The sequence below is a fragment of the Rana temporaria genome, chromosome 4, assembly GCF_905171775.1.
Source record: "Rana temporaria chromosome 4, aRanTem1.1, whole genome shotgun sequence".
Taxonomy (NCBI): domain Eukaryota; kingdom Metazoa; phylum Chordata; class Amphibia; order Anura; family Ranidae; genus Rana; species Rana temporaria.
Window position 1 is genome coordinate 322,757,445 of NC_053492.1, and position 135,780 is coordinate 322,893,224.

The 135,780-nt window shown below is 47.5% G+C and overlaps 1 protein-coding gene, 1 long non-coding RNA gene and 1 pseudogene across 2 annotated transcripts; all 3 read right to left on the minus strand.

The window, feature by feature from the left end:
* Nucleotides 1-20,969: 20,969 nt before the first annotated feature.
* On the minus strand, nucleotides 20,970-108,379 carry IRF2BP2 (interferon regulatory factor 2 binding protein 2). Its single transcript, XM_040350696.1, has 2 exons — nucleotides 107,309-108,379; nucleotides 20,970-22,223 (listed from the first exon to the last, which is right to left on the minus strand). The coding sequence occupies exons 1-2, from the start codon at nucleotides 108,108-108,110 to the stop codon at nucleotides 21,505-21,507; spliced, it is 1,521 nt and encodes a 506-aa protein (XP_040206630.1). The 5' UTR covers nucleotides 108,111-108,379; the 3' UTR covers nucleotides 20,970-21,504.
* On the minus strand, nucleotides 45,501-45,619 carry LOC120938199 (annotated as a pseudogene).
* On the minus strand, nucleotides 83,212-89,921 carry LOC120937446. The gene is made up of 2 exons (XR_005748712.1): nucleotides 87,290-89,921; nucleotides 83,212-83,378 (listed from the first exon to the last, which is right to left on the minus strand). It is a non-coding gene; the product is annotated as an uncharacterized LOC120937446 (long non-coding RNA).
* Nucleotides 108,380-135,780: the final 27,401 nt, after the last annotated feature.

Sequence of the window (135,780 nt, forward strand, 5' to 3'; positions counted from 1 at the left end):
GCTGATCCATCAAAAAATGTACGGAGACCCAGACTTTGGGAGCGATGAGGAGTGGCGGCTGGAAAACATCCTGGACTTTCGAGATGAGGTGCTGGACCTCCCCGAAGAGGTGTGTGACCTGGAGGAATTGGAGTTCCTGGTTGAGCAGGAATGGGAGCTCGAGATTGCCTACAAGCGGCTGTTTGACGGTGATCAGCAGCCTGGCATGGCTCCCGTTGCCTGGCACTGTCCGGGAGAAATAGCAGACAGTCAAAAAGATGAGGAGCAAATGGGGCCAGGGGTGACCCTACGTTTTCCCGTCCTAACCGCAATGGAAGAAGCAGCGATGATACAGAGGGCACTGCGAGTGCTAGAATGCCGGAACGCACCGGAGGTCCCCCAGGCAGCGAGAAGCATGAAGGTCTCAGAAAGAGGAGTTGAGACAGGCACTGGAAGGCTGGGAAATGGTGATCAGCAGCAAGTCCAGAGTATCTCATCTGGTGCCCCAGCAGAAGCGCTGGCTACAGGGCAGAGTGCCCCTGGCATCTGCCCAGCATCAGAAAAACAGTTGGATCCGGAGAGTCTGGAAGAGGATCTGCGTAAGCTGTTTCCCCAACAGCAGATATCCCCACCGGGAGTAGAGGAAGCAATTCTCCCTCCCCAGCAATTGGACAGTACCCCAATGTTCATCCCCCCAGCAGAAGCGCTGGCTACGGGGCAGAGTGCCGCTCGCCTCTGTCCACCCTCAGAGTTAGATCCAGGGAGTCCGAGGGAGGACCTCAGTGAGCTGTTTCCCCAGCACTTGGACACTACCCCAGTATTTATCCCCCCAGCAGAAGCGTTGGCTACGGGGCAGAGTTCTGCTGGCCCCTGCCCAGCCCTCAGTATGTTTTTGGAGGGTTTGGGAGACAGCCCCTGTCAGAAGTCACCCCAGTGGCTGGTCACAGAACCGGCAGGGGAGAAAACCCTTCCCCCTCTCCAGCTGCTGTACCCAACTTTTGCATATGTCCCCCCGGCAAAAGCGCTGGCTATAGGACAGAGCGCTGATGGTCTCTGCCCAGCATCAGAACAAGAGATGAAGAATCCGGGAGATAGTCCCTGCAAGATACCTTCTCAGCGGCTGGTAACTACACCAGGAGAAAAGCAAGTACCTTTTCCTCCCAAAATGCATAGCCGTACCAGCCTACGTTCCCTACCAGCTGAAGCGCTGTCATTGGGGCAGAGGATTATTCAGCTCCCTCCAATATCTGCAACCCAGCCCCGGATCAGAGGAGTGCAGACAGCTGTTCCCACTCTGCAGCGGCTGTTTTTATTCATGGGAGACCCTATGTGCGGTTTTGCTCCCCAGCGCCGGAGTCGTACTTTTACTTTTCCTGGTTGCCTGGGGTGGAAGTTTGTGACTAACGCAGGTCCAGACCAGTTGGGGGTCAGGAACCTGGTTAGTCTGTTTTTAAAAGGGGAGAAATGTGACAGAACCCACTGTCACTGTGTGTTTTGGAAAGAACTGTGTCCGTGCCTCCTACCGACAGACTATGGGCCAGAAGATACTGGAGAGCCGGGACAAGCTGGCATGGATGTAATGTAATGTTACAACCCTTCTCCCCCCACCCTCTTGTTGCTGTGTCTAATTGTGTTGAATCATGACACATAGACAATGGCCTAGACTGCTGACATCTCTCCACAGGGGGTGTGTATTGAGGCTGCCTGCTTACCATAAACTCATTAGGTATCTGTAGACTGTTTCAATGTACAAATGTTCAGTTCCCATTGGTTGTTGGCTAAGGGGAATGTCCCTAGCTCTGTGTAACTGTATGTCTTGGAATTTAATAAACAGTTTAAGCTCTGGATGTTTAACCCTCAACACCTGTGTGGATTGTCTCGTGATTGAGGGGTTAAGGGCTGGTTATGGCGAGGTTGCAGGCTGCGGGTGCGTTTGGAGGACAGGAGACACAGGTCTGGCGGATGTGCCCACCTGGGGTATCTGAGATCCGTCACAGATGGAATATTGGGCCCTGTGAGAGCAGGTCTGGACGAGACGGAAGGATCCATGGATCCCCTAAGCCATCCTTACGATTTCTGCGTACCAAGACCTCCCGGGCCATGGCGGTGCTACCAGAATAACTGGCCTTCCTTCGGTCCTGATTCTGCAGAGAAGCCGTGCCAACAGCTGACAGACATTTCTTCTAGGACTGTTCGCCAGCCTGAAAGGCTGACATCTGTTGTTACCACCTTCCAGGTGACCGGAACAAAGGACTTTCCCATATATAGATTCCTCAGCACCAACCACCAACTGAGGCTCTGACGCACCCTTGGGGTCAGGCACACTGGGAAGTCCAGAGCTTGGATCTTTTTGTTCCAGGTGGAGAGGATGCTGTTTTGCAACAGTCTGGAATTAAATTGGGCATATGGAACGGCTTCGAATGAGGCCACCATCTTCCCCAATACCAATGAGGCAAAAAAAACATTCCTTTGGTCTGTATCTATAACCAGACCTAAGTACTCCAACCTTTCTACTGAAAGTAGGGCTGATTTCTCTAAGTTGAGAATCCAACCCAAAGACTCCAGATACCCGACTGTGCTGTGCACACTCTGGTTCAAGCGGGCTACTGACTGATCTACTAGTAGCAGATCGTCCAGGTAAGCTAGTATTGTAAAACCCTGAGCCCTTAGCCTGGATAAGAGTGGGGCCAGAACCTTTGTAAACACCCAGGGGAGCTGTAGCCAGACCGAAGGGTAAGGCGACAAAGTGGTAGTGATGTTGCTCTAGCTCGAACCGCAGGAATCTCTGGTGAGCGGGAAAAACATGCAGATATGCGTCTTCGATGTCTATAAAAGCCAGCAGTTCTCCCTCCGCAGGGTGGAGACTACCGACCGGATAGACTCCAAGGGAAAAGAGCAGATATTTAGGAACTGATTTAGACCCTTTAGATCTAAAATAGGTCTGATATCCCCATTTGGCTTTGGCACCGTGAAGGGGTTTGAGTAATAACCCAACCCGTGCTCTTCTAGAGGAATCTTTAGGATTACCCCCTGAGATAACAACTGGTTCAAGGCCAGAGAAAGAGGCCTTCTCTTTACAGGATCTTTGGGAACGTTTGATCTCAGAAAACAAAGCGGAGGAAACTCCCACAATTTTAGTCTGTAACCTAGAGACATTTGTCCTGGATCTCCTTTCGTCAAGTCCCTGAGAACAGCAGAAGCCTTTTCCCCACCCGATCGAGCGGGGGTAGCCCCTTCATAAGAAGGCCTTGTGGTTTTGCTTAATAGGTTTCCGCCCCCAGGACCTTTTGGGATTGACCCTGGGCCTTCCCTCTAGACCCTGACGAAGGAGCCGTTGTGACTGCCTAGAGACGGAGGTTGCTGGCAGTGGGGAGGAAGACCGTTTAAAAGAAGGACGCCTACTCCTTCTTTTAACTGGTAAAAGAGTACTTTTCCCACTGGAAATCTTTTATTTGTCCAAATCGTCTCCAAAAAAAACGTTCTCCGTGAAACGGAAAACCAGCCAAAAGCTTCTTAAATGGCCCTTCAGCTGATCAATTCTTCAACCACAGGATTATACGCATATGCACCAACAGAAGCGAAAGGCGCGAGGCCTTATGAATAGAATCCTTAATAGCATCAACTGCAAAACATAGTGCCCTTGGCAAATCTTGGGGCTAACGGGCCAGAATCATGCTGAGAACCTGCTTCATTTGATCCCTTAGGGCTTGACAAATGCCTACCGCAGCCACTGCAGGCTGGGCTACAGCACCTGCCATCGAAAAGACGGTTTTCAACAAAGATTTCAGTCTCTTAACCGTTGGATCTCTGAACATTGTCCACTGACAAGTTAGGCTTTTATTCACACAAGAAATAGCAACGTCAACCGCTGGCACACTCCACTTTATGGTGCACTTCTCTTCCATGGGATAAAGTGCAGAGAATTTTTTAGGAGGAAGGAAGAGCTTTTCTGAATGATCCCGATTTTTATAGATAAGCTGTTCCAACAAAGGATGGACTGGAAAGGCATGCATGGTCTGTGGAGCTTTTAAAGAAGGAGAAAACAGACCTTTCTGCTGGTTCAGCTTGTGGTAACTTAAAGGAGTTGGAAAGGAAAAAAAAATTTGGGCTGAAATGACTGTTTACAGGGTATAGAGACATAATAGTTAACTGATTCCTTTTAAATTGGATTAAAAGTAGATAAAAATCAATCATATAATGTACTTCTAGTTTCGTTTTTGCATGTTATCCTGCCTCTGTGCATGTACAGAGCCATAGAGCAGTGATGGTTTGGAAAATAAAACTAGAATCTCCCAGTACTGTGGTCATCAGGAAACAGACAACCAGGAAGTGTCCAGAACAGAGAAGAATTACAGCAAGATCAGAGCAAAAACGAACAATGAGGACACGAAACCAGGACTGCAGTAAGGTAAAGGAAGCTATTTAGCTAAAGAAAAAAAATCCTTTAGTGACCTTTTAAACACTAAGCAAACCATTTCCGTAAGGGATTGCACTAATAACTTTTCAGCTTGTGAGGCTGAAAGGGGCTCCCCTACAGTAGACTCCTCTGAGGAGTCATCAGTCTCTCCCTCCTCCTTGTCCGCTGAGGGAGACTTAACCTCTATCGGCCACTGCTGTTCTGCAGTCTGAGGGCTCAGAGTGAAGGAGGGAGACCGTCCACGCTTCTTACCACCCTGGGAATGCGATCAAAGTTGCTAACCACTCCTTTAAACACAAGAGAGCTGAGGAAAGCCCTTCCTCATTAACATAGGCAGAGGCATTGGAAGGGGCTACATTACCCAAAAGCCCTGATGACTCACCTTGGTCAGCCACATCTGGTCTGTCCGGAGAGGAAGGTACTGTGGAGGCATGACCAGGATCCTCAGAGCCTGATGATGATGTATTTGGAGTCTTCTTTGAGGAATTATTCCCTGGTTTAGCATCCTTAACCCCTGAATTCCAGCTGGCCTTCGATACGCTAGTTTGAGCGAGGAATGCAGCGTGAAAAGCAGCCATCAGCAGCAGACCAACTTACTTGAGACACACCAATCTGGAAGGTTTGCTTATGACATCTACATTCCTCCACATGTTAGACACCAACGGAAGCTTCGAATCCCTGGGACGGGGGCGACACCATCTTTGGCTATACTCCACTGTATATAGCGGTAAGCCGTATTCTGACTTCCCATCTAACGGAGAGGAGGATATTTGCCATCATAGATGATCTTCAAACATAATCTGGTCTGGTGAGCGGACCTAAGGTCCACAGTGTGTGTCTCTCCTTATATATATGCTGGCGCTTCATATTTAGCTGAACTGCTTTGTGACTGTCGCTTTGCTCAGCTGATTGCTTACCTGCCATGCTGAACCTGGTCTGAATGCTGCCACCTTGCTTCCTGCTTATTAGGCTTGGCTTCACAGTGTCCTTGATTTCATTGAATGCCATACTCTGACAGTGATGGTGATGGGTATTTGAGTGTCTGATTTAATGTGATTGCAAATATTTTGTAATAAACCATTTTTATGCGGCACGGTTCATCGCAGGCGTCTTTATCCACGGGAGGATACATTTTCTCTTGTTTTCCCTCTAAACCCAAGAGAGCTGAGTAAAGCCATTCCTCAGTAACATAGGCAGAGGTATTGGAAGGGGCTACATTACCCAAAAGCCCTGATGACTCACCTTGGTCAGCCATATCTGGTCTGTCCAGAGAGGAAGGTACTGTGGAGGCATGACCGGGATCCTCAGAGCCTGATGGTGATGTTTTTGGAGTCTTTTTTGAGGAATTATTCCCTGGTTTAGCATCCTTAACCCCTGAATTCCTGGAACTCATAGTCCCACGCCCCAAAAGCGGAGGTACTATACCAAAAGCATCCACTGCCAAACTATACTCCAGCCTAAAAGCAGCTAGCCACTGTTCACCCACTCACGTGCCCCCAGCATTTCTGTGTCCCTCAGTCAGCCTGCACCTCCACGAGGTGCTTGTTTATGTATGGGAGTCAGTTCTGTGCCTGCGCTGTGTGAGGAAGTGACCATAGGATCACGTATACACGCCGCCACGCTAAGCCATGCCCCCTTCTTCTCTCCCCCGCCCTCGGCATGTTTAAACTTGTTGTGCGTGTGCGCTGTTCAAGCTGGCGTGGGGAGAGCAAGGGAAGGGAGAAAAGTCTCCAGGGCCTCCGAGGATAGGATAGCAATCCTCAGGCGTAGCGCGCCGTTGCCCAAAAACGGGGGTTTAGAGAAGGACAAGGGAGTGAACTCCATCCACCAGCTCCTTCATGCCTGCATAAATCCCCAGATGGCTGAACTGTACCCAGCTGGAAACCTTCAAATAGGCTTGCTGAACAGCGACACACTGAAGGCTCTGACAGGTAGGTTTTTTACACCATCTAGTGACGAAAAATAGGCATGACATTTTTACTTAAAAGAAGAAATCCATAAGTGAACTTAAAAGTTCCTTAGGACTCTTCACTTACCTCTCCTGCGGCAGGACTCTGCTGAAAATCATGGCGGGCAATGTCACTGACCTTCAGGGACCGAGGTCCTTCCAGAACTTCCACTGCCCTGGACCTGTACTGCACCCAGCCAGGCAATATCTTTGGTATCTGATGTATGACCAAAGCACTGGATACCTGGGAACAGCCCTCCTAGGAGGAACATTACAGGCAAAACCTCGTTCTTCTTTACTCAAGGCTCGGGTACCAGCCACTTTGGCCATAATGGCACTTTGGATGGATCCGGTTGCAAAGCTTGCTTGATCCCGAAGGATCCTCCAGCGGAGCTCTTTAAAGCACTTCCTTAACTGTGACCAACACCTTACACACTGGCGAAAAAACTGAGGTACGGGAGGGGTTATATAGGGGAGGGGACTTCCTGTCTTGGGTGTGCCAGTGTCCATCACCTGAAGGTGGCCTATATACCACATAGTTACTACTATGCAGCACTGTGTCCCGTGATGTACGAAAGAGAAATGGCCAAATATCGGCCAGCCGATATATCGGTCGACCTCTACTTTAATGTAGCAATTCTAGCGCTGCAGACCTTGGCATTCTGTCAAATTTTGAAGATACTCAGTTTAAATTTCAACACAGGCTTTCCATAGCTCTTCCCAAAGATGTGGCTTACAGGATATTTTTCCCCTGATGTTAGTGATGCTCTCTTACACAAGAGCTTGCAAGGGTTGGAAACTGGCAATTGTGGCAGCCAGTCCATCAAAAGACAGAATTTTGGCTTCTTGTTTCCTCACACAACCATTTTGTATAGCTTAGATGTTATATAACATTTGCACTAAACATTTTAAAATACCAGTTCATTAATATCAGCTCGCACTCCACTAAATTTTCTTCATCACGCTTGACAAAGTAGCAAACATTACACCATCATCCTTTGATTTGCTCTACATTTGAATTTTTTTTCTTCCTTGGCTCAAATATTTCAAAAACTTAGACTCATCTATCCATAATACTCATCCTTACTTCCCATGTCCAAGGTCTGTTCTTTTGTCAGTTTTAGAGCCATGTCTGTTTTTTCCACATTTAAAGATTTTTATTTGACAGTTTTCAATATGGCTTTGCTCAGAAACTTTGCCTCAAAGCATGCATGTTCTTTTCACCATTTTTGGTATTTACCCATTTACTGTATTTGAAAGTAGGTGTCTGAGGACTTCTTAGGAGCCCATTTCCAAAACTGCAGATTCTGTTGTTGTGCAATGAAGCCCTCCACTTTTGATACATCTTTGTATGAAATCTTCAGTTTACGACAAGCTAACTAATGGAAAAGCCTACCTTTTGCAAAATTATGGAGACTGACATTTTTGAGAAAGCTATTTACATTTTGTCTTTTCTCTTTTTATATAAAAAATGAACTTTATTTTTCATACATCACGGGACAGAGCCCATAGTCAGTACTATATGGGGTTATACGCCACCTTCAGGTGATTGGACACTGGCATAACCAAAGACAGGAAGTCCCCCTTTTTATAACCCCTCCCACATAGGGAGTACCTCATTTTTTTCACCAGTGTCTAAGGTGTTGGTCACAGTTAATAAAGTGCCAAGAAGAGATCCGTAGCTGGTCTTAGATCAGGGAGCTATGCAACTGGATCCATTCCAAGAGCCAGAATCAAAGGCTAAAGTGGATGGTACCTGGGCCTCGGAACAGAAGAACGAGGTTTTGCCTGTAATGCTTCTTTCTGAAGAGCTGGACCTTGGGATCCAGCACTTTGGTCACATTCAATACCACAGGTTTGCTCTGGCAGGGTGCTGTACAGGTCCAAGGAAGTGGACCCTACAGGGAGTGCAGAATTATTAGGCAAGTTGTATTTTTGAGGATTAATTTTATTATTGAACAACAACCATGTTCTCAATGAACCCAAAAAACTCAATATCAAAGCTGAATATTTTTGGAAGTAGTTTTTAGTTTGTTTTTAGTTTTAGCTATTTTAGGGTGATATCTGTGTGTGCAGGTGACTATTACTGTGCATAATTATTAGGCAACTTAACAAAAAACAAATATATACCCATTTCAATTATTTATTTTTACCAGTGAAACCAATATAACATCTCAACATTCACAAATATACATTTCTGACATTCAAAAACAAAACAAAAACAAATCAGTGACCAATATAGCCACCTTTCTTTGCAAGGACACTCAAAAGCCTGCCATCCATGGATTCTGTCAGTGTTTTGATCTGTTCACCATCAACATTGCGTGCAGCAGCAACCACAGCCTCCCAGACACTGTTCAGAGAGGTGTACCGTTTTCCCTCCTTGTAAATCTCACATTTGATGATGGACCACAGGTTCTCAATGGGGTTCAGATCAGGTGAACAAGGAGGCCATGTCATTAGTTTTTCTTCTTTTATACCCTTTCTTGCCAGCCACGCTGTGGAGTACTTGGACGCGTGTGATGGAGCATTGTCCTGTATGAAAATCATGTTTTTCTTGAAGGATGCAGACTTCTTCCTGTACCACTGCTTGAAGAAGGTGTCTTCCAGAAACTGGCAGTAGGACTGGGAGTTGAGCTTGACTCCATCCTCAATCCGAAAAGGCCCCACAAGCTCATCTTTGATGATACCAGCCCAAACCAGTACTCCACCACCACCTTGCTGGCGTCTGAGTCGGACTGGAGCTCTCTGCCCTTTACCAATCCAGCCACGGGCCCATCCATCTGGCCCATCAAGACTCACTCTCATTTCATCAGTCCATAAAACCTTAGAAAAATCAGTCTTGAGATATTTCTTGACGTTTCAGCTTGTGTGTCTTCTTCAGTGGTGGTCGTCTTTCAGCCTTTCTTACCTTGGCCATGTCTCTGAGTATTGCACACCTTGTGCTTTTGGGCACTCCAGTGATGTTGCAGCTCTGAAATATGGCCAAACTGGTGGCAAGTGGCATCTTGGCAGCTGCACGCTTGACTTTTCTCAGTTCATGGGCAGTTATTTTGCGCCTTGGATTTTCCACACGCTTCTTGCGACTCTTTTGACTATTTTGAATGAAACGCTTTGCAATTTTAAGAGTGCTGCATCCCTCTGCAAGATATCTCACTATTTTTGACTTTTCTGAGCCTGTCAAGTCCTTCTTTTGACCCATTTTGCCAAAGGAAAGGAAGTTGCCTAATAATTATGCACACCTGATATAGGGTGTTGATGTCATTAGACCACACCCCTTCTCATTACAGAGATGCACATCACCTAATATGCTTAATTGGTAGTAGGCTTTCGAGCCAATACAGCTTGGAGTAAGACAACATGCATAAAGAGGATGATGTGGTCAAAATACTCATTTGCCTAATAATTCTGCACTCCCTGTATATGCAAAGGGGACCGGCTTCACCCCGCGGTGATGGGTGAAGATTGGATCTGTCTGTGATTTTACAACAGATCCTGTGGCAGGAAGGGTAAGTCAAAGTCCTTTTAAAGAGTTTGTGGCGGATATATGAAGGGGGGAGAATGGGGAGAGAAGGTGGGGGTGGAGTGGAAGGGTTGGTGCCCAGATGGGTCTGTTGTCAAAATGATCGCGCATAAGTGACCTTACAAAATGCATCTGATGGTTGAACTGTATTCCTGAAGTCATACTCTTTTGCAATTGGAAATGTACAATGTCATCTGTACTATGTTTATTTGGCATGTGAGCAATAAAAACCTTTTTGATCAAAAAAAAAAAGAGTTTGTGGACGTTTTTGTTTCTGGGTGGATGATATCTTGCCTGTTTTTAAAAATAGAGGGTGTATATAACATATCTGGTGTCCACATTACCATGCTTACCTGGATAGTACTGTGTAAGCCGTGCTTGTGGGCAGCATTTGCTCCTCATTACACTCCTGTCAGACCACCTGAGGGGGTTACAGGAACTCCCCCTGCCGTTTCCAGGCTTTGGGCACCCCCTGCTGCGGGCCCCTCTTCTCCCGTCCCCTCTGGGTTTCCCGACAAACGGGGCTACTGCACACACGCGTGCAAGAATTACCCTCCTCATGAGGTGAAGGAGAAAGGACGTCACAGGGGCGGGGCTTAGCGCCACCGATGTGCACGGGTTTCACGGCCTGCTGAGGTTTTAAAAATCTGCAGGCTGTATGTAAGTAAACTAATGGCTGATAGAGGGACACAGGCAATTATCCAGGAACGTAAGCGCTGTATGGGTGTTGGGCACAGGCATCCTCAGACACATCTACTCAGCATCAGGCTGAGCATTGATAGCGGCACATTAACCCATTGATGGACGTAGATCAGCAGTAGATGCATATTGTTAGTACCTCTGCTTTGTGCTTAGGATAATGTATTCAAACAAGAGAGAACAGAAAACAGTAAAGAGGAGTGCAAATGTGCCGCGGTCTGAGGATCCTAGTCACGCTTCCACAGTATCATCCTCTCCTGAAAAGACCTGAAGCGGCTGATCAGGCTGAGCCATAGAGCTTGTCAAGCATTGTAGCTACCTCCAACATTCCAGCCTCTGCATATGTCACCAAAGATGATTTGGCTGCCTCATTGGCTGGTTTGGAGAGGAAAATAGCTGGAATGCTTGCATCTTCTTCCCAGCCTGGGAAGAAGCGCGATGGGTCCAGGGCAGGGGAAGGGGATCTATCCTCAGGGGATGCTGATATACCCTTAGAGGGGTCGGAAGATTGCTCCTCCTTTGAGGATTCAGTCACAGAAGAATCCTTCTCAGCCTCACAATCTCAATGATTGCTAGTTCAATCCCTTTCTGAATAAATCCGTTCTGCATATAAATTGCCCCTGGCAGAGACGGCTGAAGTTCCCTTTTCCTCTTTGGGTTCTCTAAAGCAGTGTTTCCCAACTCCAGTCCTCAAGACACACCAACAGGTCATGTTTTCAGGATTTCCCTCAGATGAAACGGCTGTGGTAATTACTAAGGCAGTGAAACTGATCAAACCACCTGTGCAAAATAACGGAAAGCCTGAAAACATGACCTGTTGGTGTGCCTTGAGGACTGGAGTTGGGAAACACTGCTCTAAAGCCTCCTCAGGGCGCACATGCTTTCCCTATGCACCCATTGCTGGAACAGCTTATTTCTGCTGACTGGGATCATCCAGACAGGCATTTTCTGCCTCCCAAAAGATTTTCCCTTCTCTATCGTATGGAGGAAAAGTTCTCTAAAAAGCGGAGTGTGCTAGCAGTAGATGCTGCTATATCTTCTTTGAATAAGAGTTTGACTTATCCAGTAGACAATGTCCAAGTATTTAAGGATCCAATGGATAAAAGCCTGGCATCTTTGCTTAAAACCTAATTTGCTGTGGCTGGTGCAGTAGCACAGCCTGCGGTAGCAGCAATAGGAATTTGTCAATTCCTGAAGGACAAAGTAAAGCAGGTTGTCAAGGGGGATGAGGTCCTGGCTTTAGCGGCCATGCTGGGTTTCCTTTTCATGGGGAACGATTGGAGAAGATTTGGATAAATACATCCAAAAGATTTCAAGTGGCAAGAGTACCCTTTTTCTGGTTAAGAGAAGGAGTAGACAGCCATCATTTAAACACTCTTCCTCTCCGGTACCTGGGGTGACAGCCTCCAGGCAGTCACAACTTCCTTAACCATCAGGGTCAAGAGGTAGGCCTCAAAACCAGGTTCAGGGTCAGAAAAAGCCCTGAGGGCAGAAGTCTGCAAAGCAGAGTCCCAAGGCCTTCTTATGAAGGGCACCCCGCTCAATCGAGTGGGGGGGGGGGGGAAGGTTTCTGCAGTTATCAGGAGCCTGGGGGGGAGGGGGAGAGATCCAGGACAGATGGGTCATCTTCACAGTATCTCTAGGTTACGAGTTAGAGTTTCGAGAGTTCACGCTGTCTCCTTTTTTAAGATCAAGCGTCACCAAAAGACCCAGTGAAAAGAGGGTCTTTGTTTCAGGCACTGGACCAATTGATGTCCCAGGGTGTGATCATAGAGATTCCCTTAGAAGAGCAGGGTTTGGAGTTTTATTCAAATCTCTTCACGGTGGCAAAACCAGAATGGAGATGTCAGACCCATTCTAGATCTCAAAAGGTCTGAATCGGTTCCTAAACATGCGCTCTTTTCGCATGGAGTCAATCAGATCAGTAGTGGCTACCCTGAGGGGAGGGGAGATTCTAGCGTCAATAGACATCAAGGATGCATATCTACATGTTCCAATTTTCCCTGCTCACCAGTGGTTCCTGCGGTTAGCAGTAGAATAGCGCCATTTTTAGTTTGTGGCCCTGCCCTTCGGGTTAACTACTGCACCTTATGTGTTTACAAAGTTCTGGCTCCACTTCTAGCAAAGATAAGGGCCCAGGGTATAGCAGTAATGGCATACTTAGCTGACCTACTGCTGATAGATCAAACCGTAGCACAGTTAGACCGGAATGTGCCCAGCACAGTCGGGAATTTGAAACAACTGGGTTGGATTCTCAACTTAGAGAAGTCATCCTTACAACCAGTAAAGAGGCTAGAGTACAGTTAAACCTTGGTTTAAGTGTAACTTGGTTTGAGAGTGTTTTGCAAGACAAGCAAAATGTATTCATACATTTTGCAAAAATAAGAAGAAAAAGTTGCGCCATAAGAAAAACGTATATGAGGATAACAGCCTGCACCAACAATAGAACAATATTGTGTTCAAAAATAGAAAAAGAAAATGCTGCGCTTAGAGAAAACAGTGGACAATGTGGTCCACTATCGTGTGGAATTGTAAACGCTGGTAAGTACCATTGCGTGCATAAAAAGTATACCAGACAAATAAACAGTGCAAAATATAAATGAATGACCATAAATAATGCACAAGACTGGATGTTAAAGTCCAAAACCACTACAGTGAGTCTGTGGGAAATTACATTGTGTGTAATTCTGTCATGCGACTATGCTAAACATATGAGATAAGTCGCATCACTCCAGAAATGCAAAGCTCAAATGGAAAGTCCACCATAAAATCCAATATGACACAAGATGTATAGGGAGAATGTGTGTAATTCTGTCATGCGACCATGCTGAACATATGAGATAAGTAGCATCACTCCAACCTAAGGGAACACAAACACGAAAAACAGACATGAAACAACACCCCTCTGAGCCTACCTAAGCATGAGAATATGAACAGAAATGTCAAAACTGCTGCGCGTGAATGAACCAGATGACAGCCCTCCCCCCGTGTGAGTGGCAAGTGAGCCCGAGTAACCTGCAGCGCAGAGACAGGCAATTGAACTGAACACTCAGGGCTAGTGTCCCACAAACTGTGGTGGGTAATCATATAGGTGTAATGAATGAACGTGCATCGTATGACGTATTGTATACGGGCGAGAAGATTGTGGACAACAATCATTAAAAACGACATAGACGTGACAGATACTGAGATGTGGGCACTAGCTAAACAACCGGGTGCAACGTAAACAAAGTACAACGAGACATGGTAACCACAAAGAAAACGCTATGACAGACAAACACTAAGACAGCAATCGTGGGGGGGCAGCAACGGTAAGACAGCAATCGTGGGGGGGCAGCAACCCTAAGACAGCAATCGTGGGGGGGCAGCAACCCTAAGACAGCAATCGTGGGGGGGCAGCAACGCTAAGACAGCAATCGTGGGGGGGGGGGGGCAGCAACGCTAAGACAGCAATCGTGGGGGGGGCAGCAACGCTAAGACAGCAATCGTGGGGGGCAGCAACGCTAAGACAGCAATCGTGGGGGGGGCAGCAACGCTAAGACAGCAATCGTGGGGGGGGCAGCAACGCTAAGACAGCAATCGTGGGGGGGGGCAGCAACGCTAAGACAGCAATCGTGGGGGGGGCAGCAACGCTAAGACAGCAATCGTGGGGGGGCAGCAACGCTAAGACAGCAATCGTGGGGGGTAGCAATGCTAAGACAAAAATCGTGGTGACGGCAGAAATGCTGAGACTGAAATGCTATGGCAAAATGTGATAAAAGAAACCTGGGGCAGACATGGTATGGGAGAAACGCTGAGGCAAAATAATGACAGAAACCTGGGGCAGACATGGTATGAGAGAAATGCTAAGCCTGAAACGCTGAGGCAGAAATGCAACGACAGAAATTGAGTGGCCGAAACGCTATGACAGAAATTGTGTGGGCTGAAACGCTATGACAGAAATTGTGTGGGCTGAAACGCTATGACAGAAATTGTGTGGGCTGAAACGCTATGACAGAAATCGTGTGGGCCGAAATGCTATGACAGAAATCGTGTGGGCCGAAATGCTATGCCAGAAAACCTGGGCCAGTAATGCCGAGACTGAACGCTATGGCCAAATACTGTACAATGACAGAAAACCTGGGGCAGAAATTGTAAGAAAAAACGCTGAGTCTGACACGCTGAGGCAGAAATATGAGAAAAAACGCTAAGCCTGCCATGCTGAGGCAGAACACCATGACAGAAAAACCTGGGGGCAGAACGCCATGACAGAAAAACCTGGGGGCAGAAACGCTATGACAGAAAACCTGAGGGCAGAAAACCTGGGGGCAGAAAACGCTACGACAGAAAACCTGTGGGCAGAAATGCTACGACAGAAAACCTGGGGGCAGAAACGCTATGACAGAAAACCTGGGGGCAGAAATGCTATGACAGAAAACCTGGGGGCAGAAAACGCTACGACAGAAAACCTGGGGGCAGAAATGCTATGACAGAAAACCTGGGGGCAGAAACGCTATGACAAAAAACGTGGGACAGAAGCGCCATGACAAAAAATCTGGGGGCAGAAACGCTACGACAGCAACGTGGGACAGAAACGATATGACAGAAAACCGGGGGAAGCAATGGTATGAGAGAAACGCTAAGCCTGAAACGCTGAGGCAAAAATGTAATGACAAAAATCCCGGGGCAGCAGCGGCATGAGAGAAACGCTGAGCCCGACACACTGGAGGCAGAAACACTATGAGAGAAACGCTATGACAGAAAGTGTAGACTAAAAGCAATGACAGAAAAGCTGGGGCAGCTACGCTGCGACTGAAAAACTGAGGCAGAAATGTAACGACAAAACCTGGGGCAAAAACGGTATGAGATAAATGCTGTGCCAGAAATGCAGAGGCCGAGATGCAACGATAGTATTCCTGGCAGACAGAAACACCGATGCTGAACCGCTGCAGCAGACAAAAAATGACAGAAACGATATGACAAATGCTGGCGCAGCGATGTCGATCCCAGAAAAGCGCAGCAAGTCTGGAACACGCAGAGACATAAAAGCTGGAACAGAAGCGCAAACTGGATACTTATGGCAACTGCACGTCACAGGGAATACTGCCAGTGTGATCCGAAGAGACATGAGTGGAAGCCCCCCCCCCCACCGATGCTGCCAGCATGCAACCCTTGTGGAACCGGTGGACGACCCCACCTCCCTCCTACAGCCAGTGTGACCCCAAACAGATGGGTGGACAGCCCCCCCGGAGACGTGGGTATTCAGCCCCTCCTATGCAACCAGCGTGTGACTCCCTGCAGCAGTGAGGTGAACAAACAACCGCCCCCCCTTCTATCTAACAGCGTAGCCCAGGGGTGGATGGATGGATCAGCGTGTGCCCGGAGGAGGAATGGGTGGCCGAGCGGGGAGCCCCACAGATGCTGCCGGCGTGGACCCGAAGGAGAGGTAGGTGGGTGGATGGGGTTCCCCCCACCTGATGCTTGGGGAGCGCATGGAAGAACGGGCGTGGGGGAAGCGGGAGGAGCTGGGTGAGCGCCGGAGAAACCATGTGGACGGCAGCGGCCCCCCTCCTCCCTGATGTCAACATGGCCCAGGAGATGGATGCCTTGGCAAACCCCCCCCCCCCCCCCCCATACGGATGCCGACATGCCCTGGGGATAAGCAATGGACGCCCCCCAAGATGTGAACGGGGAGGCGTACGATGTCCCTTCTATGATGAGAGGAGCGCTGCCTCCAGCAGCCGACCTGCTGCCCACCGTGACAACGGAAGTGACGTCCAACCCTGAAAGAAAACGCAGACACAGCCCTAGCAGGGAAGGAGTCTAAGTACTCTCAGACTCCTCCCACAAACTCAGGCTGGCCTGCGGCCAGCCTTCCAAAATGTTCAGCATAGTCGCATGACAGAATTGCACACATTCTCCCTATACATCTTGTGTCATATTGGATCTTATGGTGGACTTTCCATTTGAGCTTTGCATTTCTGGAGTGATGCGACATCTCACAGGTTTAGCATAGTCGCATGACAGAATTACACACAATGTAATTTCCCACAGATTCACTGTCGTGGTTTTGGACTTTAACATCCAGTCTTGGCCATTATTTATTTATTTATTGTCATTCATTTATATTTTGCACGGTTTATATTTGTCTGTTATACTTTTTATGCACGCAATGGTACTTACCAGCGTTTACAGTTCCACACGATAGTGGACCACATTGTCCACTGTTTTCTCTAAGCGCCGCATTTTCTTTTTCTATATTCATACATTTTGACTTGATATACAAGCGATGTCTTGATATACAAGTAGCGTCATGTCGCAACAGAGTATAAAAGAGACTATTTGTAGCAATATGGTTACATTTAATATTGCTACACTTAGAATGCACCTCTCTTCTCTTTAATACTCTGTAGCTGCTGCTGGATTTTGCTTCTAATCCTCTTGTGGATGGACATTTTATGGTTACACAACCTGGTCACATTGCTATAATCTATTTATATGCACTATAAAACTGAAGGACCTATGAATGAATGGTTTTGGAACGAATCCTTTGAGTTTCCATCATTTCCTATTGGGGAAATTTGCTTTGATATACAAGTGCTTTGGATTACAAAAGCATGCTTCTGGAACAAATTATGCTCGCAATCCAAGGTTTTACTATACTTGGATTTGGTCATAGACACGGCCCAGGAAAGTGTTGTTACCTCAGGCAAAATTTGGCGCTATAAGGCCCCGTACACACGGCCGAGGAACTCGACGTGCCAAGCACGTCGAGTTCTGGGATGAAGCCGCCGAGGAGCTCGGCGGGCCGCCTTCTCCCATAGAACAACGAGAAAATAGAGAACATGTTCTCTATTTTCTCGTCGAGCTCCTCGGCGGCTCCATCGAGCCAAAACTGTACAGACGACAGAGTTTCTCGGCAGAATCCGGGTTTTGACCGAGTTTCTCGGTGAATTCTGCCGAGAAACTCTGTCGTGTGTACGGGGCCTTAGAAACCTGACTCTCATGGTCAGGACAAGGAAAGATCCTTCCATCTGCCTGTGCATGAGGTTGTTAGGGAAAATAGTAGCTTCATTCAAAGCAGTTCCCTATGCCCATTTCTATTCAAAACTGCTACAAAAGCAGTATCCTGTCTGCATTGAACAGAGAAAGCCAGGGTTTTGATTTTCTGCTGTACTTGGCTCCAAAAAGGTACGAGAGAGCCTCAATTGGTGGTTGGCAGCCAAGAATCTGCAGAAGGGGAAATCCTTCATACCAGTTTCCTGGAAGGTGGTAACGGATGCCAGCCTCCTGGGAGCAGTCTTGGAAGAAGACTATCCAAGGGAGGTGGTCAGATTTCGAGAGAACCTTGCCCATCAACATTCTAGAACTTCGGGCAGCGCGTCTGGCTTTAAAAGCCTGGACAGGCAGGTTGCGCAACTGCCCTGTCAGGGTTCAATCTGCCAATGCCACAGCAGTGGCTTGCATCAATCACCAGGGCGGCACCAGGAGTCGCACGGCCCAAAGACGTGAACCACATTCTGACTTGGGCAGAACAGGTGCCTTGGCTAGCTGTGGTTTTCATTCCAGGAGTGGAACAATTATTCCCGGGGAAGGGTTTCTACATCCCAAAATCTTTCTGGCTATTTGCCAGAAATAGGGTTCCCTGGATCTGGATCTTTTTGCAACCAGGTTCAACAAGAAATTGGACATCTTTGTGTCAAGGATAAGGAATCCGCTAGCATTCGGGACGGATGTATTAATGACTTCATAGGATCAGTTCTCACAGATTTATTCAGTAATTCTAGGTGCCCCAGAAGGTCCTGGTATGCAGAGATCGTAAGGATAGCAGTCAGGGATCCTTGGAATCTCCCATCTCGTTCGGATCTGCTTTTGCAAGGGCCAGTGTTCCATCCTTCCTTACAAACGCCAAGTTTGACGGTTTGGCTATTAAAGCCCACATTTAAAGGAGTATGGGGCTTTCGGGGTCAGTGGTCACTACCCCGATTAATGCAAGAAAGCTAGCTTCTAGGATCATTTACTATAGGGTCTGAAAGGCCTATGTTGCCTGGTGCGAATCCAGTGGATGGCATCCTCAGAAGTATGTCATAGGTATAGTTTTTGCCTTCCTACAATTAGGAGTAGAGATGAAGCTAGCCTCAAGTACGATCAAGGGTCAGATCTCAGCCTTGTCAGTATTCTTCCAAAGGCGGCTTGCTTCACATTTGTTGGTCTGGGCATTTATACAAGGAGCGACGCATATAAATTCACCAGTTAAGTCACCCTTGTGCCCGTGGGATTTGAATCTAGTTTTGTCAGCATTACAGGGTCAACCCTTTGAGCCAATGCCCCTTGTGACAAAGAAACTAGTGTTCTTGGTTGCGGTTACCTCTGCAAGAAGAGAGTTTGAGTTGGCAGCTTTTTCTCGTAAAGAGCCATATTTGGTTATGCATAACGATAAGGAGGTGTTGTGTCCTCGCCCGTCCTTCCTACCTAAGGTGGTATTGGGTTTTCATTTAAACCCAAGATGTTTCCCTACCTTCATTCTTTCCAGAACCACGTTCTGAAGAATTATTACACTCTCTCAATGTGGTGAGACTGGTTAGGATCTAAATGGAGGCAACTGCTCAGATCCAAAAGACTGATTGATGCTTTGTGCTGCCAGAAGGGCCCCAGGAAGGGGCAGGCAGCGTCAAAATCAACTATTTCTAGATGGATTTGTCAGGTTATTGTTCAGGCTTATGATTTGAAAGGAAAGGTCCCGTCTTTCCAACCTAAAGCGCATTCTACCAGGGCAGAAAGTGCTTCATGGGCAGTGTGTCACGAAGCCTCTTTGGCTCAGTTTTGCACGGCCGCGACTTGGTCATCAGCACATACATTCACCAAGTTCTACCAGGTGGATGTAGGTCGGCAAGAGAATGCCGCCTTTGGGCGCAGTGTACTGCAGGCAGCAGTACAGGTCCTCATGTCAGATGGCGGTCTGCTTTATTTTTTTCTCCCTCCCCTCAGATGCCATTTCTTTGGGACATCCCATATAGTAATGACTATGGGCTCCAAGTCCCGTGATGTACGAAAAAGAAAATAGGATTTTTACAGCTTACCTGTAAAATCCTTTTCTTGGAAGTACATCACGGGACAGAGCTCCCACCCCTCTTGTTGAGATATTTATATATTGCTTTGCTACAAAACGGAGGTTACTCCCTATGTGGGAGGGGTTATATAGAGGGGGACTTCCTGTCTTTGGTTATGCCAGTGTCTAATCACCGGAAGGTGGCGTATAACACCATATTAGTAATGACTATGGGCTCTGTGTCCCATGATATATTTCCAAGAAAAGGATTTTACAGGTAAGCGGTTATAAAAATCCTATTTTTTTAAATGCCACTAGTTTGCAACTGAAAGAATAAACAATGAGTTTCAACTGTACTTATACAAATTTTTCAGTGACGTTAAGATTTAAATAGGTAAAGAATATTTAAACCTAACATTTCATATTCCCAATATGTGCCTGCTGTATCATGTACTCCCTTCTCTTTGTATTGCTTCCTGTGTGTGAAATTCCTGGTGTTCCTGCCAGTCCCTCTGCTTTACTACTAAAAACTGACAACACTAAGCAGGAGATCACAGAATGGGGTAGTTCTCTAGCTGTGGTGAGAACTCAACCTGTTCTAAACCAATGATCAGACTTGGATGTAAAAAAAAAAAAAAAATGGATAGCTGCACTCCCACATGATGCAATATGAATATATTAAAGCATTAATGTATTTGATAAAGCACGTATGCATTGTGTGGGAGTGCAGTAATCAAACATATGTGGTTGCAACGATCTCCAAGCAGTGACAGGGCGTGCACCCCACCGCCTGCAGCACACCATGCAGATTATGACCGTACTGACCTGTGAGCAGCAGAACTTTGCAACGAACAGACTTGTGCTGACACTCTCCCCTGCAACACCGGGAAGGGCAGAGTGATGCAGTTTCTCCTTCCCTAGTTTTTGTGCAGCGGAGAACAGAGGGTATAAGGAGGGAAAGATATACAATATTTTTTTATATCCATACACAAAAATTTTTCCCTTCATTTCTATTTCAAACTGAATGGGTTTTACAGGGTAAGGGTTTACAATCACTTTAAGTTCACCATTTGAACAATGAAAGAGGTTGCTGAAAAGTGGCAATACAAATTAAAAGTTATTTATTTCAAGATATAATAGCCATCTACAGCATTTAGGTATGGACTATATTTTTAAATCCATTTAATGAAATCTTGAGAAAAAAAAAAAAAAGGTTTTGTGATTCTAAAATTTTAGAGCACCAACGTACAGTGAGTAAAAAAAAAAAAAATGTACAAATCTGTTATCAAAAGAGCAGTTTTTACTATTCATTACTTAAAATTTTTATACTATCACATGGCTCATAACAAATAACTAGTATAACTCTGAACAGTGCTTTGGTGAACAAGATTTTTTTTTTAATAAACATCACCGAGTGGTTCAAAATTACATCAATAGATTTTACAATTAAAAAAAAGCTTAATCTCAAAGAAAATGAGTAACCAGAGACAATTTACAATGTCATAAAATGTATTTGGCATTTTTAACAAGTGCATACAAATACAGCTAAAAGCATATCTGTTTTTCCAAATGCTCTAAAAAGCATCTCAAGTCACAGCCTACACTGAACAGTAACTGTCACTGTATAAGAACAAACACTTGCAAATATAACATTAAGAATACCTTTCTGATCATCACATACCTTTGTTTTCAGGAAAGGAAGAAAAAAAAAAAAAAAAAACCCAAACAAAAACACAATGTATTCAGAAATTAAGAAGTATACAGCGATGTTTAAGCAGTCTATACGTTGTGTGTGTAAATATATATTTCCAACATATCACACACACAAAAACACACTGTAAGAGGTTTAGTAAGATTATGGTGGCTATAAAGCAAAAAAAAATAAAAAATAAAAAAATTAAATTGTACAGTCAAGAGTCCCTCTCCTTTTTCACTTTGACATCTCCAGCAAGAATTGTTGCAATTTCTCCCTGCATGAATGCCCATGGTACATTTGATCCCACCAGGGGACATTTTTCCCCACTTGGACAATACACTTCACCTGATGATCCTTGCTGTTTAATACTTTGCCTTGAACATGGAAAGCAAAATTTGTGAGAAGGTACTGAAGGGCACTGCACAAAATGTGTGTCCTCAAGACGCTCATGGCATAGAGTGCAACACAGTGGTATACTGTTTGGTATGGAAGAATCAGGAATGCTTTGGGGGTGCACTTGTTCCATTCCCGTATGGGAAGAGGTTCCACCACCAGAAAGTTGGCTTGGAACTTCCCTTGGAGCCATTCTTCTTTGGTTCATAGAGGAAGGTGAAGGTGGACTGGTGCTGTTTCTCCTAGTTGTAGAGTGAACCTGGTTGACATCTTTAGAGGCATGGCTACCACCAGCATTGTCAGCCACCAGTATTAAGGCAGCCATTGGAGACTGGCCATTTTGTGCAGCTTCAGGTGGTGTGGTGCGGTTGGAATGAGGAGAAACCGTTGCAGGTGGGGATATGAATGAAGAACCTGTCATTGTAGAAATCTTAAGACCATCTGCTGTAGGCAACCACGACTGTCCTTCACCATTCATTTTAACAGAACCCCCTTCTTCAGGCTCTGGAGAGGTCTTTCGTTTCCGAGCTGCACGGGCACCTGTGGGAAAAACAAGTGATTAGAATGGAAATACTATACTTGAAATTTATTTGGTATACACATGGTGACAGTCAAAATGTAAAATTCAGGAGTCAATCTGGGTTTTTTTTTTTTTAAGCTACCAGCGATATTTTCATTGTCACTTGGGACAAATCGAGATCCATCTATACATATAAAAAACTAAACATAAATGAGTACACCCCTTTAGCTCATTACATGAAAGGAAGGTTAAAAAGGGGTTGTAAACCCTTGTGTTTCTTCACCTCAATGCATCCTATGCATTAAGGTGAAAAAACACCCAGCAGTCACCGGCCAGCCAAGCGCCCCCCCCCCCCCCCCTCGTTTTAACTTACCTGAGCAAATTCATCATCTCGGAGTGTCCCCACCGTCCTCTCCACAGAGTCCCGTTTTGATTGGATAGATTGATAGCAGCGCAGCTATTGGCTTCCGCTGCTGTCAATCAAATCCAATGAGTCATACACTCTGCGTCTACGGATGCCGAATTAATGACTCAGGAGCGCGCCAAAGTAGCCCACTCGGGAGAGCGCTTCCACTAGGGGGTTATCTAATGCGCCAAGCCACCGAGGGACCCTAGAAGAGGATGTTGGGGCCACTCTGTGCAAAACGAGCTGCACAGTGGAAGTATGAAATGTTTATTTTTTTGTTTTTAAATACAAAGCTTTAGTAGCTTTAGTATCACTTTAATAATAAAATTTGGATTACAACATTTTCAGTTTACTTGCATTACATTACTTGATGCAAAAAATGAATACACCCCAAAACTACTACATCTAGTATTTTGTATGACCTCCGTGATTTGAAAGGACAGCACCAAATCTTCTAGGCATGGAATGAACAAGTTGATGACATATTGCAACATCTATATTTTTCCCAATTCTTCAAGAACGATTTTATTTAAAGCCTGGACGCTGAATGGAGAGTAATGCTTAACTTGCCTCTTCAGCGTTTCCCATAGGTATTCAATTTCAATTCAGATCAAGAGACATACTTGGCCACTGAATCACTTTCACCCTGTTCTTCAGAAATGCAACAGTGGCCTTAGATGTGTGTTTTGGATCATGGTCATGTTGGAAAAGTGCACGACTACCAAGGGCATGGAGTGATGGTAGCATCTTCACTTTCAATATAGAGCAATACATCTGTGAATTCATGATACTAGCAATGAAATGCAGCTCTCCGACACCAGCAGCACCATAGAAGGACACTACCACTGTAGGCACCGTGCATTTTTCTTTGTATTACTCACCTTTGCTACGCCATACAGTTTAAGACATTTTGTTTTGTTTTTGTTATCCAGAAAACATTTAATCTTTGTCTCATCCCTCCAGAGAACAGAGCCCCAGTAGTCTTTTTCAGCATTGACCCTGGCAAATTCTAGGCAGGCTTATTTGTGCATGGGCTTTAGGGGAGGCTTGCGTTGTGTTGGACACCCAAGCATGCTATTCTCTTTAGCCAACTCCAGTGAACTTGCATGGAGATTTTCTTCAATCCTTATCAGAAGACGCTCCTGTCAAGGTGTTAATTTCCATGGATGGCATGGACATCTCTGTAAAATGGTTGCAGTTTCAGCTATGTTAAACTTTTGCATCACTTTTGGTACAGTATTCTGACTGATAAGTATAGCTGTGCTGATCTTTTTGTAACATTTCTTGTGTAAAGAAATTAAATTTTCTGTCATGCCTTGGGACACTTCTCTTCCATGTGGTGCCATTGCTGAAAGCACGAAATGGGAAGGGGTTTTCTTTGTTAAGTAACACCCTCTAATAAGTAACTGTCTGTTGGATACCTGTTTAATGATTAATTAGACTCACCTGTAGTTGAATTCTTGTTAATTAGGATTTTTTTGGTCTAAAATTTAGCTTTGCTCCCAAGACTTTCATTGGGGTGTATTCATTTTTGCAACATGGCCTTGGCTGACGTTGTTAGGAAAAATACTTTGTGTGCAAGTTAAAGTGATAAAGTCTTTTTATTGCCAAAAATAGCAAACATGTTATAGTTGCCTGCTCTGTGCAATGGTTTTGCATAGAGAAGCCTGGATCCTCCTCTCCTGGCCCCTCCCCCGATGAGTGCCCTCACAGCAAGCAGCTTACTATGGGGGCATCCGAGCCAAGCCTCAGTTCCGTGTGTCCATTCAGACACGGAGCCCCCACTAGACCCCCTCCCTCTCCTCATTGGCAGGCTGACTTTGATTGACAGCAGCGGGAGCCAATGGCGCTTAGCGGTTGCCTCAGCCAATGAGGAGTAGAGTCTCGGGCAGCCCAGTCTCTCCTGCAACATCATTTGATAGACAGGGACCTCAGGTAAGTATTGGGGGATGCTGGGGTGGCTAGTGCAGTTTTTTTTTATCTTAATGCAGTATTTTGTAGCATAGTGGCCCATGTTTATATATATATATATATATATATATATATATATATATATATATATATATATATATACATACATATATATATACATACATATACACACACACACACACACACACACACACAATATCTTAAAAAGAAAGTACACCCCTCACATTTTTGTAAATATTTTATCATATCTTTTCATGTGACAAGACTGAAGAAATTACACTTTGCTACAATGTAAAGTGTACAGCTTATGACAGTGTAAATTTGCTGTCCCCTCAAAATAACTCGCACAGCTATTAATGTTTAAACCGCTGGCAACAAAAGTGAGTACACCCCTAAGTAAAAATGTCCAAATTGGGCCCAAAGTGTCGATATTGTGTGTGGCCACCATTATTTTCCAGCATTGCTGTAACCCTCTTTGGCATGGAGTTCACCAGAGCTTCACAGGTTGCCACTGGAGTCCTCTTCCACACCTCCATGAAGACATCACAGAGCTGGTGGATGGTAGAGACCCTGCGCTCCCCCACCTTCCATTTGAGGATGCCCCACAGATTATCAATAGGGTTTAGGTCTGGAGACATGCTTGGCCAGTCCATTACTTTTACCGCCAGATTCTTTAGCAAGGCAGTGGTCATCTTGTAAGTGTGTTTGGGGTCATTATTTTGGAATACTGCCCTGCGTGCCCAGTCTCCAAAGGAAGGGGGATCATGCTTTGCTTCAGTATGTCACAGTACATGTTGGCATTCATGGTTCCCTCAATGAACTGTAGCTCCCCAGTGGCGGCAGACCCAGACTGACACTTCCAACACCATGCTTGACTGGAGACAAGACACACTTATCTTTGTACTCCTCAACTGGTTGCCGACACGCACGCTTGACAGCATCTGAACCAAATAGGTTTATCATCTTGGGCTCATCAGACCACAGGACATGGCTTCAGTAATCCATGTCCATAGTCTGCTTGTCTTCAGCAAACTGTTTGCAGGCTTTGTGCATCATCTTTAGAAGAAGAGGCTTTCTTCTGGAACGATACCAATTTGATGTAAGTGAATGAGTGAGTGAAAAACTTATATAGCGCAGCACATGCAAACTAAATCGCCTCTGGGCGCTCGTTGTTCCTTTCTCCTTTGAGATCAAAAGAGATGAGTTTTGATCTTTCTTCTGACGGCCAAGTGGTTCTCCTCCAACCGAGTGCTGGTTGGTAAAGCGTTCCATAGCTGTAGGTTGCAGCATATGGTTTGAGCACCGACAGGCTGACCCCCCCCCCCCCTCCCTTCAACCTCTGTAGCAATGATGGCAGCACTCATACGTCCATTGCCCAAAGACAATCTCTGAATATGACACTGAGCACGTGCACTCAACTTCTTTGGTCGCCCATGGCGAGGCCTGTTCTGAGTAGAACCTGTCCCGTTAAACTGTATGGTTTTGGCTGCTGAGCTGCAGCTCAGTTTCAGGGTCTTGGCAATCTTCTTTTAGCTTAGGCCATCAATTCTTTTTTTTCCCAGATCCTCAGAGTTCTTTGCCATTAGGTGCCATGTTGAACTTCCAGTGACCAGTAGGAGAGTGGGAGCCATAACACCAAATAAAACACACCTGCTCCCCTCCCCATCTACACCTGAGACCTTGTAACAATAACGAATCACATGACACTGGGGAGGGAAAATGGCTATTTGGACCCAATTTGGACATTCACTTAGCGGTGTACTCACTTTTTGTTGCCAGCAGTTTAGACATTAAATGGCTGTGTGTCAAGTTATTTTGAGGGAATAGCACATTTATACTGTTATACAAGCTGTACACTCACTTTACATTGTAGCAAAGAGTAATTTCTTCAATGTTGTCACATGAAGATATAATAAAATATTTTCAAAAATGTGAGGGGTGTACTCACTTTTGTGAGATACTGGGCCAGATTCAAGAAGCGGTTGCGCGGCGCAATAGCTGTTTTTCTCCCGCGTAGCGAATGCCCCCGATTCAGGAACATCGCTACGCGGACTGCAGCCTAGGATATGACAGGCATAAGCCTCCTTATGCCTTCATATCTCAGGCTGCATTCTTGCGTTGGCCGCTAGGGGGCGCGGCCATTGTGATCGGCGTATAGTATGCAAATTGCATACTACCACCGATTCACAAAAGTTGCGCACGCAAGGTACGGAGTTTCCGTACGGCGACTTTAGCGCAAGGTTGCTCCTGCTATAGCAGGGGCAGCCAATGCTAAAGTATAGCCGCCCTTCCCGCTCGTGAAATTTAAATTTCACGTCGTTTACGTAAGTGATTCGTGAATGGCGCTGAAAGAAAGCATCGGTGAGCTCAGCAACACCAAAAGACCCAGAAGACCACGGAAAACAACTGTGGTGGATGACCAAAGAATTCTTTCCCTGGTGAAGAAAACACCCTTCACAACAGTTGGGCAGATCTAGAACACTCTCCAGGAGGTAGGTGTATGCGTGTCAAAGTCAACAAACAAGAGAAGACTTCAGAGTGAATACAGAGGGTTCACCACAAGATGTTTAAAGGAAGAGCTGCGCTGTTCTAAGCTAAAATGTGACACTAGTGATAATGAAGTGCTAGATAAATATCAATTAAAATTATGAAACACTGACTGAGTGTAAAAAAATGTATATCTGTAAATAGGTCTGAGAGATCTCAATAGGATAACCAGAAGGGGTTAATTCCTAAATTAGGTAGAAACCTAAGAATTATCAAGTGAATAAATACCAGTCCGTGTGAACAAACCAAAAAAAAAACACCTTGGGGTATTTTAAAGCGTCAAAGGTAAAAAATGTGAATATAATAAAAATGAATGCAGTGTCCATATAAACTTAAATATCCCCAGTGTTCAACGAATCCAATAGTCCAGGAAAAAGTGCCGACAGGATAGTGCTTCCACCAAACAATAACACTACCGCTTACCAGATGGACATGATCTCTAATTATAGGAGATCAATATGGTTGATATCCCAGCCTGGGGTCTCTATTGGTAGCAAAAATCACTCAGTGTGGTTCAATATTGCATAGAAGATGTCTCAAACATACGGGCTGCTGAATCGAAGAGCTGGCCCGCTCAATTGTATTTTATATGCCTTATCTCACTTCTATGTGTATTTTACATGCCTTATCTCACTTCTATGTAAGTGTGCATTTTTATGTTACCTATAACATTAAGGGTTTTATGCTATCCTTTTTTAATGTGGTGCATCCTGGATTGCTACGTTGCTTGAGAAATCTTCTATGCAATATAGAACCACACTGAGGGATTTTCTCTACCAATAGAGACCCCAGGCTGGAATATCAACAATATGCGCATATTGATCTCCTATAATTAGAGATCACGTCCCTCTGGTAAGCGGCAGTGTTATTGTTTGGTGGAGGCACTATCTTGTCAGAACTTTGTCCTGGACTATTGGATTCGTTGAACACTGGGGATATTTAAGTTTATATGGACACTCTGCATTCATTTTTATTATATTCCAATTTTTTACCTTTGACGCTTTGTTAATGGTATTCCTAAGGTTTTTTTTGGGGTCGTTTGTTCACACAGACTGCCATTTATTCACTTGATAATTCTCAGGTTTCTACCCAATTTAGGAATTATCCTCTTCTTGTTATCCTATTGAGGTCTTTACAGATATACATTTTTTCACTCAGTCGGCGTTTCATCATTTTAATTGATATTTATCTAGCACTTCATTATCACTAGTGTCAGATTTTAGCTTTCAACAGCGCAGCTCTTCCTTTGACCATTATTATTATTATTAGTGTTGTATAACATTTTAGTTGCCGCTTTACTATTTATCGAATTAGCGCAGTACACCCCTCTTTTTCACCACAAGATGTAAACCATTGGTGAGCCTCAAAAACAGGAAGGCCAGATTAGTTTGCCAAACAACATTTAAATAAGCCTTCACAGTTCTGGAACAACATCCTATGGACAGATGAGACCAAGATCAACTTGTACCAGAGTGATGGGAAGAGAAGAGTATGGACAAGGAAAGGAACTGCTCATGATCCAAAGCATACCCCACCTCATCAGTGAAGGATGAATAGCTACACACTGTCAGCAGCAACAAAATCGGTGAATTGTTAATATGTAAATATGTTAATGTGCACAGGTTTGATAAACACTGTGGTCAAAGGTACCGTATATCAGTAGCGTTTCCATAAGTGCCCATTTTCATTAAAGGGGTTGTAAAGGTACAATTTTTTTCCTAAATAGATTTCTCTACCTTAGTGCAGTCCTCCTTCACTTACCTCATCCTTCGATTTTGCTTTTAAAATGTCCTTATTTCTTCTGCGAAATCCTCACTTCCTGTTCTTCTGTCTAACTCCACACAGTAATGCAAGGCTTTCTCCCTGGTGTGGAGTGTTGTGCTCGCCCTCTCCCTTGGACTACATGAGTGTCAGGACGCTCTACGTTGCAGATAGAGACAGGAGCTGTGTTAGTGGGTGTCCCGACTCTCCTGTAGCCCAAGGGAGGGGGCAAGCACGACACCCCATACCAGGGAGAAAGCCTTGCATTACTGTGTGGCGTTACAGACAGAAGAACAGGAAGTGAAGATTTCTCAGAAGAAATAAGGACATTTAAAAGCAAAATCGAAGGATGCGGTAAGTGAAGGAGGACTGCACTAAGGTAAAGGATTTAGGGAGAAAAAAATAAAAAATAAAAAAAATTTGTACCTTTACAACCCCTTTAACTATTGAACATAGTTCCTGTTATGCCATAGAACAAAGCGTAGTAACACCCTAAAGTGGAACTTCCTCTCATTTATCTCCTCCCCCCCTCTGGTGCCACATTTGGGGGGGGGGGGGGGGTAGTATACTGTCCCCACTTCCAGGAGTTCAGGCTGCGGCAAATTACATCACAGCTCGGCTCCCTCCTCCTCCGCCGGGCCAGTAGGAGAGTGCAGCGGTGCCCAAGTGTGAAGCCCTAATGCTACACTGCCAGGTTCCCTTACCCGAAATGGCAGCCCCCAACAGCAGATGGAAACATCACCTGCGGTGCCGACATCACTAGACGCCAGGAAAGGTAGGTGTCCTATTAAAGTCAGTAGCTGCAGTATGTGTAGCTGCTGGATTTTAATTCTTGCAGGGGTGGGGCAGACCTCTTTAATTCAAGGGGAATTAATTACATGTGGAAAGTGTATATTCAATTATGGAGACAGCTATTTGCATTAAAAAAAAAGTGTATTCTGAATACATAGTGTCACCATTAAGCCTCTGACTCTCAAGTCAAAATAGATTACAAAAGAAAAATACTTAAAGTTTTTACGCAAGTTACCAAAGCAAACCTACCACTTAAATGAAAAAGTTCCCAAAAAGCCGTCTCTGCAAAAGGCAAGTAAACAGTCATGCTACCTCTACACCTACCCCATTAAAATAGTAATTGTCCTTTCACAGGGAAACTTAATGTTTACTATATTGCACCTACAAGTCTGTAAGCAGATTATGACCATGTGCAAATAGGTTGTCACATTTATCACTATAAAAGCTTCCTTACTTGAAAAGTCCAGAGTTTGAATAGGTCATTGTCTGCAGACTCACTTCTGTGCAAATACCTTAGTCTTGTCAACACACTCAGAATATGTGAAATTAAAGATCAGATGAGCAGCAGTCCGCAATGTGAAGGACTATGTAATAAGGGCATAAGGACCAAGTAATGCATAGCAACGCTGGCAGAGTGCAAGCCCACTTAAGTCTTTATTGCGGCTTGTGGTTATTTACATTGGAAAAATGGAAAGAAACTGCGCTAAAATATCAGAAAAAGAAGAGAGAAAAAATAACCTGCAACGTAGTCACAGTCTATTCACTCCGAGAGCTGCGATTACCATGTAAACAATAGATACAAGAAAAAGATGTGAGAAGAATATAAAATCGCGCTACCTCTAAAGCAGAAAACACTTATTGAAAACACAAAATTATGAATTTACAAGTAGGTGATAAATGATGATATATATACATATATATAGAACTCACTACTATATCAAAAACATTGAAGTTTGATGGCCACTAGGGTGCACTATACAGCAATCTCAAAAACTCCTCAGTAATAATGAAAAGTTATATAATGGTGACAATACAAAGAAGAAAAAAATATTACATTTCGATCAAGAAACACACACACATATATATATATATATATATATATATATATATATATATATATATATATATATATATATATATATACACACACACACACACACACACACACACACACACTAACTGAAAATAAAATAGTTAAAAATATAATTAAAGTGGAAGTTCCATCAAAAAAAACTATTTTGCTTTAAACTGTAGCTTACGACTAAAAAAGAAAAAAACAATTTTTTTTCCACTCATTTGGAAATGCCTGTTGCTATGCGGTCCCACGAAATCTGCCTTTGAAACCACCTAGGATTCTGAAATCATCTCCCTCTAATGCTCCTGGGAAATGTGTGTCATAATTTCCCAGGATGCAGTGCGCTGTCCAATTATCACTCCCCATCCAAGACTTCCAGGAAGTAAGTGCGTGCAGGCGTCACAATGCCCACAAGCAAAAATGACAACGGTGTAGATATTAGTTTTATTGAATATCTATGCGGATCGGCGGCGGATTGTAAAATAGTAAGTGACCAGATTTATATTATAAAAACGCAGGATGAAAGGACATACATTTAAAAAATGCTAATTGTGGTTGGAACTCCGCTTTAAATAAAAATAATAGTAAAAAGTTAGAAATTGTGACTATGAGCCCTGGTTCACACTGGGCTGCAGGAGTGAAGCCGTGCGAGTTCAGCTGAACTCGCACGATTTCACTCCCGCTGGCAGTCCCGATTTCGGCCGCGATTTAACAGACATCTGTGCGGGTTTATGTAAATCGCGGCCCGAAATCGCAAAAAGTAGTACAGGAACTACTTTTTGAAATCAGTGCAACGCCGCAGATGCGGCGTCGCACCGATTAGGACAGTGTCATTGCCGTCAAATGCCGCCGATTTGAGATCTGATTTCACATGTGAAATTGCATCTCAAATCGAAGCAAATAGCACCCAGTGTGAACCTGGGCTAAAAGTCCATAAATATTTAACAGATGAGATGTCCAACACCCGTGTATTTGTGCCACATTTCAGATTAGTTGAAAAATGTGTCCAAAAGAAAACAGTGATGTATCCTCCACCAAACTATGGATTGGCTCCTTACAAGATTTCCACGATCCCTTATTACAGGGGATCATAAACAGCATGTATTAGGTAGTCGCTCCCAGTTCAGACATATACGGTCCTAATGGGTCTTATTCACAAATAATTTCACGGGCATCTATTCCCACCATGTAAGAAACAATAACAGCTTGCAAGTCTGGAATAAGCTACATTGGAATCCACTTCAAATCTTCTTGGCGAGTTGACACTGCCTGTGGATTTCCTTCAAATCAGCAAGCTTCCAATTCTGTCCACACCCTGGCTCTCAGGAGGTATGTTCAATCCAATATATAGTGGTACCGAGGGGAGTGTGCACTGTAAAAATATTACATTTCAATCAAGAAATGTTTTTTTTATAATATATATATATATATATATATATATATATATATATATATATATATATATATATATATATATATATATATATATATATATATTATATATATTTTGTGTTTTCAATAAGTGTTTTCTGCTTTAGAGGTAGCGCAATTTATATTCTTCTCATGGTTATTTACATTGGCAAAGCTCCATGCCACCTCCTCCCAAGCAGTGCATGGACAAGACCACCTAGCAACCAGTGAAAGGATGTCAAACTGCACGTTGTCCCCCCTTCCCTTAGGGTTAGCAGGGATGTCGCTCTCACTTCTCCTGTCAGCCTTGTAACAGAAGCAACTGGCACAGGGTACCCCAATCCCTGCAATAAACCATTGCACCCAGGACAGCCACCCCTCGTCCTGGCCAAGTGTCGGGACAAGTTCATCTAACGCACAGAGAAAGAATGCCAAACTGCACCCCCCTTCCCTTAGGGTTAGCAGGGATGTCGCTCTCACTTCTCCTGTCAGCCTTGTAACACAAGCAACTGGTACAGGGTTCCCCCTCCCTGCAATAAACCATTGCTCCCAGGGCAGAAGTCCCTCCTGCCCACTCCTTGTCCCAAGATACTCTGACTGACATCATGCTGCAGCTATGTGGACAGCATCAGATTGGATATTCCTCTGCCCAGCGCTGGCAATGTAAAGCAGGCAGACAATGTCACTGACATTTTCTGTTTACATTTATGCCTGAGCGATACCTCTTTTCGATCACATCATGCAAAGTGTCAATTTACACATTTTGAGTTCAAATGACCCAGTATTGCTATAATATAGATGCACTTTGACTTGGCATATCAGAGCACAATGCTACTATACCGATCAGTTACTTTCTTCAGGAACATTTTTATTATAAAACATGATTTATATAGCACCAACAGTTTATGCAGCACTTTACTGCAATTGTGCTGTCCACCCTCTACATAGTACAGTGCAATACAGAAGGGATAGGAGGGCCCTGCTTGTAGAGCTCACATTCTAAAGGGGTGGTGATACAAAAGGTAATATATGAAGGAAATGATTTGATGCGGGTGGCTTAGGGACAATTGTTAGGTGGGTGTGGGATAGATTTTCCTGAATAAGTGAGTTTTCAGGGATCTCCTAAAAGGTGGACAGGTTAGGGGCTGATCAAACATACCGAGGCAGGGAGTTCCAAAAGGGTTGGGAGAGGCTCTGGAGAAGTCATGAAGGCGAAAATGGGAGGACACAAGGTAACTAGAGAGCAGGAGGTCATGGGAGGAGCGGAGGGGACAATTTAGGCAATATCTGCAGGTGAGTTTGGTGATGTAGCTGGGGGCGATGTTGTTGATGGCCTTGTATGTTGTGGTTAGCATTTTGAATTTTAGACGGTGGGGTAGGGGAAGCCAGTGAAGGGAAGGAGGAAATATAATTAGCTCAGGTTTAGAAAGATTGAGTTTGAGAAAGTGGTGCGACATTCATAGGTATAGAGTGAGAATAGGAGGGGCCCAAGGACGGAGCCTTGGGGTACCCCAACAGGAAGAGGAGATGGAGTTGTAAGCGAGACTGAAAGTGCGCTGAGGTAGGAGGAGAACCAGGATAAAGCAGAATCACGGAGGCCAAGGGAGTGTAGTTTGCTGAGGAGGAGCAGGTGGTCAACTGTGTCGAAGGCAGCAGAGAGGTCTAATGCCGCGTACACACGATCATTTTTCAGCATGAAAAAAATATTTTTTTTAATACAGCTTACCTGTAAAATCTTTTTCTTGGAGTACATCACGGGACACAGAGCGGCATATTCATTACTATATGGGTTATATGGAGTACCTTCAGGTGATGGACACTGGCAATCTCAAAAACAGGAAGTGCCCCTCCCTATATAACCCCCTCCCATAGGAGGAGTACCTCAGTTTTGTAGCAAGCAGTATGCCTCCCAAAATGGTCCCCAAAAGAGGGGTGGGAGCTCTGTGTCCCGTGATGTACTCCAAGAAAAAGATTTTACAGGTAAGCTGTATTAAAAATCTCTTTTTCTTTATCGTACATCACGGGACACAGAGCGGCATATTCATTACTATATGGGATGTCCCAAAGCAATGCTTACAATGAGGGGAGGGAGAACATCTTCCCAAGACAAAAGGATTTAATTTAGAGATATACTCAAATCATAATAAATCCAACTTAGTTGAGAAAAAATAATTTTAAATTTTAAATTTAACTCAAAAGGGAGCCCCCGGAATCCGAGCGTCTCAAACTGCAGCACTGCCTGCCCAAAGGCTGTATCAGTATTCCTTCTTACGTCCAACTGGTAGAATTTTGTAAACGTGTGGACAGAAGACCAGGTTGCCGCAAACTTGAGCCATAGAGATCTGGTGGTGTGCTGCCCAGGAGACACAGACTTTGTCGGACTCTTGATGAGAGCGGCAAAGGGATATCTAAGGCCTGTGGCCTCCTGCTCCATGCTGACAGGATGGCTGCCTGCAGGATGCGAGTGTGGCTCTGGGCGTACAGTACCGCCTCGAATGTGGCCACCATCTTGCCTAGTAACCGCATACATAGGCGAACAGTTGGTTCTTTCTTGCTTAGAACCAGTAGGATTAATTCCTTGATGGCTTTGACTTTTATCAGAGGCAGAAACACCCTCTGTTGTTCTGTGTCTAATCTCATGCCGATATATTCCAACTGCCTTGTGGGCTGGAATGCTGATTTTTCTCGATTTAGGACCCAGCCGAACCTCTCGAGGTACTGAACTGTGAGGGCCACTGCTCGTTCCAAGCCAGGAGACGAGTGATCTATGACTAGGAGGTCGTCCAGGTATGCTAGGATCGTGACCCCTTGGATCCTTAGATTGGCTAGGATTGGAGCTAGGACCTTCGTAAACACCCGGGGGGCCGTAGCCAACCCGAAGGGAAGCGCCACGAATTGGAAATGACGTAGAGCCACCGAGAAGCGTAGAAATCTTTGATGTGGCTGGTAAACTGGAACATGAAGGTAAGCATCCTTTATGTCTATGGATGCCATAAAATCGTCCTTCTGAAGTGCGGCAGCTGCTGACCGCACGGATTCCATCCGAAATGAGCGGACCTTTGGGTATGCATTCACCATTTTTAAGTCCAAAATTGGCCTGACATCGCTGTTGGGCTTTGGGATGATGAATAGGTTGGAGTAGAAACCTAGCCCCTGTTCTTGGACTGGTACCTCTTGTGACGCTATGCGAGGTGCGATACATGATCATAGGTACATTTCACCTCGCATACGTTCTATCATGAGAGACTGAACCGGAATCCATTCCGGGTTTTACAGCCTCTGTGCCTGGCTAGGATTCCGGTCCGGATGTTTGGGTCCACTGGAGTCCACAATCAGCTGGACTTTAAATGTCCAGGAAGAGAGCACAACAAGGCTCTGGCTTGAAACTCAGGAAGGGACCTGAGTGAGGGGAGCGCTGAGTGCTGGACTGAAAAGGTTTGCTTTACTACATGTTTTGTGGGTGTCAGGGACTAGCCCCACACTGTATAGAGAGGAGATCCTGTTTGTTTAGTTTAGCGCCGGACGGCAAGGATTTAATTTATTTTAATCTGCAAACCGTTTATAAATAAAATCTGGCATCCGCCAGACTTAAAAGACTGTGATTTCAGAAAAGGTGATCCCCACGAGCTAATCCCTCACACTCTATTACCTCCTGAGAGAGTAGATGATTCAATGCCGCTATTAATGCGGCTCCCTTCTTCGGATCGTTTGGTACTCTTGACTCCTGAAAATGAGGAGGAGGAAACTTTAGGAAGTCTAGTTTGTAGCATGTAGCCACGGAAGACCGTACCCATCTGTCGGGAATGCTGGCCTCCCAAACCTCTGCAAAGAGACGCAGTCTTCCCCCCACCTTCGTGGGTGGGGGCGCCCCTTCATAAGGCCGGCTTGCGAAACCACTGCTTCTTGCATCCGGCGGCCTGTCCCTGCAACTTGTTAAAGTTTGATCTTGCAGGAGGCCGTCGATACTGTTTGGTATTGGAAGGCCCCTGCCCAGGGGAGTACTGTCGTTTAAAAACGCAGGCCCCCGAAACTTTTTCTTGGTGGGCAACAGAGTACTTTTTCCGCTTGAAATGGTCTGAATGTATTTATCCAGGTCTTCTCCGAAGAGTCGTCCTCCATGGAAAGGGAACCCTACCAAGAGCTTCTTGCATGGGGGCTCTGCCTCCCAGCTCTTTAACCATAAGAGTCTTCTCATATGGATAAGGGATAACGATAAACGTGACGCTTGCTGGATAGAATCCTTAATCGCATCTACCGTAAAGCGTATGGCCCTAGGGACGTCCGAAAATTCTTCTGCCAGCTGGGCAGGAATAAGTTTAAGCATCTGCTTAGCTTGATCCGATAATGCTTGTGCAACCCCAATTGCAGCCACAGCTGGCTGCACTACTGCCCTTGCAGTAGTGAAGGAGGTTTTAAGTAGCGTTTCCAAGCGTTTATCAACCGGATCCTTGAACACCTGTATGTTTTCTACAGGGCATGTTAAAGATTTGTTAACACACGAGATGGCTGCGTCTACAGCCGGGGCTGCCCATCTCTTGGAAAATTTCTCTTCCATAGGATATAAGGCAGAGAATCTTTTTGGTGGTACAAAGATTCTATCTGGCTTGGCCCAATCTTGGAACATAACTTCCTCTAGTAGAGGATGGATCGGAAAAACCGCATTGGTTTGAGGCGCTCTTAGTGAGCCCAAAGCTGAGACCGTTGATACTTTGAGATCTGGTACTGGCAAGTTGAACGTCCTATGGACCAAGTCTGTTAAAACTTGAACCCACCAGCTCTCCCCTTGGGAGGCTGCGCCAGACTCCTCCGTACCCGGATCCTCGATCCCTGAACCTACTTGGTCCTTGTCCAAGAGGTCTTCCAATTCCCCTGCGGAAGGGACCTCCTCATCTGAGGGTTCACGCTCGGGCGACGGAGATCTATTCCGTTTTTTGCCCCGCATAGCCTTGGCTATCATTTTTTCCATTCTTTTTTCCATCTCCTTTAGAGAGGTGGACAGTACCTCGTCCATGACCACCCTAGGGTTGGACTGACCCGTGCCAGCTCCAGCCCCAGATCTCGATGGTCCCACCAAGGCTCCCTCTGGGAAAAGTAGCGGCATGACTTTGTCCGAGACCTCAGACCCTCTGGGGGAATCCCCACCTCTTGTACCCTCTGAACCAGATGCCATGGTACAATACCGAGGTACGCCCGCTACTTAACGGTGTTTGGGAAAATAAATAGTTGTTGCCCAAAAAAACTTTCTGGGGGAAAAAATGCCTTCTTTCTTATTAACTTGGTTTGTTTTCTTTTTTTTAAACCAAAGAAAGAAAAACCCTTCTGTCCCCCTTTAGTAGTATTTGCCAAAAAAAACTGCTGAAAAAGAAACCCCATCTCTAGGGTAAAAGACAGTCTTTTTGAAGACTGTAATACTCTTCTTTGGCCACTGTGTGTCCTCGGCGCCCCACGCTGCCGCTCTGGTCCTTCCTCTCTCAGTTCCAACACTTCACTGAGCTGGGAACTTTTTGGAAGGGCCGCCCCTTCCTTTTACCTACAGGCCCGCCCTTCCCCTGTCAGCAAACGGCGCGAAATTGCGCCCATATCACGGGGACGCGCCCGCCGGCGGGGGGGGGGGGAGGGGGCCACACGAGGAGGTCAGAGGCTGATCCTGCCGTCCAGGCCAGGATCCACAGAGCAGCATTTTTTCCTGCAGCAACCGCCTGGACCTCTCTGAGCAGGCTTGCAGGTAGGAGCATTCACTCCCTTTTACATAAGAAACCTCAGTAGATTCCCAGGGGCTTCTCTTAGAGAGAATTGTCACTATACACACAGGCCCTTTTTCAATGCTTTCTAGCACCAGTTGCAATACTACCAGGGAGGTCACGATTATGGGGAATATATACATACAGAGTCATCCTATCCTAAGATATGTGACTCACCTTGCCAGATGCAGCGCATAAACCATAGGCATGTCCCACTGTGACCTTCCCCCAGAAAAAACCTGCTGCGAACCAAGTTCCGCAAGTTTCCCCTTCACTTACCTGCTCCATGCCGCAGGACTTTGCACAGCAAGAGGTCCAATCTTCCCCCATCTCTGTGGGGCGTCTAGACCTTCAGGCCCTGGGTTCCTATGAAGGATCCACTGTCCTGGGCCCATATAGCACCCTGGCAACAGAAACATTAGGCCCCCAAAGGTTTCTAAGTTCTGGGCCCAGAGTCCAGCTCACTGTGACAGAAAGCATTATGGGCTATACCCCAATGGTTTGGGGTCCGGTTACTGACCACTTTAGCACTGAGGCCTTTGGACAGAACCGGTTAGCCCACCTTAATCCCAAGGATGTGGAGGCAAGCTAAACCATGACCAACACCTAAGACACTGGCGTAAAAACTGAGGTACTCCTCCTATGGGAGGGGGTTATATAGGGAGGGGCACTTCCTGTTTTTGAGATTGCCAGTGTCCATCACCTGAAGGTACTCCATATAACCCATATCGTAATGAATATGCCGCTCTGTGTCCCGTGATGTACGATAAAGAAATGTTGGTTTTCAGTAGAGGTCGACCGATATGGGTTTTTCTCTGGCCGATACCGATATTTCAAAATCGGGGCGGCCGATGGCCGATATTTTAGGCCGATTTTTGCGGCCGATATTTTAGGCCGATTTTTTTTTTTTACCCCCATTATCTCATAAAATCTAGGTTGGGGAGGAGGTTATTGTTTAGGGTGGAAAGGTGGAGTGCAGCCTATCAGTGCCCACCAATGCAGCTCACCAGTGTAGCCTATCAGTGTCCATCAGTGCCACCTCATTAGTGTCCACCAGTTCAGCCTGTCAGTGCAACCTCATCAGTGCCTACCAGTTCAGCCCATTAGTGTCCATCAGTACCACCTCATTAGTGCCCACCAGTGCAGCCCATCAGTGCCACCTCATAATTATTAAAAAAGAAAAAAAATACAATCTTAGTCATTTTAAGGAGGGGGGTACAGAGAGGTGGTTGTGGAGGAGGGAGGTACAGAGAGGTGGTTGTGGAGGAGGGAGGTACAGAGAGGTGGTTGTGGAGGAGGGAGGTACAGAGAGGTGGTTGTGGAGGAGGGAGGTACAGAGAGGTGGTTGTGGAGGAGGGAGGTACAGAGAGGTGGTTGTGGAGGAGGGAGGTACAGAGAGGTGGTTGTGGAGGAGGGAGGTACAGAGGTGGCTGTAAAGCTACCTCTCTGTACCCCCTCCTCTATAGCCACCTCTCTGTACCCGCCTCCTCCACAGCCACCTCTCTCTGTACCCGCCTCCTCCACAGCCATGTGTTGTGGAGAGGGATGGGTGGGGATGCATTGTGCCCCTTAACTTAAAATAAGGGTCACGCTGATGGGCACATTTTATGTTAAGGGGCACTCTGATGGGCACAACAAAACGTGCTCCTTAACATAAAATTTGCCCATCAGAGTGCCCCTTAACATGCAATATGCCCATCAGCGAACACATTACAAATATACCCATCAGCGTGCCCCTTAACATAAAAGTTTTGTTGTGCCCATCAGAGTGTCCCTTAATAACATAAAATGTGCCCATGAGCGTGACCTTGCCCAGCAGTGTTAGTGTTGACAAACAATAAATGCCCATAGTGATCTACATCAATGAACGAATATGCCACATACCTAGCTAGAATGCAGGGGATGCTGCAAAATAAGAAGCCGGATGGAGTAGCAGGGGGCGGGGCGCGCACTGGGCACCACGCCTCTACTCGCAACGGAGAGCCAGTAAAAGACCCGGGAACCAGGAGCAGCAGGGGGTGGGGCACGCAAGGGTGACGCGAGAGACAGGCGTGGCCCCCTACTCGCAATGTGAGCAAGGAGTGGACCGCGAGCTGCAGGGGAAGGACTGTGACGTCACGCCCCTACTCGCCGCCGTACGTAGACTTCCAGGACCTGCGGTGAGTAGCAGAGGCCAATGCGGATGGAGGATTCATGGCGGGGGCACTGGTGACTGGTCAGTACATGACTGGAAGGCAAGGGACCTCGCGGCCTGGATATTGTAGCCGCGAATCGGCCGATTTTTTCACGATAATCGGCCGATAGTTTTAAGCATGTTGAAAAAACGACGTTTCCCCAACCATCATTAAAACGATGTTGCCTACACACCATCGTTTTTAAAAAATGATCTAGCAAAGCGCGGTGACGTACAAAACGTACGACGGCACTATAAAGGGGAAGTTCCATTCGCCTTTGGGCTGCTTTAGCTGATTCCGTGTTAGTAAGAGACGATTCGCGCTTTTTTGTCTGTTACAGCGTGATGAATGTCCTTACTCCATTATGAACGGTAGTTTTACCAGAACGGGCGCTCCCATCTCATAACTTGCTTCTGAGCATGCGCGTGTGTTTAACGTCGTTTGAGCCCACACACAATCATTTTTTACAACCCGAAAAACTACATAGTTTAAAACGACGTTAAAAAATGCAGCATGTTCGAATTTTTTTTTTCATTTTTCAGAACCTAAAAAATGATGTGAAGCCCACACATGATCATTTTAAATGACATTTCTGAAAAACAACGTTTTTTTCATGCCGAAAAATGATCATGTGTACACGACATCAGAGTATGGAGTAATGGCCATTGGTTTTAGCATTTAGTAGGTCATTGGTGAGTTCCAGTAGGGCAGTTTCATTGAAATGTGGACGGAAGCCAGACTGTAGGGGGCCCAAGAAGGTTGTTGTCCGTGAGGTAGCGACTCAGTTGGTCATGGACAAGGCGTTCAATTCGCTTGGAGGCAAATGGGAGCAGGGATATGGGTCTTAAGTTATTCAAACAAGTGGGTTCTAGTGGGTGCGTTTTTTTTTTTTTTAGGCATGGGGTAACCAGTGCATGTTTGAACGGGGAAGGAAAGGTACCAGAGGAGAGGGAGAGGTTAAATATGTGGGTTAGGGAGTTTAGGATAGAGTGGGAAGGTGGTCGCAGTAATTGTGAGGGGACAGGTGGTGAGGTGGGCCATGGAGAGGAGTTTATCAACTTCATCGGTGGTAACTGGGCAGAAGGAGGCGAGTATTGAGTGTGGTGTTGGACCTGATGTGTTGGGTAGGAGAGGAAGTTGAATGCTGGAAATAAGCTTTATCTTGCCTTCTGTTACTGTCTAACCTGTTCTGCAAGCAGTTCCTGAGCTTGAATTGTACAGGTTTATGGTCACCAACATGGAGGGAGTGTTTACAGAGATCGTATGTTCAGCAGCAGCTGCTATGTTTCAAAGGCTCAACATAATCTGCAGAACTGAATGCAGTAAAAGAATTAGAGGAAGTTTACCAGCGAATGAAGGCTATAGTAAATAGAATGGTCCGCCTCACACTAAACAGCAGTACAGCATACAATGCTCAGGAGATATGGTGAAAAAAAATTGAGAAGTGGCTATAATAAGTAAGGAAATTGTTACAGGATAGGTTAACCCTCCTGTAACATGATGTTACACCCATATTCGGGGTGTAAAATGTAGCACCCCCCGCCCACCCTCATTTTGACAGCTTGTGGGGGAACCTCTCCCCCCGGTCAGGATAAAATGTAGCCGTACGGGTGGAGTTATTCATTCAGAGACTTCTGTGAATGTGAAAAATACAAGTACTGACAAGCCTTTCTTTGCGGCTGTTGGCTTGTGGTTCTCAATTAATTGCCAGAGCAATTCATTGAGAATTGAGTGCTCTGGTAGATCACGATTCTTCCTGTCAATGCCCGCCCTTACGATGTACAGGCAGACAGCTTACACTGACAGCCTGTAGGAGTCCTGCATGGCACCCGCCATCTGCTGATAATGGGTGCAATGTTCCTACAAAAAATAAAAAACAAACACAAAATAGTAAGAGCCCAAGATCGCCCTGTGGTTCATGTTCAAGTCGTGTCGGAGTTGCCTCTGAAAGTCGAGCTGGAAGTCGTGTCGCCCTAGTGTGAACCGACTCCAAATGCCAATTTTTTTTACCTGCAAAGAAAAATGTGCACTTACTATTTTTATTTTAAAAATGAACTTATTTAATAAGTTCATTTTTAAAATAATAAATAAGTTCATTTTTAAAATAAAGTAAAACGTATCCTTTAAGGCTTAAAGGATAAGTTTACTTTAATAAATAAGTTCATTTTTAAAATAAAAATAGTAAGTGCACCTTTTTCTTTGCAGAAAAAAAAAAAAAAAAAAAAAAAAAAATCGGCATTTACTATTTTGTGTTTGTTTTTTATTTTTAAAGTTTAAGCACCTATATGGGAGGGACTAAATGGTTTTTCTATTAAATACCATTGTTATGGCAGCAGTTATTGTTCTATTCCCCTTTATGCCACCGTCTTTCAGATAAAAGTGGACTGCGCCCCCCCCATTTTTGGTAAACTCGGTCCATGAATCAAAGCTCTGCAAGCCCAGATAACATGCACTGCAGTCACACAATTTTACAGTAAGCATGAGATAAAACAAAGGTCAGGAATATTTCTTTATCCCATTGTTTTGCAAATCTACGTACAATAAAAAACAGTCCAATTGAACCGGTTCTGATATCGCCGTTTTACTAACCTGACAGCTTATTATTCTAAATAGGAAACCTTAATTCTGTTCGCAAATATTAAAGATTCTAACTACAAGCAAGGAGTCCTTGCATTTAAAGAGCACCTGTCATTTCAGATCCATCCTGGCAGCGCCTGTTAGGCACCCACTCATGTGCTGCTGCTACGCCCCTCACCTTGCCATCCTTTTAAAGTGAATGGAACAGTTGATGAGTCAACAGCGGGTCAGAGGAGGAGCTGCTGCAGGACAGAGATGATAGTTTCCCTTTAAAAGAATAAATTAAATAAAGGCTTTTTTACTAGTGATTTAAAATAAAATCCATCATGATTTTTTGCGCTATAAAAAACAAAAAAAAACACAAAAAGACTGACCATTTTGAAACATAACAAAAAAACAAAAAGAAGTATATTATTTGTTTACTTTCTGCTAGAATACCGATCCAAAAAAAATTCTTTATAAATTAGTGCCAATACGTATTCTGCTACATATTTTTGGTAAATAATTCACAATAAAGCGTATATTGGTTTGCGCAAAAGTTATAGCGTCTACAAACTATAGGATATTAAAAAAATTTTTTTTACTAGTAATAGCAGCAATCAACGACTAGCAGGACTGCAATGTTGCGGGGGACATTGACACTTTTTGGGGACCAGTGACACCAATACAGTGATCAAAAAAAAAAAAGCCATAAAACTATCCCCTATTTTGTGAACGCTATAACTTTTGCGCAAACCAATAAACGCTTATTGCGATTTTTTTCTTTACCAAAAATATATAGAAGAATACACAGCAGCCTAAACTGAGGGGAAAAAAAAAAAAGGATTTTTTTGTACTCACCGTAAAATTCTTTTCTCCAAGTCCATGGAAGGACACAGCTCCTTAAATCTTGACAAGTGGGTTATGTTCCCCGTTTACAGGAGAGGACTAGGCAGAAACATGTTCGATAATTAAATACATGCAACATTAACAGAGTTGAACAGCCCCGCCCAGGGGGCGGTCCCTCCAGACATAACCCTCAGTTCCTAACAAGCAGTACAAACCTAAAAAGGAGGGGTGGGTGCTGTGTCCGTCCATGGACTCAGAGAAAAGGATTTTACGGCGAGTACAAAAAAAAAAAAAAAAAAAAAAAAGCTATTTTCTCTTATCGTCCATGGACGGACACAGCTCGTGGGACGTCCCCAAGCAGTGTCAAAAACGAGGGGTGGGAAATAGATCAGTAAAACCAAATTTTAACTTCACCCCAAAACAAGCAGAGCTCCTCAACGGAGGAGGTACAACAGTAAACAGCCGCCTGCAAAAACTATCGGCCAAAAGAAGCATCAAAAGATGCACTGATAGCAATCATGAAAATTCTGGAAAAAGCTTGAACGGACGACCAAGTCGCCGCCTCGCACACCTACGAGACCGACGCATGATGTCGAAAAAACAACAACCCAGGAAGCAAATTGCCATGGTCGAAAGTGCCATGACCGGAAAGGGGGGCCCGCCCCTTAAGAGCAAAGGCCTGTATGACAGCCTGCCTGAACCACTGAGAAATGGTGGTCGACGAGACCGCCAGGCCCTTTTGTGGACCAGACACTGACACAAAAGAGAGTCAGAACTCCGAAACTAAGCCATAGCAGGCTGGTACACCCGCAAATCGAGTACCATGCCTAAAGTATGAAAGGCAACCTTCGTAGGATGCGCTGGCCGAGGACAGAAGGATGGAAGAACAATGTCCTTATTCCGGCGAAAGGCCGAAACCACCTTCGGAAGAAAGGAAGGTTGCAGGTGCACCACCACCTAATCCTTATGGAGGATCAAGCACGGCGGCTTGCAAGACAAGACCGCCAACTCAGAAACCCCTCTAACAGAGGTAAAGACCACTAAAGGGGCCACCTTCTGAGATCGTGTCAAGAGAAAAACTGATGTTTCCAAAAGGAAGGTTCCTGAAGAACCGGGAGCACCAGAGTCAAAACTCATAGGGGAAGAGATGGGCCGAGAGGGGAATGTACATGAAAAAAAAAACCTGCACAAAAAAAGGGACCAACCAGGGAACGGGCCGCAAAAAGGCCACTGAAAAAACACAGCCAAGGCTGAGATCTGCCCCCAAACGGTGCTCTAAGCAATGTTTAGATCCACTCCAAGCTGTAAAAACAGCAGGACACTGGACGTCACTCCATCTCTTCGCACCAAGAGATGTAGGCCTGCCAGGTGCGACGGTAGATCCTCTGGAAGAAGACTACCGTGCCCTCAGCATTGTTGAGATGACAGAGTCGGGCAGACCCCGGTCTCTTAAAGTCTGGCTTCCAATAGCCATGGTGAGCAAGTCAGTGACTGGTACAACAGGAGGAAGTATGGGACCTCGAGACAGAGGGACCTCCCGCCCTGGCAACTGCCAGGGTACCTCCGCTACCAGGCACCAGATATCGGCATATCAAGGACACCAAGGCCAATCTGGAGTGATTAGAATCATCGGGATCTCCTCAGCCTCCACTCTGTGGAGCAGCCGTGGAAGCAAAGTACAATGGAGGAACGACAAAAAGTCACCGATACAGACCCCACAGGGCCACCAGCGCGACTGACGCGTCTGTACCAGATCACTAGACCTGGCCACTAACTTCGACACCCTTGCGGTGGAGAAGAGCGGCCAGGAGATCCATACCCTGTGAGGCTCACCTCCTGCAAGGGAGCCGAAACACCCCAAGCACAAAGACCCGTCGCCCTGGTCCAACATCTGGCGACTCCAGTAGTCCGCCTGCCGGTATACCTGATGGTAGACCGAAGCCACGGCCGTGGCGTTGTCTGGCTGAAACCAGATCGGATGACCTTGCAACCTCCTCGACCACGAGAAGCATAGCCCGATCACCTAAAATGGTAGGAAAACGAACAGTAGACAGGGTCCACAGCACCTGGTATTCCCAGGCGGTCTCCCACCCAGGCACTAGCCAGGCCCGACCCTGGGTAGCTACCGAGACCAGACGAGAGCGGGCACATTCAGGGAGATGTGGCCGTAGGTCAACGCAAGTCCAGCGACTCAGGGCCGACTGGACCCCCCCAGGTGCCCCCATGGAGGCTGGCATCCATCATAAAAACACCGACCACTGGAAGGAAGAAAACTTCCCGGACCGAAGAGTCGGGGATCTCCGTCACCAACTCAGACTGACTAGGAGGCGCACCGGAATCTGATGATTTCAGAGACAAGAGATTTTTTTTTTTTTAATCAAAACGTCGTTTAATGAGCATGAAAATTAAATGGTTACAAAGAGTGCAATAATCGGTGCAACATGCACCACAAGCAAGGATACATTTCAATGTCAAGTATGCAGACAAGAGATTTTTTACCACCTGGACAGTATTTCCCCTGGAAAACCCGAGTGTGGAACTGGGCATACAGTACCGCCTCGAAGGAGGCTACCCACAGGCCCGGACCAGCAGGTACCCGGGGAGAAGATCGATTGCGTGATTGCCAATACCTTCACCACAGACTGAAGAGTCTGCAATTTCTCCAGGGGAAGAAGGACCTTCGCCACGAGGAGTCCGGATCAACCCTAGATACTCCAACGCTGAGTCGGAACCAGGACCGACTCAAAGTGTTTAGCACCCACCCGAATCTTCGGAGGGTCTGAATGGCTAACACATCCACTAGGTCTGAGACAGAAGCTGCTCTCAGAAGAAAGTCGTCCAAGTAGCCAACGAGGCAAAGCCTCGCTGTCTCAACAAAGTTAGGATAAGTGCGAGCTCCTAGCTGGCAGCCCATGGTGCTGACGCCAGATCAAAAGGTAGGGCCACAGGCTGACATAGACCCTCTCTCATCACGAAGCACAGAAAAAACTGACATGCGCAAAACGGGACATGTATGTATGTATGTATGTGCCCCTGAAGTCCGAGGACACCAGGACTTCCCCCGGATGGAGCGCAGCTACCTCCGAACGAATGGGTTCCATGCGGAACTACCCAACGTTCACAAAAGGTATTCAGGGCCTGAGGCCCATTAAAAACCCCAAACCTCTCGTCCTGCAGGAAAGGTAAAATTACCCCGCAGCTTAGCAAGCCCCACACTGCCCAAGGCAGACCGACGGGCTGGGAGAGGAAGACATGAGGAAAGAACTTTGTGCTGTGGATAGGAGGAAACCCTATCTAGTACTCCGAAGAGACCACCTTGCAGACCCACTGGTCGGAGAGCAGGGAGGTTTCACTGAATTGTGAACCTGCAAGCCGCCCCCCCCCCACCTAGAGACAGGGAGGGAAGGCTACATTCATTGGCGGAATATGGGTGCCGGCGTGATCGGCTTACGCACCCAGGGAGGTATTAGTCCCCCAGCTGGGCCTTTGTCGGCCTGGGAGGGTTGCCCATAAATAATACACACACACATAGTGTGTATGTATATTATGTAGGTGTATGCACACATGCCTTTGGAGGAAACCGGAGTACTCGGAGGAAACCCACACAGACACAGAGAGCGACAATGCAAGCTCCAGGTAGATAGGTGTCAGTGTCCGGATTCAAACTAATGACTCTCTTGCTGCCAAGTAATGGAGTTAACCACTACACCACTGTGTGCATAATTCTGAAACAGAATCCCTGGATAACAAGGGCGCAGCATTCAATGAAGCATCACAGACCTATATGAGGCCCTGGACCAGCTGGTCCGCTAGCCTAATAACTTCGGGAGAGAATCCGTGCTCCTCCACTGTCTGGTGCAAAATGCTCACTCCATGAGTGACCGAGACCCCAGAGTAGTGGCCACAATAGGCCGCAAGTCAGACCCCAGCATGGTAAACATGGAACGGGTTAGTACTTCAGATCTTCTATCAGTCAGATCCATACAAGCGGGGCCTCCCGCAATAGGGAGAGTGGTCACCTATACATGACACCCGCAGCGTCCACCACCGGAGAAGAAGCCCACCTCTTGAAAAGGCTCTCCTCAAAAGGGGCACTGAACTGCCCGGCGGTAAGGGACTACAAAAGCCCTCAGCAGCTTTTCTTATTCTGCATCTAAGAATTAACAAAGAAGGGCACAGAAGGAAAAAACCTACACAGAGCGGTCTGATTTGCGTGATTCAAAAAAAAAACAAGCCCTCGGCGGAAACCCGGCTTCACTATCCCGCAAGAGAGACCCTTACAGCAGTGAAAAGTCAATGCCTTATCCTGCACCGACCCTGGTACCTGGTCCGCGGCTCCATAACAGAGCATTCCCCTGGGGATAACGGGGGGAGGGGGCACTCTTTAAACCAACGCCCATCCACCCCCACCCTGGCACATAAGTGTCCAAGTCTAACAATAAAGCCTCATTGCTAACACCTGCTGCTACCACCAGCATGTTGGGGAAGGAACCAGATACGGACTCCAAATATTAAAACATTTACATAGTGTGTATGTATACATGTAGGTGCATCAGCATGCGGCCTCCACCTGTCCTTACAATAAACTGAAGTTTGTAGGGCCCTATTGAGGGCATCTCACCCACTTGCTGCGCTGAACAGGGGTACCCAGAGGACTCACCTCAGGAGGAGACTGCCCAGCGCTGCCGACAGCTCTCGGCACACGGCATGTGGAGAGGAAAAGAACCGTGAAGGAATGTGTGGCGTCTGAAGGGACCTGTGTGCGCAGTAGGATTACAGCACTAGGGGTCAGGACTGCACAAAGATGGGCGCCGAGCGTTCAGAACGCGGCAACAGGAAAATGGCAGACCGCAATGTAAGCTGCGCAATAGCGCGGCTACGACAAAATGGCCACCAATGGGAGTTTTCAATGCAATTAAAAACCTTCCAAAAAATTGTGCCAGCGCCGGCCAAATGGCGGCAAAACGCTGCATTTAAACAGGAAAAGCCTCCTAGGGCTTTTACAGTGAAAACCCCTCACAGGAAAGTACCCAGTATAACAAGAAAAAAAAAAAAAACACCAGATAACACAGCCCCCTCAGGAAAGCCCCCCCCCCCCCAGGACAGCGGCTTAAGCAATGCAGCAGAGGGAAAGGAGGAGAAAAAGGACCCCCGAACCCCAGGAATGCCCAGCCGTACCAACTCACCGAATCGGGAGGGACTATACTTACCCGTCCAAGCGAGGACTCGCTGACACATTCCTGACAGAACTACAACCCCAATGGAGGTAGCTGTCGGCCCGGTCCACTCTGAGTAAGACAACACCACAGCCCAGTCATATGTGGACCTTGGAGCAAAGCTTGCCGGCCACCCCAGGAGCCATGAGGTATAGCGTGGCAGACCCAGCCTCTTTGCAAAGGTGTGCCCACGCTCGCTGATCGGACTGAGTAGACTACAAGGATCTATATTATCCAGCCTGTTTCTCAGCCGACAGTTGAAAGATTCTTCAAGAAAAAGCAAAATAAAATTTCTCCTCAGGACGCTGGGCCCAAAGGGAGCCATACGTCCATCTCCTTTGCTAGGCAGGACGAAACTGAGGCTGCATGCTGCAGTGAGGAGGGTTATGTCTGGAGGGAGCGCCCCCTGGGTGGAGCCTGTTCAACTCTGTTAATGTAACATGCATTTAAATTAATTATTAACATGTTTTTGCCTAGTCCTCTCCTTAAACAGGGAACATAACCCACTTGTCAAGATTTAAGAGCTGTGTCCGTCCATCGACGTTAAGAGGAAAAACATTTTTTTTAATATATTTTTTGATGGATATTAAATTTTAGCAAAAAGTAAAAAATAGTCGCTCTATTTTTGATATAGTGCAAAAAAATAAAAACCGCAGAGATGATCAAATACCACCAAAAGAAAGCTCTAGTTATGAAAAAAAAAAAAAAAAAGAAAAGCCAATTTTGTTTGGGAGCCACGTCGTACGACCGCGCAATTGTCAGTTAAAGCGACGCAGTGCCGAATCACAAAAAGGGGCCAGGTCCTTTACCTGCATAATGGTCTGGGTCTTAAGTGGTTAAAAAAACACATTACATTCTTTTCTGCAGCTTCTCCATTGAAGTATTATTGAAGGAAAAAAAAAAAAAGTAAAAGAAAAAATAAGTCCCTGGCCCTTTCCAAATACGCAGCACCTTTATATATATATTAAAAAAAAACAAAAAAAAAAAAACACACAACCACCACCACACACATATGTAAACCAGGCCTGAGATGTTTAGTAACAAAATGGGAAAGAGAAAGAGAAACTTTCATTTCAATAGCCATGTTCCCTGCCCCCAGGACTTTGACAGACCTAATCCAGACCGTCCCCAGTGATGGTGATCTGTCAATCAAAGTTCCCTGGCCAGGAGCCGGGGCTGTATATGACATTGCGCGGCGGGAACACGGCTATTGAAATGAAAGCTGTTATCACTGTGCTCCCCCCCACTGCGCTCTAATCCGCCCCACTGCGCTCTAAACACCTGGGTGGCTCGCTCTAAACACCTGGGTGGCTCTCCCGTTCCTCTCCTCAGCTGCACAGGTAGGCTGCAAGGTGGACACAAGGCTTTATGGTGGGCACTGGGCACACGGCTGCATGGTGGGCACAAGACTGCATTGGTGGGCACAAAGCTGCATGGAGGACACGGATACAGTTGTTAATATTTATTTTTATAACTTAATTCTGCATAATACATTTGGAGTGTCATTTTATGAGAGCGTATTTAGGGGCGGGTGGGCTGGGTGGGGCAACTGTTGACAAGTAACCCTTGAGGCCTGGCTAGTAGCTCAGGACTTGAAATTTTGAGCCTAGTTTACTGTGGAACTGTGAAAGTAATATTTACAGTAGCGATTTGCTCTTTTTGTACTATACTATGTTCTAGCAAGTGGTTAATGCTGCAGAAATTTTCTGTACCCTTCCCCAGATCTGTGCCTCGATACAATCCTGTCTCAGAGGTCTATAGACGATTCCTTGGACTTCATAGCTTGGTTTGTGTTCGGATAGGCACTGTTAAGGCTGGGTTCACACTGGTATGGCACGACAGTCTTACTGCTTTGGATCCGATTTTGCCCTGCGACTTGGAAGTCCACACCACACACAAGGGTCCCCCCTCTAAAAATCCACACCAGACCTAAGGGCCTGGCATGCTCTAAGGGAAACCCCCCTACGCCGAAAAAAACTGTGGGGGGTCCCCCCCAAAATTCATACTAGAGACATTTATGCGAGCACGCAGCCTGGCCGGTCAGTTAAGGAAGTGGGGACGAGCGAAAACCGTACCAGGCCGCAAGCAACATGGGTGTGGGTGCTTTGGGGCCCTGCTGATGAGGACAAGGGCCTCTTCCCCGACAACCCAGGCCCGTTGGTTGCTGTGGTCTGCGGGTGGGGGCATATCGGAATCTAGGATCCCCCCGCCCACAGAGACCCCCGGAGCTGCCTAATAAAAATTACTTTAAAAACCTGTTTAGTGTTTTATTTTAGAAGCTTTTTTCTAGGCGATTTTCTCAAAAAAATTAAAATTGATTCACGAATCGAGTTTTATGATGGACACCGTGCCGGTCCCGAGGAGCTGCGGGCAGGAGTTTTTAGGCGAGGCCACGGCTTCGGCCTAGTCCGCAGCGTCCGGCCTCGCCTAAAAACACAGGACCAGCACGGTGTCCAATCAAAAAAAAAAAGGATTTGTGAATCTCCCCCCCCCCCCCCCCCCAGGACCGGGGCTGACACCGTGCTGGTGGAGGAGAAGATTTGCTGAAAATCTGAATTCGATTTAGGTTTCAAATCGATTTTTTCCACAGCCCTAAGGGGTATCCCATACTCATTCACATGGGGCCTCCACCCTATGGGGTACCCATACCCATTCACCTGAAAAAAATAAAAAGTTCCTAAAATAAAAAACACTGCACAGGTATTTAAAGAAATTTTATTAGGCAGCTCCGGGGGTGGTCTCTCAGATTTCCGATAAGCCCCCCGCAGACACCGACAACCAACCTCAACATGGGGACAAGGCGCTTGGGGTGGGGGGGCACACATGTTAAAGGCATGTGGTGTGGCCTGGTACGGTTCGGGGGGGGGGCTCGCTCGTCCACACCCCCTTTCGTGACCAGCCAGGCTGCGTGCTCAGATAAGGGTTTGGAATGGATTTTGGGGGAACTCCCATGCCATTTCAGCATAGGGGATTCCCCTTAAAATCCATACCAGACCGAAGATCCTGCTATGCTCTTAGAGGGGGAACCCATGCCTTTTTTTTTTTTTTTTTAATTGCCGTGAAGTTCCCCCCTCATGATCAGAGCACAAATCGGATTAGTTAAAACGGCGATCCGACTTCAGAGATATTCAATTGGCTGAAGTAGGATCAAAGTCAGACCAAAGTAGAACAGGAAGCATTTTCAAAGTTGGACCAACTTGTGTCAGACCAGTTAAGATGGCTCCCATAGAGAAACATCGATTTTCACACGTCATGCGACACGAGCTCCCAATGTCGGAGCGTTTGTCGTACCAGTGTGAACCCGGCCTAAGGTCCCTTTCACACAGGGGCGGGAGCCGCGGTGGCGGTATACTGCCGCTAAAAATAGCGGCGCTATACCGTCGGATTTGCCGCGGGATTCAGCCGCTAGCGGTGCGGTATTAAAGGATCACTAAAGGAAAAAAAAAATGTTTTGCTGAAATGACTGTTTACAGGGTATAGAGACATAATAGTTAACCGATTCCTTTTAAAAACGATTAAAAATAGATAAAAATCAATCATATAATGTGCCTCTAGATGCAAAAACAAAACTGAAACTAGTTTAGTCTTTGCATGTTATTTTATGTCTCTGTGCTGGACAGTGCCATAGAGAGTCATGGCTAGGAAAACGAAACTAAACTCTCCATGACTTTTTTCATAAGGAGCCAGACAACCAGGAAGTGTCCAGAACAGAGGAGTATTACAGCAACATCAGAGCAAAAACGAGCAATGAGGACATAAAACCAGGACTGCAGTAAGGTAAAAGGATGCTATTTAGCTAAAAAAAAATAAAAAAAATTACTTTAGTGACCCTTTAACCCTCGCTAGCGGCCGATAAAGGGTTAATACCGCCCACAATGCGCCTCTGCCGCGTTTTTTTCCATTGTTTTAAATGGGAAGGAGCGGTATACATACCGCTCCTCTTACCGCTCCAAAGATGCTGCTGACAGGAGATTTTTTTCTCTCCTGCCTCCGGCTTTCACATTGAGGTTGCTGGGCAGGAGTTTTTCAGGCGTTATAGCAGCGCTATTTTTAGCGCTGTACCGCCTGAAAAACTCCTCAGTGTGAAAGGGGTCCAACTGTGGGACATTCTATAGACAAGTGTGTGCCTTTCCAATCAACTGAATTTACCACAGGTGGACTCCAAGTTGTATAAACCTCTCAAGAATGATCTGTGGGAAAAAGGATGCACCCGAGCTTAATTTTGAGTGTCATGGCAAAGGCTGTGAATGCCAATTTATTCTTCTAGATTGTAAGCCAACGAGCAGGGCCCTCTGGTCCCTACTGTATTGATTTGTATTGTGACTGTACGGTCTTCCCTGATGTAAAACGCTGCGCAAACTGTTGGCAACTGTTCTTATTTAATAATTAACCATATCCATACAGGGCATTTTCACCCCCTTTCTGCCCAAACCAATTTTTGGTTTTCAGCGCTGTTGCTATATATATATATATATATATATATATATATATATTTTTTTTTTTTACTCGAGGGAGGGTTCCTGCCGGCGTCATTTTATAATGGCCCGGTAAGGAAGGGGTTAAAAAAAAATTCAAAGATTACAAAGTTAGTCACATTGTCAATATGGGGGTATTGTTTAGAATTTTGAGGAAACTAATGAATTGAATCAATTGTGGAATAAGGCTGAAACAATGTGGAAAAAGTGAAGCACTGTGAATACTTTCCAATAGACAGATTATATATGGAACCTTGGATTACGAACATAATCCGTGTTCCAGGAGCATGCTTGTAATTCCAAAGCACTCGCATATCAAATAGTTTCCCCATGGAAGTCAATGGAAACAACGATAATTTGTGTCGCATTGACTTCTATTGCATGCAATACCGCCAGAGGTGAGGGGTCTTCGGAGAGACTCGGAAATATTTGGGAGACAGCTCGGCTGAACCCAGAATCCGTGTACCTGAAACATGCAGAGTGTCACCGGCGCCCCCGTACCTCTGGCCAAATGCGGTACTGCATGCCGCAGAGGCTTGAATCCTGCTCGTTTTGCATGGCAACACTCGCAAACATTTTTAAAAGTTGCTCTTATTTTTAAAACACTCGTTAACCAAGGTTGCACTGTGTAATATATATATATATATATATACACACACTAAATTTTATTTTTTAGACACACACCCACCCACCCCATTTGAAAAAGATTTTCATCAATCTCAATTAACACAACAATTTGAGTCTTGTAGAACATTTGTTTAGCGCATTACATGAAAGGAAGGTTGATAATAAAAAAACGTAGGATTACTAAATATTCAGGTTTTACTCAAAATTAGTTGATGCTAAAATTAATATACCCCAAAACAAAAAACTACTACATCTAGTATTTTGTGTGACCTCCGTGATTTGTAAGGACGGCACCAAGTCTTCTAGACATGGAATAAACAAGTTGGTGACATATTGCAACAGCCATCTTTATCCATTCTTCAAGAAAGACCTCTTTCAGGCCTCGTACACACGACCAGACATGTCCGCTGAAATTGGTCTGCGGACCAGTTTCAGAGGACAGATCCGATCATGTGTACAGGCTAGCGGACAGATTTCCAGCGGACAAAAGTTTCTTAGCATGCTAAGAAAGTTGTCCGCTGGAGAGCTGTCTGTCGGACATGTCCGCTGGTTAGTACGTCTAACCAGCGGACCGAAATCCCGCGCATGCGTCGAATTGATTCGACGCATGCGTGGAAGCATTGAACACGGTTTACATATAAAATCTTTTTTTTTTTTTATTTACATATAAAATCAGGTTTTTTTTCTCATTTACATATAAAATCAGTTTTTTTCAAAACATAAATGTTTAAGTAAAAAACATGCAAACAAACAAACAAAAATAAAGCCTTCTAAAAACATATTTCAAACCCTCCCCAGAACATCCATCAAATTTTTGAGCTTTTGTTCCACCCTTTTGGTTTTAGCTCGAATCTCCCTTGAAGCGAGATGTATGTCTTCAATGTCTGCCCTGCAGGACAACACCTCTCCAATCAACAGTTGGGCACTGTACGTGTCAAATCCGTTACCAGCATGAAGAGCTCCTGAAATGTGGGACCAAACTAGGGTTGTCCCGATACCGATACTAGTATCGGTACCAATACAGAGCATTTGCGCGAGTACTTGTACTCGCGCAAATGCTCCCGATGCTTCGCCAATACTTTTTTTTTTGTGGCCGGGAGGAGTCAGTGGCTGGGGAAGGCAGGAGAGGGTGGGAGGAGTGCGGGCAGAGTTTGGCTGGAGAGGGGGCGGGCAGCACACGCTGTGAGGTGTCAGGCCGGCGCCCCCCTTCCGTGACTGAAGAGGACAGAGGAGTGAGCGCAGAGCGGGCGGCATGGCGGTAACATGGAGGCAGCAGCAAATGAATATTTGCTTAACAGCCTCTCACTGAAGCCTGGCTTTGCGGGGGATCGAGGGGGGGGGTCCGTCCATCAGCACGGCTGCGGCGCTGATAATTCTCAGCTGTGACTGTTACAAAGTGGCGGTCTTGCTTGCAGGGGGTCAAGGTACACGTCTTGGTGTGACGTACCCCAAAGGAATGTATAGAGTTACACAGTCATACAGCCGAGCAGACCAAAGCCACCTCCCCCTCCTCTGTGTACTCTACACTACAAGTGCTGTGCACGGCGATCATCTGAGCTCAGGTGCACTGCACAGCATTACGGGTCTGAGGGGGGGGGGGGGTGTCTTTATTGAAGTGGGGGGTGTCTCTATTGTAGTGGGGGGTGTCTATTGTAGAGGGGGGGGTGTCTATTGTAGAGGGGGGGGTGTCTATTGTAGAGGAGGGGGGGGGGTGTCTATTGTGGGGGGGTGCATCAGTGACCGGTGCAGTCGCAGTCAGCGGCCGAATGTCCCTATATGCTCATCTTGGAACACCCTGCAATCCGCTGCAGTAAGCAGCAGCAGACATCTGGTTACACCCAGCCCATATAGCTCAGGCTGGGTGTAACAAGATGTCTGCTGCTGCTTACTGCAGCGGAGTGTAGGGTGTTCCAAGATGGGCATTGCAGCATATATATTTTTAAAAAATTCTGTGTAATTTTTAAAAGCATTTCAGTGCCAGCCACCTATCAGTATCACCTATCAGTGCTATCCGTGTCACCTATCAGTGCCATCAGTGTGCTACGTCACCGCGTTCTCTGTCCGCGGGGATTTCGGTTTGATGGTGTGTACAGCCATCAGACCAAAATCTCAGAGCGGACATGTCCAATGAAAACGGTCCGCGGACCATTTTCATTGGACATGTCCTGTGGTGTGTACGAGGCCTCAGAGCCCGGATGCTGGATGAAGAGTGATGCTCAACTGGTCTCTTCAGAGTTTCCCATAGGTGTTCGATAGGGTTCAGATCAGGAGACATACTTGGCCACTGAATCACTTTCACCCTGCTGTTCTTCAGAAATGCAACAGTGGCTTTAGATGTGCGTTTTTAAACATTGTCATGTTGGAAAAAGTGCACAACAACCAAGGGCACGGAGTGATGGTAGCATCTTCTCTTTCAATATAGAGAAGAACATCTGTGAATTCATAACACCATCAATGAAATGCAGCTCCCTGACACCAGCAGCACTCATGCAGGACTACACTGGCACCACTATGTTTCACCCTAGGCACCATGCATTTTTCTTTGTACTTGTCCCCTTTTGTAAGACCATATAGTTTTGAGCCATCAGTTACAAAAACATTCATCTTGGTTCCATCACTCCCAGTAGTCATCTTTTTCAACAAGGGCCCTGGCATATTCTAGGTGGGCTTTTTTTGTGCATGAGCTTTAGGAGAGGCTTCAAGGACCATGCGTGTCTTATTGTGTCAGGGGAAGCAATCTTTCTACTTCTTTAGCTAACTGCAGTGAACTTGCACGGCGATTTTTCTTCAACCTTTCTAATCAGAAGACTCCTGTTGAGGTGTTAACTCCTGTGGATGGCCCAGACGTCTGAGATGGTTGCAGTTCCATCTGTTACATTTTTGTATCACTTTAAAGCTTTACTGATCTTGTAGCCTTCACCTTTCATGTGTAAAGAAATGTTCTCTCTCAGGCTGTGACATTCCTCTTCCATGTGGTGCCATTGCCAACAGCATGAAATGGGAAGGGGTTTTCTTTGTTAAAGGGTCACTAAAGGAACATTTTTTTAGCTAAATAGCTTCCTTTACCTTACTGCAGTCCTCATGTCCCCATTGTTCGTTTTTGCTCCAATGTTGCTGTAATCCTTCTCTGTTCTGAACAGTCTGTTTCCTGATGAAAAAGGTCATGGGAGCTTTCTCGCTGTGGCACCAATCAAGGAGGTGTGATTACTGTGTGTCTTAAACCCCTCAGAACCAATCCCTTTCATTTTACAAACCATCACTGCCCTCTATTGGCTCTGTGTCTCTGTACTTCACAGAAGCATGAAACTAGATGCATAAAGGAAACTGAAACGACAGGTACATTATATGATTGATTTTTATCTATTTTTAAAAGGAATTAGTTAACTATTAGGTCTCTATACCCTGTAAACAGTCATTTCAGCAAAGAAAATTTTTCCTTTACAACTTCTTTAAGCAACACCCTTTTATAACCAACGGTCTGCCAGACACCTGTTTAATGACCAATTACACTCACCTGTAGTTGAAATCTCATGATTTCGGATTTTGTGGTCTAAAATGTAGCTTTGCTCTTAAGACCCCTTTCACACTGGGTCATTTTACAGGCGATATTGTGCTATAAATAGCGCCTGCAAAATTTTGTGTGCACGCGCAAATTAACAAATCGTGGTTGCAATCAATGACCAGCATTTGCGGAAGTATTTTGTAGCGTAGCATCCTATAGAAATTATTGATTCTGAAAAAGTAAAAAAAAAAAAAAAAAAAAAAGGGAAGAAGGTTTTCCAACAAGTGTTCGGTGTACTCATTTTGCCCAGGTTCACACTGGGCTGTGGGAGTGAAGCCGTGCAAGTTCAGCTGAACTCGTGATTACAGAGACAACTGTGTAGGTTTCTGCACAGATGTCAATGTAAGGCTGGGTTCACACTACTTTCAGGCTAGGTTCACACTGCTGCGAATTTAAAATCGCTGTAAAAATCGCGATTTTACTGCGATTTTGCGGCTGCGGTTTTGCCGCGATTTAAGAGACATCTGTGCAGGGTTCAATGTAAACCGCGGCCCGAAATCGCAAAAAGTAGTACAGGAACTACTTTTTGAAATCGGTGCAGCGCTGCAGATGCGGCGTCGCACCGATTAGGACGGTGCCATTGCCGACAAATGCCGCCGATTTGAGATGCGATTTGACATGTGAAATCGCATCTCAAATCGTACCAAATCGTACCCAGTGTGAACCTGGGCTCATCCTACTTTGCTCTGCTACATTGGTCCTACATTTATCCTACATTGGTCCTACATCCATCCTACTTTCATGAACAGGATACTACTTTGGTCCGACTTCAATGATATTCAATGGGCCTGAAGTAGGATCAATGTAGGACCAAAAGTAGTACAGGGAGCATTTTCAAAGTCGGACCCTACAAGACGCTCTCATAGGGAAACATTGAACACAGAGCAAAGTAGGATGAAAGTAGTGTAGTAGTGTGAACCCAGCCTAAACCGTGAGCCAAAAAAAAAAAAAAAAAAAAAAACAACTAGTATAGAAACTACTTTTTGAAATCTGTGCAGCGCCTCAGGTGCTGCATCGCAGCAATTAGGACGGTGCCACATGTCAAATCACACCAGTGTGAACCAGGGCTGATGCCGAGAACACCACACACACACACAGCCAAAGGTTTAATTGAATACATTTTCACAAGGTTTTCTCCCTCAGTTTTTATGATGACAATTTGCATATATTCCAAAATGTCATTACTGTACTATATGCATATACTCTGAGTGATCAGATGAATTCAATCGCAAAATCCCCGTTTGCCATAAAAAATTTACTTGGACGTTTCGCCCCCTCCCAGCAAAAATTTTTAAAGTCAGCAGCTACACATACTGTAGCTGCTGACTTTTAATATTAGGACACTTATGCCTTGTTTCCACTGAGCAGAACGGTTTGGGTCGTTACAGTTTGGAACGGTTAGAATGGTCCTGTCTGTTCTGGTGAGCGTTTCCACTGCAATTCAGACCGTCAAGGGCCATACAAGGTATAGAAAAAATGCCTAGTGTGTCCACCAATCAGTGGAATGTATTGTAGCTCCGCCCTAACCGAACCGTTCCATTTTCTATGGCCCCACATCTGAAGCAGGACCCAGAATGGTGCGGTACGGTTCGGTTTTATGGCACGCTTTCATAAAGGAAACACCCAAAATAGCATACCGTACCGCTCAGTGGAAATGAGGCATTACTGTCTGGCAATCCAGCGAAGTCGGCACCCCAGCCAATGTTTCTATTGGTTTTTGGACGACCCAGAATTCCTTAAAAAAAAAACCTTGTCCAGAGAAGAAAAGGTGAGCACTACCATCAGTCCTGTGTCATGCCAGTAAAGCATCAGAGACCATTCATGTGTGGTGTTGATTCACAGCCAAGGGACTCACACTTTTGCCTATGAACAGTCATGGCTCATGAATAAAGAATGGTAAAAACATTCTCCAAGAGCAACTTCTCCCAACCATCCAAAAAGAGTTTGGTGAGGGACAATTCCTTTTCCAGCATGATGGTGCACCTTGCCATAAAGCAAGCGATAACCAAGTGGTCTGGGGAACACCATATTAAATTTGGGTCTATGGTCAGGAAACTCCCCAGACCTTAATCCCATTGAGAACTTGTGGTCAATCCTCAAGATGTGTGTTAACCACTTAAGACCCGGACCTTAAGGCAGGTAAAGGACCTGGCCAGTTTTTGCGATTCGGCACTGCGTCGCTTTAACCGACAATTGCGCAGTCGTGCGAAGTGGCTCCCAAACCAAATTGGAGTTGAGAGAGCTAGTGCTAGAATTGTTGCTTGCTCTCCAATACCTCACATGTGTGGTTTGCATGGCGTTCACATATGTGGGCAGGACTTATGTGTGCGAGCTACTGGGGACAGGGGCGTTTTAAAAACTATTTTATTATCACTTTTATTCCCATTACAAGGAATGTAAACATCCCTTGTAGTAGGAATCGTTCGTGAAAGGTCCCCTTTATGGAGAGATGTGGGGTCAATAAGACCCCACATCTCTCCTCCAGGCTGGCAAGCATGAGATTGAAAAAAAAAAAAAAAAAAAAAAAAAAAAAAACACGATCCCATGCTGACCAGCCGCAATCGCGGCTTTGTTTACATCCGCGGCGTCAGAACGTCGCACCTGGGCCTCCGAGGGAACACTCCATATCTTTTTCCGGGTTCCCCAATGGGAGACACACCGGATGGTGGTGTGGGGGGCCCTTGTCCCCCTCCCGTCACCTGCAAGAACGATCTAGCGGCAGGATTGCCGCTATGATCGTTCTCATGGTACACAGAATCGCTAGCTGAAAAAGAGGATATCTGAATGATGCCTGTAGCTGCATCATTCAGATATCCCCACTAAAGTCAAGGACATCATATGACGGCCTTAGGCTGGAAGTGGTTAAACTTCTCCACAACTTTATCCCTGACTTGTCTGGTGTGTTCCTTGGCCTTTACAATGCTGACTGTTCACCAAGATTCTAAAAAAAAAAACAAACAAACACACACCTAAAGGCTTTGCAGAACAGCTGTATTTTTACTGAGATTAAATTACACACAGGTAGACTCAATTTACTAATTAGGCGACTTCTGAAAGGCAATTGGTTCAACTAGATTTTAGTTAGGAGTAAGACCCCTTTCACACCGAAGAGTTTTTCAGGCGGTTTAGCGCTTACAATAGCGCCTAAATACACCTGAAAAACTCCTGCCCTGTAGTCTCAATGTGAAAGCCCGAGGGCTTTCACACTGAGGCGATGAGCTGACAGGACCGCTCCAAAAGTCCTGCCAGCAGCATCTTTAGAGCGGTGCGTTTACCGCTCCTCCCCATTGAAAACAATGGGACACCGCGGTAATGCGCCTCTGCAGAGGCGCATTGTCGGCGGTATTGACCCTTTTTCGGCCGCTTGCGGGGGTTAAAACCGCACCGCTAGCGGCCGAATACCACCGCTATACCCTCAGCGCACCTCCCACCCCAGTGTGAAAGTGGCCTAAAGGGGGCTTAATGCAAGTGCACACCACACTTTTCAATATTTAAAAATAAATTGAATACCATTAATTTTGCTTCCACTTCACAATTATGTGCCACTTTGTGTTGGTCCATCACATAAAAATAAAATAGATTTACGTTTTTGGGTTACAACATGACAAAAACGTGGATGTCAAGGGGTATGAATACTTTTGCGTGTGTGTAATTTATAGATCTATATATATATATATATATATATATATATATATATACACACATACATACATACATACATACTGCATCCAGAAAGTATTCACAGCACTTCACTTTTCCACATTTTGTGATGTTACATTCTTATTACAAAATTGATTAAATTCATTAATTTTGTTTTAAACATATGTATTCACAGCCTTTTCCATGACACTCAAAAATGAGCTCAAGCGCATCCCGTTTCCACTGATCATCCTTGAGATGTTTCTACAACTTGGACATGACTTGTATAGACAGGTGTGTGCCTCTTTACAAGACCCCACAGAGCATGTCAGAGCAGAAACCAAGCTATGAAATACAAGAAATTATCTGGCAACCTCCGAGACAGGATTGTATCGAGGCCAGGGGCGTCGGGAGGGCGTGGCTAGAGCCCCGAATGGGTCCCTGAAAATCCAGAGTGTTAGCCCTGAGCTCCGCCGAACGGGGACCGCTATGATTACGAACAGTGCCGAGTAATATTGCAAGTCCCGCCTTCTGGAGCCTGCAGTACCTATGGATGTCCCACAAGTCCAATGCTGGGACCGCAGGATGTGTGACATCCATCATAGGTGCGCAAGGCTCCAGAAAGCGGCAATTACAATGCCGCCAAGCCACATCACTGCAAGATCCCGGCTCGGGCAGGCAGCTCTCCTCTTCCTTTCTGGCTGCGTGCCACGACACATGATGGACGCGCCACCAGGATGAGAGGCATAAGATGGCGTCGGCGAGCAGTACACTTGCACATGTATGTCAGGTAGGTGAAGTCAGTGTATGTCAGGTAGGTCTATGTATGTCAGGTAGGTGAGTGTATGCATGTCAGTTTAGTGGTCATTGATGGGTACTGGTAAGCCAGGCAGCAAGTGAGCTTACCCTCCGCCACACAACCCCACCACCCAGCCAAAAAGTGCCACGACTAGAGGTCGACCGATATGCGTTTTTCTCTGGCCGATATTTAGAAATCAGAGCGGCCGATTTCTTTATTTATTTTTTGTGGCGTGGATGGCACTAATTGGCACTAGCAGAAGGCACCGATTGGCAGGTGGCACTGGATGGCACTGAAAGATGGTACTGGCAGGTGGCACTAATTGGCAAATGGCACTGGCACTAACAGGTGGCACTGGATGGCAATAGTTAGCACTGGCAGATGGCACTGATGGCTTTAGTTGGCACTGGTATTGGCACTGGCAGGAAAGTGGCACAAATTGGCACTGGTGCAAAAAAAATGGTGTCACCCCCCTCAGTACAGACCCCCTCTCCCTCCAGTATAGACACCCCCCCTCCTCAGTACAGACACCAGAGAGCGGTGTGTGTCCCACAAGCGCGGGCCCCTCCTCTGTGGGTGTAAACAGAGGATGGCCGCGGCTCCGGAGCTAGGCCGAAGCCGCGGCCTTTCCTGATGCTGTGACCGCGGCGGCAATCCGCAGGTCCACGGATTGCCGCCACGGTCACAGCATCAGGAAAGGCAGCGGCTTCGGCCTAGCTCTGGAGCCGTGGCACCGCTAGCGGCCATGTTAAATATCGGCCCAATTTGGATAAAAATCGGCCGATGACGATTTATCCAAAACGGCCAAATATCGGCCGATATATATCAGTCGACCTCTAGCCACGACCCACTTCAGTATCTCAGAAAATTTGATTACAGAAGACCAATAAAAAATGTTTAACAGAAATGTTGGCTTACTGAAAAGTATGATGTACAGTATTCGTATGTGCCAAATACTTAGTCAGGACTCGTTTTGCATGAATTACTGCATCAATGCGGTGTGGCATGAAGGCGATCAGCCTGTGGCACTGCTGAGGTGTGGAAGCCCAAGTTGCTTTGATAGCATCCTTTAGCTTGTTGAACTTGATAAAACACAGAGGACCAACACCAGCAGATGACATGGCTTCACATGGAAACTTCACACTGGACTTCATACAACTTGAATTCTGTGCCTCTCCACTATTCCTCCAGACTCTGGGACCTTAATTTCCAAATGAAATGCAAAAGAAGGACTTTGGATTACTGAGCAACAGTCCATTTCTTTTTCTTCAAACCCAGGTAATTCTTGAATGGTCTTGGCTTCACAACCCTCTCAAGGCTGCAGTTATCCCTGTTGCTTGTGCACCTTTTTCTACCACATTTTCCTTCCACTCAACCCTCCATTAATATGCTGGGATACAGAACTCAAACCACCAGCTTCTTTAGCAATGACCTTTTGTGACTTGCCCTCCTTGTGGAGGGAGTCAATGACTGCTGACTTGACGGTTGTCCAGAAAACAGTCTTAATCATGATTGTGTAACCTACTGACCAACAATTTAAAGGCTCATGAAACCTTTATAGGCGTTTTGAAGCAATTGGCTAAGAGTGACACCAGGAGTCAGCAATCTACGGCTCACAGGCCTCCACAGCCAAATGCCCGTCAGTACACGTGATGAATTCATGTGCACCCGGCCCGCAGACATTTTAACCACTTCCATACAGGGCACGTATACACCTTCCCGCCCAAGCCAATTTTCAGCTTTCAGCACTGTCGCACTTTGAATGGCAATTGCGCTGTCATGCTACACTGTACCCAAACAAAATTGGCGTCCTTTTTTTCCCACAAATAGAGCTTTCTTTTGGTGGTATTTGATCACCTCTGCGATTTTTTTTTTTTGCGCAACAACTAAAAAAAACACTGACATTTTTTAAACAAAAATACGTTTTTATTTTTTTCTGTTAATTTTTTTGTAAATAAGTAAGTTTTCTCTTTCAATTACGGGCACTGATATGGCGGCACTGATGGGCACCGATGAGATGGCACTGATGGACATCGATGAGGTAGTACTGACGGGCACAGATGAGGTGGCACTGATTGGCGGCGCTTGTATGCGGCACTGATGGGCACACATAGGCGGCACTGATGGGCACACATAGGCGGCACTGGGCACTCGTGGGCAGCACAGATGCACTCGTGGGCGGCACTTATGGGTGGCACTGATGGCTACTTATGGGTGGCACAGATGGGCACTGATAGGTCGGCACTGGGCATGGATGGGCACTGTGGGGTGGCACTGATGGACACTAGGGTGGCACTGATGGACACTGGGGCGACTGATTTACCTATGTTGCCAGTCAGTGCCCATTTGTGGGCACTGATTGGCATCTTTTTTTTTTTAAATGTTTTTTTTTTTTGCAGCCTTTTTTTTGTTTTCTGCCCTTCCCTGGTGGTCCATGTGGCGATCCGAGGGGGGGCTGCGCTGATAAACAATCAGCGCGAACCCCCCCTGTCAGGAGAGCCGCCGATCGGCTCTCCTCTACTCGCGTCTGTCAGACGCGAGTGAGGAAGAGCCATCAACGGCTCTTCCTGTTTACATCGTGATCAGCCGTGATTCGACACGGCTGATCACGTGGTAAAGAGTCTCCGTGAGAGACTCTTTACCGATATCGGTGTTGCGGGGTGTCAGACTGACACCCCGCAACAACGATCGCCGCGATGCGCGCCCCCGGGGGCGCGCAGCGGCTCAGAATCCTGAGGACGTCATATGACGTCCAGTCAGGATTCTTTTTTTTTTCTTTTTAAATTTTTTATTTATAACAGAAAGATCAGCCTGCACAGGGCATAATAATACAACTGTATGGTTAGTGCAATATCACAGATCAGGTTACGAACTCATTAACGGTAAAGGATATTCACAAATTGACATTCCAGTTCCGGACTGGGGGGTTTATACATTCCATCAGTAGCGTCTACCAGGTGCAAGGGGTCGCGATCAACCAAAACGTGTCTCCTGAAGCGCTACTGATGTATTCACATGGGTGACCAGGGTATTTGGGCCCGTACAGGGCTTACCTTCCTTCTTTTTTCCATGTTTTTTAGATAATAAGAAAGAAAGAAAGAAAGAAAGAAAGAAAGAGTGAAAGGTGCTGGTGTGCCGTAAGAGAAGAAAGAAAGAGGGAGACAGCGGGGGGGGGGGGGGCGGGCTGAGGGTCAGCGGTATGTCCTAGGCGGTGATGCCCGCCTGTTCCTCCCTGAGGCTCTGTCCCTCCGAGGAGAACCTAAAGACATTCCACAGTTGCCAGGTGTTTTTGTACACCTCTTGTCTGTTTTGGCTGGTGAGGAGGAGATCCTCCAGGCGGTTGATGTCATCTACCTTATTAAGCCAGAGGGCCAGAGTGGGCGGGTGTTGGGATTTCCAAGTCAGTGGGATGCATGCCCTGGCTGCGTCAAGGAGGTGGCGTATCACTGCTTTCTTATACACCCGTAACGGGATATCCGTCGCGTGAAGCAGGAACAGGGCTGGGTCGTCCGGTATTTCCCGGTCAGTAAACATTTGCGTAATTCGGCGTACTTTGCTCCAGAATCCCCGTAAGCGGGAACAGGACCAAAAAACGTGGAGAAGGGTACCCTTCTCTTCCCGACATCGCCAGCATACATCCGACGTCCCCAGGAAGAGCGCCTGTAACAACGTCGGGGTCCTATACCACCGTGTCAGGATTTTATAATTTGTTTCCTGAGTCCTGGAGCAGATGGAGGACTTGTGTGTTAGTTCGAGGATTCGTTGCCTTTTACTAGTGGAGAAGGTGCACCCCAGGTCCCTCTCCCATTTAAGGAGACATGGCACAGGGCTCTCTGCGGGGGGGGGGGGGGGGTGTTCAGCACCTCGTACATCAGCGACAGGGTGTGGGAAATCGCCCCCGTCCACATGCACAATTCGTCCAGGGGAGTGAGTGCCTGCTGTGTGCCGATGGGTGGCGGCATGGTACTGAGGAAATGTCCCACCTGGAGCGCCCTCATGTGGTCTAATTCAAAGGGGCCTGCGGAGTCCATCAGTTCCGCGGCGGTCTTCCATTTCCCCCCGTCCCCAAAGTGTGATGCCTGTCCCAAGCCCGCCTCCCGGAGTTCCAGGAATTTCCTATCTGTCAAACCCGGGGTAAAGTGGGGGTGGCCGAGTATTGGTCTCAGAATGGGGTTATGTGATGTGAGAGCGGGTTTTGTCCACAGCTGTTCGCAGACTTTAATCGTGGCTCCCATCAACGGATGGCGCCTTAGGCCCAGAGGCAACGCCTCCAAGCACCAAGGCGCGCCCCTAAGCGGGACCGCACTCTGTTTTTGTTCGATCTGTGTCCACAGCTTACAGTCCACTACTCTACTCAGATGGGCCACCTGGTAATAGGTGCGGAGATCTGGCATTGCCAGGCCTCCGTGGAGTTTCGGGAGTGATAGCGTTTTCCTGCTCACCCGGGGGCTCTTCCCAGCCCAGAGGAATCTAGTGAATATGGAATGGGCCTGTCTGAAGAAGGTTCCCGTTATCCGTACCGGAAGGGCTTGCAGGAGATATAGGAATTTGGGTAGTATCGACATTTTAAGAATATTGCATCGCCCTAGCCACGAGTGTAGGCCACTATTCCATTGGTCCAACAGTTTTTTCACCGATCCGAGGAGGGGTGGGAAGTTTAATTGGAAGAGGTGGGGGAGTGACGCCGGTATGTAGGTCCCCAGGTACTTCAGGGCCCTGTCTGTCCAGCTCAACTTGAAGCCGTCTCTAAGTTCCTGAAGCTTGTGTTGTGGAATCCCCACCCCCATGGCTTCTGACTTATCAAAGTTTATCTTCAAATTAGAGAGTCGGCCGTACACCTCAAAATTCCTGTAGTAGGTTCGTCAATGACGTTTTGGGGTTCGTAAGTGTGAACATCAGATCGTCCGCGTGGGCAGAGATCTTATGCTGTCTCCCACCCACAGTTATACCGGTTATCCCGGGGTTTTGTCTGATATGTCCCAGGAAGGGTTCCAGGGACAGAGCAAAGAGCAGGGGCGAAAGCGGACACCCCTGCCTGGTGCCATTGGATATCGGAAATGACTCGTAGAGCACTCCATTTGCCCTGACCCTGGCTGTAGAGTTCGTATATGCGGCCTTTACCCACCCCCTCATCGAGGCCCACATGCTCCAAAGTCGAACAGGTACTTCCAGCTCACTCGGTCGAACGCCTTTTCGGCGTCCGTCCCCACCAAGACACATGGCGTCTTGTTGCTGGTAGCTACATGTAGCAGGTTTAGGACCTTAGTGGTGTTGTCTCTGGCCTCTCTCGTTGGAACAAACCCCACCTGGTCTAAATGTACCAGCTGGGGAAGGTGTTGCTGCAGTCTGGAGGCCAGGATCTTGGTGAAGATCTTAAGGTCTGTATTAAGGAGGGAGATGGGGCGGTAGCTTCCACACAGAGTTGGGTCTTTGCCCTCTTTTGGTATCACCGATATCTGTGCCTGCAGCGTGGCGTTATGGAACCGCTTCCCGGAGCCCACATCATTAAACAACTCAACCATCCTCTGACCCAAAGACGGCAGCAAGGTCTTGTAGTAGTGTATGGTAAGGCCGTCTGGGCCAGGGGCTTTACCTGGTTTGGTTTTACTAAGGGCCAGTTGAATTTCAGGGAGGGTGATGGGTTCCTCTAGGAGGTCTCTGGTTTCCGTAGGCAACGTGGCCATCTGGGAGCTGTCAAGGTATTCTGCCGTGGGGTCTCTGCGCTTAGGTTATATAGCGATTCGTAAAACGACCTAAATTCCCCAGTAATTTGATGTGGGAGGGTTGCCTTCCGTCCGGAAGGGGAGAGTACATAGGGTATGTATGATGCTAGGCGTTGTGCTTGTAGGGTCTGGGCCAATAGCCTGCCGCATTTGTTGCCCGACTCGTATACCTTTCTCCGGCATCTCTGCATCGCAGTCTTGGCCTTGTGTTGTAGAACGTCAGTGACCTGCGAGCGAATCAAGTTTAGTTCCGCTTCCGCTTGGTCTGATGGGTTTGTCTTATGTGTGGTTTCTAGCGCCTGTAATTTGGTGAGGAGAGTGTTTAGTTGTTCCGTACGGGCCCGTTTTAGTCTCGCACCGTGTTTTATAAAAACCCCTCTAATCACTGCCTTGTGGGCCTCCCAGACCACCCCTGTACTACTGTCTGTCGTGGAGTTGGTCTTGAAATAACAGTCTATCTCAGCTACCGCATCCGCAAGGACCACCGGGTCCTGTAGGAGGCGTTCATTAAGCCTCCAGGTTGGGTTTTGACCCGCATGAACGTCAGATAGCGCATATCTCACCCCTACTGGTGCGTGATCTGACCATGTAATAGATCCGATTAAAAATACCACAATCGCATGCAGTTGACTGTGAGGGACCAGGATATAGTCAATGCGTGAGTATGTTCGGTGGGGTTTGGAGTAGGAGTAGTCCTTTTCTCCAGGGTGGAAGAGTCACCAAGTGTCAATCAGCTGGGCTGCATGCAACGCCTCGGCTATCCGCCTACGGGCGTCTCGCGACGAGGATGACTTACCCGACGAGGTATCCTCCGAGGGAGAAAGGGGGATGTTCAAATCGCCTCCCAAAATAAGTTGGCCTTCCGAGAATTTCATTAGGTTGGCCACAGTTTTTTTAATGAATGTGTCCTGATGGACATTGGGGGCATACAAGTTCGCCAGTGTCACCCTGCTGTTCCCAACGTGGCCCTTCAGAAATAGAAAACGGCCCTCGCCATCCGTCCGGATGTCTGTGGGTCGCCAGGGTACTTTTGCCGATATAAGGATGGAGACGCCCCTGGACTTGGCCTCTGAGTACGCCGAATGGTAGACCAGGGGATAGTATCTGTTCCTAAGTAGTGGCAGTCTAAGGTCTCTGAAGTGCGTTTCCTGTATCATGACAATGTCCGCTTTTAGGCGGCGCATGTCATGGAGCAGCATCTTCCGTTTCTCAGGGGGGGTTCAGGCCCTTCACATTCAGGGATATATTAAGTGGGTCCATGCCCGCGACTAAGGTGGGGGGGTTTGGGGGGAGGGGATGGGGTATTAAGGTGGGGGGTACGGTTAGTGGAAGTGGGGAAAGTAGGGAGCGGCACACCAGTAGAAGAGAGAGATAAAGAAAAGAACTGAGAGCTGACACTAGATCGTGCAGCTAAAAAAGAGGTCTAATATAGCCCTAGCGGCTGTGGCGCTCGCCGGGGTACCCACTCAAAAAGGGGTCTCCGGGGTACTGAGCGCCGCCCTACTCGGGGTAGTGGGTGAACAAAGCCAAGGCGTAAGCTACCCGGCCTCTACCCCCCATTTTTATAAGACCAAAGTGTAGTATACATCGGCAATGTACAAAAAAGTGCAAACATAACATGGGACATGCTATAACTTATTTAAACAGTTTAACCAGAGCTGACCACATTGCAAATGTGGCAGCTCCATCATTCCCAGTGACATCAAACAAGCAGCAGGTCACCCGGCCCCCCCCCCCTCCAACAAACAAAATCAACCGCCCGCCCTCTACCTGCCCCCTCCGATAGGAAGTCCATGTCCTCCATTGTATCATGACTCTGGACAGTTCACACCGTACAGGTCACTTCCTGCCAGGGGCCATGTTCACCGCAGATCAATCTCCGACCCCACCAAAGTTACATGTGTCAAACATCCTCCAGGCCGGTGATCAATTGCCCACCAACCTGCATGTCCCCCAAAACGTGTCCTCCACCCTCCCCCGTTTTAGACACAAGGTGCATCCTCCGGGCACATCTCTCCCTCCGGAGTTTAGTGAAACGTCCACGAGGGGCGGGGGGCGGCTTTCTCTCGTCTCCTTAGGTATTGCACTCAGCCAGGGGGAGGCCGGGGTGGATGGACGGGGCACCCCGCAATCCTCCAGCTCTAGAGTAGATGTCTGGCCAGTCGCCCCCCCCAGCACAGCCGACAGTGGCTTCCGGGCAGCAGAGGGCTCGGGGCATCCAACAAGGAGAATCGAGGACTCGGAAGAGGGGGTGTGGGAGGGGGGAGGCGTCCCGCGGCATTAGTTGTTTCCCCGTAGGACATGGCTAGGGAAATGGAGTGGGACAAGGAGGCAGAGAGGGTCGATGACGTGGGCCAAGGGTGGTCAGCGAGAGGAGGATGGCAAGCCGGGGAAAGGGATACGTGGCACACTGCCTACTCACGTGCCTCCTCCCGTGATGGCGAGCGGTCTCTTCTCCTTCCCCGCTGCCGGCGAGGCGGCTGGAGGCCTCGGCGGGCCGGGGGTCCCAATCTACCTGGCGGTCTTGGGAGTAGTTGAAGCCAGTCTGGCACTTCTATGGGGTCCTCGTCTAGGAAATGAAACAGCGCCGGGAGGTCCGTTGTCCATAGTAGCGTGAAGGATCCATTGTCCCCCCCAGAACGTCACCGACAGTGGGTATCCCCACCGGTACGTCAATTGCCAATTCCAGCACCGGTCTCAGCATGGCCCTTCGGCGCAGAGTCGCCCTGGAGAGGTCTGGCAATACCTTGATCTGTGCGCCCTCTCGTTCTATCTCCCCTAGGTCCCAGGCACGTCGTAGGATGGCCTCCTTTTGCACATAGCGGTGCAGCCGGCATATCACATCCCGCGGCCTAGTCGGGTCTGCCGATCTCGGGCCCAACACTCTATGCGCGCGATCCAAGGGGATTGTTGCTTCCGGCTCCTCCAGAATGGTCCGAACAGCTCCACCACCGTATCGCCCAGGTTTTCGCCCTCTGCCCCCTCCGGGATCCCCCGCAGCCGCAGATTATTGCGGCGGCTGCGGTCCTCGATATCCTCCAGGTGGAGCTGAAGTTCCACTGCCGCGTCTCTGTGCTGGTCCCTGGCATGCTCCAGGGCTACCACTCTCGCCTACAGCGAGGACACCGTGGTCTCCCCCGACGTCACCCGCTCCGCCAAGGTGGATATCTCCCCGCGGACCTCCTGTATGTCCCTGTTGTGTGTTTCCTCCAGCCGGAGGATGAGGGTCTCGATGTCCGATCGTGTCGGGAGGGCCCCAATATCCGCCCGGGTCGGGAGGGCGAGGAGCAGAGCCCTGATCTCCTGGTCTTGCATGTTCGAATCGGGTGGCTGGTCCTCTGGATGTTCCGGATGGTTGGGTGTACCGAGTAGCTCTGAGAGGCCAGCCCACGGCGAAGCTCCAGACGGTAAGTCAGCGTGGTGTGGCGGGGGTCTCCTGGGGGGATCCACGCGGTGGGCCTCTTGGCGCGGTTGCTCTGCCGCCCGGTAAGTGATCCTGCAAGGCGCGGAAATATCGTATTTCGCCAGTCTTTGCCCCAGAAGTCTTCTTGCGGTTGGTGGCCCTGGTGCCGTATCGTTTGGCCAAGTGCATGCCGATATATTGGCTATTTTGGTTGTTTTAAGGGGATTCGGGCCGGGAGCTCACAGAGAGTGCTTCCTTACTCAGCCATGTCCAGGCCACGCCCCCCCCCAGTCAGGATTCTACAACCACTTTGCCAACGTCAATTTGTCATTGGCGGGCGGCAAGTGGTTAATCCAGGTCGGCTTTCTTGGGATAACACCTGATGCGGCCAAGAAGCTGCTCGGCTGTCATCTCAATGGAAAGCCAGCGCGACCAGCCGGCACATACAATGGCTGGCCAGAGACCCGAACAAAGCCGGTATCGGCTCTCGGATTTAGTAACTCGAAAGCAATGTCATGACATCACTTCTGTTTACAGAGGACTTAAAAGAGCCAAATGTAAAAATACAGCATTCAAAATTGCTGTTTTGAATGCTTTTAAGTGCAAAAAGGAGGAATTTGGGGTCTTATAGACCCCAGATCCATCCATAAGAGTACCTGTCACCACCTACGATTGTCACAATGGATGTTTACATTCCTTCTGACAGTAATAAAAGTGATCAGAAAAACTTTTTAAGGGATAGTGTAAAAATATAGAATAGAAAGGGAAAAAAAATGATAATAAAAAAACGTAAGCACCCCATCCCTCCGTGCTCGCGCACAGAAGCGAACATGTATGCAAGTTGCAACCGCAAATGTAAACAGTGTTCAAACCACACAAAGTATCACTGCAATCGTTAGAGCAATAATTCTAGCACAAGACCTCCTTTGTAACTCCAAACTGGAAACCTGTAGAAATTTTTAAAGGATCGCCTATGGAGATTTTTAACCAGTTAGCAACCGCCCTATAGACGAAATACGTCTACAAGGCGGTTGCTTAACTCTGGGAGGGCGTCAATGTACGTCCTCCCAGAATCGCGCACACGGGAGTCTCCGTGACCGCCGGGTCCTCCGGACCCGGCTGATCACGGTAAATCGCCGCTGATAGCGGCGGTTTACCACGTGATCGCTCCGTCCAATGACGGAGCGATCACTAGTAAACAAACCGGCGTCATGCGATGACGCCGGTTCCTCCCTCTCCTCTCTGTACCGAACGGTACAGTGTGAGAGAGGAGAGGGGAGAGAGCGGAAGCAGCAGCAGCTGCTGCTGTGGGCTGGATCTGTGACACATGCAGTCACAGATCCAGCCATCCATCCCTCCCTGTGCAATACTCTGCAATGCCCCAAAATACTCTGCAATGCCCCAAAATACTCTGCAATGCCCCAAAATACCACACAATACCCTGCAACGTCGTCTATGGGGATTTTTAAGTAGCAAAGTTTGGCGCCATTCCACAAGCGTGTGCAATTTTGAAGGGTGACATGTTGGGTATCTATTTACTCGGCGTAACTTCATCTTTCACATTTATGCAAAAGAATGAAGAAAAAAATACTAAATTTGCCAAATTTTATAACGGAAACAAAGAAAAATTATAATTTTTTACAGAATTTTCAGTCTTTTTTCTCTTATAGCGCAAAAAAATAAAAAACCCAACGGTGATTAAATACCACCAAAAGAAAGCTCTATTTGTGTGAAAAAAAGAACGAAAATTTCATTTGGGTACAGTGTTGTATGACTGAGTAATTGTCATTCAAATTGTGAGAGCACCGAAAGCTGAAAATTGGTCTGGTTATTACGGGGGTTTACGTGCCCAGTGGTTAAGTACCGTAGTCTGTCCCTATTCCATGAGTGCACAATTTTAAAGCATAACATATGGGGAGCGGTGTAATATGCTGTAATGTGTAAAGGGGTCCGGAATTTTATCTTCCTTTATTAGCAGTTGAATGTGGCCCTCCATGCATGAAATCCAGACAAAGTAGAAACTTCAGCTAGGGATTACTCCAGGGCTCGACAAATCCTGGTCGCCAGGCGCCATCTGGTGGTGAGCCGTTGGTATTAAAAGTTATTACCACCAGATGCGTGAGCTGGCGCCATCTGGTGGTGGCCGTTGGTATTACAAGTTAAACAGCAATTCCAATGTCATTTTTCACTGCCATCTTCTTCCCTCTAATTAGAACCCCCAAACAGTATATATTTTTTTTATCCTAACACCCTAGAGCAGGGGTCCTCAAACGTTTTAAACAGGTGGCCAGTTCACGGTCCCTCAGACAAATAAACAAATACCTTTGCACACTGCACATATTTTTTTTGTAGTGCACAAAAAAGTTTATCAATATAAACTTATTAGAATTTCACATAATCCCTTCATCAGAGTCCCCTCACATCACGGCAGAGTCCCCCCACATCACGGCAGAGTCCCCCCACATCACGGCAGAGTCCCCCCACATCATGGCAGAGTCCCCCCACATCACGGCAAAGCATTACAAGCCCCCCTTACCATTGCAGCCTTACTGTGCCCAACGATGTCTCACCAGCCAGTGTGTGCATTGGGATTCTCCTGCTCCTGCCTGTGTCAGAAGCTCACTGAAAAGTTTGGACGTGCTGTGAAAGTAGTCCCACCCTCCTCCTAGACTAGATAGACAGAACTATTGCATTTATCACACAACCTGGTCTCAGAGGAGGGCCGGGACTTTTATCACAGAGCGCCCAAACTTTTCAGTGAGCTCCTGACACAGCAGTCTACCGGCCCTGCATGCAGTGGGCCGGATAAAGGTCCTCGGCGGGCCGCAGTTTGAGGACCCCTGCCCTAGAGAATAAAATGGCGATCGTTGCAATACTTTGTCACACCGTATTTGCGCAGCGGTCTTACAAGCGCACTTTTTTTGGGAAAAAAAATTACACTTTTAATTAAAAAATAAGACAACCGTAAAGTTATCCCCATTTTTTTTTTATATTATGAAAGATAATGTTACGCCGAGTAAATTCATACCCAACATGTCACGCTTCAAAATTGCGTCCACTCGTGGAATGCAGACAAACTTTTACCCTTTAAAATCTTCATAGGCAACGATTAAAAAAAAATCTACAGGTTGCATGTTTTGAGTTACAGAGGAGGTCTAGGGCTAGAATTATTGCTCTCGCTCTACCAATCGCGGCGATACCTCACATGTGTGGTTTGAACACCGTTTACATATGCGGGCGCTGCTCACGTATGTGTTCGCTTCTGCGCGCAAGCTCGTCGAGACTGGGTGCATTTTCTGGCTCCTAACTTTTTTAGCTGGCTCCTAGATTCCAAGCAAATTTGTCAAACCCTGAATTACTCTGTATCAGAGAGTGATGTTTAGCAGCATGGGCAGCAGAAAGGCAAGTATTCCTTTGCATGTACAGCATTTTAAAGTCAAGAAAGTTTGAGCTGCAGTCACTATAACCACTTCAGCTCCGGAAGGTTTTACCCCCTTCTTCACCAGGACATTTTTTTGCGATATGGCACTGCGTTGCTGCAACTGATAATTGTGTGGTTGTGCGACGTTGTACCCAAATAAAATTGATACCCTTCTTTCCCCCCCACAAATTGAGCTTTCTTTTGGTGGTATTTGATCACTACTGTGGTTTATTTTTTGCGGGGAAAAAAAAGCCTTCATAAAATTTAGGTCAATGTGTATTCCGCTACATATTGTTGGTAAACAAAATAATAAGCTTATATTGATTGGTTTATGCCAGGGGTCTCCCAACTTTTTAGCCCAGGGGCCACATTGTAGATTTTCTAAATATTCGCGGGCCGAAAAAAATGTATTTAGAAATAAATAAAAATGTAAATCTTGTCAGAGCCTTTCCTCACTTCTGTCTCCCCGTCAGAGCCTTTCCACATGTCCCCCACCCTGATAACACCACTCCTACCCCCCCCCCCAGTCTGATCACACCCCCCCTCCTTCTACCTCTCGCCTAACACACCCCTCCACCATCACACACACACACACTTTTGGGTTTTGCATTCCTGCAGTTTCTCCCAGTCCTGCGGCTCCTCCTCCAGATGACAGTGGAGGAATCTGCAGCACACCAGGGTGGGTTAGCTGTCACTGGAACAGGTACAATACCTTTCTAGAAATCTGGCGGTGGCAGCTGCACAGAGAGGGAGCCTCCTCCACTCCAACCTCATCCCAGGGCTGGTAATTTGCTCCCTAGGCAAGACCAGCTACAGGCCACTACAGTATGGGTGAACAGGGTCTCTTGGGTGGAAATGCACCTGCATATGTGGGGTCACTAAAAAAATAAATGTATCTGCATTGATAGTGTTGCTGAAAGGACAAATGTCCCTGTACTGGGCTGCGAAGATGTTGGTGCTATATAGACATGTATATGGGTAGAGTGGGGAAGGCTCCTGCTGTCCTTGTACATAGCCACAGTCAGTGTTGACACTATACTTGGTGCAGTAGAATGGGGATGGATGGTGTACAGATAATGGGGAGCTGCTCCCACTCCTTTTTTTATGCCATCCCCCTCCATGTGCACACTGCTCCCCTGTCATAAATATATCTCACAGCCTATCAGTGGCCTGTATTTAGGTATGTCTTTACGGGGCGAGCAGGAGGGAACAATGCAGGGGGAATTATACATGGAGCATGGGGACAAGAGGGCACAGTACAGGGGGGCACAGTACAGGGGGGCGTTAGAGAGCTCTGTGACCTAGAAAGGGCATAGTATCCAGGAGTTAAGTGTCAGGCTTACCATCACTATCTGAAGATCAAAGCCATCCACGACTTGTGTGTAGCTCTGGGTGATCTGACTGCTCTCCTGCTTCTCAGTGAAGGGAAGAGATAAACACACACCTGCATATTCTGATGTCTTTTATCCACTCAGCCTGGCGGTGTAGCAGTTCTTTGCAGGCAGTGTACCCCTCTCTGCATGCAATGCACTTTCAGCTCCATGGGGCAGCGGGAAAAAGCCCGGCTCCCAAGATGTTTAATCACAAGGTCCGCCCCCAAGTGTCAGACAGAACTCTAAGCATTCCCCATTCCAAGCTCAGCTGATGAACGGCTGGCTGTTAAACAGTGCACGTGCAGTTTGTATTTGCCAGCGTTCGGCGGAGTTGTCATTGTTACTGACAGGCAGCTCCCCCATGTTCAGTCTGCGGCGGACGAAACTTCAGGGGCTCCCCATACACCTTGGGCGCTTGCCCCTGCGTTAAGATGGCCTTGCCTCAGTGTCTCCACCCTCTCCTAGTCTCTGCCTCACTGCAGTGTCAGTCTACAGGTCTCCTGTGGGTTCCGCTCATTGCTCTCCCATGCCCACTTCCCCCGCGCCGGGACATGTATCTGCAGGACCCTACCCGACTCCAGCACACAGCCAGCCCACATCCATGCTGCCCCGCCTCCTCCCTGCGTGCTTGGTAATCTGCCCACCGCTACACCTTCCTCGCTTCATTGGATCCGCTCTGTCAGCGGTACTCATACATCGCCCGCCTGCCTTCTGCTCTGTCCCACTGCCTGTACAGGGAATTTAAGCAGGCAGTCTCTGAATGAGATGCGGGCCGGATAAAACATCCAAGCGGGCCGGGGTTTGGAGACCCCTGGTTTATGCAAAGGTTATAGCGTCTACAATTTATGGCATATTTTTATAGAATTTATTTTTTTCCTACTAGTAATGGCAGCGATTAGCTACCATAATTTTAGCGAGACTGCGAGAGACAAATCAGACACTTGACACTTTTTGTGGACGAGATAGATGGATTGGATAGGATAGGATATATTTAATAAAAAAAAAAAACGCACACACGACAAGGGCAGAGAAAGGGTTAACATCAGGGGCGATCAAAGGGTTAAGGGGGTTTTAAAAAAGGTACAATCCCCCCCCCCCCCCCAAATGGCTTCCTTTACCTTAGTGCAGTCCTCCTTCACTTAGCTCATCCTTCGATGGAGAGGAGAATCAGGACGCCCACTAACACACAGCTCCTTTCTCTATCTGCAACGTAGAGAGCGTGCCGACTCTCCTGTAGTCCAAAGAGGCTCAAGTTTGCACCTTGCACACACACACACACAATGCATCAGAACCACAATAAGGCCTACCTACATCTAGAATTACATGAGTAATTGTAGTTCAAACATCATGGGCTCCCTGGACAAGGTAAGTGTCCTTAAAAGTCAGCAGCTACAGTGTTTGTAGCCGCAGACTTTGGAAAAAAAAAAAAGTGTGATCCCAAAAGGTGAAAAAACACGAGGGTTTACAACCCCTTCAACTCCTGTTCACTGAAGTGGCATTGAGATGAGGTGGTTAAAGGGCTGCAACCTGCTGTGCTGAAAACCGTGCATGCACTACTTTCTTCAGTGCATACCAAAGCAATGCTGTGAATTGATAGCACGGTAAACAAGGCATTTTGCCTTGTTAATGCATTGGGGCTGCACTGGAAATAGCAGCCAGTGTAGTCCCAACACATCTGCTCTAAATGAGTCCTTGCATGTTTAAACTGCAATCTGGAATCTGTGGTTCCACTGGGAAATTTCTGTATTGAATGTTTATTCCTATGACACCAGGACAAGCAACAGAAACAGAACTGTGTGTCGCCATCAATGTGTCCATTGGCGATGTCTCAAAAATTAAAAAAATTTAAGCGGGAAAAAAAAAAAAAAAAAAAAAAACTTACACAGTAAGAGCCGGTTCACACAGGGGCGACCTGGGATCTGACTTGAAGTTGCCCCACGTCGTGTGGTTGAGAAAAATCAATGGAAGCTCAGACTTTAGAAAAAGGTTCCTGTACTACTTCAATCCGACTTGTAGGCAACTTGTACCCATTGATTTCAATGGAAGTTGCCTCAGAAGTCTGATCACCGTCTTAACTGAAGCAACAATACAGGAAGATAACATACATTTCTCAGGCAAACTTGAAGTTGCCCGATGATTCATACTCAAGTCATGTCCAAGTTGCCTCCCAAAGTCATGCTGGAAGTCGTGTTGCCCCTGTGCAAAAACAATAAGGATATGGACAGCCGCACTCCAGTAACTTGAAAAAAGACGTGCCCTTTATTGGGTACAGGAAAAAATGCACTACAGATATCAGCACACAGTGGGATAAACAGCTGACGCGTTTCGCATTGAGTGTCAATGCTTAATCTTAGCTATGATTAAGCATTGACACTCAATGCGAAACGCATCAGCTGTTTATCCCACTGTGTGCTGATATCTGTAGTGCATTTTTTCCTGTACCCAATAAAGGGCACGTCTTTTTTCAAGTTACTGGAGTGCGGCTGTCCATATCCTTATTGTTTTTGCACATCCTGTGCATTGCCAGCACCCATCTGCTTCTGAGTGGACATCAATTACCCTAGTGAGCTCACCTGGAGCGCCAGCTCTCTTACCTGTTTGTCGTGTTGCCCCTGGGTGAATGGGCTAAGGATACAACCCGTACTATCATTCCCCAACTCGGTCAAAACAAAGTCGTGGCTTGGGAGATCTAGCATCATTAAAATAAGTATACTACCTAAATTTCTGTACCTCTTCCAGACCCTTCCGATTGCAATACCCAGATCTTTCTTCAAGCAGATACAGTCTATTATTAATAGGTTCATATGGGCAAACAAACGCCCAAGAATCAAGGCTCGTATATTGTCATTGACTAAGCGGGACTTAGGAATAGCGGCCCCAGATATCTATAGATTTTACCAAGCGACATTACTGTGTCGACTTATTGATTGGAGCCGACATGCTGGAGAAAAGCTATGGCCAGGGTTAGAGCAGGACCAGTGTGGTAGTATTTTACGGCGGGCGGCATGGTGCTATCGGGGACTCCCAATAGAGATGAAGAGGCATCCGTTGATAGGCCCCACCTTGCGGGTGGCACATAAGCCATTTGTAAGGGGGTACTGTCAACGGAAGACTCACCGCTTTTCCCAATTTTGGGAAATCCGCAGTTTGAACCAGGGGCGATGAATGGCCCCTTTAGTAAATTGATGGAACAGGGGCGGTTCCAAGCATCGCACTTTCTGAGGGAGGGTGCATGGATTACCAGGCAGGAGATGGAGAGGGAAGATCTGCCTTACCAACTAGACTATTGGAGATCCTTACAACTGCACCATTTCTTAGATACATTAAAACCACCAGCCAGATATTGCCGAAGACTGACAATGTTCGAGAGATATTGTAGTGGGGGAGGGGTCTTACGGCACTCCCTTTCAAGAATTAGTGAGTTACTCAATATCCCAACAGAGGACTCTCAGATACCCTTCTTTAATAAGTGGGAACAGGAACTGGGAAGACCCTTTACAGAAGATCAAAAGACTAAGATAATAGGGAATATTTTTGAAACATCCATGTGTATAAAAAGACACAAGAGATGAATTATAAAATTCTATCTCGGTGGTATCGTACCCCCGAGATATTGAATAAATGTTTCCCAGATACGACAGACAGATGCTGGAGATGTGGGAAGAAGGGAGGAACTTTAATGCATATTTTTTGGGACTGTCCTAAGATCCTAACCTACTGGAGAAAGGTCCGGGAAATAACGCAAAGATTTAGTAAGGAACATCTACCAGCCGAGTGGTCCTTTTTTATACTTCAGGATGTGGGGATACCAGTGAGGCGCTACAGGAAATCAGTGGTATGCCACCTCTTAAACGCGGCCCGGGCCTGTATCCCAGGGTTGTGGAAACAGACAAGGGCCCCATCCACTAGGATGTGGCTTAATAGAGTGGAAGACCTGAACAGAATGGAGGACTTAGTATGGACTTCAAGGCAGAAGAGGAAGGTCTACTTGGAAACGTGGACGGAATGGAACATATTTAGATACTCAGAGGAGGGGAAGGCCCTGATGGATGTGGATTAAAGGGGGGGCGGCCGTTGTGGGGTCCGAAGGGGAGAGACAAGCAGGCATGGTTTTGTCCCTTTTTTTTATTTTTCTTCTTTCTCTCTCTTTTTTTTGGGGGGGGTTTTGTCTGTTTAGTTTGGGGGAGGGGTTATGGATTGGGGGGTATAAGGGAGATCAAGTAAAGCAAAACAGAGAGAGACAGTTCAATTGCCCCAATTCTGGCGGGACATTGGTATCCCGACAGGAAGGGGACAAAACGGTACTGAGGTAGTGATGGTGTTACTAGAGTAGAGAGCTGACCTCGGATGACTGATAGCTGGGAGGGAAATTAGGATAAGACAAGAATATCTAAAATGTAGTATGGTTTTTCTTGCCTCGTTTACATATGGAGAATGATATGATAGGGAAATGTTTTTGAATTTTTTCTTTGGATTGTATGTTGATACCCCTGTTATACGTGAATTGAGGGGGCCAAATTAGAGGAATGCCTTAGGTTTCTGGGACTTTGTTTTTGGCTGTTTAAAATCAAATAAAAGATGATTAAAAAAAAAATATTTAAAAAAATAAAAGTCTACTAGGGTGCCAGAGATGGGCTATAGTTACTTAGGATACATCAACTCCTTGCTTTCATTTGTAACTACTGATACAAAAGGTTGAAGCACATAAAATGCAAAAAAAAAATGTTTAAATTCTATTCAGTTTTAAAATGCACACAGCCAGTCACACTGCTCTGCTTTACATCTTGGGTCAAAAATCTTTGCTTCCAGCTTGCTAGCTGGCAGTGTATCAGCATTAAAAGAGACAAAAAGAGGAAAACGGAGGGCGCACCGACCTAGTGTGATACTGATTGATGAGTTTTATTAAAATAGTAAAAACAAATCATTATACTCACAAAAGGGAGTGTTAAAAACAGGCCTTGAGTAACAATGCAGCAAAGAACCAACACCATCGGCATAACACGATATTGTTTTCTTTCTATTTGTTTTTATTTCAAAAAATTTTAAAACATATACACAGTTCACATTATATTACATTGGTGTTAAACGTGTACAAAAAATTCACCTTTAAATACACTCAACATTACTTAAATATACATAACAACACTCATGACAACATTTTCGATATGGGTCTATCCTACACCTTTTTATCTTTCTCCTTCTCCTTTACCTTTATCCTCCCCCTTCTCTTATGCTTTTTCTCCATCTCCCTCCCAAAGGGAAAAAAAAAAAAAAAAAAAAAAAAAAAAAAAAGGGGGAAACCCCACCAAGCCCACTTCCCTTCCCTGTTAAGTGTCGAATCATTATTTAATTCCTTAATAAATCTCTGTGATGCCTGGGCTTTTTCCCAATCTGCTGTTTTTTATGGCCAGCTCTATTTCTTCTCTAGTAATATTTTTATCTAGTCTTTTTGAATCATCCTCCGTTATCTCTGGTAACTTAATTCCCCTTAAATATTTGCTTATTTTATCTTTTCTATCTTGGATATCCCCAGGATCCTGTACGTCATTTACTCTATATAGTTGTTGATAATATTCCATAAAAATCTTGCTGATATCTCTGGTGGAATGTTTAATTTCCCCCAATTTGTTTTTAATCTTAGCTATATAATTTGGTTTTCTCCTGGGTTTAATCTGTCCTGCCAGCATTTTCCCCGGTTTATTGTCCCATTTATACTGTTTTTTAGCCATTTTATTAAAAATACGTTTAGTTTCTAATTGTAACATGTCTCTCAGGGCTTCCCTTTTTTCCCCAACAGCTTAATCAGTACCTCTTTATCGTTTATTCTTTTATGTTTCTGTTCTAAATCCTGAATATCCTGTAATAGTTGTTTTTGTGCTGTCCAAATTTTTTTCCTCTTTGCTCCCTCTGCGATCAATCTCCCCCTCATATAGACCTTATGTGCTTCCCATAAAACAGATGGTGCAATGTTCTCTATGTTGTTCTCTGCAAAAAAGAAATTCAACTCCTTTCCCAAATCCTCTGCTATACTCTGATTATCCAGAAGTGTTTCGTCCAGCCTCCAAGATCCTTGTCTTTCCGGTACATCATCCAGCTCTAGGCTGACTATGACCGGTGCATGATCGGAGAGGGTGATCGACTACCTCTGCCTTTTTCAATCCCTCTAATAACAAATGGTCTAAAAAAATATAGTCTATTCTTGAATAAGAAGAATGCACCTGGGAGAAGTATGTATAGTCCCTCCCTTTTGGGTACAGGACTCTCCAAGCATCTACCAGGTGCTGCTGATATAGTTTTTGTTTAACTGACCTTAGATGTTTACCCTCTGATCGGAGAGAGATGGGTTGGGTGTCCAAACATGGATCGAACACAAAGTTTAAATCCCCCGCCATGATCACCTTTCCCTCCCTAAAGTTCTCTAACCTTTTCAATACATTTCTCAAAAATAAACTAGGATGAACATTAGGGCAGTAAATGTTTACCAGCGTGTATTCCTTATTAAACAAGTAACCTTTTACAAACAAGAATCTCCCCTCTGGATCTGACTCCATTGCCTTTAAAGTAAATGGGGTATTCCTATCAAAGCCTATGGCCACTCCTCTAGATCTCTTGTCCGAGGAGTAACCATGCATCCATACCGGAAAGCCAATAGTATTCAGTCCCACCTTAGTGGAATGTTTAAAGTGAGTTTCTTGCAGAAAAACGACATTCGCTGTCCAGCTTTTTAATTCTTGCAGTATTTGATGTCGTTTACTAGGGTTGTTTAGACCTCTGGCATTATAACTAACTATTTTTAAGGGAGTCATTTCTCAGATGTAAGCAATATTTTTCTGAGGAGAAGTTAACTTTTATTTTTCTCTGTGTTGACCCAATCGACTAACATAAAAACAAAAATTACTAAACTACACATTCCTTCTTCCCAATATCCCCTCCCTCCCCCCTCCATTGAATATCAATGTCATATCCCATCCAGCTGTCGCCAAAAACAGGCGTCCAACTGGTTGGGGTTGGCTCCTAGGGGTCTCAATATGACCTGCCGGTCGCCGGGTCCTCATCCCCACTACGGGAATGGTCCACGGAGGCCGGCAGGGCATAAGCCATCTCACCGTACCCTCCCCAAGAGGACACTCCCTTACTCCCTCCTCTACCTGCAAAAAGACTCCCATCTTATTCATTCTCTTTTCTTCCTTTTTCCTTCCTCTCTCCCCTTTCCTTTCTTTTTCCCTCCTCTTCCATTCCCTTTTTTCTCTTTTTCCCTTACCTTCTTCCCTTTTCCCTTACCTTCTTCCCTTTTAACCTTTTCCCCCTGTTTAAATACATAAAGAACACATAGGACTCTAGACCCTCACCCACGGCTGTTCTCTTAATTGTTTCCACTCTGGGTTTTTTTTTCCCAATTTTCTATTTGTGGTACTGGTAGGTCCAGTTTTTTACAAAAACTTTTTAAGTCCTCTGGAAATCGCAGTATGGCTGAAATCCCCTGGTTATTTACCGTTAGACAAGCTGGAAATCCCCATCTGTAAATAATTTTTTTCTCCTGTAGTAATTTTACCAGGGGCTTTAATGCCCTCCTGCGAGCCAGGGTCTCTTGTGATAAGTCTGTAAAGACCAGGATCTCTGCACTCATGTATTTCACTGGCTCTGAGCCTCTCAGTCCCTGTACAACTTCTTGTTTAACCTTAAAGTCCAGAAACCTTGTGTGACGAGATCCTTCCTCGCCCAGGTCCTGCTCTCCCGACACTCCTCTGCTACCAGTGAGTCAGCTTGCAGATTGCAACGTCTGATGGTCCAGTCATCCAAGGTTCCGGGATCCGAATTACAGCTATGTGCCATTCGGACCCATTAAGAACAAACACCAGGCAGGCTGTATGTAAGTTCCAACAGGACTCTTTATTTTCAATTACACAGCACACTTTTATACAGAATTTGGAACATCCCACTCCCAACAACCGCTTTCCTATTGGTCAATTGTAAAGTATATCCAGTCTTCACTCAAGTCCTCCTTGACCATGCAAATGAGGACTTGAAATTGTCAACAGGGATTGGTCCAATAGCTTGGATAGAAAGACTTGTGTATTGAGACAGAAGCCCCAGGGGGTAATCAATGTACACAATAACCCGGTCTACTTAATTACTACCTCTGAGAGGTTACATTGCTTTAGACAATAGAATGCTAATTCAATACAGCTGACAGGAGGCTTCTGACCTTTAGAACAATAAACACATACATCTTCACACATACATTCTAGATTCAATTAACCTTCAATCCATAGTTTTTTAGCCAGACGGAGCGTCTCCGACACCCGCTCTTAGCCTGCAGAGCACAATAAAAGGTATTTCTCTAGCTGGTTCCACTTAGCATTTCAATAGCCGGTGTCCTTGCATTGAATGTCCCTCTCCTGTGTAACAGATGTCAAGTAGAAACACTTTAATATCTCAAGATCCATGACATTACTTCCCCTGGGAAACAGTCCAACAGCCGCAGTGGGACCCAAACGGGTCAACTCGAGGATGTTGGGAAAATAGTCTTAAAGTTCCAGGACTGTCTGCTGGGATGACCCATCTGCCTTCCTGTTTTGAGGTCCTGGCCCATAATCGGACGGCAAGAGGCTCACATTCAGTCCTCTCCAAAAGCCCCTGTCCCGGCTAGGTCTGTCACACATCACCCCCTTTGGCAGGAGACTAACACTGGGAGAGACCCCAATTCCGGTACCCACCCAGTACCCCAGATAACTTGTCCCAAACAGAGCATTACTCACCCAGCCAATCTCTGCCTCTCTCAGAGAACACGCCTGCCGCTGGGGAGAGGCCTGGACTGGCCCTTCTCCCTGGAGTCCTTTCAGCCGCTGGAGAGGAGACAGGGTGGCTGGGCTCAGTTCATCATGTCGTTGGGAATCTGGGCCAACTGGCCACCATTCCTGGGGTATACCAGTGGAGACTGCAGTCCCATCCACTGATGCTAGGTAAAAATCCCCCGGTGCTTGCAAAGCAAAGCCGACATCCTCCTGTCTCAGTGCCGCACCATGTTCTGGGGTTGTGTTCGTGGAGATCGGAGTCCCATCCACTACCACAGGAACCCCCTCTTCTGTTAGTTGAGAGCAGAGGCCCGGGGCACTCTGCTCTGATGCCAGCTCTTCCGCTGGGCTGCTGTGAGTGGAGACCACAGTCCCATCCACCGATATCCGCTCAAGCTGTAGTGGGGTGTAGCCGCCAGTAGCATCCTGTCCTGCTGCCAGTAATTCAGCTGGGAGTACGAGCTTTACCACCTCAGTTTGTTGCTGGGGAGGGGGGCCAACCGCCCCGGCTCCCTGGAACTCCACAGTTGGTCCCGGTGCTGGGCAGAGATGGCTAGCACTCCGCCCTGTTGCCAGCACTTCTGCTGGAGGCTCCCCAGGTTGTTCTTCCTCAGCAGAAAAGTCTATCAAATCCCCTGTCTCTACAACTGGTGTCTGGGGATAGAGGTTCACCATCTTCTGTCCATGGAACCCAGAAGATGCTATAGGTACTGAGCAGAGGTTAGCAGAGCTCGGCCCTGCGGTCAGTACTTCAGCTTTGGGAATGGCCATCTCCAGATTTTCCACTGCCGATTCACTGGCATACTGCTGGACAGGCACAATCCTCCATTCAAAATCATCCCATGCAGAAACCGGATCATCAAGGTCAGTCAGCGCTTGCTGCATCCGCCATAAGACCTCCGGGTCCATAGCTACAGGGGCAGGTTGGCAAAGCCCACTGTTACTCTGCCACATTGCCGATTCTTCAGCCAGGATTTCATCACTGTCAGCTGATATTTCCTCAAAGTTCCATGTAAAGGGAACCTCACCCTGCTGCTGAGCGAAGTCTAGCAGCTGTTTGTAGGCGATTTCCAGTTCCCATTCCTGAGCGGCCAGGAATTCCAAATCTTCCTGTAACCAGTGCACTTCCGGGACATTCAGTCTTCGCTCTCTGTGCTCCATTATTTCCTCCCAACGCCACTCCCGATCGCTCCCAAAGTTGGGATCCCTGGACATCCTCCAATACAACAATCCCAGGCCATCATAGCCAAAGCCTTCCGTGGGGCTGTCATCCGCTGACCACGGGCACTCTTGGACTACATACCACCGGAGGGCTCTGTAGCTCTCGTCCAACCGCATCTCTGCCCGGATCAGCCTGCTTAACTCTGCTGTCAACTCCTGCTTTGGTTGTTCCCCCAATAACAGCATCCGTACTTCATACTGTGACCAGTACCTTACATGGATGGAGGGGAGAGCTTTTCCCTGGTGTCGCTGCTCACGGGCTAGCGCTTCTTTCCAGAGTTCGCAGCGGATCGAATCAGACCATCCAAGGAGGACCTCCTCTGATACTGGTCCTCTGCGCTGTATCTGCTTCTCTCGCAACCTCCTGCTGAATTCCTCTTCCATGGTTACTGGTATCTGTACCTCTCCTCTTCTTTCCTTTGGTGCTGCTTCTTTAGGCGTTGTCACCGATCGCCGTATTTCTGCAATTCTCAGCTCCTGTTGCCGCTCTCGTTCTCTCTGTTGTCGCTCTCGTTCTCTCTCATCCTGCCGCTGGAGGTCTCTAATGGTATTCTGTATGGCGGTCTCTGATGGGTTCGCACCATATAATGCCAACCGCTGTTGAACTCGCTGCTGGAACAAGTCTTCAACTGACCGGGGTCCTGCATCACCATCCCTCTGATCCATCTCGGCTAGCGCAATGATCAGGGTGGCCTTGTTCTTCCCACCGGTCCCTCCACGGCTCTCAAGCAAGTCTTTTAGCATGGTTCTCCTGCAGGCTGCATAGCTGGTCATTCATGGTGGTGGTTTGGAGTTGTCCCAGTAACTGGAGAGCAAATCCCACTGCTGCCACCAATGTGACGAGATCCTTCCTCGCCCAGGTCCTGCTCTCCCGACACTCCTCTGCTACCAGTGAGTCAGCTTGCAGATTGCAACGTCTGATGGTCCAGTCATCCAAGGTTCCGGGATCCGAATTACAGCTATGTGCCATTCGGACCCATTAAGAACAAACACCAGGCAGGCTGTATGTAAGTTCCAACAGGACTCTTTATTTTCAATTACACAGCACACTTTTATACAGAATTTGGAACATCCCACTCCCAACAACCGCTTTCCTATTGGTCAATTGTAAAGTATATCCAGTCTTCACTCAAGTCCTCCTTGACCATGCAAATGAGGACTTGAAATTGTCAACAGGGATTGGTCCAATAGCTTGGATAGAAAGACTTGTGTATTGAGACAGAAGCCCCAGGGGGTAATCAATGTACACAATAACCCGGTCTACTTAATTACTACCTCTGAGAGGTTACATTGCTTTAGACAATAGAATGCTAATTCAATACAGCTGACAGGAGGCTTCTGACCTTTAGAACAATAAACACATACATCTTCACACATACATTCTAGATTCAATTAACCTTCAATCCATAGTTTTTTAGCCAGACGGAGCGTCTCCGACACCCGCTCTTAGCCTGCAGAGCACAATAAAAGGTATTTCTCTAGCTGGTTCCACTTAGCATTTCAATAGCCGGTGTCCTTGCATTGAATGTCCCTCTCCTGTGTAACAGATGTCAAGTAGAAACACTTTAATATCTCAAGATCCATGACACCTTGCTATTACATCTCTCGCTATACCTGTTGGTGGGTTAGTTATTCTTTGGACTCTGTGTACTCTTTCAAAACTAATCGGTGCTGTTGCTTCTCTCTTTAAGATTTTATTGAACAATTCGAGGATCGTGGTCTCTAGCTTGCTATTATCCACTGATTCCGGCAAACCGCGTATCCTCAAATTGTTGCGTCTATTCCGATTCTCTTGATCCTCTAATTTATACCGGATATTTCTCATTTCAACCCAATCCAAGTCGATTCTTTCCCTTAACTCCAGAATTGCATCTTTGTGTTCATCTAGGTGGGCTTCTGATTCTTCCACTCTATGTAAAACATTTTGTATATCCGTTCGAGTAGCACTCAGTTCTCTTAATCATACCTTCTAAGTGGGCCATCATTTCCACCATATCCTGCTTTGTGGGGAGTGCCTGAAGCTTGTCTATATCCTTCTCCATTTTCTTTTGTAGTGGATCATGTTGTGTTCCCCCTTCTCCTCTATCCGTATCCTTCCCCTGTATTTCTGCTAGTTGGGTTATTGCCTCTGGGGTTGCTACTCCTTGGTCCCCCCTCTGATCCAATTGTTCCGATACCAAATATGATTTTATAGAATTACTACTGTCAATTGGATTTGTTTTTCCTCCCCTTCTCCCCCTTCCCCCCATCCTTCTGCCTTCTCTAGGGTTACTAGGGCTTGTTTTGGGATACCTATTGAATTTCAATACCAATTTAGATCTTTTTACCTCTCCTTATGTGTTTAGACAGCTCTTTAACACTTTGGAGCGCCCTCCTAATGGGGGGGGGGGGGGATAATAAAGGGTGATAGAGGGCAAAGGAGTGGTATTTACCACTTATGGTTTTTACACTTCTTACAACCTCCTATTTTAAGTCCTGAATAGGTATTAAATATTAGATATCAGATACAACCGATATTGCATACACATAAAAAAAAAAAGAAAAAGCGATAAAAAAAAAAAAACAGAATTTGGAGAATAAGTCGACCCTCCCCTCCCCTCCACCTCTATCCCTTCTGTATTCAAGTCTCGATGTCTGTTGCGAAAAAAAAAAAAAAAGGGGGGGGGGGGGAGAAAAAAAAAAAACACAAGGGGGGGGGAGATGCGGGTAACGTGTCACAAAATTACTAGAAAATGCTTTTAGGCAATCCAACAATAGCAATTTTACCCCACCAGAAATAAAGAAATCACTTTGAGTTACCAATTACCAGTAATTACCAATAATTGCCTATACTATAAGGGCTGGTTCTAAGGCTGGTTCTAGCGTCCAAAAGAAGAAAAAAAAAAACCAGGAGAAAAAAAATAAAAAAAAAAAAAAAAAAAAAAAATAAAAACTTTCTTCTTTTCTTTTAGTAGTGCTGGTCCAGTCAGAAATTATCAGCAAAAAAGAAAGGAGGGCCAAGGGGGAGCCGATTTATCACCAACTAAAATATCTATAAGTTGGTTAACTTCTCCCTAATGTCTTGTATGCTTCAAAAAAAGGTTCTTTAACATGTTATTCTTTAAATAGTTCAGAGGAGTAAGCCGTCAGTATCTTTCATATACATTTTTGGGGTTTTTAAATGGACTTCAATAGTCCCCTTTCCTTTCTCCTTCACCACAAAAAAAAAAAAAAAAGGGCCTCCAAGTGATCACTTTCAATATTCAATATATATATGCAATCGCTTAAGTACTCATTTTCAACGGCACTTAGGAGATATAATTAAAGAATCCAGTAATTTTCTAGAGAGTCCTGCAAAGATCTCCTCCTTTACTTTAAGTCAAGCTATATCATATCATATCATATCATGTCCCATATCATGTTTTCTTTTTTTTTTTTTTTAAAGTCCAGCTTACCCCACGGCTGCTGCTGCCCAGTCTTATCTTTCTTTTCCTTCGGCTTCCCACGCTGTGAGATTTGTAATTCAATCCGCCTCGATCACACTCTCGTCTCCTTACACCTCCTTACAGTCCGGGCAGTCTGGATTCCTCCTTCACATAGCCATGTGACACTCCAACCGGCCAATGGAAAGGCACAGAACTCGACGCGTCCCTGCACACCCCAGCTCCCAAAGCGGGGTACACAACGGGTCACACGGGGTACACGGAGTCACGAAGCACGGAGCATGCGGCTGGCGCAGAGACAGACCCAGATAGCCCAGAGATCCGACACCCGAGAACCGGACCACCGAGACGGAGCAGCGAGGACAGCGGCAGAGCAACAAGCAGCACGGCACAGCACAGGAAGTCCGGACACAGGTAGAGAGCTTGAAACTTTCCCGACTTCAAATTCCAGTCACAGCCATAGCTTAATCATATCCTGAAGCACCGCAAAGACAGCAATAGTGATGGAAGCAGTTGTGGGAGCGGCTAAGACAGCAATAGTAATAGCAGAGATAGTAGCGGCTCAGCAATGGCAAGACAGCAGCAGCAGGACATTTAGCAGGGCGCTAGCCATGACAACAGAAGCTTTCGTACGCTTATTGATAGTAACCCACAAGGAACAAATGCGGGTGCCGGCATACAGGGGACGACTAAACCAGGCAAATCAGCCGTGTATGGGAGTCAAAACAGGCAGATAGGTCAGGCATATTAATTATAACATTGTCCACTCAGGGAGAGACGGCGAGACTAACACGATATTGTTTTGATCCGTGACCGTGGTTGGGGCTGACGCGTTTCAGGGGAGAACCCCTTTCCTCAGAGCTTGGTGGTCTGCAGCCACCAAGCTCTGAGGAAAGGGGTTCTCCCCTGAAACGCGTCAGCCCTAACCACGGTCACGGATCAAAACAATATCGTGTTATGCCGATGGTGTTGGTTCTTTGCTGCATTGTTACTCAAGGCCTGTTTTTAACACTCCCTTTGTGAGTATAATGATTTGTTTTTACTATTCTAATAAAACTCATCAATCAGTATCACACTAGGTCGGTGCGCCCTCCGTTTTCCTCTTTTTGTCTCTTTTAGTTCTATGAATTCCAACGATTCTGAGGAGGGCTGCAAGACACCTTTTAATTGAGTTGTAATTGAGTTTTACCATCTTTTAAAACACCTTTCCAAAAAATACCGGAGCGCAGGAGATTTGTTTTTGTAGTGTATCAGCATTGGAATCTGGATAGAGTAAGGCCTCACCAGTGTGAGGCTATACACCTGCATGGTCAAACCTGTGTTCATAGGCATTTAAAGTACATATGGCACATGAAGTTCATTAACAAGAAATTCACTTCTGTGCCCAAAATACACCTGCAGATTAGGAGGGGCCTCCCTGGAAGAATTGGTGGGGGAAAGGGATCGGCTTGTGGATGATAGCACCAATGCCACATTCAGAGATTTTACACCCATGAACGCATTTAGGCGAGCACAGCTTATACCCACTTTCAGACATTCATTACTATTGGCAGAAGCGCAAACACAACTTATCTTAAATGCCTAAAAAGTGTCCCCAAAGCCTAAAAGCGATTTATACTTGCCAGATCACCTCCAAAAATTAGAAGAGAAAAGCGCAAAATGTCACAGTGAACAAGGTTTGAAGACATTTACAAAAAACACTCCTGTAAAAACAGATACACACAAAGTCTGGAAAGGCCCATAAATTAAATCATTTTTTTTTATTTCTGGGTACCCCCTATATAGAATATGCATAGATCAGGTTCACTGTCCTGCTTCACTACAAACATTTGACCAACAGCTGACTGTAGAGGACGTCAAGACCCCACCTTACTACTACCAAAACAGCCCACATCATTACATTTTCAGCATGGAGGCACTCAAGGGGTTAACTAGGACACTAGGGGGCAATCAAGGGGTTAAGTGTGCCCTAGGGAGTGATTCTAACTGGGGAGGGGGGGGCTCACTACAACATGACAGATCACTGCTCTTGATGACAAGGAGCATTGGATCCCTGTCATGTTGCTAGGCAGAGCAGGGAAATGCCTCATTTATATAGGCATCTCCCCGTTCTACAGCTCTGTGTCATGATCGCTGGCCCACGACAGACAGAGTTCGCGGGGGAATGCTCAGAGTATGAAGCGGGCAAGCGTGGCCCTTCCGGCGGCGCGCGCCCACCAAGGCGCAATTTAATGGGGACGTACCTGTACATACATTATCGTGTGCCGGTTGGCAAGTGGTTATTGGCACTGAAAGCTCAACTAGTAATTTAAGGTGTATAAAACATGGCCATACACTATGCAATCTGATTGTATATTTATTGAGTAGGGTGATCACTAGTTGATTTTTTTTTTTTTTTTTTTTTTTTTAAAGGAAATGCAAAAAAAAATATGCACCTGGGAGGGTGTGTGCCAATGAGGTCAGCTGGTCAACTCCTTCCTGCATTTTCTTCTGATCATGAAGAAACATTTTACTAATGGAAACATGGATTAGGACAAGAAACGCAAGAGACTGTAGATTTAATGGAAAGTACATGAATGGGTATATTGGTGCATAGGGGAGCTGGAATATAGAACGCCTGTAAATAGCTTGTAAACAAGTGTAAAAGCTGTAACTAACGTTTAGCCACGTTTCATTCACACCCGTTAAATTTTTGACTATTTTAAAAATGTCAGTTTTGCCGCATTTAGAAACTATAATTATATATATATATATATATATATATATATATATATATATATATATATATATATATATATATATATATATATATATATATATATATATTATAGTTTCTAAATGCGGCAAAACTGACATTTTTAAAAAGGTGGTTACCATCTGTCAAGTTAAATCATTCAGGAGGTTGTAAAACTTTTTGTACATAAAGCCTTATTCTCAAAAATAAAAATTGGGATTGTGCATCAAAATAGATTTTAGCGCATTTTCTGCTACAATATAGGATTTGATAAATCTAGAGGAAGTATTATGCAAATTGTTGTAAAATTAGCAGGCCCCTCCTCCTGAAAAACCTTTTCAGGGTAACTTTCAAGCCAAAAATGCAGATGAACTTGTGTGCAAAAAATTCCTCTAGTAGCAAACTGGTTATTCTGGTAATGCAACATCAATCTTGTTACATAACGAGACACTAAAACAGGAACATTGAGGCATCTACCATGAGACTGCAGTTTGTTTCATAACTTTTTGCACTACTACAAGCACGGTGTCAAAATACAATATGCTCGTGATCGCATCCTAGGCATGCATGTGAAGCGTAACAATAGAGCCATCACAAACACCAAAGTATCTGTCAGTATTGCAAGTGATGCAGTTTTGCCCGGCCGTACAACATTAAAATTACCTTAGAAAAAGAAAAAAAAAATGTCCAGCACCAAGACCATTTAGATTTCAGCATGTTTTATTAAAGTTATTCAAAAACATATTTTTAAAGCGAAGAAAAAAAGGCTAGTCATACATTATACAATTTTCTTATTCAAGTGCCTTTAGATTTACCTTCAACTATGTGGTGCAAGGGCCTGCCTGAATGCATACGCGTTTAGGTTTGACCTCATATTATATGGTTTTGGCAAATTTAAAAGGAAAATTGTACAAGATTGTATAATGTATAAGCAGCCTTATTCATCCTTACCTGCTCTGTGCAATGGTTATGCACAAAGCAGCCCCAAAACGCCTCTTTTGGAATCACCCACTGGCACACCCACCTGTCTCCTCCTTTGGAAAGTGCCCTCTTAGCAATCTCCACAGGAACTGACTGACAGCAGGAGTCATTGGCTCCTACCTCTCTGTGCTGTGAGAAGAGAGCCACCTTAATGCAGAGAATGCATGAAGGTAAAAATAAACCAAGCCTTTAGAACCACTTTAAATGGTCACATTACATAGGATTCATCAGTAAAGTGCCTTTACATGACAAATTTTCCCATTCCTGCATGCACTTTACTGTCCAGCTGGCAGAAAAAGAAAAATGTGCACCTCTGCCTAGACCAGTGTTTAACTGGGGTGCTGCAGAAAAAGGACAAAAAACTGTCCGAACATATACTACCTCAAAGCGCAAACCTGCATCTCCTGTGTAGAGACAAGAGGAAGAGCATCACCCACACCCTTCTCCTGGCTCTCTCCCCGTTCCCGCTGCCATGTGTAGTCTTGTCAGAAAAAAGGTGTGTGGATCACCCACCTGTGTCCTACCAACCAATGATGTCATCGGTTGCGAAGGACAGTCCAAGTTCGGCTATTTTCGGAACGCGTGACGCGCCTTATCCGCACGTCAATCATCTACGCCTCTTTAAAGGAACGCCTACTCCCGGCGGTAGTGAGAACCCGGGTGAAAAAGAACTACAAGACGGTATGTACAGCGGAAAAAAAAAAACAGCATACTGTACATGTCGTTAGTATGCTGGATGTAATGGTATATAATTGTTTTAGGGTAAAGCTCCGCTTTAATGGCACCCCCACGCATCTTGCAAACATGCATACATTACGTTGATGCCTGCTAAAATGCATGGTACCATACTAGAGCTGGGCGATATAAAACAAAAAATAAAACACACACACACACACACACACACTAAGGGCTCTTTCACACGGGCGGCCCATTTAGGTCCACCTGCCAGTTTTTTAGGCAGACCTGAACGGGCGCTCTGTGCTCCTCTATGGAGCCACAGATGTCAGCGGTGACATGCCCGCTGACATCCGACCTGCTCCGCCAAAGTGTGACGGAGGAAAAACCTACTTTTCCATCCGTCTGGCGGATCGGGTGAACACGGACAGACGGTACGTGTTCATCCGATCCCCCCATAGGGGAGAAAAGACTGGGCGGTCCCTGCACAGTGTGCGGGGACCGCCCTGTCATCCGCCGGCTCAGCGGGGATCAACGGAGCGATCCCCGCTGAGCAAGCGGATGTTCACGGGGCAGATCATTACTGATCCGCCCCGTGTGAAAGGGACCAAACTCAATTTACGTTTCGATTCAAGTTTATTTAATTTTTTATTATTTTTTTATGGACACCACGCCGGTCCTGAAGAGCTGCGAGCATGAGTTTTTAGGCGAGGCCGAAGCTGGGGCCTCGCTTAAAAACTCATGCCCGCAGCTCCTCTGGACCGGCGCGGTGTCAGTGCCGGTCCTGGGGAAAATTTTTTTTTTTTTTCCCACCAACTCGATTTTTAAATCAAATCTTTTTCTCAGCCCTATACCATAGTAACATGCGTTTTGTTGTGGCGCAAGTTAAAAAAAATCATGCCAGCATATTTTGTGCGTTTAACAAGCATAGAGCAGCTAATGCGGCACATGGGAACATGCAAAAAAAGTGAGTGCATTTGGGTTCACCTCCTGGCAAACAAGCCCTCAGACTGGTGTGCCCCAGGATTGTGCACAATTATATAGGGTGCCTTGACTGAAGGAAGGTTGAAAAACACTGGCCTAAACTACGAACATTAACCTTTTCCTGACTGCAATTTGAATATTTATGTTCCCTGTCAACTGTGCATTTCTAGACACATTTATAAAGTTCTTACAAAAGGCCAGCAACTGTCACTTCTAGCGTTTGCCAGATCTTAACGCGAGCCGTCAGTGACAGCCAAGGTCACCATCGATGAGCAGGAATCAGTAGATCCTCATGTGATCATTATGTCACCCCTAGGGCCGAAACTACTAATAGACAACTAATTGATGAAATTAATCGATTACTAATTTCATAACCCAAAAAATATATATCATAACCCAAAAAAAAAAAAAATTATATATATATATAATATCACATGCGCAAAAATTAACACAGCAAAAAGCACTGTAAAAACAGATCAAAAGCAAATTGCATAGGTGTGTACCGAGCCTTATGCTAGCCATATGGATACATTTTCAGACGAGCATATTCATACGAAAAATCTTTGTACATTCACTGAATGAATTCTTTCTGATATTTACTAGATTCAACCTCTAAATAGTATATACCGTATTTATCGGGGTATAGCGTGCTCCCGCGTATAGCGAGCACCCCTAAAGTTGCCCCCATTCCTCTGGAAAAAAATAGTTTTTTGTACTTACAATTTTGGCGTCTTGCGCGGCGTCCATCGGCGAATCCGGCGTCCGTCTGCGGCTTCGGGTGTCCTCTTCGTCGGGTCCGGCGTCCTCCCAGCTCGTTTCCCGCGCCGAGTTTTGAATACTGCGCCAGCATATACCGAGCGCAGTACACTCGACAAGGCTCGGCAACTGTCGCGCTCACGTCCTGTACGTCCAGGACTTGACAGCGGAAGAAGCCGAGACTGGCCGACTATACCCGATTGTACTGCGCTCGGTATATGTCGGCGCAGTATTCAAAACTCGGCGCGGGAAAGCGGGTATCGGCGTATATTGCGCACCCATGATTTTGAAAAAAAGTGTGCGATATACCTCGATAAATACGGTACAGTATATCTCTTCCACTGGAACCCGAAAGGGTTCCAGTGGAAGCGACGGGATCGCATAGGCATCCTATGATTGCGCCCACGATTCGTAATGCCAAGATGTGAACCAAGCCTAAAGGGTGGCGAGTCGATCTTCAGCATGGAACAGGAGATAAAGGAAAGCTGCAGGATAAGAACGGAAAGGGGACAAACTCCGAGTTACTGCATGGTTTTTTATATGAAGCCAATGTGCACTAGTTTTATTGCAAGTGCAGTTTTATCTTTTATAGTAAAAAGCTATGAAGCTATTTGAAGCCATGTGCGATTCTTCTCCGCTTTCGGTTTATATGCTAAATAGAGCAGCCAATATAAGGAGCCTGCCACCTGGGATCTTGCTTTGCTGGAAATGATTCTACTAAATTGGATCAACTCCTATTTTGGAAAATGTGCTTTTGTCTGTCTTGAATGAGGCAGATGAGGGCGAATGACATTCCCCCCCCAATGCTTGTGGTTGTGTGCCAGGTGTGTAAAGTTTTAGGACCAGTTCACACTAGTAGTCACACAAAGCCATTTATTTTGAACGAGGTCAAACTGCACTACTTTTGGAAACGCACTGCTACCGAATCACATGGCATTTCTGCATCATGCAATTTGATGCCGCTTGCAACCTGCATTTGGGGTTTCGGCTAACATTGACATCAGCTGCAGATCTCAAATGCAGTGTGGAAAACGTGCACAAAAGCAAGTTTTACGCACTGTGTTCTGACATGAACAGGGGTCTTATGATAAAGGAATTAGACAATATGAAAATCATTCACAATGTTGAAGACAGACACTTTTTACATTTTTGGGACATTGTTTTATTTCCATATTTTAATAGTGGAAAATTCATGAGCGCTGCGTCATTTATATTTTTGTATGCTGGAGGCTCTATTGACAAAAGTGAAATCCATCAGGTTCATGCCTTCAGGCTGCAGTGTCATCTATATCAGATTGTAACCGATTTCCCCCGTGTATAAATTAATCATAGACTTATGGTAAATGACATGCCGACAACGCAAAAAAGTCTGCATTCCAAGTAGTTTCCCCCTGGCACATACTGCCCTAAATGTTCATATCTGTCCTGTCACAGAAGATGCCAGCCTCTCAAAGGTTTGGTAAGCTACCTGCAGCATAGCTGAACTGTGAACACCCGTGTTTCCAAGTTCACACAGGCATGGTTAACCATACACCCAAGTGAGGACTGTGTTCTGCATGCACAGGTGTCTCATGCATCTGAATGCAGGCAGTCCCATTCAAATAAACTAATACAGCTGCTGCTCCCAATTTTCCATGCGCGTTTGGTCCCTGAATGCACAGCGTGCATGCCAATGTCAAAATTGTGGTGTGTCCTATTTGACATGACTAGGAATGCCTGCACATGAATTCCTGGAACACCGGTGCCAAAAATTGTTAGCTTGGGATAGAGTTGCTAGGTGTAAACCATTTATTGCCACCTGTGTCTCAGTTAGGAACATTCACACCCTTTGTCCTAGTGACGGCAAACAAAAAAAAAAAAAAAAGAGAAGAGCCCAAAACTTGAAGTGGAGGTCCACCTAAACAAAAATGAAAAGCCAGCAGCTACAAAAACAGCAGCTGCCGACTTAATGGACACTTACCTGTCCAGGGTGCCCGCAATGTCGGCAGCTGAAGGCAAGCAATTGCTTGTCTCTCAGCTGCCCCTGCCGCCATCCTTGGTGAGGGAACCAGGAAGTGAAGCGTTGCGGCTTCACTGCGCGGTTCCCTACTGCGCATGCGCAAGTCGTGCCACGCATTTTCACTGGTCCCCGCTGTGTTCGGGGGAACTGTGCGTTTCCCAGAACACAGATTTTTTTTTTTGGGGGGGGGGGGGGGCCCCCATGGGCAGGATTCTGCAGATATCTCTCACCGGAAGTGGGTGCAAATACCTGTATTATACAAGTATCTGCACTCCCCTCCTCCCTGAAAAGGTGCCAATTGGCACCAGAGGGGGGGGGGGGGAATCCGATGGAACGGAAGTTCCACTTTAGAGTGGAACTCCGCTTTGAGCTGTCAAAATAGAAAGGAGGTATTCCACCAATGAGGACCCCTGCTCTGATCATAGTTTCTACAGGACAGGAAATGAGGGAATAACAAAAAACAAAAAGTGAAAGTTGCAATAATTCTTTCACCAAGCAAGCTATACACGCTGCACCATTAGTCATCACTAAAAATGATTAATGACTAGGTCTGAAGGCACCACCCACATACCTCAGTATTTTTAACCAAGGAGAAGCACTACAGTTTTCATTAAAGCGGAGGTCTGCCCCAAAAAAAAAAAAAAAAAAAAATTATTTTGTCAAAAACTGCAGCTGCTGGCTTTTAATAATAGGACACTTACCTGTCCTGTAGTCAAGCGATGTCAGCACCGCAGCCGATGTTTCCATCAGCTATCGGGTGCTGCCGTCGCCATTGTGGGTAAGGGAACCAGTCAGTGAAGCCTTACGGCTTCACACTGGGAATCCTACTGCGCATGCAGAGGCCCCGCTCCTCTCTCCTACTGGCCTTGCGACATGGGGAGGGAGCCCAGCGGTCACGTCATGGGCCGTGGCACAAACTCCCGGAAAGCGGAAGAGGATACCTGTCAAAGACAGGTATCCTGCCCACCCCTCCCCCCGAAAAATGTGCAAATTGTGACACCGAAGGGGGAGAGGCGACAAAATGGGTGGAACTCTGCTTTAAGTCAGGCATGTCAAACTGGCATTTTAGGGCTTCATGCGATCAAAAAAAATTAAGAATGAGAGCTTTAAACTGCTTTAAGGGCAATTATTATGACCACATTTCACAATACTTTTTTTTTTTTTTATATATAGTGCATGAATCTATGTCACACTGTGGAGATAGACAGCTTATGCTCCAAGCACTTATTCTTGGGGACATACTGCCCTAAAACACAAGTACTACTAGGTGCACTTCCCATGAGCTGTCAGAGGGAGTTATTTACTAAAAGGCAAATCCACTTTGCACTTGTAGTGCAAAGTGCACTTTGAAGTGCTTTTCACTGTAGATCAAAGGGGACATGCAAAGAAAAAACACACACACCATTTTAGCTTGCACATGGTTGGATAATAAAATCAGAAGAGCTTTCCCTCATTTCAGATCTACCCCTAAAATTTACAGCGACTGCACTTCCAAGTGCACTTATAGTGCAAAGTGGATTTGCCTTTCGTAAATAACCCCCAGAGACTCAGTATGACAGGCTGCCAGCAGCAGGGATGGACGATGCACATACTAAAGCCTCAAACACTGGGGCTTAATGCCCAGTGTACAGGAGGCCCAAGCTTACCACACAAAAAAATAAAATTGAAAATTCTAACAATTAGTGTGCATTTTCAACTACATTGACTAGAGAAAATTGAAGGAGCAGGGTGGAAATTTTTTCTTGAACAAAATTTCTTACAGTGAATGTGGTTATTTGGGAAAGTCTATTAATTTTAAAGTTGGCATTTTCCATTTAGTTTTAAAAGTACTTTGGAGCAGAATTCATCAAGCCATCGAATGTACCAAGAACTTTCCTACAAATGTTCATATGGAAATCTAAGATATAACTGGCTTTAGCGTCAATGGAACTAGTGTGTTTTAGATTTACCCTGCTGTTCCAGTGACAGAAGTACATTTTCTCCCACTTTGAGGCCAAGTGACAATAGTCATCTGTATAAAAGGGTGAAGTTCCCAGCAGGACACATTCAGCAATAAAAAATAAATAAAAAAATCTGACAAAGGTTCCACCCATCACTCCCACTTTATCCCAAGTCCAAACGTTAGGCTTTAGAACAAATAAAAAGGTTGCCATGGCGGTGTGGGACTGAAATCGTGTGGTTTTCCTTTTTCTATTGCAAGAGCATGTTCTACATATCGTACATCTGCCACAACTGAAAACAACTTATAACTTGATCTATAATAAAAAAAAAAGGGTGTCTAACAGGAACCAAGCCCCTGCATGCCCCCCCGAGGCTGTGCACATCAAGCACGCTATGATCGGTGTCCTTTAGACACAGCTGATCACAGATTGCGGTAAAGGACCAATCACAGCTGATCCCATTGTAAATAGACATGCCGGTTATCAGCAGTACTGTCATTCTCTGTCACAGCATGAGGTAACTGGCAATATCAGTGCCACCCCATCAGTGCAGAAAAATTACTTATTTGCAAAATGTTCTAACAGAAATAATAATAAAAAAAAAAAAAAAAGTATTTGTTTGGTTTAGCAAAAAATAAAAACCCCAGGGGTGAATACCACCAAAAGAAAGGGGTTTAAAAAAAAAAATCATATGGGTACAGTGTTGCATGACCGCTCGATTGTCAAAGTGTGACAGTGCTGAAAGCAGACCTGGGCAGGAAGGGGGTAAAGGGCCCAGTAGGCAAAGGTGACCATAAACAAAAAACACTTAGCTCTGCTGCTTACCATAGCAGAGCTAAAGTTTTTTCGTTCCTCAGATAGCAACGCCTCCATGTATAAACCTGTGTCATGCATCAGGGCAACATAAGGGAAGGGGTTTGGTCGTTAACCACTTCCCGACCGCCGCATGTATATGTACGTCCACAGAATGGCACGTACAGGCAAATGGGCGTACAGGTACGTCCTTGCCTTTCCGCGGGTCCGATCGGGACCCCCCCCCCGCTACATGCGGCGACCGGGTTCCCGCGGGGAGCGATCTAGGACGATGGCGCGGCTATTAGTTTATAGCCGCTCCGTTGCGATCGCTCCCCGGAGCTGAAAAACGGGGAGAGCCGTATGTAAACACGGCTTCCCCGTGCTTCACTGTGGCGGCGCATCGATTGTGTCTCCCCTATAAAGGGGATGACACGATCGATGACATCAGTCCTACAGTCACACCCCCCTACTGTTGTAAACACACACTAGGTGAAGCCTAACACGTTCAGCGCCCCCTGTGGTTAACTCCCAAACTGCAACTGTCATTTTCACAATAAAGAATGCAATTTAAATGCATTTTTTGCTGTGAAAATGACAATGGTCCCAAAAATGTGTCAAAATTGTCCGAAGTGTCCGCCAGTCACGAAAAAAAAACAAAAAAAAAAAAAACAAATCGCTGATCGCCGCTTATTGCGATTTTTTTTTTACCAAAAATAGGTAGAAGAATACGTATCGGCCTAAACTGAGGAAAAAATAATTTTTAGATATGTTTTTGGGGGATATTTATTACAGCAAAAAGTAAAAAATATTGAATTTTTTTCAAAATTGTCGCTCTATTTTTGTTTATAGCGCAAAAAATAAAAACCGCAGAGGTGATCAAATACCACCAAAAGAAAGCTCTATTTGTGGGGAAAAAAGGACGCCAATTTTGTTTGGGAGCCACGTCGCACGACTGCGCAATTGTCTGTTAAAACGACGCAGTGCCGAATCACAAAACCTGGCCTGGGCATTTAGCTGCCTAAAGGTCCGGGGCTTAAGTGGTTAATAAAATAAATTATAAAAAAAAAAAGTGTTAAAAAAGAAAAAAAAAAAGCTGCCTCCTAGATTCAAAACAAAAATTTGTCAAGCCAAGATTTTCTCCAACTTTATAAGGGTCATTCACATTCATTCATGGCTGTACACATCCCAGATTAGCATATTTCTCTGGCAGCTACAGCTAGGTGTTTATGTTCAGGCTGAATGGCTGCAGCCTAAAGAACACAATCCAGGTTCCATAGCTGTCCAAATAAACTGCATGTGGAGCGATTTATCTGCTGTTAGGGGCAGGTTGGAGCCATGGACACAAACAGTATGCATACAGAGCCACTAATCTGCCCCCATCTTCCTCCAATCACTCAATGATTACAAGCGCAGACTACATCAGACCCATTGGGTTTTACAGGCCTCCTGTCCACAATCAATGCAAGCACCTGGCCAAACTCACTGCACAAATATGCTGCCCATACATGTGAATGAGACCATAGTGTTAGAACCTTGCAAGCCATAAATACATAATTTCAGCAGTTTATCAAAATGATTGAAAGCTGATCAGGCAGTTTGTTCAGTTTTGTGTATTCCTCACTTGGAGGGGGGGGGGGGGGTATAGAACAAAAAAACACAAAAAAAAAAACAGCAGTTTGAAATCCTCACTCCAGGATATTAAATTACCCCGTGCAGTGGGGATGCACCCCCTCACTGCAAAGGTTAGTAGCTTGTTTTGGTCTAGGGGAGAAAACAGTTTTACTTACCTGATCCTCAACTTCCCTGGCAGGTGGCACTCCTGCAGTGGACTGTGCCTCGGTGTCATGTACAATGCAGGTCATAGACCCTTTGGTCTTGACCTCAGGACCATAGACCGCTGTAGAGTGGGGGAGAAGAAGCTGTGTCAAACTGTCTAACTGCAGAGAGGTATAGAGGATTGGATAAGAACATTTTTTTTAGGGGTCTCCTAGACCAAAACAAGCAATTAACCCTTGAAGTGCAGGCAGCTCCATGGCAAGGGATAATTTTTTAGTTGCCTCAAACAAGATAAGGAAGCACTTTGTCATCAATGACATATTCTCCTGGCTAGTGAAATGGCTATATCGTGTAGTACAAGTGTACACTGACAGCAGACACCACCCTAGATACTTACTTTTTGCCTGTAAAAAGGCAGTTTTCTGCCATCCTAATCCATATTGGTTTTAACACTTCAGCATCTACCAAGATAGTTCTAAAGAGGATTATCCTAAAATTACAGAATGTTACCCAAATATAGCCTCAGTCTAAACCCAACTGCCTACAAACTACTATAAACTGATAAAGATAACAGAGGAGAGTTCAGGAGCAGCTGAAAACAAAAATGCCCAACTGCTCCTAAATGTCCGTTTACCAGCGGCAGTGTACATGAGGCCTAATCGAAGTGTCTTCAAATATCTTATAGTTTCTATGGACCAAACTGTCCCAAACAAACTATTTCTGTTACTAAACCATGTGGTCACATGTGTGCGTGCTGTAATGGACCAAAGTAGCATTAGCTACAGGGCAGGGTTATGGCAGCAGAACAAGCAACTTCCTATCTGCTGCTGGAATTGCAGTTGAGCTGATTGCCTGTTCCATTCAGGAGAATCCTTGTACTTGTATCATTGTATACAATCCCTTTAGACATGTTCCTATTGGGAGTATCTCACCAAAAATGACATTTATGTTCTAGGGGATACCTTAAATCTCAGTGCATACTTCTGGAAAAATTGGTGAGCCAATCACACAAGCAGGAAAGGTTTCTGGGGAGTGGTCAGTACACATTCTGTGTTCAGAACAACTCCAGGTAGCCATATTGCAGTTTAAGAAAATTACAGCGGCTGCAGAAAAGGAAAAGTTAATTTATCAATTACAACATGACTCGTGTTGCAATTGTATATGCTACATTTCTTCTTTGCTACCCCCCCCCCCCAAAAGTGGAGTTACCCTTTAAACTAATACTACTTCCAGTACAGCACACACACAGTGGTTGAAACATTTAGTAAAAGAAACCATTTAAAAAGTGAAGTCTGGAATTATACTTTAAAAAGTAAACTCAAAAATGTAATATATGGCAGCTTACTAGTCCTTGGAGTAGTGGCTGCATTTGTTCCCCCCCCATGTTTATTTTCTTCTGCCAACAACACTTTTTTTTCCTGGGTGGTTACCTCACTCCACTGTATCTATAGAGGGAACCCTGGTTGTCACCCCAGTCTACTCTACTGATATGGACCAAAGCACATCATTCCCCCCCCCCCCCCCATCACATAGGGGGCAGGGCAACTAGTAGTCAACTGAAAATAGCTAGGAAGGTATGCAGCTTACAGAAAGTGACACTGCATTTTACAAAATCTGTACAATCTTTAGATTTATGTTTGTCTATACCGTGCAAGGGCCTGCCTGATTGGGTACAAACTGAAAGTTGTGTTCAGGTTTGACCTCATTTTTGTTAAATCTAAAAAGAAAAAATTTACAATAAGATTGTATAACGTATGGCTCGCTTTAGGGTCACCATACAATCAAGACAACCCATTAAATGCATAGTCAACCTATGCAGGTCCTTGGTATACCTAAAGAGATTGAAGCTGACACCATACACATACAATTTAATATGAAAAAAAATAAAAAAATATATATATATATTACACACACACACACACACACACACACACATTTATTTATAATATACACACACACACACACACATTTATTTATAATATACACACACACACATTTATTTATAATATACACACACACACACACACATTTATTTATAATATACACACACACACACATTTATTTATAATATACACACACACACACACATTTATTTATAATATACACACACACACACACACATTTATTTATAATATACACACACACACATTTATTTATAATATACACACACACACACACACACACACACATACATACATACATACATACATACATACATACATACATACATACATACATACATACATACATACATACATACATACATACATACATACATACATACATACACACCACTTCTCTACTTTGGGTGTTTTTCAGATTTGGTGTTTACAAGACTAAAACAGTTTTTTTTGCTAGAAAATTACTTAAAACCCACAAACATTATATATTTATTTTTTTCTAATACCCTAGAGAATAAAATGGCGATCATTGCAATACTTTTTGTCACACCATATTTGCGCAGCGGTCCTACAAGCGCACTTTTTTTGGAAAAAAATCACTTTTTTGAATTAAAAAATAAGACAGCAATAAATTTGGCCCAATTTATATATTGTGAAAGATAATGTTACACCGAGTAAAATGGTACCCAACATGTCACGCTTACAAATTGCGCCCGCTCGTGGCATGGCGTCAAACTTTTACCCTTACAAATCTCGATAGGCGACGTTTAAAAAATTCTATAGGTTGCATTTTTTGAGTTACAGAGTAGGTCTAGGGCTATAATTATTGCTCTCGCTCTAACAATCGCGGCGATACCTCACTTGTGTCGTTTGAACGCCATTTTCATATGCGGGCGCTACTCGCGTATGCGTTCGCTTCTGCGCACGAGCTCGTCGGAACGGGGCGCTCTAAAAAAAAAAAAATGTTTTTTTCTTATTTTAGTATTTTTTACACTGGAAAAAAAAAATGATCACTTTTATTCCTATTACAAGGAATGTAAACATCCCTTGTAATAGAAAAAAGCATGACGGGTCCTCTTAAATATGAGATCTGGGGTCAAAAAGACCTCAGATCTCATATTTAGACTAAAATGCAAAAAAAAAAAAAAAAAATTTAAACTGTCATTTTTTCAAATGACAAAAAAAAATAAAAAGTTTCTTTAAGAGGCTGGGCGGGACTGACGTTTTGACGTCACTTCCGCCCAGCAGAGCTATGGGGACGGGTGAAGGAGATTTTTCCTTCAGTCTCGTCCCCAGTCAGCAGCCGAACGCACCCGATCTCCTCCGCCGCTACCGACGGCTCCGGTAAGCGGCGGAGGGCGCGGGAGAGGGGGCCCGCTCCCGCCGCCAACGGCGATCTTCCGGCGAATCCGCCGCGAGATCCACCATTATCGTTAACAGAACCGCTGACACTAAAGATGGATACCTTGGTTGTGGCAGCAGCTGCTGCCGTTACCGAGATATCCATCTTTAAAGTTAGGCCGTATAAAGACGTACAGCGGTTTGGAAGTGGTTAAACACACACACACACACACACATATATATGTGTATCTCTCTAACACACACACACACACACACACTACAGACCAAAAGTTCCTTCTCATTCAAAGTTTTATTTTCATGACTATGCAAATTGTAGATTCACACTGAAGGCATCAAAACTATGAATTAACACATGTGGAATTATACATAACAAAAAAGTGTGAAACAACTGAAAATATATTTCATATTCTAGGTTCTTCAAAGTAGCCACCTTTTGCTTTGATTACTGCTTTGCACACTCTTGGCATTCTCTTGATGAGCTTCAAGAGGTAGTCACCTGGCGCAGCACCCCATCACTCTCCTTCTTGGTCAAATAGCCCTTACACAGCCTGGAGGTGTGTTTGGAGTCATTGTCCTGTTGAAAAATAAATGGTCCAACTAAACGCAAACCGGATGGAATAGCATGCCGCTGCAAGGTGCTGTGGTAGCCATGCTGGTTCAGTATGCCTTCAATTTTGAAGAAATCCCCAACAGTGTCACCAGCAAAGCACACCCACACCATCAAACCTCCTCCTCCATGCTTCACGGTGGGAACCGGGCATGTAGAGTCCATCCGTTCACCTTTTCTGCGTTGCACAAAGACACGGGGGTTGGAACCAAAGATCTCAAGTTTGGACTCATCAGACCAAAGCACAGATTTCCACTGGTCTAATGTCCATTCCTTGTGTTCTTTAGCCCAAACAAGTCTCTTCTGCTTGTTGCCTTTCTTTATCAGTGGTTTCCTAGCAGATATTCTACCATGAAGGCCTGATTCACACAGTCTCCTCTTAACAGTTCTAGAGATGTGTCTGCTGCAAAAGGTGGCTACTTTGAAGAACCTAGAATATGAAATATATTTTCAGTTGTTTCACACTTTTTTGTTATGTATAATTCCACATGTGTTCATTCATAGTTTCGATGCCTTCAGTGTGAATCTACAATTTTCATAGTCATGAAAATAAAGAAAACTCTTTGAATGAGAAGGTGTGTCCAAACTTGGTCTGATTATATATATACATACATATACACACACACACACACACACACACCCAATACTCACACTAAATATATTTTTTTGTATCAGATATTGATCAAGCAAGGCAACTTGGACATGCAACAGATAGTGACGATGTAGATCACCCCAAGTGATTGTGGGAGGGTTTGCATTGGGGTCTACAGGTTTGATCAATTGCATTTTGTGCACCCTTATGATTCATCTAGATGGGAGATCTCCAAATTGTGACTGGCCCTTGGGGCATTATTCCTCCCACTGCTGGGAACAGTGGGGCATAGTTACCGCCAGACACCCACAGTGGTGGGCACGCTACCCCTTCCCACTGACACCAATGATGGTGCACCGTTTACTCCCATTGATGCCAGGAAATTCTCTTCTCCCACTGGCCACAGTGCAGCCCCCCCCCCCTAAAGTTTAAAGGACAGTAAACTAACAACTGTACATTTTCTCCATCAGCTCATCCCCTACAGTTATCTCTTGACCTTCCCTTTCAGGTTGTAAGATCTAAGTAGCAGGGCTCTCTGATTACTACTGTATTAAAGTATTGTATATTTAGTTGTAAAGTGTGGCGTAAACAGTTGGTGCTATATAAATGCAGAGTAATAATAAACTGGTCCTTGAAAGTGTTTAGAAAGTTTGGAGACCCCTGATCAAGATAATAGAGCACAGGGGGGGGGGGGGGGGGGGGGGAACGCCACGAATCTGGTAAATTAGCCCTTTCCCAAAAGCAATGATTTTAGGTTGACGGAAACCATCACCATCTGTCACTCATTGCATGGTCGTGCCAGTTGTGTCACTCCACTGATGTTTGATTCGATGGTAAAGGGAGATTGTATAGCGTGTGCTCAGCCTGTCTGGTTCTTGAGTGGAATAACACGTTGCATCATGCTGCACACGGAAACACGTAGGACGTTCTTACACGGGGCTCCTCTTCATCCCACCCACTTGACAGTAGACCAAGCCTGTTTCTAGAAAAAGGGTTGCACCCTCAAACCCCCCCAGCTATGTGTACCCAGCCAATAAGAGATTAGCCTGTTGATATACAGGAATGGTGGAAAAACAATCCGTACCGGATTTGGATGCGGGGTTGCCGGCCTCGTAACCCATAGCCCTAGCCGGATCCTTCTTGAATTTGGTGTCGAAGGGCGAGTGGTTGTGCTGCATGGCCATCAGCGTGTCCCTCACCGTCTTGGGCTTGCTGATCCATTCCTTGTGGTTGTCTCCCAGCTCGGAGTAACTATCCGCCCGGTGCTTGTCCTTGGAATCATGCTCGGTGCTGGACACCGATCCGGATCTCTTATCCCCAGAGATAATCCCCATTGGAGGAGGCCTGACCCCCATCGGAGAGCCATTCATTAGGGCGCCCAGGGAAGCGGGCACCGCACTAGTCCTGCGAGGATTAGGGCTCTGGCGGTTCAGCTCCGGCGGCTCCTCAGGCTTAGGGAAGCCATTGGGAAGAAGGATGCCATTGACCGGCCTACCGACGTTATAATCCGAGGCAAGGCGGGGCGGTGGCCTGTCTCCCACCAGCGGGTAACGATCCATACATTGCTGAGAGGACCTAGAGACACCTTCCGGCCCCCCCACCTGGTGTCCTATCTGCGCCATCTCCTTGCCACCGTGCTGAGGAGGTTTCACCGAGGAGGAGGACGAGCTGGGGGGCCCCGGGGACCTCCCCTCCTGGAAGCCATGAGCCCGCTTCAGGTGCCGAGCTGTCTCAATGACGAACTCGATGCGATCCGCTCCCTCGTAGTTCACACACCCCCGACACACGGGCTCGGTGAAGTCCCAGATCATCGCCCATGGCATGCGGGGCAGGTCACACAGGTAACACGACTGTCTCCGGGAGGCGGCTATGGTGGCGGATGACATAGCAATAATGAGCTGAGAACACACACTCAGCCGCGCCAGTGCCCTCCGCCTAGGCTGCTTGTCGGTCCGGCAAAAGTCATGTACACTACGCCCGGGAGAGAGAGGGAGGAGCAGGAATTCTCTATCAAGGGCTTCTCTCGCTTTCCTCGGCTGCACCGCTCTCGGGAGGGGGGAGGAGTGAAAGAGAAAAAAAAGGGGGGGAAGGGATGCGCCTTTTCTATTGGCCGCGGCGTCAGTCACCAGAGGAGCCCCCCTTACTAGACTGCTGCCAAAAGCTCACAACAACTCCGAGTTTAACCCCTTCCTACGCCGAGCAACGAATCCTCCAAAGTCTGGCATCGCTCTTTAACCAGGGAACGCGGTTCGCTTTTCTTCTTTCCTTTCCCGCCTCTCTGACAAGCCTTGCTGGCAAAAGCCGATGACGTCACGGCCGAGCCAACCGTTGTGATTCCAGTTCTCTATTTACTTGATTCTTCGACAGTCCCCGTCCAGCCGCCACCGCCTCCCTTGTGCGCAGGCGCATTAACTGTCATTGCGCTTACACGCCCACGTTTCCTCGCTCGATCTCCACCCCCCCCCCTCCTCATTCTTTGAACTGCTGCCAAGACAACAAACAAGAGCTGCTGCTGCAGAAGAAGCACTGACTCAGACAGTTACTATGCCTTGCTGGGTTGGGGGGAGGAAAGATTATGTGCGTGTGATGCAAACAGAGGCCTACACACGATTAAAGAGAAACTCCTGATATGGAGAAGGAGGCCTGAATCCCCAGGGATAACCTTAGTGTTGTCTCAGGTTATTCAGTTTTCACAGGTAATGGAAATGTTAGACGGCTCATACATTATACAATTTCCTTTCAACTATGTGTGGCAAAGGCCTGCCTGATTGCATACACATTGGGGCTGATTTACTATGCTCTGTGCGCTGCGCTGGTTCATGCCTTAATTAGTGCGCCGGGTGAAGCCTTAATTAGGCGCATGAACCAGCGTAGCAGCCGGCGCATTGAAAGTAATATGTAAAGCCGCGCCGTTCTCCCTATAGAAGTCTATGGGAAAAATCAAAAGTGTTCATATTAAAGGCTAATCTGCAAGTTTTGTCCTAAAAAGTGTTTGGGGACCTCAGTCCTGCCCCAGGGGACATGTATCAATGATTTTTTTTTTTTTTTTTTAAACGGCCGTTTTTTCGGGAGCAGTGAAATTAATAATTCTTAAAGTGAAACAATAAAAGTGAAATATTCCTTTAAATTTCGTACCTAGGGGGGGTGTAATGTCAGCATGTGAAATAGCGCGTTTTTCCCGCACTTAGAACTGCCCCTGCACAAAGTGACATTCAGAAGGAAAAAAAGCCATTTAAAATTCACACGCGGCTATAATGAATTGTCGGCTCTGACAATTCTGACAGGATTAATTCATAAAACAAACAAAAAAAAAGTGTAGGGGTTCCCCCAAATTAAATTACCAGGCCCTTCAGGTCTGATATGGATATTAAGGGGAACCCCGCCGTAAAAAAATAAAAAAAAAAGACGTGCGGTTCCCGGCAAATATCCATACCAGGCCCTTCAGGTCTGGTGTGGATTTTAAGGGGAACTCCACCCCAAATTTAAAAAAAAAATGGCGTGGAGTCCCCCTAAAAATCCACACCAGACCCTTATCCGAGCACGTTAACCTGGCCGGCCGCAGAAAAGAGGGGGGACAGAGTGCGGCCCCCCCCCCCTCTCCTGAACCGCACCAGGCCACATGCCCCATGTTGATGGGGACAAGGGCCTCATCCCCACAACCCTTGCCCGGTGGTTGTGGGGGTCTGCGGGTGGGGGGCTTATCAGAATCTGGAAGACCCCTTTAACAAAGGGGACCCCCAGATCCTGGCCCCCCCCATGTGAAATGGTAATGGGGTACATTGTACCTCTACCATTTCACCCCAAAAAAATGTCAAAAGTGTTAAAAATGACAGTAGCCGGTTTTTGACAAATCTTTTAATAAAATCTTCTTTTCTTCTTCCATTCGGGTTTCTTCCGCTGCTTCTTTCTTGGGTCTTCTCGTCCACATCTTGCCCGACGTGTTCTTCTATCTTCTCCGTCCGTCCTTCAGCCTTCTCGTCTGCCCGGTGTCTTCTCCGTCCTTCAGCCTCCTCGTCTGCCCAGTGTCTTCTCCTATCTTCTTCTCCTTCCGTCGGCCTCCTCGTCCGCATCTTGTGTCTTCTCCGGTCTTCTTCTCGGTCCGCCAGCCTTCTCCTCCACATCTTTTTCTTCCCCGGACGGCGCGCTTGAATTTGAATTGGCCACCGTGTTCCGCTCCTGGGACCCGCCCCCCTCTGACGCCACAAGTAAACTCCTTAAAAGGTCATGTGCGTCAGAGGGGGGCGGGGTCATAGAGCGTCACACGGCGCGGGAATTCAATTTCAAGCGCGCCGCCCGGAGAAGAAGATGCCGCCGCTTCCAATTGAAGTTCCCGCCGTGTCACACTCATGTGACCCCGCCCCCCTCTGACGCACATATGCCACACGCGGACTTTCATATGAGTTTACCTGTGGCGTCAGAGGGGGGCGGGTCCCAGGAGCGGGAACACGGCGGCCAAATCAAATACAAACGCTGTGTCCGGGGAAGAAAAAGAGGTGGACGAGAAGGCTGGCGGACGGACGGAGAAGAAGACAGGAGAAGACAACGGGCAAGATGCGGGACCAGAAGGTAGAAGGACGGACGGAGAAGATAGAAGAACGCGTCGGGCAAGATGTGGACGAGAAGACCCAAGAAAGAAGCAGCGGAAGAAACCCGAAGGAGAGAAGAAAAGAAGATTTTATTAAAAGATTTGTCAAAAACCGGCTACTGTCATTTTTAACACTTTTGACATTTTTTTGGGGGTGAAATGGTAGAGGTACAATGTACCCCATTACCATTTCACACAGGGGGGGGGCCAGGATCTGGGGGTCCCCTTTGTTAAAGGGGTCTTCCAGATTCTAATAAGCCCCCCGCCCGCAGACCCCCACAACCACCGGGCAAGGGTTGTGGGGATGAGGCCCTTGTCCCCATCAACATGGGGACATCCTCCCCATGTTGAGGGCATGTGGCCTGGTGCGGTTCAGGAGAGGGGGGGGGCCGCACTCTGTCCCCCCCTCTTTTCTGCGGCCGGCCAGGTTAACGTGCTCGGATAAGGGTCTGGTGTGGATTTTTAGGGGGACTCCACGCCATTTTTTTTCAATTTGGGGTGGAGTTCCCCTTAAAATCCACACCAGACCTGAAGGGCCTGGTATGGATATTTGGGGGGACCCCACGCCATTTTTTGGGGGGGGTTTTACGGCGGGGTTCCCCTTAATATCCATTCCAGACCTGAAGGGCCTGGTAATTTAATTTGGGATTCCCATTTTTTTTTTTTTTTTTTTTTTATTATTTTTAATGAGCAATGACTGTATTCTTTATAGCCATGAGTACTTTAAACTTCCTTTTTTTTGTTTCACTTCAGAAATGACATCTTGTACAGGGACAGTTCTAAGCACGGGAAACATGCGTGTAAACCCCCTCCCCCCCTGTATGAAATTTAAAGGAATATTTCACTTTTATTATTTCACTTTAACCACTTCCATACCGCGCCTATTCTGGCACTTCTCTCCTTCATGTAAAAATTATATTTTGTTCCTGGGAAATTAATCAGGACCCCCAAACATTATATATAATTTTTTAGCAGACACCCTAGGGAATAAAGTGGCGGTCATTTTTTATTTGATTTCCAACGGTATTTGCGCAATAATTTTTTCTAACGCCTTTTTTTTGGCCCAAAAAAAAAACACGGTTCATGAATAATAAAAAAAAAAAAACAGTAAAGTTAGCCCAATTTTTATGGATAATAGATACCTAACTTGTCACGCTTTAATATTTTTTTTTTTTTTTATATATAATCTTTATTTTCAAAAAGGTTTTTTCACAGAAAAAACAAACATACAGACGAATGGCCAACATGGCCTGATAAATGAAGTACAGGCATACCCCACTTTTAAGTACACAATGGGACCAGAGCATGTATGTAAAACGAAAATGTACTTAAAGTGAAACAACACCTTTTTTCACTTCTAGGGTGTAGTGGGGGGTCAGGGGCTGTAGTGGGGGTGTCAGGAGCTGTAGTTGAGGTCTCAGGGGCTGTAGTGGGGGTGTCAGGGGCACACTGGAACAGGATGGGCTATGCTCTCTGAGCTTCAGCTCCTTCTACCGCGGCTGCAAAATGTCCGTACAGTACTTGTAAGGCACTTACGGGTATGTCCTTACTTGCGAGTGTATGTAAAGTGAGTGTACTTAAAGCGGGGTATGCCTGTACAAGAAGTACAACCATCATATTGCAGTGCGCATCAAAACGGATCTTATCTCGGGCATTCGAGCGGAACATACTACTAAAACATATCTTCTAGGGCATGCCCATACCAGGGCGCACGGCTGGGGGAATAAGGAGCATCATATACAGGGTATATTATAAGCTAATTCCATTATGAATCACCCCGCCCGCACCACTGAAGCATACCCCAGGGGGAGGGATGCCCCTCTACCAGCTAAAATCATCTGAACAAACCTCCGAGCTTCGGGCTAACGTGCAATGGGAAAGCGGAGAAGAGAAGGGGGGGGTGGGAGAGGGTCACATACATAACAAAAGGAACAAAAAAAAAGGGGGGGGGTCTTCGGTACATGTGCATCAACAACAAAGAGATACTAGATAGACTGTAACATCTCTACTATGGCTACATCAGTCCACTGTTTCATTAGGGTCATCAGCGGCACCTCCTTCAACAACATTGGGCCCCCTGCCAGAGGGGTTCACCCCCTGGGGGGGCCCAAGCCCAGGCAGCTCCCCAGGGCCCGTATAGTGTATCCAAGTCGCCCATATCGAGTAGAATTTGTCATATTTATCCTTGCACTGCGCCATCCACTTCTCCGCTTCCATAATTTTGTTTACCATATCCACCCACTCAGAGCGGGACGGTACCTGAGGTGTCTTCCAATGTATTGGAATCAGCCGCCTGGCCGCATTGAGCAGATGAGGCAGTGCAGACTTGCGGTAAAGGCTGACTGGGATGGTGGGGAAGTGGAGCAGGGACTCCAATGGGGAGTCTGGAAGTACCACGTCCAGAATCAGTTTGATCTGGGCATGGACATCTTGCCAAAAGGGGCGCAGCTTGGGGCACTCCCACCAAATATGCAGGAACGTGCCCCGTTGGCCGCACTCCCGCCAGCATGCATCTGAAAGAGAAGGGTATATCTGAGTGAGCCTGGTTGGGACCCTGTACCATCTGGTGAGCACCTTATAACCATTTTCCTGCATCTTTGTGTCAACCGTGCTCGTATGTGTGAGCTGGTACATGTGGTCCAGCTGAGGCTGAGTAAAGTTGTGTTGCAGGTCTCCTTCCCATTCCCGTATGAACCTTGGCTTCCCGTCCTCCCGTAGGGAGTAGATCAAGGCATGTAACACTGAAATGGCGTGAGGGACAGCCGCCGGGGACATACAGAGGCGCTCAAAAGGGGACGCCTGCGTGGGTGACCTGACTACCCGGGGCAGAGAGGCGAGAAAGTGACTAAGTTGCCGATAGCGCCACTCATCCATCAGAAAGGGGCCATATTGTTCCCTCAGCGTGGCCAGGGGCAGCAGACCCCCATCCTGGACAAACCTCCCACACCTGGACTCCCCGTCCGCCGTCCACGTCCGGAAAAAGGATGGGTGTTCCCCCGGAGTAAACCAGGGGAAGCCCCCTAGGGGCGCCAGCGGAGAGGTAGGCAAAGCCAACTCCCCCGACTTGTTTAGGGCATCCCAGATCGCCAGGGCATGGACCGCAAAAGGGGAAACCAGTGCAGACAAACCCCTATGCTCCCCGGGCACCCACGGGGCGTGGGACAGGTTACGCCCCGCCAGGTACTTATCTAGAGGAACCCACATCTTGTGCTGGACGCTATGGTTCCAATCCAAAATGCGCTGAAGGGCTATTGATTCGTAATATCTCCTCACCACCGGGACCCCCAGCCCACCCGCAGACTTAGGACGTTGCAGAATGCGGAGAGCTAGCCGAGGACACTTCCCACTCCAGATATATTGGATGAATAGGCTATTGAGGCTTGAGAAGAAGGCCCTGGGCAGAGCAACCGGAACCATCTGTTGGAAAAACAAAATTCTGGGGAGCACATTCATTTTCAACACACTGACCCGGCCCATCCACGAGAAGGCCGCCTTGTCCCACCTTCCCAAGTCCACCCTGATGGTCGAGAGCAGTGGGGCGTAGTTATATTCATACAACCGAGCGCAGCTCGCTGGAAGATGAACTCCCAGATATTTCAGTGACGATTGACACCATGTGAATGAGAACGCAGCCTGCAGCTGCGCGCGCAGTCCCGGGGGAATGGTCAGTAATAGGATCTCCGACTTGGCGTAGTTTATCTTGAAATTAGATAGAAGGTTAAACTCCGCCAACTCTGCCATAATGTTGGGCAGTGACACCAGAGGTTCAGACACATAAAACAATACGTCGTCCGCGTAGGCGGACAACTTATGTTCCCTGGGGCTGACCTTTAACCCCCTGATGTTGCTATTGAGGCGAATCCGGCTGAGCAGCGGTTCAAGCGTCAAAGCAAACACGAGGGGTGACAGCGGGCAACCCTGCCGCGTCCCATTGCTAATCGGAAAGGGGTCTGACAGTAGGCCGTTAACCTTGACTCTGGCGGACGGAGAGCTATACAGGGAGGATATCCATGCCAGCATATTAGGACCAAGACCAAGCTTGGTCAAAACTATAGTCATATATGTCCAATCCACCCGGTCAAATGCCTTCTCGGCATCAGTTGAAAGCAAAAGACATGGTTGTGGGACTGTTTGCGATTCTACCCAGTGGATCAGCTGGAGTGCCCTATTCGCATTGTCCCTCGCTTCCCTGCCCATGATAAAGCCTGTTTGGTCCGGGTGCACCACAGACGGGAGCACCGGCTTAAGCCTATTGGCCAATATTTTGGCCAGAATCTTGATGTCGGTGTTCAGGAGCGATATAGGCCTATAGCTACCCGGCAGGGAGTGGTCCTTCCCCTCCTTTGGTAAGACCGAGATATGGGCCAGCAGTGCCTCCGGAGGCATAGCTGTGCCTGACGCTAACGCCGTAAAGTACGCGCACATAGGCCTCGACAGTTCCTCCCCATATTTTTTATAGTAAGTATTGGTGTAACCGTCGGGGCCAGGACTTTTCCCATTAGGGAGATCCTTTACCACCGCCCGAATCTCAGCGACCGTGATAGGGGCATCAAGTTGTTTACCCACCGACGCTTCCAACTGTGGGAATTGCGCCTCTGCCAGGTATTGGTGTATTCTAGCAGCCCGCTGTGTATCAGAAACTCCCGGTAGCGTGTCTGGGAGGTTGTAAAGCTGGGCATAGAAGTCCCGAAACGCCGCCGCTATCTTGGATGAATGGACAACAGGCGTACCCGCCGCAGACTTCAATTTGTGTACGTGGCCCGCGTCCCGTTGGCCCCTGAGGGCCCTAGCCAGCATCCTCCCGCATTTGTTGCGAATTCATAAAATTTATGGGTCAGGTATCGTAGCCGTGCCCTGATCTTAGAGTCCCAGGAGATCCGCCAGATCCCGGCGGAGAGAGACCAGCTCCACCGCCAGCTCTGGGGTGACCTTCTTTTTATGGGTAAGTTCCGCCGTGCGAAGCCTAGTCAGCAGAGTCTGTAGTTCACCCTCCCTAGCCTTCTTAAGCCTAGCCCCCTGTGAGATCAGCTCTCCCCGCACCACCGCCTTGTGGCCCTCCCAGACAGACCCCATGCCCACCTCGCCAACCGTATTCTCTGCGAAGTACATGGAGATAGTGTCTGAGACTCGCTTCTGAGCAACAGCATCATCAAGGATGCCATCGTTCAAGCGCCATGACCAAGTCCGTGCCTCCACCGAAAGGGGACGCAGGGAGATGGACACGGCGCGTGATCGAAATAGTAATGGAGCCAATGGAGGCCCCGGCCAGTGAGTCAAGGGAGAACTGATCCATCAATAGAAGATCTATGCGGGTATACACGTCCATGCGTCGCTGAAAAATAGCTGTAGTCCCTGTCAGTCGGGCGGAGCAGCCTCCAACAGTCACCAAATGGTGGGCCTGAAGAGCCTTCCGAAAGCGTTTTAAAAAGGCAAACGAATGCCCCGAGCGGCCTGAGGATGTGTCCACATGGGGGTCCGGGCATACGTTAAAGTCTCCCCCCAGGATGAGGTGTCCATCCCGGAAGGTAGACAATGTCTCCAGCACAGAGTCCAGAAGGAAATCTGTCCGCTGTTCGGGGCATAGAGCGTCGCGAGGGTATATTTACGGCCAGAGATGGTACCCTTGACAAAGGCAAAGCGACCACCAGGGTCTAGTTTTTGATCCTCAACGATGAAAGGGCAATTTTTGTGGATCGCAATAGCCCCCCCCCCCCCCCGATTTAGCTCGGGGGGAATTGCCAAGGAACCACTGAGGGTAAAGGTGAGTGGGAAGGCGGGGGACCGAGTCAGTGCGGAAATGTGTCTCCTGTAAAAAAAGAACATGAGCCCCCATGCGTTTCATCTCAAGCCACAACTTACTGCGTTTCATCGGAGAGCCCAGGCCACGAACGTTGTATGATACGACTTTCACATCAGCCATCGCGGATGATCTAGGACTGGACACGGGAGGGACCGTTCACACAACCCTGCCAGCAAACAGGAGCACATAGAACTCACCGAACTTCGATGGAGCCTAGGAGATAGAGCACGGTTAAAACAGATGCTTAGTACCAAAAACACATGGGGTGGGTGGGGAATAAAGGAAAAACAATCATCAAGGAGCAAAAAAGAAAACATCCAAAAATAACACAGTGCCCAACGGGCACAACTCAGTGCAATTACACCGCTGGTCGGAGATCCCCCCCGTCTCCCAAAAAGGGAACGGCGGCGGGGATCAGCGAGCAGAGGTCGTCCCCACAAAGGGAGCATAACTCCAAAGGAGTCGGCCTAATGGGGGGTTAGTGACGAGGCACAGAGTGCAAGTCCGTCCAGCGACCCGCTGGCATCACTTAAAGCATTGTCTACCCCTGAGCCCAGGAGAGACTAGTATAACGGCATCCCGGGGGGGTAACATTCAGTATTGTCAGCTTCAAAAAGGGAGAACCTGGCAGTTCAGGAGCCAAAGAAAAGAAAAAAAAGGAAATTGTAGAAGCCACAGTTCATCCGGCAATGCCAATATACAACCAAACGTTAAGGAAAACAGAAGGAGGCATTACAGGAGCCAGGAACTCCAAAGGCCACAATTCACAGTTCATGCCTCTCTTGCGGGGAATGAGGGAGCGGAGTATGGCCCGGTGGGCCCCTCCTGGGGCCACGACGGGGGTTGCGGCGGCGGACCGGTTGCCACTGCCCAGGACGGTTAGGCAAAGATATGTCCGGCGAGGCCCTCCAGTCCGGGATATCCACACGAGGGAGCCCCAGGGATTCCAGGAATCGGGGCAGGTCCTCTTTGGTACGAAGTGTATGTGACTGACCGTCCTTAGTAGCTGACAGGCTAAATGGAAAGCCCCAACGGTAGGTCAGCTGGGCATCCTGGAGAGCCCTAGAAGGGGTTTGAGGGCCCGGCGTTGCAATCAGCGTGCACCTGGACAGGTCTGGGAAGAAGGTTAGTTGTGCGCCATCAAAGTCCACATGCCGGACACCTCTGACCTGGGTCATAATGCGCTCCTTGAGGGAGTATTTGTTCAGCTTACAAATGATGTCCCGGGGTTTGTCTGGGTCGTCCGAGGGAGGGCGTAGGGCACGGTGTGCTCGATCTATTTCAATGAAGTCAGGGGCTTGGCGGCCTAGGATTTGTTTAAATACCCCCTGTAAGGTGGGGACAATCTCCCTCGGGCCTGTTGCTTCAGGCAGGCCTCTGATGCGAATATTCACCCTGCGGCTTCTATTTTCAAAATCGTCCATTTGATCCAGCAGGGCCTCAAGCCTGCGATCCTGCATTTTACAGTGTTCAGTGAGTGCTTGCAGGGCCGGGGTTGTTTCTTCCCACTGTGTTTCCAGAGTTTCCACTCTGCCCCCTAAATAAGCAGTGTCTACTTGCAGATCTGCGATGTCCTGCCTTAGGGCCTTCTCCACCTTGTGAACAAAACGCTCCAGGTCAGCCTTAGTGGGGAGGGAGAGTATGTGGGAACGAATGTCCTTATCTCCCCAGGGATCCGCTCCGCTCCCCTGCTCATCAATGCTTTCTGAGCCAGAGGTGGATGGGGAGCGAGGCTGAGTAGGAGCCTGCACGTGTGGGGAAGCTATAGGAGAGGCCTGCCTGGCCTCAGGCCTAGCAGCGTGGGACCCGGGCGCCATCTTGGCGGTACTTGCCGTTTCGCCGCCGGCTCCAAAGTAAGTGTCCAGCAGACCGGAGCTCCCCCGAGGTGTCCGCTGAGGTTGCGGGAGGGCTTGCGCTTTGAGGGCATCTTTCGGTGTGAGAATTCCCCCCCGGAACCGCCGTAGGTGCCTGTAACAGCGCGGGTCGCACGGAGCTCACAGAAAGCGCGTCCTCACTCTCTCATGCCGCGGCCACGCCCAGTCACGCTTTAATATTGCACACACTCATGGAATGGCGCCAAACTTCGGGACATAAAAATATTTATAGGCAATGCTTTTTTTTTTTACAGGTGACCAGTTCAGAGTTACAGAGGAGGTCTAGGGCTAGAATTATTGTTCTCGCTCTAACGCACGCGTCAATACCTCACATGTGTGGTTTGAATGGTGTTTACATATGTGGGCGGGACTTACATGCATATTCGCTTCTGAGTGCGAGCTTCTAGGGACAGGGGCGTTATTTTTTTTTTTTTTTATATTTTTTACCTCATATTTTTCTTCTTGCACTTTTTTGTCACTTTTTTTGATTTTGGATCACTTTTCTTCCTATTACAAGGAATGTAAACATCCCTTGTAATAGGACTAGTGTGTGACAGGTCCTCTTTATGGAGAGAGGCGGGGTCAATAAGGCTGGAAAGCATGGTATTGAAAAAAAAAAAAAAGATCTCATGCTTCCAGCTGCAATCATGTTCGTTCAGCACAGTGGTGTAGTGTATAGCACTTTGACCTAGCAGCAAAAGGGTCGCTGGTTCGAATCCAGCCTGTGACACCATCTACATGGAGTTTGCATGTTCTCCCTGTGCCTGCGTGGGTTTCCTCCCACAATATAAAAACACGCTGTAAATCGGATCCGTTCTAAATAAGCCATAATATGCAGTAGTATATTTAGGTTTTGTTCTGCCCTAGGCCTGACTACATATCTGCACCTCCTAATAGAAAAATGACCCACCCCTTCCTGTCAAGGTCACACCCTGTTTTTGTATGACCGCGCAGGAATTTTCAGGGGACCCACACACTAGTTCTGGGGGAGGGTGGCACTGGATTCCTTAACCACTTCCATACAGGCACTTACGCACCTTCCCGCCCAAGCCAATTTCAGCTTTCAGCACTGTCGCACTTTGAATGGCAATTGCTCGGTCATACAACACTGTACCCAAACAAAATTGGCGTCCTTTTTCCCCCACAAATAGAGCTTTCTTTTGTTGGTATTTGATCACCTCTGCGATTTTTTTTTTTGCGCAACAACTAAAAAAAGACAGCTAAATTTTGAAAAAAAACACGTTTTTTATTTTTTTCTGTTAATTTTTTTGTAAATAAGTTTTTCTCTTTCAATTACGGGCACTGATATGGCGCACTGATGGGCCACGATGAGATGACACTGATGGACATCGATGAGCGTAGTACTGACGGGCACAGATGAGGTGGCATTGATTGGCGGCGCTGGTATGCGGCACTGATGGGCACTCATAGGCGGCACTGATGGGCACTCATGGGCGGCACAAATGGGCACTCATGGGCGGCACTTATGGGTGGCACTGATGGATACTTATGGGTGGCACAGGTGGGCACTGATAGGTGGGCACTGTGCATGGATGGGCACTGTGTGTGGCACTGATGGACACTGTGGGGTGGCACTGATTTCCCAGGTTGCCAGTCAGTGCCCATTTGTGGCACTGATTGCATCTTTTTTTTTTTTTTTTTAATGCTTTTTGTTTTTTTTTTTTTCCATATTTTTTTTTTTTGCCCACCCTGGTGGTCCAGGGTGGGCATCCCTGGTGGTCCAGTGTGGTGATCTGAGGGGGGGCTGCGCTGATAAACAATCAGTGCGAACGCCCCCTGTCAGGAAAGCGGCCGATCGGCTCTCCTTACTCGCTTCTGTCAGACGCGAGTGAGGAACGAGCCATCGATGGCTCTTCCCTGTTTACATCGTGATCAGCCGTGATTGGACACGGTGATCACGTGGTAAAGAGTCTCCGTCTCCGTGAGAGACTCTTTACCGAGATCGGAGATGCAGGGTGTCAGACTGACACCCCGCATCACCGATCACCGCGCTGCGTGCCCCCACAGGCGCGCGCGGCATGAAATCCTGCAGGACGTCCTGTCAGGATTGTGTAACCACTTCCCGGACGTAAATCGGGCCATAGGCTGGGCGGGAAGTGGTTAATTTACATAGTTTTTCTCTCACTTCTGTTTGGGCTATGGGGCAGGAAGTGAAGGCAAATCTCCCCCAATTGGACACAGATAATACAAAATAAACTGACAGGGCCTATAACCTCCCTCACTCTATCCAAAATTAAAGAAATAAAACGTGTTGATTATAGTTCTAGTCAGGGGCGGACTGACCATTGAGTCACTCGGGCACTGCCCGAGGGCCCCATGCCACTAGGGTGCCCCATCCGGGTTGCCAGGCTCAGTAAAACCAGGGACAGTATGTAAAAATCTTTTATTTTTTTAGATCTGTCCCCCTGATATGTCCGAAACTGACATGCTTTTAATGTGAATATCCCAAGATTTTAGCTGCCCGCCTCTGCACTACCTCCTGGCGTGGTGGCCATCTGTAAGCCAGAGGGGCCCCCATACTCTTCTATTGCCCGGGGGCCCCATGAGTTGTCAGTCCGCCCCTGGTTCTAGTTTAAGCACAAATTTCATAGAGTTTTATTGAGAGGCCTAAGAAAATATAACCATGCCAATAGGCCAGGATACAGCTTTGCTAATATGTAGGAATGTGTGTGTTAGAGCACCCCACCCAATGTTAACTAAAATATTATTAATTTGCAAATAAGTATTATCTGCTCATTTTTTGGGGATGTCTGCACCCCTGATAGTGAGAACATTTGTGAGGTTTCTTCACCCTTTCTAATTCAAATTCATTCACTTCCTGTCACATAGCCAAACAGGAAGTGAGGGTAAAACCTTACTAATATCTTTTCTTGGGGACACAGAGATCAATCTAAATAGTTTCCCATTAAGTAAATTGCACTCTAGCATTTTGCTGTGTACACCGCAAATTATTAGGGATCTTGGACTTTGGGGTCCATTTACTAAAGGCAAATCTACTTTACACTACAAGTGCAAAGCAAGGAAGAAAACAAAACAACTTTGCTTCTACAGGATTGGATGTTAAAACCATCAGTGCTTCCTCTCTGATTTTCAGCAACTATGCTTGTACTGCAGAGTGGCTTTGCCTTTACTAAACCCCAAACTAAATAATCATTTGGGCAGGGATCCTCAAACTACGGCCTCCAGCTGTTGTAGAACTACACATCCATGAGGCCTTGTAATGCACTGACATTCACAGACATGACTAGGCATGATGGGAATTGTAGTTCCTGAACAACTGGAGGGCCGTAGTTTGAAGACCCATGATTTGGGGTGTACACAGCAGTGCTGGAGTGCAATTTGCTTAATGGGGACACTAGTTAGATTGACCTGTGTCCCCAAGAAAAGACACTGGTAGGGTTTTAACCTCACTTCTGTTCAGCTGTGTGACAGGAAGTGAAGCCAATTTTAAGAAAAGGGACACAAAGCTCAACCCAAAAAAAACAAAAAAAAAACACAAGCAGGGGTTCTAACACTCACTTGGCTTCCCTCAAACACCCACAATTAGAATAGGATTGCCTTGCCCTAGATTTAAGCACCTGTAAATCAGCACTTCAAGCCTGTCCACCAATAGCAACCCCCCCCCCCCACAGGCCATGTTTGCAGGTTTTCCTTCATCTTGCACATGTGCTTTAAAAGACAGTCTGGACAGCAATTCTTGATAAGAGAAATCCACAAAACATGTCCTGTCGGGGGTACTTGAGGGCTGAGGACCACTACAGTTAAAAGAAAATACTTACCAGTTTGTCTTTAAAGTCATGGGGAATAAACGTGGCAAACATTTCATGATTACACACCAGGAAAGAAGCTTAGACAAAAATCACACCTAATTTGTTAGGCCCAAACCTATTTCAGCTGCAGCTGTCAAAATATGTTGCATGAAAAAGTAACAAAAAACAAACTTCAACATTTTAAAGTAATTGTTATTGGTCAACAAAACAAGGAAAGCAAAAAAACAAACAAACAACACAAACAAAATACATTTCAAAACTCAAAATAAACAGATTTAAAGTCGCAACATCTTCACAATTTTTTCATAAAATAAGGCAGCAGAGACAAATACATCAAAGTGAACATCATTTAAAAATAAACAAAAACCATTGGCAAAATAAAACCCATGCAACAAACCACATTTGTGTTCCGCAACAGCATTTCTGGAGGACTGATCGATGCACGGTTTTTATAACATGTGCTAGTAATGAAGCAATTGAAATCACATGAACAAATTGCAGTCTCTAGTGGGTGAGCTTACACCTGGTTAATTAACCCAACCCACGCTCTATGACTATCCAAGTGATTTTCACCTTTTAAAAAGAAAGGATTTTTTCTAAGTGTTTGAGCAGACTCAGTTCATCACACATGTAGGAACAAAGCTGCAATGGCATGAGAGTTTTTTTTTTTTCCCCTGATCTCATGCTTTCCAGCCTGGCCCGGTCATTGACCAGCAATATGGTCGGGGCTCAAGTGGTTAAAAATTAACAAAACACTAAAGTTAGCCCAATTTTTGGGGATAATGTGAAAGATGATGTTACACCGAGTAAATAGATACCTTATATGTCACGCTTTACTATTGGAAACACTCCTGCAATGGGGCCAAAATTCATTCCGTGAATATCCCCATAGGCGACCTTTTTCTTTTTTTTCCAGGTTACCAGTTTATAGTTACAAAGAAGGTCTAGTGCTAAAAGTATTGCTCTCGCTCTAACGCACGCGTCAATACCTCACATGTGTGGTTTGAACGATGTTTATATATGTGGGCGGGACTTGCGTAAGAGTTCTTTTTGGTTCCCAAAAATCGCAAATAGCGTTTAGTGTTTGGTTTTGGCAAAAGTTATAGCGTCTACAAAATATGGCTTTTTTTTGTTTTAACTAGTTATTGTGGCGATCAGCGATTTTTATCGGTACTGCGACATTATGGCGGACACATCGGACACTTTTTTGGAACCATTGGCATTTTTCTAGCGATCAGTGCTGTAAGAATGCATTGCTTACTATAAAAATGCCACTGGCAGGGAAGGGGTTAACACTAGGTGCGAGGGAGGGGTTAAATATGTTCCCTGGGTGTGTTCTAACTGAAGGGGGGGTGTGGGACTGACATGTGTAAATGACAGATCGCTGTTCATGAAGGGGAACTCCAGACCCAAAAGCTTCCAGCTCCTCCCAGTTTGGTCATTCCACTTCCTGCTGGAGTAGAGAGAAGACCTGTCTTCCAGAGCTCCTGTGTTCCAGAGACCAGCCACCAGGACCAGCCTCCAGCCCCAGCCCCCAGCCCCAGCCCCTGGCCCCGGAAGAGGGGAGGGATGGCCTCCCTCAGCCAGGTGAAGGACCAGCATCCGGCCTCCGAGTAACCAGCAGCACCTGCCCTCCTCCAGCCAGACGAAGATCAGCAGGGATGACCGCCTCTTCCTGGGCACCCAGCAGGGTCTCTCGGACTGGACCACCACACTACCAGGTGAGACTGAGGCCAAAGCCAGGAAGAGGTGTGATAAGATCAAGTCCCTGCTGGTTAGGATAGCCCAGGCCTGCGTGGAAAAAATGTCAGCTCTCGCAGGCCTGAGGGACAAGAGGGACAGGTGCTCCAGCAGTAAGAGGTCGGAGTACAGGGAGGCCATTAACACCCACCGGCTGCAGGTGAAGGAAATTTGGGACTATATTGGGGGATTTTGTGAACGTGGGGCTGGAGAAGTTGCTTTCCTTGAGGAGCTCAGGAAGACCCTCCAGCAGGCCAACCAATCAGGAAGTCAGACGGCAAGGAGGAGCAGCGGCGGTCGGGTTCCAACCCTCCAAGCAGCCGGGGAAGTCAGGAGAGCCAGGTGTAGTGGGGGGGGTGGAAGCTCTGGTGGTGCAGGGCCCAGTAAGGCCATAAAACCTGGGGAGGGCTCCCGAGAGCCGATCCCTCGGTCCGTGAAAAAAGGGGCTGGGGGGTTGGCTATGACAGGGGAGCCCAGTGATCCAGGAGGCCGCAGGGCCCAGGCGCCGCCGGAGGTACCCCCCCGGTGTCTTCGGGTCAGCATGCCCAGGCTCCCTCAGGATGGTCACGCTGCCACAGCTGGGGCCCACCATGTGCCGGCCTCCATGACCCCTCAGCGTGCAGTAGAGCGGGATGATCTGGCAGTGAAAGTGTCAGGGACTGCTCCTGCAGCTGCTATGTCACCGGGAGAGGGGCAGGTACATGGTGGAGGTATAATAACAAAGTCAGCTTCAGGCAAACAGCTGGTGTGTAGTGTGACCAGATGGCGCCGGCTGCGGGAGGAGCAGCTGAGGCCACATTCCCCAGTGGGAACCAACCCTTTTCAGGGAAGGGGGATGTGGCCAGCTCCCATCCAGTGCTCGGGACCCGGAAGTGGACCGCCCGCGAACCGGAAGTGCACCCCCCGCGAACCGGAAGTGCACCCCCGCGACCGGAAGTGCACCCCCCGCGACCGGAAGTGCCACCCCCCGCGACCGGAAGTGCACCCCCCGCGACCGGAAGTGACCCCCCACGATCAGAACTGCCCCCCTGCGAATCTGCGGCTGGTTGTCACCGGCTTGGAGGACCTGGGGATGAGAGGCCGGGGGTGCGGGGGTGCCTAGTCCCGGATGCTGCAGCAGGCACCTCCAGGCACCCCCGCAAGTATGGACAGCATGGACGGTAATATGGACGGTAACATGGACGGTAAGCTGCCACCCCCCAGGTCCCCATGGACATTACCACAAGCCCCGAGGGCTCCCTGCAGGACAGGGGGTGGGGGGAATGTCAGGTGGGACCCCTCCCGGTGGACTGTGCAGCTTATGACTTTATCCGGCAGTTGGAGGGGTCCCAGGGGGGCATCCCCCCAATACGGGTTGAGTCCCAAGGGGCTGGTGAGGTCGCAGAGGGGTCTGGTTGGGGGAGTTTGGTGGGGGAGGTACCCCCCTCTGCTGTGGCCCCAGGGGGGGAGGGGCCTGTAGTCAGGCCAAGGGTGGTGGGTCAGGGGGGTCAGGGTAGTTCAGTGGGGGTGGGTGCAACACCACCGGCAGGGATGGGGGCCCCCCCGTTCCCCCCCACTTCTGGGGGTGCTGAGGGGGGTGCCCCGCTTCCGGAGAACATCTTTCGGGGGTCTCCGGAGGCCAACTTATTATCTGCCCTAAAGGGGGGTCGCTCTTTCGCCCAGGTGGCGGGCTCTCGTGCCCCTCTGGACCACCTGTACAGCCGGTTTGGCGCCCAGAATTTCCGCGCCCCCCCTGCTGACCAGGAGAGGACGCAGGGTCGGCGTGGACGAGGGGTACAGGTGGTCCAGAGAGGAGGCGTAGGAATGTTGTCCAGCTTCGGTACGAGGGTCCGGACCCCTGCCCCGCCCGAGGGGAGGTGGTGGACCTGGTACTCTCCTTGGGTTTTGGGGTGGGTGACCTTTTTGCGGTCATCCATCCCACCAACACACGGGAGTTTGACATCAGTTTTGTCACTCCCGTGTGTATGGAACGCTTCATCACCAGCTTTGGGCTGGTGAGGGGCGTTGACCCTTGGAAGAAGTACAGGCTCATTCCCATCTCCAGGCAGGAGGAGGTAAAGAACATCACCATCCTGGTGAGGAATGAGTCGCTCCCTCCGGAGGACATTGCCACCTGGCTTGGGAGGTACGGGCAGTTGCAAACCCCCCTGAGAAAGAACCTCGATGAGCGCGGGGTCTGGACCGGGGCTTGGTTGGCCAGGATCCGGCTTAAGAGGGAGGGCAACAGTGTTGCCCACCTCCCTGGCAGCGCCTTCCTGGGCAGAGACCGGATCCTGGCCTTCTACCCGGGACAGCCCCGTCGTTGCTTCAAGTGCGGCAGCCCGACCCACATGAGCTCGGACTGCACGGTGGTCAGATGTGGCCGGTGCCACGAGTTTGGCCACCAGTCCGAGTCATGTGGGAAGATATGCTGCAATTTGTGTGGTGAGATGGGCACCCATTCAGTCGGTGCCCCAAAAGCATATCGGGGTTCTTTCTCAGGGGGGGGCCCTCCCGGGCCGGGAGCGGCCGAAGCCCCCCGGCGAGTGATGGCCGGGGGGGTGGGGATCCTGGGGCCCCTAATGCCCCTCCGGAGGGACCAAAAGGCCCACAGCCTCAAAGAAGGCGGAGCAGGCGTGGGCGAGGGGCTCCCCCCCCGGGAGATACGGGCTCAGTTGGCCAGGAGGCTCCCGATCCTCCGGAAGGTGAAGCCGGTGGGGAGGAGTCGGGGAGGCCTGGGGTCCCGGGCCTGAGGGTCCGGGGCCCCGGCTTTCCCCTCCTTTAGTTGCAGGGCCGATCCCCCCCCCTCCACCTGTTCTATCTGCCTCCCCATGCAGCCCCCCCTCATCTTCCCATCCCCGTCCCCCCCCCCCTCGTCCCCCCCCTCCCAAGTCCCGTCCCCCCCCTCCCCCTTCTTCTGCCGATCCCCTTTCTGTCCCCCCCCCTGTCTCTGGCCCCCCTCCTGCCTCTCCCATCCCCCCCCCTTCTGGACCCAAAGTCTCCTCTGGCCTTGTGGCCATGGAGACGGAAGCTGCTCGAGCCTCATCTAAGAGGGAAATCTCGAGCAGCGGGTCCGAGGAGGGGGGTGGCGTAGTCACCTCAGAGAGATGGCAGGAGTGGGAGCAGGTGAGACGCAGGAAGAAGGGGAAGGCTGTGAAATCTGGGGGGGGACGTCCCCTGTGAAGGGTGGGGTTCCCCCAGGGGCACGAAGTGGGGTGTCCCTGGGGAACCCGTTTGGTGTCCTCTCCTCCTCCTCGGACTCAGAGGAGGAGGAGGGAGTGTAAATATGTAAATATGTTTTGGTGTTTGTAGTATGAAGGAGAACGTGACCCTTTCAATCATTTTGATGGCGGTACCCTCTCCAATACGGCTTGCGACCATTAATGTCGCAAGTATTCGTTCTCACGGAGCTCGCTTTATGGCCTTTGATTTTCTCAGCCGTGTTGAAGCTGACATTTTGTTTTTGCAAGAGACCTGGCTGGCATCTGTGGCAGAGATGCATCTAGCAAAGAGGGAGTGGAGGTGTGGGCCCTCCCTCTGGTCTCTTGCGGCCGAGCCCTTGTAGTGGAGTTGCAGTGCTTTTTAAAACTGGTTCGGTGGCTTGCCGGCGAGTGATTGAAGTGGAGATTGGTAGATGTCTGGTGGTGGACGCCGTCGTGAGGGGGCAATTCCTCCGGCTCATTAATTTTTATGGGCCTCAAACTAAGAGGGAGAGGAAGAGCCTCCTTACGGCGGTTAAGCCTTATCTTTTTACATCCCAGCAGGTGATCTTTGGTGGTGACTTCAATATGATCACTAGGCCCAAAGACCGGGCAGGTGCCGCCAACCCTCTGGGATATGATAGTACTTTTTTGAATAGCGTAGTGAGGGAGGCCGGGTTGGTGGATGTGCACGTTCGTCACCTCCCCAACCTCACTGGTTTCACATTTGCCCGAGGTAGTTCTAAGAGTAGATTAGATAGGTTTTTTTTAAAGGAGGACTCTGCTTGCTCGGCTCCAGAGCTGCAGTCGGTGGAGTTCTCCGATCACTGTATGGTATCTGTGGCCCTGAATGTCGCCGACACTCCTCAGAAAGGGAGGGGTATGTGGCGCCTGAATGGGTCGCTACTGGAGGATCCTGAGGTTAGGGAAGCCTATGAGGGTTTCTTCCTGGACCAGACCTCGCTCCTTGAGGGCAACTGCTCCCGCCTTGAGTGGTGGGAAGTAGTTAAAAAGAGGTCTGGCGACTTTTTCCGGGAAATCTCTGGGTACAGGGCAGCTTCCAAGTACCAAGCCTACCAGAGACTACGCAGGCAGCTTGACCGCCTGGTGTCCTCTGGGGGCTCTCGGGAACAGATATCCGGTCTGAAGGCGCAGATGAAGGAGTGTCAGTACGACCGTCTCGCCTCCCTGGTTTTTGAGAGGGATTATGGGAAGTTTATCTCTCCTGATCCCTACAGGAGCTGTGGTGAGGCGGCGAGTTCGAAGGTCGTACACGGCCTGAAGGATGCCTCGGGATCTCTGGTCCGGTCCAGATCAGGGATCCTGGGTGTCGTCAGAGACCACTTTTCGGACCTCCTGAAGAAGCGGCCTCTAGACATGGAGAAAGTCAGGGAATTCCTTGATGAGACCCCACTGGAAGTGAGGTCTGACCTTCCTGACTCTCTGACAGAAGAGATCTCGGTGGCTGAAGTCGAGCAGGCTATCAGCTCTTTAGCATCTAAAAAGTCGCCTGGGCCCGATGGGCTCACGGCAGAGTTTTACAAAACCTTTAAGAGCCTCTTGGCTCCTCATCTGAGGGACGTGTACCGTGAATGTTTGGCCTATGGCCTGCTGCCTCCCTCAATGAGAAGGTCAGCTCTGATCCTTCTGTCAAAGGGAAAAGACCCGTCTGTGGTGGAGAATTGGCGTCCGATCGCCCTTCTTACCACAGATAGGAAGATACTGGCAAAGATCTTGTTTACACGTCTGTCTGCTTTGGCGGGCAGGATGCTGTCTCCCTCTCAGCACTGCACAATTCCTGGCCGGGGCACTTTTGGTGCCGTCCTGAACGTCCGGGAGGCTGTGGAAAGGTGCAGGGCTGATGGCAGCGAGCGGTATCTGCTTGCACTGGATCAGGCTAAGGCGTTTGATCGGGTGAACCATGAGTACCTTTGGCTGCTTCTGAGGAGATACGGTCTGCCTGATCAATTTGTTGATTGGCTACAGGTATTGTATAGGGGAGCTGAGAGCTTCCCTCTTGTCAACGGTTGGGTGGGTCGGGCCTTTGCTGTGGACTCTGGCGTCCGGCAGGGCTGCCCGTTGAGCCCCCTCCTGTACGTCTTTGCGGTTGACCCCTTCGTAAGGAGGCTAGACTGCGAGCGTCTTGTGGGGGTTCCGGTGGGACCTGTCGGGGGTCCGGTTTCGGCAGTGAGGGTTGTGGCCTACGCGGATGACGTCTCGGTGGTGGTATCTGGTCGTGAGGAGGCCCATTATGTGGAATCCCAGATCGGGTGCTACTCTGAGGCGTCAGGTTCGCTGGTCAATTGGGACAAGAGTGAAGTTTTCTGGATGGGGAAGGAGGGGGAGCAGTTCCCCCTTCCGGACGTGTTCCCCACGCCCGTACCAGAGATTCGAGTACTTGGCATTCATTTCGGCCCGGGTGATTATCCCAAGCTAAATTGGGAGCGCAGGCTGGTGAGTGCCACTCGGAAGGTGAAGGCCTGGAGAGGTTGGAAACTTTCCCTGAGGGAAAGGGTATGCTTGGTCAAGACGTACTTACTGCCTGAGTTTCTCTTTGTGAGCTACGTGTGTCTTTTGCCAGCATCTCTCTATGCTCGGGTCTCTGGTCTGTTCTTCCTGCTGTTGTGGGGAAACAGACTGAACCTGATCAAGAGGGAGGTCACATACCGCCAGCGAAGGCAAGGAGGGTTGGACATGGTCAACCCGGTGGTGTTCTTCATCATCATTTTTGTAAAGTACAACTTGCAGTCCATCTTTGTGGACGCACCTTCCTGGTGGGAATGTTCATGCAAGGACTGGCTCTTGCTGTTCCTGAGGAGGTGGGGGGAGGGGGGGAGGCCCGGCGATCTGAGGAGATCGCATGGGTATCTCCCATCCTACGTCCCCCTGGCATTGAAGGCACTGAGGCAGTGGCGGATAACTGCCCTTGAGGTGGGCTCTCTGGGTCGGCGTGAGCTGTACCTGAGGGTCATGGCCTCGGACATTTTGAAGCCCCTGTCTTTAAGGGACTGTCCTGAGAGGGTCCTCACGGAGGGGTTAGCCCTCTTGAATTCTTCCAGAATTCCAAACAAGTTTTGGGATCTTGCATGGAGGTCGTTCCATGGACGACTGTACGTCCGTGCAAATCTCATATATCTGAACCTAGGGGACAGGGGCTGTCCCCGACGGGAATGTGGAGGGACATTGGAGACCATGGACCATTTTCTGGTCCAATGTCCCTTCAACATGGAGGTTCTTACGGGGGTAGGGGGTGCCATTGGCTACCCCCGCCTTCCGGCCCTGACCTATGCTGAGCGGGTGTATGGTGACTTCGGGGTCCGCAGGGGTTTTGAGTTATCGTCACTTTATTTAGTCAGCGTAGTTGTGCTTTACTACACTTGGCACGCTCGGTGTTTGGTGTCCACTAGGGACAAAATCCTGTCTGTGCATGAGGTGGTGGGCGATATCTTTCGGGAGTTGGTGAAGGTGCGGGATCTGGAAAGGAGCAGGGTCGGGCCTGAGAGGTGTGCCCATTTATGGAGGGGGTTCCTCTTCCAGCCCCCTTAGGCCATGACCCTGCCCCTCTCCATGGGTAGGGGCAACTTTCCTTTCTCACCCCCCTTAGATTTTGTTTATAGTTTATTTTTGAAATAAGGCTACAGACATGTCTGATTATCATGTTCTCGCTCATACGTGGGTTGTAGGTATTTGTTGTTCTGGTGGTGGGGTGTGTTGTGGGTTGGCGATGATCTGGACAGTAGTGGTTTTTATGGACTTTAATATTTCCCTACTGTACCAGTGAGCCGTTTTAAGTTGGTTTTGTTCTTTTTTTTGTTGGCAATGATCTGGACAAGCTTTTTCTGATGGACTGTAAAGACTTTTTCTTGTACCAGTGAGCCTGTTGTAAATACCCGTTCTAATGTTGTTGTGTTTTTTTTTTTTTTTGCAGTTATTTTCTTGGAGGGTGGTATGATGGTTTGTGTGTGTTGTTTGTTTTGTGTTATTTAGTTTATTTTGTATATTAACTTTTTTATGGTCGTAGTTTAAAAAAATAAAAATCTCCAGACCCAAAAGCTTCCAGCTCCTCCCAGTTTGGTCATTCCACTTCCTGCTGGAGTAGAGAGAAGACCTGTCTTCCAGAGCTCCTGTGTTCCAGAGACCAGCCACCAGGACCAGCCTCCAGCCCCAGCCCCCAGCCCCAGCCCCTGGCCCCGGAAGAGGGGAGGGATGGCCTCCCTCAGCCCAGGTGAAGGACCAGCATCCGGCCTCCGAAGTAACCAGCAGCACCTGCCCTCCTCCAGCCAGACGAAGATCAGCAGGGATGACCGCCTCTTCCTGGGCACCCAGCAGGGTCTCTCGGACTGGACCACCACACTACCAGGTGAGACTGAGGCCAAAGCCAGGAAGAGGTGTGATAAGATCAAGTCCCTGCTGGTTAGGATAGCCCAGGCCTGCGTGGAAAAAATGTCAGCTCTCGCAGGCCTGAGGGACAAGAGGGACAGGTGCTCCAGCAGTAAGAGGTCGGAGTACAGGGAGGCCATTAACACCCACCGGCTGCAGGTGAAGGAAATTTGGGACTATATTGGGGGATTTTGTGAACGTGGGGCTGGAGAAGTTGCTTTCCTTGAGGAGCTCAGGAAGACCCTCCAGCAGGCCAACCAATCAGGAAGTCAGACGGCAAGGAGGAGCAGCGGGCGGTCGGGGTCCCAACCCTCCAAGCAGCCGGGGAAGTCAGGAGAGCCTGGGTGTAGTGGGGGGGGTGGAAGCTCTGGTGGTGCAGGGCCCAGTAAGGCCATAAAACCTGGGGAGGGCTCCCGAGAGCCGATCCCTCGGTCCGTGAAAAAAGGGGCTGGGGGGTTGGCTATGACAGGGGAGCCCAGTGATCCAGGAGGCCGCAGGGCCCAGGCGCCGCCGGAGGTACCCCCCCGGTGTCTTCGGGTCAGCATGCCCAGGCTCCCTCAGGATGGTCACGCTGCCACAGCTGGGGCCCACCATGTGCCGGCCTCCATGACCCCTCAGCGTGCAGTAGAGCGGGATGATCTGGCAGTAAAAGTGTCAGGGACTGCTCCTGCAGCTGCTATGTCACCGGGAGAGAGGCAGGTACATGGTGGAGGTATAATAACAAAGTCAGCTTCAGGCAAACAGCTGGTGTGTAGTGTGACCAAGATGGCGCCGGCTGCTGGGGGAGGAGCAGCTGAGGCCACATTCCCCAGTGGGAACCAACCCCTTTTCAGGGAAGGGGGATGTGGCCAGCTCCCATCCAGTGCTCGGGACCCGGAAGTGACCGCCCGCGAACCGGAAGTGCACCCCCCGCGAACCGGAAGTGCACCCCCCGCGACCGGAAGTGCACCCCCCGCGACCGGAAGTGCACCCCCCCGCGACCGGAAGTACACCCCCGCGACCGGAAGTGACCCCCCACGATCAGAACTGCCCCCCTGCGAATCTGCGGCTGGTGTCACCGGCTTGGAGGACCTGGGGGATGAGAGGCCGGGGGTGCGGGGGTGCCTAGTCCCGGATGCTGCAGCAGGCACCTCCAGGCACCCCCGGCAAGTAATGGACAGCATGGACGGTAATATGGACGGTAACATGGACGGTAAGCTGCCACCCCCCCAGGTCCCCATGGACATTACCACAAGCCCCGAGGGGCTCCCTGCAGGACAGGCGGGGTGGGGGGAATGTCAGGTGGGACCCCTCCCGGTGGACTGTGCAGCTTATGACTTTATCCGGCAGTTGGAGGGGTCCCAGGGGGGCATCCCCCCAATACGGGTTGAGTCCCAAGGGGCTGGTGAGGTCGCAGAGGGGTCTGGTTGGGGGAGTTTGGTGGGGGAGGTACCCCCCTCTGCTGTGGCCCCAGGGGGGGAGGGGCCTGTAGTCAGGCCAAGGGTGGTGGGTCAGGGGGGTCAGGGTAGTTCAGTGGGGGTGGGTGCAACACCACCGGCAGGGATGGGGGCCCCCCCGTTCCCCCCACTTCTGGGGGTGCTGAGGGGGGTGCCCCGCTTCCGGAGAACATCTTTCGGGGGTCTCCGGAGGCCAACTTATTATCTGCCCTAAAGGGGGGTCGCTCTTTCGCCCAGGTGGCGGGCTCTCGTGCCCCTCTGGACCACCTGTACAGCCGGTTTGGCGCCCAGAATTTCCGCGCCCCCCCTGCTGACCAGGAGAGGACGCAGGGGTCGGCGTGGACGAGGGGTACAGGTGGTCCAGAGAGGAGGCGTAGGAATGTTGTCCAGCTCGGTACGAGGGTCCGGACCCCTGCCCCGCCCGAGGTGAGGTGGTGGACCTGGTACTCTCCTTGGGTTTTGGGGTGGGTGACCTTTTTGCTGTCATCCACCCCACCAACACACGGGAGTTTGACATCAGTTTTGTCACTCCCGTGTGTATGGAACGCTTCATCACCAGCTTTGGGCTGGTGAGGGGCGTTGACCCTTGGAAGAAGTACAGGCTCATTCCCATCTCCAGGCAGGAGGAGGTAAAGAACATCACCATCCTGGTGAGGAATGAGTCGCTCCTCCGGAGGACATTGCCACCTGGCTCGGGAGGTACGGGCAGTTGCAAACCCCCCTGAGAAAGAACCTCGATGAGCGCGGGGTCTGGACCGGGGCTTGGTTGGCCAGGATCCGGCTTAAGAGGGAGGGCAACAGTGTTGCCCACCTCCCTGGCAGCGCCTTCCGTGGCAGAGACCGGATCCTGGCCTTCTACCCGGGACAGCCCCGTCGTTGCTTCAAGTGCGGCAGCCCGACCCACATGAGCTCGGACTGCACGGTGGTCAGATGTGGCCGGTGCCACGAGTTTGGCCACCAGTCCGACTCATGTGGGAAGATATGCTGCAATTTGTGTGGTGAGATGGGGCACCCATTCAGTCGGTGCCCCAAAGCATATCGGGGTTCTTTCTCAGGGGGGGGACCTCCCGGGCCGGGAGCGGCCGAAGTCCCCCCGGCGAGTGATGGCCGGGGGGGTGGGGATCCTGGGGCCCCTAATGCCCCTCCGGAGGGACCAACAGGCCCACAGCCTCAAAGAAGGCGGAGCAGGCGTGGGCGAGGGGCTCCCCCCCCGGGAGATACGGGCTCAGTTGGCCAGGAGGCTCCCGATCCTCCGGAAGGCGAAGCCGGTGGGGAGGAGTCGGGGAGGCCTGGGGGTCCCGGGCCTGAGGGTCCGGGGCCCCGGCTTTCCCCTCCTTTAGTTGCAGGGCCGATCCCCCCCCCCTCCACCTGTTCTATCTGCCTCCCCATGCAGCCCCCCCTCATCTTCCCATCCCCGTCCCCCCCCCCCTCGTCCCCCCCTACCAAGATCCGCCCCCCCCTCCCCCTTCTTCTCCAAGTATAACCCCCTTCCTGTCCCCCCCCTGTCTCTGGCCCCCCTCCTGCCTCTCCCATCCCCCCCCCTTCTGGACCCAAAGTCTCCTCTGGCCTTGTGGCCATGGAGATGGAAACTGCTTGAGGCCTCATCTAAGAGGGAAATCTCGAGCAGCGGGTCCAAGGAGGGGGGTGGCGTAGTCACCTCGGAGAGATGGCAGGAGTGGGAGCAGGTGAGACGCAGGAAGAGGGGGAAGGCTGCAAATCTGGGGGCAGGAAGTCCCCTGTGAAGGGTGGGGTTCCCCCAGGGGCACAAAGTGGGGTGACCCTGGGGAACCCGTTTGGTATCCTCTCCTCCTCAGATTCCGAGGAGGAGGGAGTGTAAATATGTAAATATGTTTTGGTGTTTGTAGTATGAAGGAGAACGTGACCCTTTCAATCATTTTGATGGCGGTACCCTCTCCAATACGGCTTGCGACCATTAATGTCGCAAGTATTCGTTCTGCACGAGCTCGTTTTATGGCCTTTGATTTTCTCAGCCGTGTTGAAGCTGACATTTTGTTTTGCAGGAGACCTGGCTGGCATCTGTGGCAGAGATGCATCTAGAAAAGGGAGTGGGATGTGGGCCCTCCTCTGGTCTCTTGCGGCCGAGCCCTGCAGTGGTGTTGCGGTCCTTTTTAAGACTGGTTCGGTGGCTTGCCGGCGAGTGATTGAAGTGGAGATTGGTAGATGTCTGGTGGTGGACGCTGTCGTGAGGGGGCAATTCCTCCGGCTCATTAATTTTTATGGGCCTCAAACAGAGGGAGAGGAAGAGCCTCCTTACGGCGGTTAAGCCTTATCTTTTTACATCCCAGCAGGTGATCTTTGGTGGTGACTTCAATAGATCACTAGGCCCAAAGACCGGGCAGGTGCCGCCAACCCTCTGGGATATGATAGTACTTTTTTGAATAGCGTAGTGAGGGAGGCCGGGTTGGTGGATGTGCACGTTCGTCACCTCCCCAACCTCACTGGTTTCACATTTTCCCGAGGTAGTTCATAAGAGTAGATTAGATAGGTTTTTTTTAAAGGGGGACTCTGCTTGCTCGGCTCCAGAGCTGCAGTCGGTGAGTTCTCCGATCACTGTATGGTATCTGTGGCCCTGAATGTCGCCGACACTCCTCAGAAAGGGAGGGGTATGTGGCGCCTGAATGGGTCGCTACTGGAGGATCCTGAGGTTAGGGAAGCCTATGAGGTTTTCTTCCTGGACCAGACCTCGCTCCTTGAGGGCAACTGCTCCCGCCTTGAATGGTGGGAAGTAGTTAAAAAGAGGTCTGGTGACT

Coding starts and splice junctions, on each gene's coding strand:
- IRF2BP2 (XM_040350696.1), bottom strand. CDS start 108,110: ATGTCATCCGCCACCATAGCCGCCTCCCGGAGACAGTCGTGTTACCTG. Junction 22,224..107,308: donor CAACCCCGCATCCAAATCCG/GTACGGATTGTT, acceptor TTTTTCCCACAG/GTGCCCGTGCAGCTCGGAAA.